At 32.9% G+C, this 140,685-nt stretch overlaps 4 protein-coding genes across 11 annotated transcripts; 1 reads left to right on the forward strand and 3 right to left on the reverse strand.

The window, feature by feature from the left end:
• Positions 1-1,805: 1,805 nt before the first annotated feature.
• On the reverse strand, positions 1,806-38,821 carry path (solute carrier family 36 member pathetic). Of its 5 annotated transcripts, none has more exons than XM_077445754.1 (10): positions 38,591-38,811; positions 11,723-11,851; positions 6,126-6,172; positions 5,944-6,032; positions 5,780-5,854; positions 5,544-5,694; positions 5,261-5,382; positions 4,716-4,800; positions 3,555-4,015; positions 1,806-3,472 (listed from the first exon to the last, which is right to left on the reverse strand). In XM_077445754.1, the coding sequence occupies exons 3-10, from the start codon at positions 6,132-6,134 to the stop codon at positions 2,926-2,928; spliced, it is 1,539 nt and encodes a 512-aa protein (XP_077301880.1). In that variant the 5' UTR covers positions 6,135-6,172; positions 11,723-11,851; positions 38,591-38,811; the 3' UTR covers positions 1,806-2,925. The 5 variants fall into 5 exon arrangements, with proteins under 5 accessions (XP_077301880.1, XP_077301881.1, XP_077301883.1 ...); XM_077445755.1 differs by lacking the exon at positions 38,591-38,811 and adding an exon at positions 11,981-12,030; XM_077445757.1 differs by lacking the exon at positions 38,591-38,811 and adding an exon at positions 11,985-12,025.
• Positions 38,822-52,558: 13,737 nt separating this feature from the next.
• On the forward strand, positions 52,559-60,902 carry LOC143922640 (cdc42 homolog). Of its 3 annotated transcripts, none has more exons than XM_077445969.1 (5): positions 52,559-52,646; positions 58,773-59,137; positions 59,263-59,372; positions 59,666-59,863; positions 60,079-60,902. In XM_077445969.1, the coding sequence occupies exons 2-5, from the start codon at positions 58,960-58,962 to the stop codon at positions 60,166-60,168; spliced, it is 576 nt and encodes a 191-aa protein (XP_077302095.1). In that variant the 5' UTR covers positions 52,559-52,646; positions 58,773-58,959; the 3' UTR covers positions 60,169-60,902. The 3 variants fall into 3 exon arrangements, with proteins under 3 accessions (XP_077302095.1, XP_077302098.1, XP_077302097.1); XM_077445972.1 differs by lacking the exon at positions 52,559-52,646 and adding an exon at positions 53,012-53,034 and having other exon boundaries at positions 58,959-59,137; XM_077445971.1 differs by lacking the exon at positions 52,559-52,646 and adding an exon at positions 57,013-57,148.
• A 7,448-nt stretch (positions 60,903-68,350) lies between these two features.
• On the reverse strand, positions 68,351-79,485 carry LOC143922440 (uncharacterized). Its single transcript, XM_077445666.1, has 17 exons — positions 79,274-79,485; positions 74,221-74,394; positions 73,991-74,132; positions 73,775-73,918; positions 73,397-73,686; positions 73,109-73,316; positions 72,883-73,031; positions 72,607-72,807; positions 72,365-72,538; positions 72,055-72,287; positions 71,874-71,975; positions 71,636-71,793; positions 71,407-71,490; positions 70,158-70,336; positions 69,798-69,941; positions 69,620-69,716; positions 68,351-69,492 (listed from the first exon to the last, which is right to left on the reverse strand). The coding sequence occupies exons 1-17, from the start codon at positions 79,415-79,417 to the stop codon at positions 69,347-69,349; spliced, it is 2,769 nt and encodes a 922-aa protein (XP_077301792.1). The 5' UTR covers positions 79,418-79,485; the 3' UTR covers positions 68,351-69,346.
• A 6,777-nt stretch (positions 79,486-86,262) lies between these two features.
• LOC143922503 (TGF-beta receptor type-1-like) lies at positions 86,263-116,018 on the reverse strand. 2 transcript variants are annotated; one of them, XM_077445758.1, is made up of 9 exons: positions 115,908-116,018; positions 115,510-115,621; positions 99,205-99,353; positions 91,491-91,733; positions 91,179-91,409; positions 89,500-89,688; positions 89,132-89,304; positions 87,579-87,818; positions 86,263-87,502 (listed from the first exon to the last, which is right to left on the reverse strand). In XM_077445758.1, the coding sequence occupies exons 1-9, from the start codon at positions 115,966-115,968 to the stop codon at positions 87,377-87,379; spliced, it is 1,524 nt and encodes a 507-aa protein (XP_077301884.1). In that variant the 5' UTR covers positions 115,969-116,018; the 3' UTR covers positions 86,263-87,376. The 2 variants fall into 2 exon arrangements, with proteins under 2 accessions (XP_077301884.1, XP_077301885.1); XM_077445759.1 differs by having other exon boundaries at positions 86,519-87,502; positions 89,521-89,688; positions 115,908-116,001.
• Between the last annotated feature and the right edge of the window lie 24,667 nt (positions 116,019-140,685).

The raw sequence follows: 140,685 nt of genomic DNA on the forward strand, positions 1-140,685 counted from the left end.
TTAATCATATTATAGCTTTCATTCTTTTCCTTTTCATTTGTTTATTTTGTATTTACCTTTTTCATTTGTTTTATATTTGTAAATTTCAATTTCTTCTTATATTCTATCTTATAACCTTTTCCAAATATTTTAATACTATAGTTTAATTATGCAATGTTCTACATATTTTTTCATGCCTTTATTCTTTACTTTTTAATTTGTTTTCCTTATATTTATCTTTTTCATTTTTGGCAAAATCTATTATTGGACTCGGATGTTACATATATTATTTATTTACTTTTTGTTTTTTTAATACCTATCTCTGTACATCCTGTCTGTTGATTTTTCAATTAATAAAATAAAAAATAAATAAAATAAAAAATAAGTTGCATTTTGAACCTCTTAAACAGTAAAAAGTTCATTTGATCGACGTATTTATATTAAAAGAAAAAATTATTAATTTTGGATGATGTTAAAACAATACCCTAACACAGACTATTTTATTTGTAGATGAACTCTTTCATTTTCCAATACATACTTCCGACTGCAGATAGAAAGACGTGAAGGTCACCTACATATTACAAATTTTTCACAAGATAACTACATACATTCATATTATATGTATGTATGTAATACAATTTCATGAAAAGAGGATAAATTTATCCCGGAACCACAGCATCGTTCTTTTAAATTTACTGATTAGTAAGCTTATTTTTTTCATTCATTAAAAAATATACATAAAATTCATCCAAAATGGGCTAAATTTTTATTCTTGTTACTATTAAAAAAAAATTAAACAAATGTTGACAGTTTAAAGAGGTCCAAAGTGTATCTTATTATACCTTATTCATTTACATCCTATTTATAGGTATTAATTCAATCATTAAAAGAGGATTGAATTTACCCCTGCTGTTTTTTGAGTAGGTAATTATTCTATTTATAGGTATTAATCCTATTTATAGGTATCAATTGATTCATTAAAAGAGGATTCAATTTACCACCGTTTTTTTTTTTTTTGATTATTTTCATTACTTAATTAATTTATAAGTATATGTAAATTACTGTTAAAAAGCTCCAAAACGCGCCTTAAATCTTTATTCTATTTATATGTACTAATTCTTTGGTTAAATATGTAAATGTTAAACTGTTAAATAACCGTTGAGACAAATCAAAATACAAATACTTTTTTTCGTAGATGGGCTGGGCCATATATTTTTAAGTGTATGCTTGAATATAAATATGTATATTTGTAATTATTATTTAATTTTTTGAATATGTACATGTTCTTTAATGTTTAATAGTACACTTGTAAAATTTACCTTTATTTCATTTTAAAATTGAAAAATCAAACAGGCCAACAACTTAAACTTTCGTCTACATTACTAGTATAATCCAATGTAATATAACATATAATCCAATTTTTCCCAAACTATTGATTCATAACAAGTAATTGGCAATAAGTGAATAAGTATACGTATTTATACAAACTAATTCGACTAAACAAAAGGCTAGGAATTATCCTGAAATTTTCCAAGCCTAATTTACTACTACTTCCCAACTGTTCCTTTAACTCAAGACGATTGTACATATGTATTTATATGTCAAAAAAAGTTTGTAAATATGGTCTAGTTATAAATATGAAAATTAGTTCACAATCATCACTGATCTTCATGCGAAATTTAATATTTTACAGAAATTTTAATGTGAAAAATCGCAATCCCATATAATTGTCTCATGAACATATCAAATTCTTCTTTGGTTTGATCAATGAAAGTAATTTTTATTAATAAGTAAGCTTTTAAATAAATAGACCAATCACTCCAATCAAGGGATTTATTTTAGAATGTCCGATATTCACCTTATTCAATATGCATAATTTATATTATGAACTAGATGAACCTGGCATGCGTTGCAATGCCACAATAACGCATGCAATTCCCATTGTCGTTGTCGTTCCCGTTCTCGTTCTCGTTCCCGTTCTCGTTCTCGTTCCCATTCCCATTTGTCGGAAAAATGCAGGCAGCGAACACATTTGAAATTATTTAATTATTTGTTTATTTTACCCTAACAACGCAGGTCGCGACGCGAAAGTATTTGAAATTATTGCGTTGCAATGCCACTCATTCCCGTTTTTCCCGTGTCCGTTCCTGTTTTTTGGCGATTTTTTTTTACAGTACGCTTCTGGACATGCATACAATAAATCCTGAAAGTTCTATCGTAATCGGTTGAGTGGTTTAGGAGCTTATACGAGACGGACAGACAAAAAGACATTCTTATATATGTATATAGATATTATATTTGATCATATGAAGCACAAATAATTCGAAAAAAAAATTATTTTGTAAATTTAATACGCTTTTCTTTTTAATATTTCGTTGAAAACTAGTTTATACTAGTAAATCAAATTTATTATGTTAATATGGATAAAAAAAAGGGATCCTGAAACCACGGCACACAAGCCAGAATGCGGTCCATGAACAAATCTCAACTCCAAAAATTCTACAAAAACCATAAATAGTAAATATAAACCATTAGATTTCTAAAATGTCTAAAATAATGTAGAATCTGGATCATTCTAGTATTCCTAGTATTTATTTCTCCTCCCTCTACCCAAAGATTTCTATATTAGAGTGACTGTTACCCCAGGAGGTAATATAAATACATAGATTAATGCAAACTTTCATGTAGTATGTATAATCTATCTCCAAACACAACATATGTATGTAAATACATACCATAAATTCAAACCTACATATGTACATATTTCTAATAATAATATGAATAAGTAAAACAAAAAAATAATAACACTATTTTGTGTGTGATTTTGTAAGATTTATTATTATAAAAAGTGAAAATGTTACTTGAAATGATGTCAAAAAAAATTCATTTATAATTGCTATCTCCTCAAAATGAAATACAAAATGCAAAAAACAACGATAAAAAACCTCAAATACTGTTCGCAGTCTTGTTGGTAATAACGTTTTGAATATATTCAGTGACATTCTGAACAACTTCAGTCACATTTCGCATAGGATCAACATCGGTTCCATTCAACACTTGAGAAACGGAAGCGACGCTGTTGTCCCCAACATATACATCGATGATATCTTCGATGGCTTTCTTGGTACCGAAGATGAGAGCCAATACACCAAAAATCAAAACAATCAAATTCTTCCACGCAATCCAATTGTATCGACCAAAGCCCACATCCCAGAATGTAATCATCTCTATTAACACAGGAATTATAAGTCCCAAAATGCAGAAACAGAAAGCGCCAATCAATGAAACGAACGGAGCTATCGTCGGTACAGCTATAGCAAGCAGAACGGCTGCCGACACGATGACCGTTCGCATAATATAATTGACGAGCATTGGCCTCTTTGTGAACTTATCCTTGATGCCGTTCCAACCAATTTCTAGACACACGTAGAATTGAAGACCGAAAGTACAGTAGACAGCGACTCCAATAAGAACGAGTACAATTTGAACAGCGCTAAAATAAATTGTAAAATTAGATAAATCTATATATGTACATCAAAATTGAACTAAACAAGCATTTAATAAATATAGCTTACATGTCTTCTACTGGCAAATTTAAGATTATAGACGGTTTAACCGCATCTCCGTGACAAAGGTATCCCAAGAAACCTAGAGCGATGTACAGAAGTGTAACTCCAGACATTCCTCTATTCAAAACGCCACAAATTCCAAGGAAGTGTCGTGGTGTCTTCATGCTATTCTCCAACGGCATTACCACTCCGATGGCTTCCATGGCAAATATAGTTAGAGAGAAAAAGTCTGGCCACAGGTTGATAGGACCAACAGAGTCGAGATCCTTGAATGTCTCTGGCTTCATGTTCACTACTAAATAATAAATAGTCGTGCCCAAACTCAAACCCATGAAGATGTTTGCAATCATCGACACCGGTGCTAAGTATTTCAAATTGGGAATCCATGAAAGTAAAATCAGCGGAATTAAGAAGAATAAGATCATGACCCTCACATCAATCTCTGAGCCAGTGAGATGAATTACAACCTGAAACAGATTAATAATATTTGAAAAACAGAAACCACCACATGTAAATATAGGTATAATGGTGTCACGACAAAACGTCTATGTCGTTGGACGTTTTGTCTGTAGATGTTTTGTCGTGGAACCACATATAATACATACATATGTATGTACATTTATTGTATTATACTCTAATAAACTTAAAATAAGACTAAAATATTGGTTGTATAATTTTACATATTGAGTTGAGGATTCATTTATACTGAAAATTTTCTATATTATTCTCACTTAATGCAATTGTCTTATATTATATTATAGGTTTTTGAGCTCTTTTTCCTATTATGCTGTAGATTAAAATTAGAATAATATAATACTATAATTACTAACCAAATTAAATTAAATTGTAAAATAGAAAATGATCAGTAGATCAGTAGCTATTAAAATAGATATAAGATGTATTGTGAACATAATTTCGTAATAATAAAAAGCATTTAAAAACCAAAAAAAAAATTATATGTATGTTTGTACAACTCATATTGATTGGTTGATAAGGAAATTTTCTATTTTGAAGAGCATATTGACATGACTACAAATTAATTTACTTGATAATACTTAATTAAAAACAATATTTTTCAGTATATATGTAATCAATATTCGAAAATGTACAGCCATTGTTTGAGACTTTTTAAACATGATAAATGTTATTATGTGTTATGTAAAGTACCTTATTGAAATGTTCAGCTATAATCACTGTGTAAACACTGCATGTTAGGAAATACGTCAAAAATAGACAGATCAATATTAGAATTCTGAAAAGATATAATATTATTTTATAGAATATTCATATTATTTATAATATTCATATATTTTTCAAAACATTGTTTAAAAAATATTTATTATGATAGAAGTAATTTTATCATCAAAACTTATAACCAAAATAATGCTACTGCAACGTAAGCATTTTTTTTTAGTTTTTAATATAATCTATATAACCTGGGCTTTTTTGAAAACAAACTGACTTATTGTCAAGTTTTTTATTAGAAAAGATTATATTGAAACTATATTATATATAGAATATTTGTTTGAAACATAAAAAATGCCCAGAAAAAAGGAGCCGGAATGCCGATCCACCGCGTTACATAGGAAAAAAAGCCCATATAACTATATAACTATATAGTTATATGTGACTAAATGTAATTAATATTAAAATAGCTCATGTCACAATCGCATCGTATTTAAAGGAAATTCAAATGGAAAACTCATAATTACTTTGACGAATATGCATATTTCTTCCCCCATTTTGGTCCATTTGCAAAAGCAACCTCAGAAACTTCTGAAAAACTCATTGCCGTCACCTTTTTTTTTTTATACAAATAATGTGCACATTTAACCTGAAAAAAAATTATTATTAAATGTATTAATAAAATTTAACTTAAATATACATACATACATAACTATTGTTTTATATTCTAATTTGGCTCATATTATATGAATAAGAACCCAAGAAAATTATTATTTTATTTGAATATTCATTTTGAATTATGCAACTTACTAAAATATAACAGCAGTGTGTGCAAACAAGAGCAACCAAAAGTGTAAAAAAAATACCCAACACTAGACCGGCGCTCTTAAACGCCAAAGGCATTGATAAAATACCAGTGCCTAAAGATGCCTTTAATAAATGTGTGACGGTATCACAGTCCCTAAAAAAAACATTTAAACATTTTATTTATAATATTTCGTTTATTATTATATGATTTCGACTAAAACCGGGAGAAAATTTCTTACGTTGTGGGGTGATCCACTTTTCTTTCAGCAAATGGATCGAATCCTCCATATTCAGTATCTGTATTCACTTTATATCTGAAACACATTAAAAGTCAATAAGTAAGATTACATAACATTTACTTCAATTCACAGAGATTAGATAAAATATTTTATTTTAAACTCACTCGGATGTTATAGTTCCCTTTCGCTTTGATCCATCTGATGGTAGAAAAGTTTCTAATTCTTGTGGAGGCGGTAGTGCTCCATTTGTTTCCTGTTAAGTTAAAAAAGTAAAATCAGTATTACATCATCTCATTTATATACATATAATTTAAATCAATTCATTTCATAAAAGCATTTTACTAACTTTAGGCATTTTTCCTTCAGAATTTCTTCAATTCAGTCTCAAGTAATCTGAAACAAACAACCAATAATATTTACATTTGTATGAATATCTGTACGCACATTAGGGTTTCTGTATTCCTGGACTTTTTCAATTCCCGGGACGGAAGGAACCCGGGATCGTTCTCGGGATTCCCGGGATCCCGAGACACGTGTAAAAAAACATTTTTTATATATAAAAAAATATCTATTTACAAAATATAAAAAAAAGTAAACAATACATAATATAATATATGTATTAACTGGAAAAAAATGTAATTATAAAAGTAAACTTATTTAAATAGCTTCTTAAGAATACTAAAATATTTAAATGAGAATCCGAAAGCCTATTTCTAGATTTGGTACAAAAATTTCCAGCAATGGAAAAAACTCTTTCAGTTTCAGTCGAAGTTGAGAATATATTACGATACTTCGTGTATTTGATTTATTATTTCCCTTCGTGCAGTCTTGAAAATGTTGTATATTTCCAAGATTTTTTTTAATCCAATTCCCGGGACTCGAGACAAGAATTCCCGGGACGCGGGACAACAAAAATTTCGTGAATTCCCAGGAATGTTTGTCCCGGGCTGGAATGTTTGTATCGAGATGCAATTTATTTTACATATGCATATTATTATAATATCATACATATATGTATGTATGTATCTAAAAATATAAATGGCTAAAAGCTAAAGCATTTAGAAATTATATATATATTCCTCAAGAAAGAGAAAAGAGCTCAGCAATACGAGCACTCGTCGTAAACTCTTTGGTTTTACAAGAAATATAATAGCTAAAATTTTATAATAATATTATCACATAAACTCATACGCAGTTATCAGTTAAAATTATCGCAAACCAATGTCGAAGTAAAATATTTACGTTCGACTTACTGAGCGTTGCAAATCTTATCAAGACATTTACATGTCATGATTTTGATTTATTTGGATTGACAGATGGAATGATAACGGATAGAAAAATCGTACTTATACAATAACGATAAATGAACCGTTGTAATTGAAAGTGGCATAAGTCCACTTTTCTTAATTTCGAGAAATATGTTTTTGGCCTGTATATGCTTTTGCGTGATGGTGTATGTATAGAGAGGTCAATATTGGCAGTGATACGGAACAATCTAAAGACACTTGTCAAATAACTGCCGTCGATATTGTAAAATAAGAATGAACGATATACATACATACATACATAAATCAAAGTATGTAATATTAATGAAAAATTCAAATACGGACCAAAATTTCCTCTAAAAACAAGATTGTATACAACAATCATACGCACATATAATCACTAAAATACTGATGACCACATGATATGTATTTTGATTCACAGTTAAAGGAAGATTGGATAAAAATTTATCAAAATCACTCAACCGGGTATGACAGTATTTCCTCATACATCTATAGATTTAAAAAAAATGCTCGAGTACAAAAAAATAATACGAAATCAAATGCAAACATGTATATGTATGTAAATTGATGTTAGAATTTATGTTCATAAATAATTAGAGGATTCTCTTTCATTGGCAATTAAATAGGTATGATTTTTCAAGATCCGGAGCTTGATAAATGACAATGGATTGAACAAATTATCATTGCCTTTGCTCATATTAATAATGATTCTAGCAATGTGTACATTGAAAGCCATCAATATAAATGTTGAACCTCAAAAAAATGAAAATATCAACTATGCACTTGAAAAGTAAACTTTTAAAAGTCTTATAAGCACAGTTTTAATGAGAAATATTTTCAACGACAATTAGATTTCTTATTTTCATATGTTGTCCTATCGAAAAAAGACTTATCTTTATCCATGTACATTTTGTACATCTAAAAAGTGTGCGCATTGTTATCGCAAATGCATAACTTTACATACAAAACTTAAATTTACTCTAAAATTCCTAATCGCTCTGAATACGAGCCAAAACGTATAGACTATCTATCATAGAGCTAGCTAGCTCATCACAACAAGAACCCACGTATTGGAATACCGACTAGCAATGACGCCACAGAGGAATTACATAAAGACAAGAAAGAGATCATGTCACAGCCAAGCCTCCGCGGAATAGAAAGAAGGTGTGGACATGCTATAACCTATGACGAACATTCGCCAAGCGAAAATATTAACTTGTGTGGGTGTGACTAGAGAAAAATAACGACTCGGAATTGTGAGCCAATATTTTTCAGCATTTTATGCAGATCTTCATAATAGTATAAAGATACCATTGTGCACACGGTAAACAAACGTATCGCAGGTTACTACATACTTTAAATGAACACAAAAGATACATGTTTCGCATTATAATGCGTCTGGTTATTCAAATTTGAAAAGTAAGCAGTCATGAGATCAAATAAACATGTTTTGAAGTTGACCTGACTAACTTAAATCAAATCTAACTACATATGTATGTATGTTTAAATAATATTGTATAAGCTTTAGTTTATGTTGAGAAATTCAATAAGTATATTTCTTCATTAAATGTTTTTGGTTTAAAAATATCATAGCTAAGTAGCTAAATCCTATTATCTAATATATAATTTCGAAAGAGACTTTGTACTTAAGAGCGCTGTACACCCGAAACTTTAATTTTGTTGCCGTTCCTTTCTTCGATATATATATTGAGAGAATGCGACAATATATATCAATATAAATTTAGTGAGTGTATGCGACAGTTGCGCTTCGACCAGATAATACGTATTTTAAATCGACAAAAACGAGGTTTCGTATTCTTCTATTTTCTCCACCAAAACTGGACCAATTTTTAAAAAAATTTCATCATCGGTATGAAAAAGATATTTTCTGTGAAACTATGCGCGTATTTTTTTTTAAATCGACCGTTAAATAAGCACGCTGGACTCTTTTCGTGGGTGTAAAAAAGAGGCGATTTTATAGATGTTTGGCGGCTTCTAGCTCCTATAAAAAATAACTAATCAAAAAAATAAAACGATAGATGCATCCCAATGGTGGATATCCATAGCATATTAAAAAATAATTTATCTAGTGCCATAATTGAGGAAGGGAGAAGTGTAATACGTTTGTATGAACAAGGCGCTGGTGTCCAGCCCTCTTAAGGTTTGGTTCGTAAAATCCGTGACGGCATCGAAAAAATTTAATTTTCTTTGACGACGATATCGATTTCGATTCAGTTTTCAGTTCCAAATCCAGATTCCTTTTTCAGTTCCAGATTCCTGTTCCGGAGTCCTGTTTAAGCGGTTTATATTACAAATACCGAGTGAAGCCGGGTTAAACCACTAGTATCCTATATTATTAAACAAGCAATTCTTGTGTATGTGTTTATTAATTTTATCTTGATAAAAAGCCTAAGAATTCAGATGAAATTACTCTTTTCTAATGTAAACAATATCTCTATGAATCTATGCACATAAAAATGTACATATGTTGCCTGAAAGCTTACGCCTATTTAATCCTGTTATTACAGACAGAATATTAAAGTTGAAAATAAATGAATTATTAATAAATTTGAAAATAAACTAGTATATCATACATAAATTTGATTTTTTACAGCCTTGGTCCCCGTAACTAAGTAATGTTAGGTTTTCAGATCACAACGATAAAATATTGGGTATAAATTGTTAGTTTTTGCATCGGTATAAACAAACAATACAGATGATCTATTGAAATAATCTACAGTTTAATCAGGTGGTCGGCTGATTAACGATAGGCTAGAAATAAACACTTTAACGTCATAAAGCATTGAACGATCCGTTTTGTTTTATTGCAAAACAAGATAAAAAGTTCATCAATATTACATACAATGTAACGTAATCGTAATAGATGATAAGCTTTAGGGATATGTGTAAAGGTAAAGTTATGATATTACACATCCTCATACGTAGAAATTGTATTATTATTACAAAAACAACAGCTATTCTAATATACGAATACAATATGTATTTATTTCCAATTGACATAGTATATTTAAGTATACAAAATAAAGCAACCTTCATTTCATATGACAAGTTTTATTTTATTAATGTTTCGATGTATGTATACTCAGTATATGTACATACATCTATACTGGTCACGAGAAAACTGGTCACACCCTAAAATCGGTCTACCAGTTTTTTCGTGATCGATTTTAGGGTGTGACCAGTTTTAGTGTGACGGGTGATCACGTGTGACCGATCTAGAGCGACCAGTTGTCCTGTGACTGGTTTACATATGACTAGTAGTCCGTTTACCAACGGTTCACTTTGACTAACTCCTTTGCATGGTATAAATATTTACATATAATTTAGTAAATTAATCGCAATTGCATATCCATAAAAATATATATGTGTAGCCATGAGATGAGACGTTTCTAGGCGATTTTTATTATTTGTGATACAGAAAATAGTATTATGTACATAATGTCAAAATAATCAACATAAAAGAACACGTGACAAGTACTTATGTATGTAGGTTCATACATACGTACATATATCGTAAAATTTTAGATATTATAATAATAATGTTATTCGTTATCTTAAACCAACCTTCGAACATAAACATAAATATTATTATTTTACGGATAATTTGTTACGAATGTCTTATCTGCATACATACATACATTAATAATAGTTAAGTACGTACTAGGACACAGTTACGTTTTTTTGCACTTAAGAATTCGCCAGATATAATTACAAACTAGTGTTATGCCCGATGAATTATCATCGCATGGGCATATTAAATAAATAATAAATAAAATCAATGTGAAGTGCTGTGTTCGATCCGCACGCGGTCGTATTTTTTTTACATACCTCCTTTACGTTTTTTCAAATATATTTATATTTAATTGTTTCATATTAAAAAAAGGTAAAAACTACCTACATATTATTAACAATATAAAACACCAATAGAAAAATTAATTAATTAAATAAATTTTCAATAGACGGCGCTAAGAGACTTATTTCCCTAGAGGAACATTGATTACAAAAAGTATATACATATATAGAAGCTTTTTGTTGATCTGTTATTATAATCGCACGTTTTATTGGCAGTGTTTTAACGGTGATGTTCATATGTCGAATCGAAACGACTATCATAGTACGGCGAGCGTTATCTTACACAGACACACAAACTAGCGCTATTATATATATGATATCTATACATATGTATATTGTTAATGAAATAAACCAATAAAAAATTTGCCAACTGCCATTAAAAAAAAATTAACTCGAAACGCATTTTTATTTAAAAGATGTTTCACATTTCCCTTCAATATTTATTTGTGACAGAAATTATGCATAGTTTTTTTATAATCGAATTTAAATAGAAATCAAATCGCAGTGTTATGCAAAATGGTATTCAGCAGTAAATATGATTATCTAAATAAAAACATAATAAATGAACGATTTTAAAATAGTGTATATATAATTATAAATATAAAAGTACATATTACACAACCGTTTTAATTTAAAATTCTTATATACATACATTTATAATATTATAGGTTAATACAAATGTACAAAACTGACATCCAAAATCAACGCGCTTTATTGGCGATAAATGTGCTTATTATATATAGATTTATCAATCGAGTGAAACAAGAAACCATAAAAAACTAACCTGTCCAGTATTATCGATTTGAATTCGCACGTTTAGAACTCTCGCCTAGACAAGAACATGGCCAGCTCACAGGGCGTTGAACGAAGCACCAAAAGAAAACCAAAACCAAAACAAATTGCGGTCGGCAACCTACGAACGACAAATCCAGACATAAGTTGTCACATCTCGCGTAAAATAGAACGAAATAGTAAAAACAAATCGCATTTGCTAAAACCTAATCGCCAAAATATATACATATCTACCTGCAAGTGCACTTACGTACGTGGAGGCAAGTTGACTCGCATCGGTAGCAGAATCGAGACTGAGCTCTTTTGTGAAAACGGTCGAAATTGAACGAAAATAGATGCTTATTATGTATATACATATATTATGTTATGACTCTGGCAAATAATGTTGCTAAACATAAACCAATCCAAGTCAGACACATATGTATTTAGTTAACCTCAATCATCAAACCTTAATGTAAGTCAATGTGTACGCAAACAAATAACATATGTATGTACAACAAGTTTAGTAATACAAAAGTACGTACATATACGTATGCACATATAATATAGTTTAATTTAACAATTGGCGTTTTTATTTTAAATGGTAGTCTCGTCGGAAGTCATTGAATAAAAAAAAATTGAGCATGACTAAAAAATATATATGAATATTCCGCAAAACAATTTTTTACGATAAAATATAAAATATTCTAACTTCAATTACTAAATAGTGGAGCGACGCGACACCGAAATCATCCTAACATAAGACACGTTAGATTCTAATTTTATGTTTATTGTACTATAAATACATACATAATACTTTCAAGTGTGTATTACGCTGTTGTGCCTTTAATTATCACATTTTATTTTAAATACTAGTCTTGTGCCCGTTGAAATTTTAATGGGTGGTTTCGGAAAAAAATTTATACATGATTTAAAATAAAGTTACAATACGAATAGTAATAATTAATTGGAATCGGAATTGAAACAGGTGTCGGAAATCTGAACTGAAACAGGACTTGAGAATCGGAATTGAAACAAGAATCGGAAATCGGAACTGAAGCAGGATTCAGGAATCAGAACTGAAACAGAATCCATAATTGAAAAAGGAATCCGGAGCTGAAAAATGAATCGGGAACCCGAACTGAAAAAGGAATCGGGATCCGGAACTGAAAAAGGAATCGGTAACCGGAACTGAAACGGGAATCCGGATTCAAAACTAAAAAAGATTTACTAATTTTGAATTAAGTTCGAGAGTTTTATTTCAAAATGAGTTTAAAAATTTAATTCTACGGATTGTCAATTCACCTGACTCAGTGATGATATTTTTTGTGGAATTTGACAGTTGCGAAGTTATCATTATTGACAAATTATGTAGCTAAAGAGCAGTATCAAAAAAAATTACACATTGCCAAATTCTATATTTAAAACTGAAATTTAAAAATAATTAACACGACCTTGCATTATTTTAAGACTAAAAAATTACTTTTCAACAATATCTCATTTAATTTTTTTTGAGGAATGTCATTTATATGTATATGTTAACAGTCCAAGTGTACATTTCGTTATTTCATGAACATATTAATTAGATCATATACGAACCAATCAGGCCAGATGAAATATACACAAAGAACAAATTGCCAAACGAACTAGTTGGTTTATGTATGAACAAACTATTACAGTATGTTCATAAACAAACCGAAGTGAGCACTTGGACTATAACAATTTGATAAATAAGAGATATTTTGACTTAAAATAAACATTAATGGTAGAAGAAGAAACAATACACAAAATCCAAGCATATGGATAGACGTGTAGTTATATATGTACATACATACATAAATATACACGTATGCAAATGCAAATTGTCTACAGTTTAAAGTTCAGTGAAGTTCAAAGTAATTATTAATTGCAAAATACGATATACAACGGAGTACTTTATCCTCAAATAGTACATACATTTATATACGTATCTATGTATTACATATGAATGTATCTACATATGTATTACAAAACATGTATCAAATATATACATACATACGTACATACATACACGTGCTTTTTTTTCATTACTTGAGCTGGAGATCAATATGACATCGCATTAAACAGAAGTCGCAACCATACTTTTTATTCCCATTATATGGCAATAATCGAATACAATAAAAAAATTCATTATATGATAATATTTACAAGCACTTACTTTAAAAAACTTGCAATCTCGATGTTGAAATGTGTGAAGTCGTTGACAGATACTACTAATCACGAGTCACCAGTTAGTTATCACTAGTTAAACGTGTGTTTTCAAGCTTTTTATAAATAAAATCAAAGTTTTTTTCATTTTCATAACATAAGAAGGAAAAATTTGACTGAAAGTTTACATACTGTGTGTAAATAAGTATGGAATATCGACTCGTAACTTTTTTAAAGCACGTTCTTTTAAAAAAAATATGCATATATGTACATGTTTGTTAGTTGTTACCATGATAACTATTTTTTTTCTAAAACGGCAACATTTAGTTTTATGACATTATTATTTTTTTGAAATTAAGTATATAATTATATACCCAGCAGTGTGGCTCGGTGTTTGCGTTGATATTTAGCACCGAGAGGTTGCCGGGGTCGATCTGTGCTAATATTTAATGCTGCTGGTCAGACTTGAATATCTGTGCCTCTAAGTCGATCGTTTCCTATCAGAGTTTGCCAATTTATCTGATTTCATTGTTGAAACGGTTCCTCCATCAAATTGGCAAATACTCATCCTACCCGCTATGTTACAAATATCTGTAAAAATGTATGTACAAGTCTAAATCCATAGATGACTCTATGGATTAATTAATGAATTGTTAATTTCGTGTTCTTCGGCCTCTCGAAATACAGCGATTTATGTAATAAAAAATTTTGCAATGTTTATAATTAATTGTCTAGGAAGGCACATTGGGAATACCCTGTTTCGCCTTTCTGGTATATTATATACTAGCTGTAGTACCCGGCTTCGCTCAGTATTTATAATATAAACCGCTTAAACATGACTAATCTAATAGTTAACATTTTATTAAAAAAATAAAAAAATAAAAAAAAATTTAAAAAAAAATAAAATAAAATAAAAAAAAAAAAAATCTAATTTTTTTTTTGCCTTCTAGGGATTCGCCCTCAGCGCCTTCCTGAGCCTTTGCCTTTTAGGTCTGCGCCCCCTTCGGGGCCTCCATGCGGTAGAGCTCCATAAGGCTGAGCTCCATAAGGTTGCGCCCCATAAGGCTGCACCCCCTTCGGGGCCCCATGCGGGTGAGCCCCATAAGACTGCGCCCCCGCGGGGGTGAATCCATTGAATCGAAAAAAAACAAATCGGCGCCTATGAATCGAAAAAAATAAAATCGAATCACGTGTTCGATGACGTCACCGATCTACGGACGACGACGAACCAACGAACGAAGGATACATATATATATATATATATATACAAAGTCTCTTTCCAAATTATATATTAAAGATAGATACATGTAAAATAAAAATTAAATTAAACAAATAAACAGTTAAAAATGAGTGAAACAAATAATGACATATGTACATAGAATATAAATTTGAAACGATATAAATTTAATTTTTACCAAAACTTCATGTAATCGACATTTAAAAACGACGTCTAAATACGGATATTTTTTTTAACCGTGTATTTTTAAATATTTTGATTGTATATTTACCAGCCACAAAACGTAAATAAAATTATATATAAATGCGCTATTTATATAATTTAATTTCATCCAATCATATCTCGGCACAACGAACTTCAAAGGATATTACATGGTTTCATCATGATTAAATTGAAAACCGCTAAGTAAATTGTTTAGAAACCACAAAAATACCTCATTATATTAGAAATTTTGTTATTTCGTTATTCGCAATAGCGAAATTTTAATTTACATATAATATGATAATATTATAAATTACATAAATGCACATATACATACATATAAATATATAGCAAAGGTCGCAAGTACAGCTATAACACAATGATAAGTCACAACAAATAAAATTTAGCAAGGTTTCTTGATTAAATTTATTGCATGTGAATTATTTGTAGAGCACAGTGGCGTCTCATAAACATACATACATATATACACATATAAATAAATCTAATATCAAGGTTGGTGAGACTAAAACAACACTTCCTCATTTATCATGAGTCGTCAAAATACATATATGTTGGTGGAGAGGAGGTAGAGGGTGAGAATCGCAAATACACTTATACATCTTTGGGCCCAAATAATCTCATTATAATAACTACATATATGTACATACATATATAATTGGGTATATACACATATATACTAAATCGAGTTGTGAAAAGTAGAACATCGACCGACAAATCGATAATACACCCACACATACACAATATAACCACATACATATGTATATACGTATGCTATTTTCGAAACTTGCTGTCGACTTACTGATTAGTTGAATAATAAAACGCGCGATTACTGTACTCATTTGACGGTACACGCAAAACAGCGCGATATTTCAAATTAAAACATGTCGACTCCTGGCGCCATCTTGTGATCATTTTACATATACAATATATATATATATATATATATATATATATATATATATATATATATATATATATATATATATATATATATATATATATATATATATATATATACATATTTATTAACTTAGAATCCCATCGATCATAAATCAAAGACTATTTCACTACCAAACTATTATTGTACATATAAAATATGTAAATATATTTCGATATAATAAAAAATACAAATTTCAATCTGGCATTGATTGATATGAAGAGGTAATCCACCGATGACTATAATTGTTATAATAGAAATTTTGTCTTGGCTGCCATTTGTCTTCTTCACGAGATCGTGATTATAAAGGGGTACGATTTAACTGTACATTCAGAAAAATACTTTGTATCTTAAAAAAAATGTTTGTGCATTAAAATTTTGCATTATTTTCGGTGCATTAAACAATCTCGTATTGTGCATCGAATAAAATATTTTGGCATTATAAAGTGACCATTAAAATATATGAAACGATCATTCGAAAATATAGATTTTAGCATTAGAATAGATACAAAAAGTTTAAACTGTCAAAAGTGTTTACTTTTGTTTACGTATTACTTATGAATATGAATGATATCAGTTCGTAGAGCCGAAGCCAAGGTCGTAGGTGTCGAAGGTCGCAAGCCGAAGAGTAAAAAAGAAGGAATCCAGTAGAGATAAGTTGGTCGTATTTTGGCCATTGTAATACACATTTAAGTAGCAAACATCCGCTTTTTAAGTAGCAAATATTTTTTCAATGATCAAAGCAAAGTTTCTAATACAATCTGTATCCGTCATTTAAAAATGCACACATTTTTTTTTGTAATGTACAATTTTTTTTAAATGCAGTTATTTTATAAAATGGACGTTTAAATTTTTCCCATTATAAAATTCACACTCGAACAATTTATTTACAAGGCTTTTTGTATATGTTACAGCCCAAGTGTTCACTCCGGTTCTTTCAAGAAAATACTAGTGTGTTCATACACCAACTATTGCTTTTAGTTTAAGTGTCAGGTGTCGCATGAAATGCCTGATAGTTTGTGCACGAACAAAATATAATAGTTCGTTTGTCAATTTGTCCTTTTATGTACACTACATAAAACTGGCCAGATTGGTTCATGTATAAACTGAATAGTATGTTCATGAACGAACGAAGTTACAATAAACTACCTCTACCACAACTGATGCTTGTTTCACTCAAATTTCGGAAACCAACCTACACGTCCAAGCCAGAGTACTTTTATCAATAGAAACAGCAATGACTAAATAGTAAAATTGCATTCTCAAATTTACCAATATTAAAAAAAATAATAATAAAATAAGCGATTTGTGGCCAATTCTCACGTATACCATTATAATCCTAATGTTGATGAAATGACAGCAAACTATCATTATAATTGTATATGAATAAATAAATATTTATTGTAATAATAATAATCAACGGATCTCATCCGGCTAAAAACAAGTTTACTTCATTATACATACATTGTAATTGTGTATTTTATTATAATATATATTCAGAAAATAGTGGGAATAATTAACAAAGCGATTTGTCCATCGTAGAAATAACTGCAAGATTATTTTGATTAAAAACTAAGTATATTACAATTAATAAAATACTTAAAAATAACCACAATGAATCTAAATAATATTTTAATTCATTCATAATACTGTTACCTATGTATGTATTAAGTGGTGTGTCGTTGTGATGAATAATCACAATTTTTGCTGAAGTTTAATGTTTCGGAACTTAAAAATGCCGAATCATTATAATAGTCACCTAATGTAATCGTCTATTACAACATAAAGAAAGAAGATCCAAATTTTTCTTACATATACGGGTGTGTATTCATTAAATAAGTTATTGTATACAAGCCAACGTCCTCTTACATGAGCGTATACAAATTTTCCGTTAAATCTAAATACATTACGCATTTGGTATTCACGTCGAAGTGTAAAAGCATGAATTATGCATACTTTCAATAGTAAGGCACGACCTTTCAAAGACAATGACGATAGCAACCATTCGAAATATCGATATTGTTAATAACTTCGGACAACTGCACCGTTGCATTCTTAAAACACTCCACATCTACAATGTCTATGTGACATACGATTATTGATAACATTAGTGAGGAACCAAACGCTAGCTCGTTCAAGAAATCTTCTACGTCAATTGAAGCTTTTCGCATTTGAAAAAGGTTTGTGATCTGGTACGAAGCACGTCACTGTTCACACTTTTGAACATCTGGATAAATATAGACAGCGGTAAAGATAGTAACTATGCCGTAATATTATACGAAAAATCGAATTCGAGTCCAGGTCAAGATCGTGCTCAAGTTGAACAAGCACCAATCTATTCCACAAATGTGGTTCAAATGTAGATATACAAAAAAAATGTTACATACCACACTCGTACTAGAGATATTGAAAAAACCTTGTTTTTCATTCGTATGTACGAGCACAAGATGTAAGTGGAAGACAAACATAGTAAAATCGGTGATAAGAAAACGACAAACAGTCTCTCAATGGCGATAGGGACTGGCCGCAACGTATCTAGCAAAACAATATTGTGAAAAACATTGATAAGTAACCGCAAAATAACAATAGTTTAATAGAATGTTAACTCGCAGATATACTTGCTATGCAGCGCCGTAGAGAGAAAATCCGGGCACCGGTGAAAATTAAAAAATCCGGGCATATTTAAAAAAAATTTCAAAATATGTAAAAAAAATTGATGTGGGTATTTCAATTAATATCGTTGCTTATTAATAAAAATATATTTCATATTAATTTATATATATAAATACAATACAGTGAAACATATGAAATTAAAAATACAACAATAAACTATAACAACACATAAAATGAAAAATTAAATAATTAAAACATATGTATACACACGTTAAAAATATTTTCATTTTAAAAAAATACTGCCGTCATACATTAAATGAAAATTAAACATATAAAATTACATAACATAAAAAACCGTAAAATATCAACTTATATTATTTATGGAAAAGCAGTTACATATGTAGTAGGTAATAATGTATTGAATTTGGGATTATTTTTTCTGTGAGAGCTTTTTAAAATGTCTCTATATACATATATGTATGTACATACTTCAGATTGATACATGTTCATTATGGGTTAAACTAAACAACAGTTGAATAGTAAAAATGAATTCGTAAACGACAAATATTATTGATTTAAAAACTAACTTCGATTTTAAATATTTTAAATCCAGTCTATCGTTTGCAACTATACAGCAAAATTTCAACGTGTTTGAATAACGTATTTTCCTACAAACAAACAGATACTTTTAACGATTAAATTCAATTATTTATTAGTATATTTCTGTTGAATATACTAATAAATAAATGTGATGCACGTGCTATTATAGGAATAGCACGTGCATCACATTTGCAATTTTAAGTTACAAGTTTCATAGCAAATCTCGTACTTTTAACTATCCGCTTGTTACCTGCTTGAATCGGCCAAGGGTTATTTTACTTATTTGTTTTGGATATTGTGACGAGGGAACTGACCATTCTGAATACCAGAACAGATCTTTCCCTAAATTTTATTATGCCATAAGCTTCTGCCATATTGACCTAATTCAAACTAGCATAACAGGTACACAACTATCCAATGCGGTTATTTATTTTAAAAATATGTGATAATCTGGTAACAATATCTTATCTAATCACAGTTAAATATATATTTTTACTATACAGCGATCGTGTAAGATGCATACTACATAGTTTGTACATATTATATATTATTATATTATACTTTGTTAGGCGAAAGGAATGAAATGACGATGTGGTTCAATGCACACTATTTAATATGGCCGAGAAAGAAGTAAAGTAGTAGCCACCAACGTGCTCGAATCGTCCCAACCCCGCAGGATGGTGACCCAAGCTCGACGAAGTCGTAGAACCCCTTACTAAATGATTAATTAATTTGATAATTTGGTCCAAAAAAGACATAAAAATAACGAAAAGTCGTTAAAAAAATTGAACTTGATATTATTATAGTATATATTTTTTTCTTTTAAATGTACCTAATTTTCCGCGAATTCTAATGAAGGAAAATGTTAAAAAAAAAACCGCTTGGAGGTGTGCACCTGTGTTTCAGCCCCCCATAAAAAAATCCTGGGCATGGCCGTGAAATGGGGTTGATTTAGAAGTTGGTTGAATTTCAAACATTCGAGTTCACCTTTACGGTGAATGATTCATAAACGTGAAACGTTGGAATTGCGTTGGACATGTTACAGAAGTATGATATTATTATAAGAGAAATGTGCCAGTCGTCCGAAGCGCCACAAATAAATTGCGTTCTAGTTATTTTTTTCTACATTTCCACACAACGTTTAATATACATAATAGACAAAATTGTGAGACAGAATTACCGAAATGATTAACAAAGTGAAGTATTTACGCAGCCGGAAGTTGTGCACATATGTTTAATCCATCAGATGTATTTATGTAGCAGACGTACGACTTATGTATGTATTATATGATACATTGATATTAGAAAAAAAAGACGATCTGATGATGAATAGTTTTTTATTAAATTGCACTTCGTATCCCGTGTGCTAAATTAGACCGCTATAACGACTGGTTCACAGTCCATTGGTCAATTGATTGGACAAGATGCACTTGCAGTTGACACTTCCCGTGTGTAATTAACGTGTTAAAGTTCTGCAGTATATTGGTGATCGGCCAACCAACCTGGCCGCAGACAAAGCAATCTGATTATTTTTGAGCCTCAGAGTCCTCGGACTATGACGGGAATAACATTTAATGCATGACGTATGACTATCGCCAAAATCTATTGTATTCGTCGGAATATAATAAAATGACCGAGCTAGCCAGCAGCATAGCTCGGTCTTTAAGCTTCTGCTTAGCGTCGAGAGGCGCCGGGTTCGATCCCATGAGCTGACCTTGATTAAAAATAATTTTTCCGAGTATATCTGTAGTGCTGCTGGTCAGACCTGGATATTTGTGACTCCAAGTCGATCGTTTCCTATCAGTTAACCAATTTTTTCTGATTTCATTGTTGAAACGGTTCCCGGTAAAATTGGCTAAATATCCTTCCTACCTACTATGTCACCACTATTTCAGATTGATTAATGTACAATAAAATTTACAATTCATAGATGTCTCGTTAATTTGCGAGTTTTTCAGTGTCTCGTAATTCAGCGACTTGTATAATAAAAAAAAATACTGCAATGTTTGTAATTGGCCAGGAAGGCGCATTGAGGTTACCTGTAAGGCCATCCTTATTTTTTTTACTTTATTATTTTTATTATTTTATCCTGTAAAAAAAAAAAATATATATATATATATATATATATATATAAACGGAGTTCGGTCTATCGTGTCATGCGGGGAAGACGTGCTTTTGCGTTCTCCCCGCTACTACTCGCTTAAACCCGGCTATTGCACGAAATTAAATCTAAAAACTTAACCATCCACTCACTTATTTTACTAATTGCATCATAGTATAATTTAAGTGTAAAAATAATCAGCAGATCGGTCGTAAATCGTATTTATATCAGTGAATTCGTAAAATTTTGTCATATTAGTTTTTTTTTGTGTCTAAAATCTGTGCAAAGTCAATACGGCCGGGGTATATTCGTAATATCTCCCTACCTGAATACAAAAAAAAAAGGTCCTTTCCCGTCACTAAATAGTTTGTCCCACAGAAGCAATAAATCTTCCACATAATTGCTTCCAGCAAAATTTTTAACGAACTTTATTTAATAACAAGCAGAAACAGTGTTTCCCAACTGTCTATCAGTTATTTTCCATATTTAAATTATATCAAAGTAATTCGTGTAATTTTATATTCTTTACTAAAGTTATTATTAAAATATTAAATTGCAAACCGCACTCACATATATAAATCCGTTGTCTCCAAAGAGGCGTCTCACGATAAAGATTTGTAAAAGTAGTATAACAATTGCTAATCTATTATTATCATAACTAACTACTCCCACTTACAAAGTAACCCTGTTAAATGGCATGTAATAACCCATAAGTGATCCAAGTGATACCTAGGATGAAAATCCGACACCTGACCTGAATACAGAGAAGAGTCTACGGCGGTTATGACTCAATCCTTGAATGGAATTCTCTCTCAAGTACCGCCTTTTTCTCAACACATCTTGGATAAATGCGAGAAAAATAATATCCAAACCTCCAACAAGGTAAGAGTGACGATGGATGATAGCTTAGCTAATAGAAATCTGTATGTAGCTACATACAATGTAAGAACGTTATCGAGTGAAGGAAGTGTGCTTGCATTAGAGAATGAATTAGAAAATATCAATTGGGATATAGTAGGACTTAGTGAAGTAAGACGAAAAGAGCAAAACCAAATAATCCTAAAAAGTGGTAACTGTCTCTACTGGAGAGGGCTACCAAATGGTAGAATAGGAGGAGTAGGGTTTCTTATCAATAAGAGAATAGAAAGAAATATTATAGAAATAAGCGACATATCGGAACGTATATGCTATATAGTATTAAGAATCTCGAGCAGGTACACTTGTCAAATCTTCCAAGTGTACGCCCCCACATCTAGCCACCCAGATGAGGAAATAGAAGACTTCTACGAAAAAATACAGGGCGCATACGATAATAGCCGTCACCACTTTAAAATAATCATGGGCGACTTTAACGCAAAAATAGGACAAAAGGCAAATACAGAAAGAGCAGTAGGCAATTTTGGTACCGGCCAAAGAAACGACAGAGGCGATCGCCTCATAGAATTCGCAGAACACAACAGGCTCTTTATCACTAATTCATTTTTCAGGAAAAACACCAACAATAAGTGGACTTGGGAGAGTCCTAAAGGAGACAGAAACGAGATCGATTTCATCCTAACAAATGCCCTGCACTCCGTTAAAGACGTTAGTGTTTTAAGTAAAGTAGATATAGGTAGCGATCACAGATTAGTCCGTGCCAAGATGGCCATTAATATAAATTGCGAACGTAGGAAATTAATAAAAGGATGTAGTAACTCTCCAGATTTCGCTCAACTAAGGTCTAGGAAAAAGGAATTCGAACTCGAACTTGGAAATCGATACGGGAAATTAAACCCAGAAGCAGACATCGAGGAATTGAACACTGTAATTAGTTCGGTTCTAACCTCAACAGGTAAGAAATTAGGTGGATTCAGGAAACAGATTAAATTAAGCAAAATTTCAGCGGAAACAAAAAACCTAATTAAGCATAAAAGGAATTTAGATAGGGATAATAATAAGCAAGAATACAATCTAGTAAATAAGGAAATTAAAAAGAGAATAGTCAGGGATGTCAGGGATTTTAACAGCAAGCTAATAGAAAATACCATTAAGAATAACCGTAGCCTGAAAAAGTGCAAACAGGATCTTTTCTTAGGCAAAAACCAAATGATCGCAATCAGATCAGAGAGCGGAGTAATAATTAGGAATAGAGAAGAAATCATAGACAGAGTTTACACGTTCTATGCAAAACTATACGAGAACGACAACGGCCAATTCCCCGCTCTGGAATCGACACACGGCCAAAGGGTTCCTGCAGTATTGCCTAGCGAAGTAGAGGCCGCGCTAAAAACTGCAAAGAACGGTAAAACCCCAGGGGAAGATAATATTCCCATTGACTTACTAAAATGTGGCGGCCCCCCCCTAATTAATATCTTAGCTAGGCTTTTCAGCAAATGCATCCAGAACCAAGCTATACCAGAAGGATGGAATAACGCAACTATCATTTTAATACACAAAAAAGGCGACAAAAGCGATATCAAGAACTACCGACCCATTAGTTTACTTTCAGCGGTCTACAAGCTTTTCACGAAGGTTATTACAGAAAGGCTGAAGAATATCCTCGACGAGAACCAACCTATAGAGCAGGCAGGGTTTAGGGCAAATTTCAGCACAATGGACCACCTCCAAGTAGTTGGCGAACTAATCGAGCGCGCCAACGAATATCAACGGCCATTGTGCCTAGGTTTCGTCGATTATGAGAAAGCCTTCGATACAGTTAGTCATAATGCAGTACTTAACGCTCTACAAACACAGGGAGTGCCGGAACCCTATGTGGGACTGTTAGCTGCAATATATAAGAATGCCACAGCTTCGGTTAAAATTTTTTCAGGTACAGATAGATTTAGCATAGGAAAAGGAGTAAGACAAGGAGATACAATCTCGCCCAAGTTATTCAATGCGGTGCTTGAGGGAGTTTTCAGGAACTTGGATTGGGATACAGCCGGAGTAAGCATCAATGGTCGCTTTTTGAGTCACCTTCGGTTCGCAGACGATATAGTTTTAGTAGCTCGTGATTCAGCTGACCTACTTATCAGACTAACACAGCTGGACAGGGAAAGTAGAAAAGTAGGATTAAAAATTAACGTAGATAAGACTAAACTAATGTTCAATAGTTATTGCATGCCTGATAGCATCCCCTTAGATGATAAACCAGTAGAAGTAGTAAATAATTATTTATATTTAGGTCAAATAATTGACATGTCTGGTAGTAAAAATGAAGAGATAAAGAGACGTATGAAATTAGGGTGGAGTGCATTTGGACGGATGAATGCTGTTTTTAAATCAAAAATGCCACTCTGCCTGAAGAAAAGGATCTTTGATCAATGCGTTTTGCCAGTGATGACGTATGGATGTGAAACTTGGACACTGAACGCCAAGATGCAAAATAAAATCCAATGCACTCAAAGAAGTATGGAACGCTGTATGCTTGGCATAACGAGGAAAGACAGGAAGCGGAACACGTGGGTGAGAAATATGACAAGGGTAGTGGACATAGTGGATAGAGTGAAGAGATTGAAATGGCAATGGGCGGGTCACGTAGCTAGGAGGAAGGACGAAAGGTGGACAAAAGAAGTGCTTGAATGGTACCCGAGAGAAGGCAAAAGAGTAAAAGGAAGACCGCAAGGAAGATGGGTGAACGAAATTAGGAAAGTGTGCGGAATGAGATGGATGAGTGTTGCGCAAAACAGAGACGAGTGGAAGCGTGTTGGAGAGGCCTTCATCCAGCAGTGGATGGCGAATGGCTGTAAATGATGATGATGATGATATATATAAACGGAAGGGATGTGTGTATGTGGGTATGTGGTGAGTGCATCGACAAATATAAAGATTTAAAAAAAAAAAAACAAATTTTTGAATTATCAAGGGATAAGTATACCGTTTTAGATTCCTATGACGACTTCGATTACGATTACGACGATAATTGTTTGTTATAATTATTATACATATACATTTTAATAGATGTACCGATTCCTTTTCCGAAACTGCCCGTTGAATTATCAACGGGCACGACACTATGTAGTATACGATAAAAAGTGTCAAAACATACTATAACTTGCAAAATTCGTTATTGTGAATATTCGCCGAAGGTAATTGGAAATATTTACGAAAGTTCCAAGTACAATAGTTTCCGTAAGGGGCTGAGAATAACAAATGAGCTCGATCTCTGAAACGCAGATATTGTGGTATATATGTATATGTAAAATATAATTTGAATCGATGCAACTTATTTACTGTGCAGCTAGAAAATATTTTTAAAAAAGTCAGTTTAATATTAATAATGTCATAACTAGATGTAGGACCGGAAGCGCGCCGTCTATTGTTCCATTATTGTAAATGCTTTGTAAAAAAGGTTCGGCAAACCTTTAACAATGCATTTACAACATGTGAACAATGAACAGCGCGCTCTGGGTCCGCTCTTTAGTCATAAGCGAGAATCTCTACAGTGAAATATGAGATAACTGTTCAAAGAGGTAACCTGTGAAGTTAAATAGGGGCGACGAGTAAATCCTTCTAAAAGCAGCTGTCATCACGTCGATCTGATGATTGCGATGTAATTTTTTATGTTTTCGTCATGTCGGTGACATTTGCTTACTTCAATGGAATGGAAAATGACAAAACGATCCGAAGAGCGTAAGTGGTTAAAAATCAGCTAGTAAATTTCGGACGGCTAGGAATTTCATATAACTAACCAACTTGGTTAGTTACATATATGAAAATCATTTGGTTAATCCAATTGAAACTAATGAAAAGCTTGTGAAACTAATGAAAAGCTTGTGAAACACATTCGCAGTGCAAATATTGCTCCGGGAACAAACATTAATTAATTTCCAGCTACTCTGCCAAAATTCCACGCCAGGTCGCATTGATCTAAGTCGTACTTAACTTGATAAGTGGGAAAAAATTTGCGTAAAAAACATAGACCTATTTCTTCGGCGTACAAAAAAACTATTATTAAATAATTTAAATGTATAAAAACCACATCACAATTAAAATTAATAAGCACACGTTGGATATTAATTAACATTTTTTCGAGGATAAAACCAATGTATGTACATATAATCAATTGCGTTTTAAACGGGCATTTAATATACATACATATGTAGGTTTCTCATTAGGTGTACCATGAAACAGTCATGACCTTTGAGATATCAAAGCGCCAAGGAAATCCTATGGAAACCACATCACAACGTTCTCATAATTCCTGTTTCGGCTAATATTAAAAAAATTACAAATATTGCAACCCAGGGTAAACGTATATATATATATATATATATATATATATATATATATATATATATATATATATATATATATATATATATATATGCACATAAAGGTTGGGATAAACGATTGAGAATAGCTTAACATATGCCTGATAGTTTGTGCATGAACAAACTAGTTCATTTGTCATTTTTTTTTCTTGTGTAAACTATAACTGTAATATTATACATACAATGTTTTCAGTAGACAATAATTTCGATTTGAGACTGAAATGTTACTATGTATTTATTAAAAAAAAAAAAAAAACAGCGTTTATGAGAAGCTTTCAACATGATATGCAGCGAATACTGAACTTGCGTGTCGCTCGTAATGCGAATCTTCTGGTTAATTAGCATCGTCCGGTTAATAAGTGCATACAATTGGCACGAGCGAAAACCAATAGAACCAACATTCGTAGCACGCAAACAAACCATAAACGGAAAAATCCAGGTTGCGTTACATATTTTCGTGCGCGACTTGTTTTTCAGCTGAAATTGAGCATTTTCGCGTGCATGTATGCCGATCGCGTTAGGGAAATTTGCACAAGCGAAAAACACCGGGTCGCCAATAGGTTGAAAAACTGCACTCACCTTCATACATATATGGAAACTAGAGATGTCAGTTTATTTTTCGAATCCACTGGTTATATTTAGCCGATTTTTCTACCGTCTGACGCGTTTTACGCAGGCAGGCCCACGCTGAACCGCGCACACGTGTTAACTAAGTATATGTATAATAGATATAATACAAACACACAGACTCCCATTCATTCACCGTGCGAAATGTTTGAAAACCATCCAACACTTCCTGATAGCCTGTTGGTGGCCCACTTTCGACGACACAATAAAATTTCGACGTCTCGGCATTCGTCCGTATTCGGCAGAACTCTTTTTAAGATCTTTGAAAGCTTAAGAGGGCTGTACACCCGAAACCTTAATTTTGTTACCGTTCCTTTCTTCGATATATATATTGAGTGTATGTATATTTTGAGTGAATGCGACAATATATATCAATATATATATAGAGTGAATGCGACAGTTGCACTTCGACCAGATTAAACGTATTTTAAATTGACAAAATCGAGGTTTCGTATTCTACTATTTTCTCCTCCAAAACTGGACCAATTTTTAAAAAAATTTCATCATCGGTATGAGAAAGATACTTTCTGTGCATCTATCGGCGTATTTTTTTTTAAATCGACCGTTAAATAAGCACGCTGGACTCGTTTCGTGGGTGTAAAAAAGAGGCGATTTTATAGATGTTTGGCGGCTCCTAGCTCATATAAAAAATAATTAATCAAAAAAATAAAACGATAGATGCACCCCAATGGTGGACATCCATAGCATATTAAAAAAATAATTTCTCTAGTGCCATAATTGAGGAAGGGAGAGGTATAGTACGTTTGTATGGACAAGGCGCTGCTATCCAGCCCTCTTAATAGACAAAAGAATAATCTCCTGCTACTCGGGTACCATTCGACCACTTTTCATCTATTCTTCTGGTCACGTAACCCACTAATTGCTTCAGGCGTTCTGCTGTCAGATAAGGAGGTTTCTTACCGAGCAATTTGTCGCGGCATTTTATGAATTTATCGCCCAACAAATTGCTGCATAATTAAATACATATTAGAATTCATAAATATATAATACTACCATTGTAGGCGGTTAATATTTAAACGGGTGGTTTCGGAAAAATAATTGATACATGCATTAAAATAAAGTCATACGATGATAATAATATATTTATAATATTCAGATTTAGGCCACATTTGGATTCCGGTACACGATCAATATCAATCGTTTTTTTTTTAAGCTGTTATACCGTCTTGCTTTAAACACTGATGGTTTTTCTAAGAAATTGGCTAAGAAAAAAGAAACACGGTGTATAGGTCTTTTACAGTCTCATCGTGTAAAAAACACTGTGTTACCAATACATACGTGTTGCTAATAAATGCGTGCATTTTGTGGCGTAGCGATTATGTATACTGGCAGAAAAATAAGTTTTAAATGGTTTGATGACTATTCCGATAGCAATAAATTTACTATTTCGATAATAATAAACTTTGCTGGTGATTCGAGTACCGACGTGGATTCAGAGGATTTCTTAAGTGATATGAAGATTTTTTATGGTATGATTTAAATTTATGTTGTCTTTTTAATTTCTGAAATGTTTTTTATTAATTGTACTTTTTATATTGAAATATAAAGTAATTAATTATGGTTCTTTTTTATTTCATACCTAAATACATGTGTAAAACTGAACAATATTTACTGCTGGCTAAACGATGTTTCTGCCGGTATATAGTTTACACGCATTAGTTTCCAATTTTTTAATAAATAAGACTTTCTGAACTAGAAGATCTTGAGCCGCCCTTTAAGAATAATAACAGCAAACAAAAAAGATTATCGGAATCGAAATCGGGAATCGGAACCGAAATCAATATCGTCGTCATAGAAAATTTGTTTTTCGATTACGTCACGGATATATAATATACATATGTACAATCTTTACAAACGAAAACTTTAAAACTTACAAATTCTCTTTCAAAACTATATATTAGATAATATTATACCAAATTTTAGTAACAGACAATCACAGTTCCAAAATCGCGATCGGGTCAAAAGTCTACAAATTTCTTGTTTTTTATCAGTGTTTTTTTAAAATAAATTAATAAATATTTTTATAACACAAAAAATTATTATATTTACATACATACATATGCGCGTCTTATTAATTGTAGTTTTGTTTTTGCAGAATATTTATAAATTACCAAAAGGACACGTACCTGTAGATTCAGCTCAACGAATTATTTTCATTAAATATTTTTGGCATAAGAAAGTAGGAAACATCAAAAAATGAGTAGTTTGCCGATGTCAACGGCGATAAAATAGCATTTGATATATGCACGTTATTTCAGAAATAATTGGGATGAATCTCTCCTATAAGAAAAATACATAATTGAAATTATATTTCGAACAGAACTGTTTTCATATCTAACAATTGAACAAGTAATAATTAACATATATACATATGTACACGCTCAATTTCAAAATTAAACTACATACCTATATATGCACTAATTTTCCTTCTGTTTGTGACTCAAACGATAAATAAAAAATCTAATAAAAATGTTTAATAGCTCTTTCTTACGATCTTGAATTAGTGCCGCAGAATTTTTCCTGGACATTCCAATAGATAACTTGCTCGCATTCTGATTTAAAATAGGTTCGGATATACATATGTAGGTACACTGTGTTCCTTATTTTTTTTTTTTTTGTTAAGACGAGCAGGTAAAAGGGACCTGAGCCATTCCTCTATTCATCAGAACAGAACGACGCAGACGTTGACCAAAGATATGCGCACACCAAAGAACGCAAATATGCAGGCTGCATTCTGAAGCATCTGTCATCTCACATGCATATGTGGACCACACGTCGACGTAGGCAATCCACAAATGACGAAGAATCTCGGTGTCGAAGGGAACATGTGTTTCAGAATAGATCGACAATCCGTCACACAAATAGAACACGTACTCGCAATACGACGGGCTCAACCCAGACATGGTTATCTAGCTGGGGTTGGGTCGCCAGACAGTTCAGACTACGTACATATGTATGCACACCACTATCCACACATGTGACATTTGAGAGCAATTCTGCAAAAAAGGATCTAACCAAAATGTCCTTAAATAACGATACATAAGCAACCTTAAAAAATTTAATAATAATAATATGTAAAATATAGCTATAAGTAGACTGCGGACAGAGACAGTTCTTTTTTCAGGAATCGGGGCGGTTTGGCTCTATTTACAAAGCTAAAGTACAAAATAAAAGGTTGGGCGAACCTTATCCGGCCACTAATTATAAGTACATATATTATACGTAAGCATCAATGGTCGCTTCTTGAGTCACCTTCGGTTTGCAGACGATATAGTTTTAGTAGCTCGTGATTCAGCTGACCTACTTATCAGACTAACACAGCTGGACAGGGAAAGTAGAAAAGTAGGATTAAAAATTAACGTAGATAAGACTAAACTAATGTTCAATAGTTATTGCATGCCTGATAGCATCCCCTTAGATGATAAACCAGTAGAAGTAGTAAATAATTATTTATATTTAGGTCAAATAATTGACATGTCTGGTAGTAAAAATGAAGAGATAAAGAGACGTATGAAATTAGGGTGGAGTGCATTTGGACGGATGAATGCTGTTTTTAAATCAAAAATGCCACTCTGCCTGAAGAAAAGGATCTTTGATCAATGCGTTTTGCCAGTGATGACGTATGGATGTGAAACTTGGACACTGAACGCCAAGATGCAAAATAAAATCCAATGCACTCAAAGAAGTATGGAACGCTGTATGCTTGGCATAACGAGGAAAGACAGGAAGCGGAACACGTGGGTGAGAAATATGACAAGGGTAGTGGACATAGTGGATAGAGTGAAGAGATTGAAATGGCAATGGGCGGGTCACGTAGCTAGGAGGATGGACGAAAGGTGGACAAAAGAAGTGCTTGAATGGTACCCGAGAGAAGGCAAAAGAGTAAAAGGAAGACCGCAAGGAAGATGGGTGAACGAAATTAGGAAAATGTGCGGAATGAGATGGATGAGTGTTGCGCAAAATAGAGACGAGTGGAAGCGTGTTGGAGAGGCCTTCATCCAGCAGTGGATGGCGAATGGCTGTAAATGATGATGATTAGTCACCGGAGCCTGAGGGGGCCGTGTATTGTTCAAAGGTTGTAAATGCATTGTTAAAGGTTTGCCGAACAATGGATAGCACTGTGACTATCCTACCTCTAATGATGATGATATATTATACACGTTCCAATAGTACAAAGAGAGCAAAATAAAGTTTTCTACGAAGTTAAAAATAGCCACAACGTCCCAAAAGCAGATTGCCCTAATCAGACTCCGTTGTCCAATCATAATTAGAGGTAGGACCGGAAACGCGACGTCTATTGTTCCATTATTGTAAATGCTTTGTAAAAAAGGTTCGACAAACCATTAAAAATGCATTTACAACATGTGAACAATGAACAGCGCGCTCTTGGTCCACTCTTTAATCATAATATTTCAGTTTAACAATTAGTTTTAATTCAGCTTTTTGAGTATTGTTTGTCTATATGATCCTAAAATTGCATTTTACAAAATGTTTTTTTTATTTAAGATTCTCAGAAACGTAGTCGTAAATCTCTACATCAAAGGTTTTTAAATCAGTAGTGCACATAATAGGCTTAGGCTAGGGACAGACTATTTCTAATTTATTAGAAATAAACTGTCTTTGCACGCTATTTTCCTTTCTTGCTTTGTGCACTGATGGAACAGTATATAGTTTTTTGCAATTGCCCCGCGGGCTAAGGGGGAAATCACACGGGGAAGAACGGCACGTCGTGTACTTGGCTCCCCGCTGTGGGGGAGGGGGGTTCTCCTACATTTCTTCAAATATGGAATACACCGTTATCGATCACTGTCAAGCAAGGATAAATAAAATGATACAATTTTACCGAAAACACTCCAGATGATGATTTTGGGACGGTGTGTGCTAGGCTTGCCTTGAATATGTGCAAGGCATGCCACATTTTTCTTTGGGTGTTCAAGGAAAGAGTTTGTGAATAATTCAACATGCGTGTTGCCTAGTCAAATTCCAAACTACAGTTTATTATTCGTATTCAAAATAAAGTCTCCAGATTTAAAAAATAAAATGCATACATCATATGTTCATATATTGATTTTTCCGATATAACTAGTGTCTTTTATTTTATTTAATGACTTTATTCTAAGTGGCTTGCAGCTGACTAGCAAATTTATGGAAGCCAAGTGCCATGCCGGAATATATACATAGGTAGATAATTATCGTATCTCTAAACGTGCTCTATGCTTTTACGACTACTAAATCAATAAAGTCAATTAGAATAGGATCAAAAAGGTCGTTGGATATTATTACTACAAAAAGTAAATAAATCAGATAAATAAACAAGAGGTTCTTGTCAGATATTTCAAAACAATCTGACTGTGATAACATTTACACAGCACGTGACCAATCACATACAGCGTCAATTGAGTGCAAATATTACATACATATGTATATACATATACATATATGAGGTAAAATATCGATACGAAGAAAATAATCATTTTCACCTCTAAGACCAAAATCGTTTAATATTCAACCAACGACATGCTAATTTAAACAATAACTAAATACTACACTCGACCTAATTTTCCAATGAATACTACACACAATCTATTAAAATTCAATTTATTGCCAGAACGAAAACAATGGAAATTAACAAAAATCGTCACGCGTATTCCTATTATTTTTTATAATGAGCAAGTAATAAAAAAGCAATAGAAATAATAAATGCAGATATATCTAATAATATAGTTTATTTTTTATATTGACTTGCTTTATACTTTGGGTGGCTTAGTTATGCCTTGTATTATAATTTATATGAGTCACATATATCCTCGGCATCAAATTTACGCAACGTTCGCTAATAGTGAAAACATATCTTATAACTTATAAGATATGTTTTCACTATGAGCGAACGTTGCGTAAATTTGATGCCGTTATAACATCACTGATAAATCATCGGTGATGATGAAGATTCTTCAAATCATCAGTTCCGGTTTATGCTGAACGAAGGCTAACGAACGATATTCGGCGATGGCTGCCACACGTTCGTTGGGCCAGTGGCTTAAAAAATATCGAAATAAAAATTAAACATCGAAAATAAAATTATTATATTCAAATTAAATATCGAAAGTTAAACGGTTACCGAAGTGAACGTTTTCCATTTACAGCCGATAAATTGTCTACCTTCTTTCTGTTTTGGCATATACGAACATATACACATGTATAGGTACATAAGTCAATATATTCATATGTATATGTATAGTATTATATTGATATTATTAATACGGGAGGAAAAGCCTGTTCCTCTAGTTCTTGTTGTATCCTGCTGGCGCAAATTAAGTGAGTATGTACGTGAGTACATATGTACCGTTTACCATGCACCATTTTTTTTTGATCTTTCGACTTAAGATCTTTCGATTTTCGACCTTTGCCTTCCGATATTTGCGTTTTCTGTCATTTAACATTCTGTCTCGTCACGGAGACCGATTGAGAAGATCAACTTTTTTCACAGACAAATAATTGGTCGCACCGAATATGGTATTGATGATGTTGCTATTTGCCATATGACATAATATTTGAATCGCTTGCTTAAAATTACCAACAGCGAGGCCTTCAAATTCACTTTTATCATTGAAAAACACATTAAAACTATATAGTTTTAAAGTTAATGCGAAAATGTTAACAAATATCACGCATTTGTAATAAAAACCCAGGTATCTACAGGAAAATCAATGATGCAAAATCTATTGGTAAGCGTTTCGCGATGCCGTAGCTATTGCGAAAATAATAAATATAAGTCATTTTCGCAAAGATGAATAAAGGCAAAAAGTTTTATGAAAATGCTCCGATGTAGAAAAACTATGAAAATTTCGCGAAGAAATTCGATTTTATATAAAAATTTATCAGTCAAAATACTATTTATTTGCATGCACTTATGTATCCTAGGACTATTAAGACTGAGACGGACAATGTTAACATATTCACCCCTGAGTCCAACACGAACATACATATATAGGTATAATTATTTATGCTACGTTTGAATATGCTTATAAGAAACGTGTTTTTTTAATGGTGAAACATGTATACATATGTATGTACGGATGAAACATGTATATTTATGAATTGTACGGAACGGCATACCTAAGTAGACTCCGTACGTTACTACTCTGTGTCTGAACGCCAAGATTGAAAAATTAATACAGGCATAGATGAATTGAAAATAAACACTCGAAAGTCATCGAAAATGAAAATGAAATTAAATGGGATTTATCCCATAATTATTTTTAAGAAAAGGGGACAAGAAAACACAGTGATAATTATAAATATCGAAACACCGAATTTGAAAGATTTTTTTTCTACATAATATGTAGACATGATCTAAACTCTCAATTACTCTACTTTACAATTGAACGTTTATCGATGAATAAAAATTTACGACCTCTGAGATAATATTAAATTTCGAAAAGTATCATGTCAATCATCGAGTTTCCATTTGCATGTCGAGACGCTCCAATAATAAAAATAAAAAAAACGAAAAGATAATATCAAATTGCAAACTGTCTGGTCGGACTAACGAGACGTGTTCTGAACCGTCTGGTCAATCTAACCGGCGAATTATGTAAATGACCTTAACATATGTACATGCATATGTAATTTTAGTCAATGGTAACTTTGAGCCATATTGTAACATTTTTCAAATTTCAATTAATTTATTTACAATTTGGATGACCGACTTAACAATAGTTAAGTATTTAAATTTTATACTGTGCAATCAAATACTTGATATAAGGAAAAGGTATTTGTATACATACAAACGTATCCTACACGTGTGTATGAAATGCGATCGTTATAAACGCGAAATTGTATGTATTTGGCTACGGGAAGGGGAGGTGGGTGTGATGACTCACTAAATCCACCCTTGAGTCCAACACGAAGTCATTGGAAGCCTTTCAGTGCACGCAAACACTGCGAAGAGTGATGTAAAACCTTTAAAATATTCAACAATTAATTGTAAACAAGGGCAAATGGAATTATTGATTTTAAATCAATGAGATACAGTCAACCCTTCTATGTATAACACGATTAATCTATTCCGCAAGAAATCATCATACGGACTATTCCACTCTCTTACATTATCACGTATTAATTTTAAAATCTTTTTGTTGAACTGATACAGCGCGTCGTAGAAGAGTTGGCTGTACTTTACTATTCGCTATAATATGTACATAATGTAAAATATTATAGACATCCATATGTACTATTATGCTGTATACGCCAATACATAAGGTAATATGTACCATGAATATTAACAAGAAAAATAAAAAAAGAGAATTATCGGTGATCATTGAGCACTGGATCAGTAGCTATTAGAATAAACCTTGGATATACTGTGAATAAGGCCAGCCTAAGGGGAAGCAGACTAGGCAATTGCCTAGGGGCTCTTTTTTATTATAGAATTGAAAAAAATATTGGCTTTCTTTGAACTACTAAAATATTCTATATTAATTTTTCCTTCATCCATCAGTGGATGATGAATGGCTGTAGATGATAATATCCTGAACATAAAACGAGCATATTTTGAATAAAAATTTGTATGTTTTATTTTGTTTTTTCTTAATATATTTTTATTCAACGTGCACCTTTTATAAAATTCATTGTAAAAAAAAGTGAGAAGGGCGCTGAAAACCATTCTGCCTAAGGACGCCATATATCCTCGAGCCGGGCCTGATTTAGAAAATTATTTACGAACAATAAAAAGGATTTAAAAATCAATATTTATAAATGGATTTCAGCAGAAATTGAAAAAAATCTTCCCAAAAGTCCTTTAAGTTTCATGGAGAAATTTTGTTCGATCTGTTTTTTATTAACAAATGTCATTGTTTTGAAAATTTCTACCGAAGATTTATTAATAATAATTGGCATATAAATAAATCATCCTTTTTCCTAATATAAAAAAAAAACTATTAAAAATGCAACTGTTTATCTTTCCAAAAGTCTTTTTACCTTACATATCTTGAAGGTATTTATTTTATATGCCTATTGCAAATACTCCTTAAATTCAAATACATATGTACGCATAATGAATAAAAGTGCATGTATAAAATTTACACTTACACGGCTTCAATATACATAATTATAATGATTGAGTAATTAATATAGTATTAACAAGTGGTTCTTTAAAAGGATATCCTGATTGAACGAAGCACCATTTTGAAATTTTATATATATTTAAAATGGGTTTCCAATCAAAAAATTGTATATCAAAAACCAGAAAACACTGATTCTAGTATGGTATATTGTATATATGATATTGCAAAACATCAAACAAAAGCGAAAGTTTCGCTTCCATTGGAAGTGGATCAAGTTCAGTTTTTTTACCATTTTCTATACACCAACTCATTGTCTGCGGAGCCCAGACAATGAGTTGGTGTATAGAAATATAGAAACAATCACACTTCGAAAAGATTTAGAGTCGCTGCACAGATTGCAGAAATAGTGGCTGCAGGCCAAGAACCGAAAATGCAAACTAGTGCAGAGTTTATGTAAAGCTCCATCTCGCGAAAACCGGCGAGACCATCGAGCTAGTGATTCTGTATCTCAACTTAGATATATCTCGTGGAACTTGAGCTTAGTGAAATCATGTATGTATATATGTATGTACATAAAGTTCAACGAGAATTACAACAAAAAATATTCAATAGTAAATTTTTGTTATTTAACATTTCGGCTTTACACGTCTATTGAATCTTATATGTCACCAAAGTAGGGGTTTTCGAAATTATCCGAGGGGTCTTCTTACAAAACAAACAAAGCTTTTTTGCATGTAAAGCGTAGAATAAAAAAAAGTGAAGGGTTGCTTCTCCATATTGAAATCTTTTGAATGATGAATGAATTTATTCATTTATCCAAATATAAATCATAAGGTTTGTGTGCAAATGTGCTTTATTCTAGTTTTAGGTTATTTTTGGGAAGTCGACGTCAATTTCAAGTCAGTTATTATTCCAATGATGATGGTTGACGATAACTGCGACCATGCGGTTTCATTGATAACCAAAATAAGTCGCGTTTGTAACGGTGTTTAAAAGTTATCACACCGGAACACAACAGCAAAAAACGGATTATTTAAAAACAATGAAATTTAACGAGGAAACTGAAGACAAGTTCGATAAATATCAAAAAATGTTAACATTAGCAGAACACCGTTAAGTATTAATTGGAGAAAAATGTGATAAATTAAGCTACAGGTGTTTTTTTAAAGATAATTAATTTCGATGTAATGTATATATAAATTTGCGTTTGTTTTTCAGTTCAAATGCAACTCGGTAGAATTTCGCTCATACATCCTCAGATTGTAGAATCATGATCAAAGGAAGCTGTTTAAATACAAAGAATACTTCATAACATATGTATGTAAATATAAACTAAAAAAGGACACAGAAAAGAACTAACTAAACATGACATTTAACTAAAACAGAATAAGCGTCAAACAAATCACAAAACTGATATGATATTTTAAACTTCGGGATTGCATCATTCTGCAAACGAGCCCTACGAAACGTACAGAATACAAAAATCAATATTTCATTCACATACTTTTTCTAAGAAATCATTTCGTTATATTATAGATATTTTTCATGTTAAATATGAGCGATAAATGCAACACGCACACATACACATATTGTAAGTAAACCATAAATACATTTATATCCGATCAACAGGTAAAACTTACACGAAAAAATAACCGCGAAATGGGGCGCGACAAATTTAACATAAAAGTGACGGAACTCATCTCTAAAATAATAATAAAAAAAAGACACACAAACGCTTCATTCATATTTAAAAAAATAAAAATAAACACTTGATGTATGGATAAAAAAATGTCGGCAAAACTTTTCAAGCACAAAAATAATGAATAGAAAATAACGGACGCAACACAGCATCGCGACCAATGCGAAAATACATCTTACACACGTGGCCACAATGCTATTATGAAGATGCAAATTCCGTGGTGAAAATGGATGAAAATTTTCGGATGAAGTGATCACTGATCATGTGTTCAAATGGACCGATGCAGAATCTGAGTCCACGTGGCGAGCACTGGAGCGTACCTGTGCGAGAGCGTCAGCAGCACGAAGAAAACAGACGTGGCGACCCGCCCGCCACCGGTACACGAGTGGTTCTCGAAACTTTAGTACGCAGTCTACACTCTACTACCACTGCCAAACAGAAACGAACACTCCGAATCCGATACGGCACGCCCCAACTGGGTATATGGTGGGAGACCACGACGAGTAACGACCGAAACGGTCCGATTTCAGTTTGCTACCCCTGGCGTAAGCTTGCCATATGGTAGGGCTAAGAGCCAAGAGAGACAAGCCGGGCTAGGGGGGTTTATTTTACAAATTTAGAATACAAAATATTCACCCTATTCAAGGTGATTATATTTTTCGAATTCAATACCAGGACATTTTTTTTTTTCAAAAAATTAATTTAAAATCCTTTCTACTCGTTAAATTTGTTTGTGTCGGGGTAGCCCCAGCTCGTTATTAATTTCGTGCGTTTTTCATGATTCATACTCAAAATTTAAAATCAAAATAAACCAGTGGCGGCTCGTCCATATGGGCTGCGGGGCTGCTTACCTTCCTGTACAGCAGCGTTTCCCAACCTGTGGTACGCGTACCACTTGGTGGTACGCCGTTGATGGTTGGTGGTATGCGAAAAAAAAACAGTAATGGCGGACATGCAGGAATGAATGATTTACAATCATAAAAATAGAAATTTTTTTTTTATCTAATATATAATTTTGAAAGAGGATGAAATCGTCTTTTACGCAGTGCTTCCCCAAACCTTAATAAGCAAACAATTTGATTTCAAGCCCCTTTGATAATGAACATTTTTGGACAGCTACCAAGGAAAAGGAGAACTCGATTGAACTTTCAAATTATAGCATTTAAAAACAGAATTCGAAATAAATAAGGTTATTAATTTTTGGCTAGGTATTAGTGAAGAATGTGAATAGCTTTATGACATAGCGCTTAAATTTCTGTAGCCGTTTATTAGCACTGAACTGGTTGAGAGAGCTTTCTTTTCATATATTTTAATAAGACAAATATAGAAATTGGTTGAATCTAGCTCCAGACTTGAGGGTAAATCTCGCATCATTTGAACCAAATTTAAAAAAACTTAGTACAAGGATCTCATTAAATTTATTTTGTAAGGAGATTTAATGAAAAGAAAACATATTATATGTACGTTGTAATTTTGTGTTTTTGTTAAAACAATAAATAATATTTTTACTATCAATAATAGAAGTATGACAAGATAGTAGATAAATATATTGAACTTTGAGCATATTATAATTGTGACACCGCAAATAACTTTTTTTCCACAAAATTTCTTACCAAAACAGATGTACACATTGCGTGTATCCTGTCTTCACATTCCTTACCATGCAAATACCATATATAATAATTACACTTGCAAAAACAAATTTCATGAAATACAATCATTTTCATATGGTGGTACAATTTAGCGTTATGTACTACCAAGTGGTACGCGAGTCACAAAAGGTTGGGAAACGCTGCTGTACAGTATAAATTCATGCTATTTTTGTCGTAGGCATGGGCTGTGAGGCTGCAGCCTCCTAGTATAGTACATATGCATGCTATTTTTGTTTTCTTTTGATCACCGGTATGGTCAACGAGCTACTACAGCCTGATCAATCTCTGCACCCCCCCCCCCCCCCCTACTATGAATTTTCACGAACCGCTACTGAAATAAACTAATAATAAAAATATATATTATCAGAGATCTGGAGCGGAGCGTGGAGCAGGAGCGCGGAGCAGTGGAGCAACGAGCTTTTGCACGAAGCAGGAGCGGAGCCGCAGCACGACAATTTGTTTATTACTCCACTGCTCCGATATTTTGTTTTTATGTATTAGAATTTTATTTTTGATCATGTATCAATTTGTTTCCGAAACCACCCGTTGAAATTTCAACGGGTATAAAACTAGTTAAATAAATAAAGATGATAAATAATATGATTCCTATTAAAACTATTCGGAGCACGGAGCGGAGTTGGAGCAAGTACTTAGGTGTCGGAGCGGAGCTAGAGCGAAGCAACTCAAAAAAGTGGTTGCTCCAGATCTCTGTCAAATTCAATATCAGGACATTTTTTTTTTCAAAAAATTAATTTAAAACCCTTTCCACTCGATTTTTTTTTGTGTCGGGGTAGCCCCAGCTCGTTATTAATTTCGTGCGTTTTTCAGGATTCATACTCAAAATTTAAAATGAAAATAAACTAATAATAAAAATATTTATTATATATATATTATATTGTGCATATTGTGTAAATATGCATAGTCTAATAAATAGCAAAAATAATTAATCGAATATAATACATGGTATACAGTGGCGGACTGGGACTGAAATCAGTGCTTGCCAGGAGGCAAAGGGCGCCCACCAAGGGTAAAAAAAATAGTCTACCCCCCCCCCCCCATATAAAATTTTCTTCCCATCACGCTTAAAATCAAGGGTAAAAAATAAATAAAATTTTCAAAAATGCACGAATCAAAAATTAAAATTGCAATTATATTCAAATGTTATTTTGGAAGAATGAAGTAGATTTAAATCGTTGGTTAATGATGCATCGTCCTATCAAAAAAATTTTAAGCAATTCTGCTGCGAATTGCTTAAAACAATTTTGATATGATATAAATTAACATAATCTTAAGGTTGGAAATGGGCCCGCACAAAAGGGCCCACGCAAATGTCGAAAACTTACATTTCGACCCTTCCTTGGTTAACTTTTTATTAAGTTTCAACATTTGCGTGGGCCCTTTTTCCGGGCCCATTTCCAACGTCAATATTATGTACAAACCAATACCTATGTAACAACTACCTACTGAAATAAAAATGGCAATAAACAAATTTTCGTGAATAATACAAACAGAATTGCTTAAAACAATTTTGATAGGACGATTCATCATCAACCGGCGATTTAAATTTACTTCATACTTTCAAAATAACATTTGATTATACTTCGATGATATAGTAAGATTTAAATACATCATTTTAAACAGTTTCCGAATATAGAATCTATTCCTAATCTAGACACATCCATGTAAATAGAAATATAGGATAGGGGACCCTCCCCAAAATCCCAATTTTCGATTAACATTAATTGAAAATATTATGCATTTTTTTCAGGGACGTAATTTGGGGGGGCCATATGGGGGGCACTCGCCCCCCTAAATTAAGGAATAGTGTGAATTTAGAAAATATTATGAATTTAATGATTAATGAGATACTATGGATCTATGAATGCTACGTTTATTTCTTATGTATGTTACTTTTGGGTAACTAATAAAATAATTGCTGCTATGTGCTTTGAAGAAAAACAAAACAAAACTTTATCTATTGTTATTACGTACATATGTACATAGATAAAGTGAAAAGACAGTTGGTAGAAATTAAGTTAATTGATAGTTTTTTGATGACTTTGATAGTCGATAGTTTGATAGTCGATTAATGTTGACCATGTGAAGATTTGTGGAAAAAAATTTTCGTCTGCGGCGCTTTTTTCTCTTTTTACATAATATTTTTTTATAATTACTTTTTCAAAAATAAGCTTATTTTTTTCATATTTTATAACTCAATAAAGTAAAGGATATTTTCCATTTTTATTCCGATATAAAAAAGAAAATAAATATTCGAATAACGAATGGCTGAAAAATCAGACGAATAATTCGAATACTCGAATATTCGATTGGGATCCATACTTGACAGTGATCGAAAACGGATTTAAGAAATGTAGGAGAACTTGTCGACGTTTCACATACCACATTCCGCGCTGTGTGTTTTCGCCATAAATGTCCCATTGATATTTCCTATCGTCTGTGATATTTTGAGGAAACAATAAAAGTAAAATGTTATTTGCACATCGAGTTTAAGCCGAAATTGCTGAGATTCTTGCTATAAAAATGTTCTGGTCAATCAGTTCAAATATGGAGCTTCTCGGAAATGTGAAAAATTATAAAAATTTATTTAACTTAAATTTATCAACTTGATTTAGTTTTATATGCTTTTTTAATTTTCTTAAAATTATGTTTTATTAATTGTAATATATTACATATATAAATATAATGTAATTTATGCGTAGTACATATGTAATTACCTTTTTTTTTTAAATTTTCGAATATATTCGAATATTCAAATAGCTCTTGATTGCCTATTCGATTTTCGAATAGTTGAAGTCGACGAATATTTGGGATCCCTACTGTCAAGCAAGGATAAATACAAGGATACAATTTTACCGAACACACACAAGGGGTCTTTTTTTGGACGCTGTGTACTTGCATCCCATGAATTTATTCAAGGGATGCCCATTTTTTTCACACGTTTAAAACTATCTGAAAAAAACCACGTACCACGTCCTGCCGTGTGTGTTTTCGCCCTTATGCGTGCACGTTTGTACGCATTTCTGAAAATGCATTAAGTATGGATTTTGTATTCATTTGGTTGAAAATCGTTGATTTAAATCTGACATTGGTTAAGGAAGTTATGTAAGGAATTTGTGTAGTATTGTATATCATAATAATATTTGTGTTAATTATTTGATTTATCAGAGCTTTTAAAAAAAAATAACTTTGATACTTAGAACGAATTATTTTCGCATTAGAATAAAATAAATCATGTATATAAAAATATATTCTTATTAAATAAAATATATCACATACAGTATGTACATTTATTAAGCATCAAAAACAACATGTTCCACATACACACAACCGATCATTTTTTACGCGACTTTGAAATAACATTTCTAGTGAGCTTTTTACGAGGTTTATTTTATAATAATCTGAATCATTTAAGACATTATATTTATTTCGCCGAATTTTTTATTAACTTGTCTGCATTTGCCAAAAATTGCGAAAAAATTTCGATCTTTCGACTTTCGTTCAAGTCACTTTCGATGCAGTGACCCAGACCTGTTTCTAATTGGAATGTTTAAATTCACAAAATTTATTAAGATTTAATGTATTATTTAACATTTTAAACTTATCCTTGCAGGGATATATGTTTCATATTTTAACTGCTTTAAACTTATCCTTGCCTTATTAAGATTTCATTATCTGTATTCCCCAAGTAGAGTGTTATATACTTATTTGAAAACATGATCAAGGCGCACTATACCGGCACGGAATACATAACACTACGTTCTAATATATTACTTAATAAAAGAAGAAATGAAAATGAAAGAAATCAAAATTTTCAGTTGCACATATTTTTTGCAATTAAATAAACCTAGAATATCTTTTTGGAAATTTTTTAATTTTTATATTTGTTAATTTTACACGTTTCAGAAAAACAGCATGGGGCGCATGATTATCGAATATTATACAATATAATTCTTTGAGAATATTTATTATACGGTTTTTTATATAGGGGGGACAACTTTTTTACAGAGTATCCCGATTGAAGTCCTGAGAAATATGGTCACCCTATCCTTAGATCAGCATTTAGATTTTTTTTTAATTCATAGATTTAAAAATGCTTATAATAAATGCACATTTATATTATTCTCATATTATTTATATTGTCCTCATTTATCAAGTTTGTATTTCCAAGTATTTTCGTCCTATCTCGTTGGATAGCATGATATTATTATCTATATGAAAAATATTTACCTTCCGGGTGGACAATTTCATAGAATTTTCGGTTGCAGTATAGATAAATCAAAAAACAGAACTATATATGTATGTACATACGTATGTATGTACCTTTGCAACCTATGCCACAGTGGAAAGGATTGCATCAGCTTTTCAACCCAGTTCTATTGGATGGATATTAGGGTCTGCAACTGAATCGATGAAACATCAGTACTCACTGAATTTCATACATTATGTATAAAGAGTGGCGAAAGTCATATCGAATTATTTGTTTGCATGTATTATCTATTTGCTTTTATTAATAATATTAGTCTTCTTTTTTATATTTGAATATAAAATTTTGAAATTAATAACAAATTCTTCTATTTGTAAAATTATCGTATATACAGACGTGTGACACAATGGATGGACCACTTAGGTTAAATAGTAAAACAGGCTACTGAATGCAAATATGAACAAAAATTTGTGAAATTTAAGATTGAATATGCTAGTTAGGGTTTAGGTAGTGACCCAAGTTGAAAAAAAAAAAAATGGGTCGAAGGGGATGCAAAATCAGTCAATTAGCAGTTTGTAAGTATGTATGTAATGTTGGTTGGTAATATTGAAAACAAATCACGTTTCTGTGACGAAGATTCGATATATATTTTTTTCGATTCAAATAAATTTATTAAAAAAACAAATGAATATTTACTATTAGATTCGCGTTACTATTAGATTATGTTTAAGCTGTTTATAAGTTTATATTACAAATACTGAGCGAAGCCGGGTAAAACAACTAGTGTTCTATATTTTCAACTGTAACGTCCAACACCGGGGTTGGCGAACCTTTTTACGGTCGCGTGTCAAAATTTCCAAATATTTATTTACTAAATGTCAGACGTGGCAAGGAATTTCTAAAGAAAAAAATTTCTGAAGAATTTCTAAAGTTCCATTTCTATATTGTCCAAGTTCAGCCACTCAAAAATCTCTAAATTGAGAGTATCGAACGTAACAAAGTCTCGATCTAGATATAATTTTTATATTTTTTCAATTTTTTTTTGTATTCGGAAAATATTTGAAGTGATTTTGTTACTACAGAAGAACTTTTCCACTACTTTAACCATCGGACACCGAGTTTACTTCTCTTAGTAAATCTGAAAATTTGCATTTCTCCGCGGGCGGATATAAAATTTACCAATTTTATTATAAGGATCATAATATATTCCAGTGACTTGAAACCGTTCTATGTGCTTAAAACTTGTATACTGAAATGAAAACCCAGAAAAACGCGCTACCTCTGGCACGCGTGCTATAGGTTCGCAAGCCCTGTCCTACACTGATCCCGAAAAATACAGTTAACCTTAATGTATGTTAAATTTAAGTTGGTGACCACTGGTTTAAAGTAACTGATGGTAAATTTTCCTTAAATACTTCCCACCTGTTAATGTTGACAGCGAAAAATTTATGAATTTATAAATTTTATTGGTTTTCGGCATCATATAATTTTGTTTTTTAGTTTTAACACGTTGAAAAAATATATATGTACAAGAATAAGAGACAATTCTCAGCAAATAGGTTGAAAAATGGCGCTGACGTTCAAAATATGAAAAAAGACGGCAATCTTCTAGCCCTATTGGCATAGATCAATTACACAATGATGAAGAATTTAAAATATAATAATGTATGTACATATAATACATGCAATAAAACGAGATGCAAATAGATTGAAAAATAAGAGAGGTTTTTAAAAAAAATATTACAAAGAAATTACAGAACAAATTAAAAAATCAGTCAAAAAGGCACGCCGCTTTATAGCGCCCCCCAAGCCTTGGTGCCGCCCCAAATTTGCGGGGTCCGCGGGCGCGGTAGCTACGCCACTGTATTTCACTCGTCGCAAAACATTTTTTCAGATCAAGTCAATGCATCTTTCAAACGCATCAAACAAATTTACCATCTCAGCAACGTCGCTGATTTCAGGTGCAGTAGGAGTTGTAAATTGTAGGCCAGAGACGTAATATGTAATTACAAAATTGAAGTTTCATAAAAAAAATGGTATGTATCTTCAAGTATGGTATGAGTCTTTGCAAAGTATTAAAATTTCTAATCTCACAAATCGTATCCAGCAAATGAAAAAGATTAATCATATTATACTAGTTTTTTTCCCCGGCTTCGCTCAGTATTTGTAAGATAAACAGCGTAAACATAGCGAATGTAATTGTAAATAATCATGTTTTTTTTATAAATTTATTTGAATCGGAAAAAATATAATATTCAACCAATTGAATTGTCGTCATAGAATCAATTTTTATATCTCTTATTCAAATCAAAGTAATTTTAATTTTAATTAATAAATATACTCTTGCATTCTCTTCTGGTTACGGCTGTGCAGTTTGTATGATTTTACATACATATGTAATATAGGTTTTTATGATGTTGATCGATATGAGTGCCGAAGACTGTTCCAAGCCGCTGAAGACCGATGCGGATATTTGCAAATAATCATCGAGGCGGTCGTCCGGATGCGGACAGGAAATTAAAAAAAAGAAGAAGAAACAATCATAAAGATTCTCATCGATGAGACGAGATATTATGTATATTTTGATTATATTAAATTCATGTTTGAAAACAATCATTCGCAAAGGTATGTGGAACCGAAAAATGATTTTATCTTAAATCAAAGTTTCTAGCTCCAGTTCTTCTGTCCTTACTTGAACGAGCTCTGCAATGTATGCAGCTATTTCCATTATATTTATTTGACAAGTAAAAGGATTAATAAAAAAGGAGACCATATAAACTGCTGAAATCTTCTTTCAAACTGTTCTTGAAGCACTTGAAGGTGCTTAACAAATTCACATTGAATTTACTGTCACCTGCCATTTTCTTTATATTTGGGAAATGCACGAGAGACTTCATCTCTTCTTCTTCTAATGCCGAATCTGTATTCGGACGTAGGTGACTAGCATGGGCAGACATCGTTTATGGCCCGTGCGAATTCCTCCAAATCTTAGGCAAGCCGAAGCAATTTGTCGAGTCCGAGTCCCATCCATGACCAGATGATCCGGAGCCAAGAGAATTTTCTTCTGGAGCCAAGAGAATATATATATATATATATATATATATATATATATATATATATATATATATATATATATATATATATATATATATATATATATATATATATATATATATATATATATATATATATATATATACAGACCCACGACAGGAAGTTCTTACCACTAGTGTAAAACTCGTTTTTTGTCGATTTTGTTAAATTTTAGAACAGGAAATGAAACAAAACTTTTGATTATACACGCATAATATATTCATCAATAATATTTACAAAAAAAAACTGTAATTAACTTAATATTTAGTTGTTCCTCCCCTATTTGTTATAACAGCCCGAATTGATCTCTATGCACGACTGTATTGTTTTTTTGATTTTTGAATTATTTTTCCATGTATCTATTATTTTTTCTTTTAAATTATCTAACGTAGTATTAGGGCTATTATTAAAAATACTTTTTAACACCCCCAACAATTTTTAATCGGATTTAAATCCGGTGAATTACCTGGCCATAACAAAATTCGAATATTTTTTGTGGTCAGGTAGTTGTTAATTGTTTTGGCCGTGTGACATCTTGCATTAAAATGTAATTATGTGCATCCATCCCCTCTGATTCAAAATAAGGCAAAAATCCTTTCAAAAATATTTTTTTGTATTGATCCTGCACCAATGTACGGGTCCAGCCCCTTATGGGTCCAACCCCTTTTCCGCTAATAACGGACCACACCATACAGATGCATTATATTTTTTTGTTTGAATGTTGCATTCGTCGCTCAGCTTCTCGGAAGGTCGTCTTCTGATGTATTGGACAACATCTGTCATTGTCCTTAGAATTGTTTCGTCAGAGAAACAAACCTAAAATGAATGAAAAATTAGTACATAGGAGGTTATCAAGTATTTTTTAGTTTAATATTAATATTTAAACAATACCTTTTTCCAAGCATCAATAGTCTATTGCTGATGTTCCTGAGCTTTTTTTTCATCGTTGGTGTCAATTTTGGCTTTTTTTTGGAGTTCGGCTCTTGACGTTAGCTTCACGAAATCTACGTTGCATCGTCCTTGTGGAAATATCGATACCCTCTTGGTTCAGAATAGCTTGAATGCCTTTATTAGGCACCTTACGGTTCTCCAAAGCTATGGTGATGATTTTTCGATCCGTTCGCGGTGTGGTTTTTCGTGATTTAATGATTTTTTTTATTATATTTTCATCACATCGATACAAGGAATTTTACATAAAATCGTGATGAGCAGACGTATTTAAAGGGTTGATTAAAATAGTGGAAGAAAAATCCGGTAAACTGTCACTTTCGGTTAACGGGTGTTCACGAAATTTTACACACACTCAGACACACAGAGCCACATACATTTTTCTATATTATGTAAACGTGATCAGTGATCGATTCTGAGTTCGAATTTTCGCATGATCACAAAACTTTATCTATTGTTATTACGTATATACATATGTACATAGATAAAGTGAAAAGACAGTCGGTAGAAATTAAGTTAATTGATAATTTTTTAGTGACTCAGTTTGATGGTCGATTTTTTTTGAACATGTGAAGATTTTTGGAAAAAAAAATTTTCCTGCGGCGCTTTTTTCATAATATTTTTTTATATTTTCAAAATAAAGCTTATTTTTTTCATATTTTATAACTCAATAAGGTGTATGTATGCAAAGAATATTTTTCTTTTTTATTCCGATATAAAAAAGATTTTTTGAAAAAATATTCAATTTGACCAATTTTTGCCTGCCCCCCCCCCCCCCCCTCGCTGATTTTCTGTCGTTTTCTGACGTCGCTGATTTTCTGACGTTTTCTACCGAAAGTAAAAGCCGCTTTTATGCCGCATTCTTTTATGATGCATTCTACATATTTACCTAGGACAAGGGTTAAAACGAAATATACAATGTAATTTATGAATCTACTTTGTTTTGCCATTTTTCTTGTACCTAAATTTGTTTATTCCCATTTTTGAAAAAACATTTCTTTTCCCTTGATTTTTACCGTGATGGAAAGAAGAAAATTTTGTTATATGGGGGGGGGGACAAATTTTTTTAACCCTGACTCCCCCTTTGACTCCTGGCATGCATTTGTCGAATAGTGTAATTATACATCGTATAATTACACTGTTCGACAAATGACGACTTTTTTTGGTTCAGAGACGAGATATGACTTTTCTTATAGATTTATGCCCAGTAAACACGAATCTGGTAAATAAAAAATGTTGATTGGCTCAAGATTCAGAGATATACATTTGTTATTTAAATTCGACTATTCTTGTGGATTAATAACAAAAATTCTATTGATAACTGGCTTACCTCGATAAAATAAACGAATTTTTGTTATTAATCCACAAGAGTAGTCAAAATATATTTTTTCTAAGTGGAATTTTATTTAATTCTCATATAAAGACAATTTAATAAATTATTCCTATTAATTCAATCCAGATTCGTGTAAATACGAGTAAATACTAGTACGAGCTTTTAGCTCGCAATTTTACCGATTTAAAATTCAGCACACTTCCAATGAACCCTTTTAAACGAAAACAAAAAATAGTTTAGCCAGAACACTATCTCAATAAATATGTTTCAATATAAAATAGTATTAACAGTGGGAAAAAATCCCAAGTGAAAATACGTACTTTTGACTTTTGATTTGAACTGGACGACTACTTAGAGAGCTTTAAAAGCTGAAAAGTAAAATACCCGACTATAGATTCCAATATTCATTTTGAACAGGAAATTGACAGATTTTGAGACATCGACCGTACAACACCAAGTTAAAGAAAAATCGCGCGATTTAAAAAACACATCTCCGAATTTCGAGCCAATCAACATTTTTTATTACCAGATTCGTGTTTACTGGGCATAGATCGATAAAAAAAGTCATATCTCGTCTCTGAACCATTTTTCGTATCTAACAGTGTTATTGAATACATTTTATGCCTGCCCGGAACTAATGCACACGTAGAAAGATTCTTTTCATAGATGAACAAGTTGTGGACGACCGAAAAAACGCAATTGCAAGTCGCAGTTCTTAAAGCGATGCTGTTAATTAAAATCAATTTTAAGAAATCCTGCCAAGAATTTCATTCTTATTTAAAAACAAATCCAGTAAAGGTCTGTTCACACCTATCCAGCACGACCCGTATCCTGCAATTGTCATGCAAGTGCGGATAGTATTCTTTGATACATTATATAGACGTATTCATACTCCATTCGCGCATGCGCATTTACGCATTCATGCGCGTCCATATAGAATGTACCAAAGAATACTATCCGCACTTGCATGACACCTGCAGGATACGGGTCTTGCTGGATTGGTATGAACAGAAAAATATAAAACAACATAATTTTTTTATATTTATATATTTTTTTCTTCATCACAACATTCCTGTTATTTTTATTTATATATAAAAACTATGAAAAAATACGCGTTTTCTTGAATACACATATATACTATTACGTAAAAATTGATAGATGTCCCGTTTTGAGGACAAAAATAAATGGTCACATTAGGTATATCCCATATTCGAAGAAATGTAGGAGACCACTGCACGGGGAGCCATGCACACGATGTGCCGTTTATCGCTTTGTGTTTTCGCCATAGATCAGCGGTTTCCAAACTGGGAGGCGCACCTCCCTGGGGAGGCGCGGACTATTGCCAGGGGAGGCGCCAAAACGTTTTAATAAAAAAAATAATTTTCATACCATAATATCTACAAATAAATAAAACTTCATATCGTAGCTTAACAGTAAAAATTCAATGCATGAATGTTTATATTTCTTTCATTTTTATGACCAACCAACCAACCAACATGAAGAAGCACATTTGTGGTCGAACGATAATTTTATTGTTAAATTTGCCAATTTGATTAAAATTTTTGGAAAATTGAGCGGTTTAAATAAATCAATGATCACAAATACATTTAATTTTTCAAAAAGACAAAGTAAAAGCTTTCATTAAAAGGTTGAAGTTATGGAAATCAAATTTACAAAAGAATGAGTTGGATATGTTTTTACTTTCCAAAGATTTCTGGGCCACAGCCAATATTGAAGCAAGTAAAAATGTTTTTATTGACCACTTAGATAGTTTAGTGCTGCATTTTTTCAATTATTTCAAAGATATCCATTCCATTTAACTATGTACAATGAAGAAGACAAATTCGAGCTGACAACCATCGAAAAATAAAAAGCGATAGCTCACTAAAACGAAAGTTTCAAAATGAAACCATAATTATATTTTGGATGAATCTTAGTGGAGAGTATGAATCTTTGTATAAGTAATGCAAATGCTTCTACCGTTTGTAACGTCTTATTTATGCGAAACCGGCTTTTCGGCACTAGCTGCAATGAAAACCAAATATCGAGCCACGTTAATAGTCGAAAAGGAATTACGAGTGGCACTCTCCATATTGCCCCCAAGATTTGATAAACTTTGTGCTAATAAACAAAAACACCCTTCGCATTCAATTTTGATGTGTTAGATGTAGTTTAATTAGTAATTTAATATAAAAATAAATATACGTGTTCGTATAAATTTATGTTATAGCAAAACCTTTTTATTATTCTGTCTATTGTAGTGTTAATTATTTTTAAATAAAAGTTTATTATTTAAAACGTGTCTATATTATTATATCTATTAAAAAATAAAATGAAGGGAGGTGCGGAAAATTTTTTTTTTTTTAGTTTGGAAACCGCTGCCATAGATATTTAATACACATAGATGGGCCCTGACGCGTGATTTTGGTCGAAGATCTTGTTGTCACTAACTGAGGAGTGCGGGGGGTTTAGCTAGCTGGGAAGTTGGGAAAAAAAAAGTTTTTTCCCTACGACGCAGCGGTCGGCGTTTTTTTCACTTCCCCGCTAGTTAAAGTATTCTTTGGTACATTCTATATAGACGTGCATGAATGCGTAAATGCGCATGCGCGAATGGAGTATGAATACATCCATATAATGTACCAAAGAATACTATCCGCACTTGCATGACACCTGCAGGATACGGGTCGTGCTGAATAGGTATGAACAGACCTTAAAGCGTGAGGGCAGATCTATGTATTATACATCTATGGTTTTCGCCCTAATAGTAGTTGAGTACTCAGTGCAGAGTTGATAACACTAAACATGTCGAATTACGCCGACAAACGAGTTCGAATTACATAATTATTTTAGAAACTCGTTAAAATAAAATTGATATAAAATAATTCGGTCGCAGTCGAATATTAGTGGGGGCACAAAAAACCAGTCAGCGAGCGCCCGCGGGCACGGGGTTGGAACTCCAGTCGTAATCAAAAAGAAAAATTGACGATGCCACATATTTGCAATTGGCAACTTTCCGCCGCTCGTGAGTCGTGACATCGGCGCAGTTGGTAGCTCCGGCCGACCGGGCGTATCCCAGCAGTGTTTCTGGCTGTGACGTGTCGCGGAGCCTTCGCCCCTCTGCACAGGTACGTCGCCCCCCAGCGCGAGGCTGCGCCCCCACCCCCTCACCCCGACGCCCTCCTGCCTCACCCCCACCACTTGCGACACGCGTCCCCACCCCTCACCCCACTTCCGTCGCATCATTTCCGGCATCTGCATTCCCCCTTCCCCTTCCCTTCGCGCAATTAAAACCACTCCCACCCCTCCCCTATATCATTCATAGTCGTGCTCCATCAACTCCTGACATACCTACCGACCACCACACCTCTCCATATGTCGCATCGTCATTCATACACTAACATATAACACATTTGCGATAATTGTTTGCGTTGTGCTGCGTTAATTACATTTGTAGCCAATTTTGACGTTTACCTTCTAGAAGACTTTGGACGACGCCCATCAGGTAATTACGGTGTGTGGTTGCAATATTATTACTATTGCCAGGTTAGTAATCCGCACTATTGCGTTCACAACGTGCTGGTTTCCATACATTTTCAATCAACCGTGATGCAATACCATAACCTCAAATGTGTACGGCGAGTAGGAAACTCAATTTCCCGGAAAGCGTTACTCACAAGTTATTAATTTAATATATGCAGTATGTTTCCAACTAAAGCATCAAAGCAATGCGTTGATCGATTTAATTGTAGTGAGAATTGATTTAGAACACACTCATAATGGAAGATAAAGAGGCAAATATTAACCTTCGAAATCATCTTGCTTGGTCAAAGTGGACGATTGCCGTGTAAAAACATAGATGATGATTATTTTTGACGGAATGCATATTTTCATTAAAACAAAACCAACCTATTGTTTCCCTAATTAAATAGTAATTTTGAATTTAATTATAATTCAGATTCCGGATTTCAGCTAAAAATTTTCGACTGCATATAAAAATACATCGTCGTTTCTGACCCACTGTCTCCAAATGAATTCAACTTCAAACAAACTTGTGGTTTGTTCCTCGGTGTCATTGATACACTTAGTGTGTAAATCAACCAAGCTGTAGCCATAATTGACTTTGGACTGTTCGGAAATCCAATGTTTTCCAATTCTCTAACAATAATCGGCCACTTCAACTATTCGACAGTTGCAAGTTTACTGACACAGTCTTTCAAAAATCCACTGTTGAAGAAGTACTGACATTATTCTTTCTCTTTGCAAGTCAGCTTTCGTTGATTTCAACGATTTATCCTCTAATCGACCTTCCTAGGTCAGATTGTCGACTCGATGGATTTCTCTCACATGGTCATTCCAGTTAACGGTTGTATTCTTGGTTATGCTTAATGCATACATGATTCGATCAATTGACTTAACAATGTGAGAAACGAACGCCCGTCACAAATGGTAGACGACTATTGCTAAACCAATTTCCATTTCGGATATTGACTTTGAGCCGGGCAACTTGCGAGCGACTTTAACAGCCGACTGGTTGCGCGACCAGATCAAATATATGGAGCATGCTACACCATACAACTCCCCAAGCAATAAAATCGAAAGCATGCAGTCTGTTCTCGACGATTTTTTTGCTTGAGCAACCAACACAAACCCTCAAAATGGTATTGGAGAGTGTCACGCTCGGTGACAAGTCGTCAGCACCTATGTAGTGAAAAAACTACAAACACATGTGACTGACTGCCTTTTTACATATTACTTTTGGTTTCTCAATACCAAGAGCGACTAAGGACGAATACATACTGAGTGGTACACAGTTCAAAAACTCACCCCCTGGAGTGTTTTCGGTGATATTTTTTCATTTTATTTATCTTTGCTCGACGGTGATCGATAACGGTGAATCCCATATTTGAAGACATGTAGGAGAAACTTGTCGGTTGCATATGGATATGCATACACGTGCAACCTTCAAACATGCATTCTGTACGTGCAACTACACCCAAATTCGGTTTGGGGAACACTCGCTGTTAACGGTCACAGCGGGAAGCCATACAAGTGACGTCCCATACCACTCAGTGTGTTTTCGCCCTTAGTCTTTCGCAAGTCACCTGGTGTTGCCCAGCTTTCTTCCAACGAAAGGATTTACCAAAATCCCAAAAATACACGCCATAATAGAGCTTCACTCCATGTTTTCTTGCCCACAGCAAACTTGCTAGCAACATTCCTGTCATTTATAATAATGCTACGGCATACAGAGCGAATAAGTTAATTTTTCAAGTCCAAATAATGGGAAAGGACCTCGTCGCTACAATTTTATTGATCCGCAAAAAACACTACTGCTGCATTGAGTGCATATGGGGAACACTCTGATAGGAAACGACCGACCTGGTCTCAAACCAATGTCTAGCCAGCAACAACCAGTGTGACTGGAACTCGTAACCACACTAATCATAAAAGATATGCTAACCACTATCCGTACTGCTGGTTAAAATATAATACAAGAATTATACGATTATTTAAAAAAAATTATACCGGAGCCGAGACTAATCAATCTTTACTAAATTTGACTCGCTAAATTCGAATAATGACAGTGATTTTTTTTTGTTTCTGTCTTTTCATTTATGAGATATGAGCGTTTAAAAAATGCGCAATTTTTTCAGATTTTTAGCATTTTTTAAACGAAAATCTAGTATTTCTGTGATAAAAGTGAGTATTGGAATCAATAGTCAGATGTTTTTTCTATTGATTGTGATTTTTTATTGCTTTAAAATGCCTATAATTAATTATCTAGCGAATTTTTAAAGTCAAGAATATATTTTTTTCTCGGTCATCGTGTATTAATTTGCCTAGTTTTGTATTTCACTACGTTTTCAAGTATTGATTTTCAATCTCATATTTATATTTTATCTAAACGTACTAATTCGAGCAGTAAATGATTTTAAATTACATTATGTAATGTTCTAGTGAGTATAAGCGAGTGAGATTGAACGATGCGCTTCTAGCATAGGAACAGCAGTTTTTAACTGAATTTGAAATCATTTACCGCTCATATTAGTATGTACAGATAAAATAATAAAAAAAATTGAGATTGAAAACCAACCCTTGTAAACGTAGTGAAATATAGAAATGGTCCAATAAGTGCATGATAGATAGCTTGAGAAAAAAATGTATTTTTGGCTTTTAAAATTCGATAATTAATTATTCATTATTAATAAAGCAATAATAATAATCACAATCAATAGAAAAAACATCTGATTATAGATCCCAATACTTACTTTTAGCACAGCAATACTAAATTTTGAGTTAAAGACTGCAAAAGTCAATAATCTGTAAAAATTCCCCATTTTTTTAAACGCACATTTTTTAAACGAGAAAAGGCCAATGAAAATCATTGTCATATTCGAATTTAATGGGTCAAACTTCGTAAATATTAATGTTTCCTCTCTGGTATATTTTTTTGTTGCTCAATGTATATTAAATGTATATGTGTTAAACAACCTTAACATTGTTGTGAACGCAACCTAAATATTTTCATTACATGTGCATATATATATATTAAAGTCTTGTTATTATGTGTGTATATATTTATTTATGTATAAGCGTTTTTACAGCTCTTTGATCCGTTGATTGCGACATTTTATACAAATTCATTGCTTTAGCGTAGCAGAGTAAACCACTATTAGATTTTAGATTGAACATATGAAGTTTTCTTTATTTAATTTGACTGTGGTTTTAGGCCAGTGACAATTGAAACATCCATATATACAAATTTCTGACTAATATCAATAGAAATCAAAAATGCTTCCAAATTGGGTAGCATTTCCGTTTGTTTCAATTGAAAATCATCGAGGATTACATCGAATTATTTTATATAATGTCATCACAGTTGATATAATTCGATTCAGATCAAAAGCTATGCCTGTTTACTGTCAATTTAGTCATCAACTAATTACTGAAAGTCGTTCAACGCCAAATCAAGTACAACGGGTGTGGACATGTGATGTTTATGTTAATCGCGGTATTATTGCTCGTAACATTTTCATGAATTGTATTGTGTTTGATTATTCGTAAGCTTGTTATAATAAATGTGATTGTTTTGTCGTCTAATTGATTCGCCGATTGTTTATCAATAGAAGTCGAGTTGCCTTTTGTATGAAGCGTTCGTTCGATGAGTTTGTCATTCTTCGCGTGTTGTTGACTTGTCTTCACTGCGACTTTTAAATTGCGATTTCTGTATCTCGGGTAATGTATGCGACTGTGAAATAATATATTCTGATATACTATATACGTATGTATACTTACACCCATATTAATTTCTATGTATATATGTATGTAAATAATTAATTGATTTGCTGTGATTATTCTGTGTACTTTTCAATTGCAAATTGATTTTACCCCTGTAATTTGTATGAATACTTTGATCATAACTTGTTTGTCGTGGTGAGGCAGCAAAATACATGTTTTCAAATTGCATACTCTATTTCTGGTGTGTAACTTCTACGCTTTGTTATATTAATAGTGGAGTTTTCTCGGAATGGATTTGTCTCTCCTCTGGAAAGGACAATCTAGAATGGAAAGAGATAGTGATTTTGGCGGTGCCAACTTTTGCATGGAGTTGTCTTGACAACTGACCGTAAGTGGAGCCAGCCAGTAAAAACGGAATGCTTATTAAATGGTGTAAAACTTTCTTTAAGGCAAACGAGCATCAAAGTACATGCACTCTTTACAATTTACTACTTTTGACTTCATTCACCCACTTGATTATATTCTTACTTTGTCAGCTCGATGCAGTCTTGCTTCCTTCTACATTCGGGTACCACTCGAGTGCTCCATTTGTCTCGTCTTTCTCGTCTAGTATTCTAAACTTCGCTCGTTGCACGCTAAATCCCTTTTGTGTTTTCTTACGCATACTCCATGCTTTTATGAATGCTTGTGTATTCACTTTTGAAGCGTATCGTTGCTGACATGAAACTTTTCTTTGAACATTACAGAGATTTTACTTTTATCGGTACTTGTTGGCTACACGGGCGCATCCGAGCATCGAGTATTCACACTTGCACTAACGCATACGAATACATGGAGGTTACATGAACAGTCTCTAGATGTCGCAAACAGTTTTGACCAACCGTTGATTGACGTTACATCGAACAATATCGATAAAAATACTGTCACTTTACCAAAACTGTTTACGACAACTAGAGGCCATTCAGGTAACTGCTGTGTGTTAGTGTGTATCTTCCAGTTGTAATATATTTTGACTAGTTACAATATATGCCAACTAACCTGGTACCGACTACCGTTATAGTTGAAGTGTACTTTCAGTTGTGATATATTTTGACTAGTTGGAATATATTCCATCTAACCTACGTAACTCGATTCATATGGTGAATTACATTCCAACTGGTAAAAATATATTACAACTGAAAATTCAGTTCAATTTTAAATTGGTACCGAGTTAATTGGAGAGATGAGGTCTTTGTGAAAACGTCACTCGACTAATAACTTTAGTTGGAAAGTCACTTTTTTGCTTAGAACACATTCTTAGAACTATCTTAATACGGTATTCACAACGTAATACCTAGTAAATATTAACGTATTATTTAATTCTAAAGCATTTGTAAAAACATCTCTGCTGTTAAAACTCAACTGTTATATTACAGCTGGCGCACATTGTTGAAAGTGTATTTGCACTTGTAGAGATGTTGTAATTTACTAGTTGAATTGTATTCGAATATGATTGATCTAAAACGCCAGTTGGAATGTATTAAAACTGAAAATACACTAACATGTATGTATACTCGATGTTTGAATGCACCCGTATAACCAATAAGTAATCTTTTATAAATATATAAAGTATTTCGACTTGAGATTTGTACTCGGTATAGATCTCTGTTCGCGTTTTATTGATTTAAAAAAATATATATGTGTTATCGAAGTAATTTTTTTATCTAACAGTCATATGTCTAAAATATTTTTTTTCATCTTTTGAGTGTAATTATTTCGTCTCGGTGTATTATACTTTTATTAGGTTTATTTTAATTATTAAATCTATCTGAGTGTCGCTTACGCATTGCGAAATATATTTGCATGTTTAAGTCATACTTGCACGTGTTTGGACCCTGAACTTATATTTTTAATTTATTTTTATATATATTCTATCAATCGCGCGGTCTTATAAAATCGAGGATTTCTTAATCAAACTTGTGGTAAAACAGCGCAGTAATAAAAAGCATCCTCTTTTCTTCTTTCATTTGCAGATTTGCATCGTCGAGGAATGGTTAAGGCGCTATTTATATGACAGTGGTGGTGATAATATTCAAAATTATTAACAGTTTCGACTCGTCAGTTGATAAACGCCTTTGACAACATTGATATCCGTTTGAAGGAATCATTGTCTTCGCTGATTTGAGAATCAAGGTCAATCAAAGCGAAAGAATAGCAAGAATGCAGACGATCAAGTGTGTGGTGGTCGGCGACGGAGCGGTCGGAAAGACATGTCTGCTCATCAGCTACACCACCAACAAGTTTCCATCCGAGTACGTTCCGACCGTGTTCGACAATTATGCAGTCACCGTAATGATCGGAGGCGAGCCTTACACTCTAGGACTTTTTGATACAGCGGGTAAGTGACTCCAGACAGTTCTCTCTGAACCGTGTCGGTGTTGTGAACGTCCTCATCCGGCAGAAGTCTACAAAAATAATCCACTCTACATATTTTGATGCATACTGTTGATTTGTTGTTTTCAGGGCAAGAAGATTACGATAGATTGCGACCGTTGAGCTATCCTCAAACTGATGTTTTCCTTGTTTGTTTCTCTGTAGTCCATCCAAGCTCCTTTGAAAATGTTAAAGAAAAGGTAATGCTTATATATCACATTTGTAATTGATACACAATCGAAACTTCAGGAATTAGAATTTAATCAAACGTTTTCGTATTTAACCAATTAGCTGCCATTCGCATATTTAAATGGTTCATTATTTATCTTTTACTCTTTTGCTTTGAACACTATTGGAGCGGTCTATTGTTATTTGCAAAAGCACCTATGATTAGCCGCCCTTTAGTCACCAATGCAATGGTCATTGGGGTACAAATAAATGATTGAAATAATAAATGATTTCATTGATTTTTTATTTTATTTTTTTTTTGCAGTGGGTACCAGAAATAACACATCATTGTCAAAAAACACCGTTTCTATTAGTCGGAACTCAAATGGATCTCAGAGACGACGTAGCCCTAATGGAAAAGCTGGCGAAGACCAAACAGAAGCCGGTGTCTCTGGAGCAAGGAGAAAAGCTCGCTAAAGAACTTAAAGCTGTCAAATATGTAGAATGCTCTGCGCTTACTCAAGTGAGTATTCAATTTTCAATTATCTTGAAATTTTACACACATACTATATAATAGTATCGTCAATAGAAACCATGTTAGATATTCACGGTATCTGTTTACATGGGTAACCATTCAATTAATCAACATTTAGTATTCAATTGTGTTGAAAATTTGTAGAAATCCTTATCTTATATAATATTTGTCTTAACATATGTGTGCGTTGCTTGTGTTTTCAGAAAGGATTGAAGAATGTGTTTGATGAAGCCATACTGGCAGCTTTGGAGCCTCCGGAGCCGATGAAACGCAGGAAATGCGCTTTACTATAAACAAAATCGACTCACCGATGTGAGTAAACGGCATAAGCAAACCACTGACATTTATGCAATCAAAAATAAATCTAACCATTAATAATTTCTACTATTTTGTATTTTTAATAATAACCAAAAAAAATTATATATATTATATATATGTATAATTATTGAATAATATGGAAATTTTGGAATTGTAATAAGTATTTAATCTTTTTATATATTCACGTACCAGGTTGTAGTGGTTGCAGACGATCTGAGTGCACGCTAAGGGAAATTTCTTATATTGCTAAGCATAAAAGCTGCATACGCAGTTTGTTAAATCAATCAGAGACGATAATAATATAAATAAATAAAAATAAAAAAAATCCTAGCCAAGCGTTAGTGAATTAGTGAGGTTGAAAATGGTATTCCTTAGCGGTCACCCATCCACATATGCCCATTTGTCAACCGGTATATGTGCGGGCTATGGTAATAAAGTATTTATATAAAAAATGTGCTTCAGACGATTTTTGGATGGGGTTTTTGAAATGTCGGGACTTTTGACAGATAGTCGCGTGCAAGTGTCAAAAGTTACGACATTTAATCCACGAATCGCCTTGCATAAGATCTAAACAATTTAGTAAAAAAATATATTTAATTTCATTGTGTATTTTTAATTATAGTATATCAATGCCTGTCGACAGTTTACTCATATTTGAGTTGTCAAAAAACATAATCGTTTATTAATTTTAGTGTTTTTTTTTTTTGTTTTTTTTTTGTGAATAAAAAAGTATTATATTTTGCACCAACTCCTTTTCTGTTATAAGAAAATGCATTTTTTCCCGACTAATCGGTTTATTTGCTAAATGCGTGGTACGCATATTAGTATTGATTCCATTGTCAACTTCACTTTTCGTAGAAATAATATTTAATTTTTTGGGCATTTATGTATGAATTGTGCTTGCTTGTTTGCTTCGTAGAATTGTCGGGTTGTATTAAATAAATAATAAAAAAAAGATTGGTGTCGCTCTAATAATTGTGGATTGATGTGCGCTGATAGGCCGCAATGACCGCAAATTGAATGCAGGAAATTGTAATTGCGAATCAACGCTGTATGTAGTCTGTACTCGGTATCTTCCAATTGTGTGAGCGTTGAGGAGATAGTTGATTTTCTTTTTTTTTTAATTTAATAAATGAATCTGTAGGGAGTGTGAGATGATAGGTAATATTTTTTTTTACAACTTGGTCACGTGTGCTACCCGTAACTCACCGCGAAAGTGAATAATAAATAAATATAAATTATATATGCCAATTTGTGTATAAGGATTGAAAGCATAAATTTTTTCATTAACGTATTAATGTTATTTTTATATATGTATATTTAGTATAGTTTCATTTAAACAAACCATAAACTCTGGAACAATCCATAAAATGTAAAATGGGCAGGTCGACTTGGTAGAAAGAGCCTGAACTGTTAAAAGAATGTTTTATATTATTTGATAACACTTAAAGTTATAATTTTGAATAAAAAACAAAAAATTTTATCACTTGTTTTATTTTTCACCACACCGAAATATATTCTAGGAATGACTATTGGAAAACAATATGAAAAACAAACATGTTCACTGATGCATATTTTTAAAAATACAGTGTACTCTCGATTATTCAGGCCAATGTCGGAAACGATATATACATATGTACATCACTCTTAATGACAGATTATTTATCAACATTTCCAAAGCAATTTAAATTTTCTATATTAGGAATAATCTTTCTCATGACAGAACCAGTGTTACTGGTTTTACTTTCGACCAAGATTGTACTTGGCATGTGTAGCATCCAATATACTCATATTTTTCCAGAAATTAATCAAGTTATCATCTTCCTCTGGAAGATTTTTGAAAAGACCAGTACAGTAAAGCCAGAGAAATGTTATAATTTCTTCGAGTAAAGCCGTTTCATTTGAGATATGACACCTTGGTCCTTGGGTTGAATAAGATTTGTAGCATTAAGCGGTAAAAATTTAGCTCACTTGTTTTTATTACGTGTATTATAGTTTCATTTAGATGAGAAGGAGCATTATCTATTAACAATACTGCTTTCCGTGGCAACCCTTAATTTTTATAAAAAATTCTGTAACCATGAAGGTTCTTTGGGTAATTTGTGTCCGGGAGTAGACTTTTGTTTTGATGAAGCAAGTGTTTTCGTTGAAATTAAAAAATATATATTTCAAGCACAGATTATTGAGAGTACAACTGTAGCTACTTTTTTTTACAAGGTTTTATTTATTTATTATTTTTATTATTAACCTTCTTGGTTGTGGCTATTTGCAGGTACTATATCCGCGATTTATTGGCTATTTGCAGGTACTATATCTGCGCATTATTGGCTATTTGCAGGTACTATATCCGCGATTTATTGGCTATTTGCAGGTACTATATCTGCGCATTATTGGCTATTTGCAGGTACTATATCTGGTGCAAAGCCTCCTGCGCATGAACTTATAATCCAATTATAATTTCTTACATCTAATGTATGCTAAACTTGTTTAATCAATCGTTCATTATACATGAGGCAAATAAATTTCGCACGTTATTATAATAGATTTATATCATTTAGCTAGTTCGCGGCTTGTAAGACTTGTATGTAGTTATTATACGTTATATATGATAATAATTTTCTAACAAATAATAATATTAACTAATTTGGATTATATTTTTTACTCTACGTAACTTTACGAGTTCGAACTAAATTCTAAGAGGTTTAAAACAAAATTTTAACAGTAAACACGCTGACAGTGACAGTTCACGCGCATGCGCAGAAGGTTTTGCGCCTTTCGCAGATATAGTACCTGCAAATAGCCAATAATTTGCAGATATAGTACCTACAAATAGCCACAACCTTTATTTATTTCACTTTGTCCAATGCTATGAAAAAACTTCCTAAACTCTTCAGATCGCTTTGGAACTTTTCCATTTTGCGAGGTCTGGACCCTGCTAGAGGATTTCATTGTTTCCGCAAAGTCGGTAGTAAAATTCAATCGCCATAAACAAGTTTAAAAATTCTTAGATTGTAGATACGATGACAGCTAATCCATTGCCAATAGCCTTGTTTGTTTGACTTTCCGTTTCCCCCACTCGTTTTGTCAGATAACACATACTTCTACTAGAGCAAATCATGACAAACATTCTGTTGAGATAAAAAGCAAAACAATAGGTAAAATATGGTTACTAAATATTTTTTCAATCAAAATAAAATCAATGAAACTATCATCTTTTTAATCAAACCTTTAATTATATTATAATGGTGACTATAAATTTACAATAAATAATATGGTTCATTTTTTTCCTCCTTAAAATAACAATCACAACCATTGATGTATAATATAATAGATCCGCCCTCACGTGTTATACTTGTCTCCCTTTTGGGGCATGCACAGTTTCTCCTAGTAGGTAGGTAGGTACCGCTGCATCGTAGGGAAAAAAACCCAACGTCCCCGGTAGTTAAACGCTCCGCACCCCTCAGTTAGTGAAGACAAGATCTCCGACCAAAATAACACGTCTGGGCCCATCTAGTGTATTATACATCAACGATCACAACGGATGGTATAAAGGAGAATTAATTGACACTTCGAAAAAATATAATAAATAAACATTTCCTCGTCACTTTATTTTATTTTTTCAAATATGCATAAGCAAATTTTACACGTTATTCATCCTGGAGAGGACTCACAACTGTGAAGCGAATATTTTTTTGCATTTTAACATATGTATGTAGTAATTTAAATTCGTATGAGATTCTCGTAAGTCTTACAATGTAACACAGCACACTCAAAACATCATCGGAACAACTCATATTACTAGTTCCGGATTTATGTACATACATACCTGGAAGTCCTAAAATGGATTTTAAACGTGGATTAACCGGTAAGCCAAGAATCCGATTGTAAAAAATATAATTCACATTTCAAAGAAAATTTACTACACTGGAGTATAAAAAACAAAACATGGTAACTTTTACTATCTGAAATAGAAGAGATCATCATCGCAATATTTGCATAAACAATTTTCAATACTTCTATAAGTTATAAATGAACGTTTAGAAAGCACTACAAAAAGCAATGACACGTGATTGTTTCGACGTCAGATTGCTATATATCAGCATCAGGAAAAGTTACCAGGAAAATGAGATATAGAAGTTGAAAAAATAGCCACAGTCGATTCTAAAATTTTAAACGACTACGCCTTTAGATCCATCGTCATCTATTCCAGTAAATTAAGATGTGGATTATAATCGTATCGTTCAATTCAATCAATTGAGGACCTCGCCTATTACAAAATTGACAAAAATAGTTACGGCAAGACAGTATTATAAGCAACTTAAATAATAACATGAAAACATTGGAATGTAAAAGTATCTTGGTGTTGCATTTTTTATAAATGGACTTTCGAGTTTCATTCGAGTATATGAATAGAAATTTTATAAACATACATTAACACGATGATGATAAAAAAACATGCATAGTACTTTACAACAGTGGAATCTTTCAAACTTCAGATCAGAGATTCGTCAAGACTTTGAATAGTGTTTTTCTTTTTTTTTTTTGCTCTGTGCTCGCCTTTTAAATCTGAAAAACCTTATAGGTATAGTAAAAGTACATTCCGTTCGTTCATGAACATACTAATCTATACATCTTTAGTATACACAAAAGTATTAGTTTGTTCGTGCACAAACTATTAGGCATAAGTTTGAGTAATCTCTATCGTTTGTCTCATCCTCTTTGTATGTATGCTTACCCTGAGTTACAGTATTTTTAATATTAGCGGAAACGGGAATTGTAGTTTGTATAAAATTTCCCTTTTAAATACTTGACGTTTTAACATCTCAAAGGTTTTGACAGCTAAAAGTAAAATGAGATTATTTGAAGATAGCTTAGGACTGTTAGCACTTAAAACTAAAACCAATAGTTCATGTATGAACAAACTGGTATGTTCATGAACGAACCGGAGTAAACACTCGGACTGTAACATGTATATTTTATTATTTAACGCTTTTTAAGGAATATATATATATATATATATATATATATATATATATATATATATATATATATATATATATATATATATATATATATATATATCTGTTTATAAGATAAACATTGAGAGACTGGAAAGGTAAGATTAAAATTGTAAAATAAATTTCTTCTCAATTGAGAAGAAATAAGACGTTACTGAAGGTGAAATTGTCGAGCTGATCAAAGGAGTTGAATACAGTAGTGAGAAATTGAGACTCAAGATTGATCTTGATTGTTTGAATCAAAGAACTTAAGAGGGTCACGGAATTTAATCATTTTAGGTCACTTCATACAGAGAAAAACAAAAATGGTTGACAGAATAAGAAAAATATTGTATTATATAATAAGTAAATTAGCACTCAAATAAAATACGCCAAGGTTGAAATTATTTTCAAAATAAGCAATTTGCATTTGGAATGTATTCTATGTATTTGAGTCGCATAATACGACATTCTGTCATATTAATTTTATAGGAAGTCAGAAGCAGAACATTTAAAAAAATTATTCCATATTTTATCATTTCCAAAGTGAAAATTTATTCCATATGTACATACTTTATGTAACTTTTTTAGTTCAACAAATATAACACAAATTTCAAATATAATATTTTTATTAATTTGACACAAAATTGTTTTATATAAAGATGACATTTAATTTCCACTGGAAAATGTCGAGCTTGAGGACTCACACAATCGTGGCCTCCTAACTGAAGCATCCACTTTGAGAAACACTGAAATAACAAATACAACAACCAGACAAACGCAATAAAATTGATTTTATTTACAAGACGACGACAACTCTCTTTCTAAACCGGTGGATTTTTCGACTAGTTTAGTTTTAAATTTGGGGATCCGTATAACTTTGAAGAAGTTCCACTTATTTACAAGGTCATATATAAATATATATATATATATATATATATATATATATATATATATATATATATGTACATACATTTAATTATTAAAACATGAATACACACACACTACTATGAGAAGTATGCAGCATTGCTTATGTATTTATTTTGCTTTAGCTTCTGTTTTACAAGGCACAACACGGCAACTTACATCAACGTTGATATAAAATTCTCAGTTTCATTGTTACAAATTCATCGACCAATAACGGTAGAGGCTATAAAGTGATTCATCATCGGCGAACCTTCGATTTGCCGGCAAACGGTTTAGCGTGTATGCACTTTCCACCAGATTCAACCGTCGTGCGAAAGATTCGCGATTTGTAAATATAAAACCTAAATATTTTACAACACAAAATAAAACGAATAGTTTTATACTCTATATACATACAAAGATATCCTTATAGCGACGTACACAAATGTTTTACTTAATATCGTGTCACTGAATAAGATTATTTATATTACATTACAAACGATAAATAATTGTAGCCGTCACACTATTTGTGAATTTTACACATATTTTTAAAAATATAATTTTTCTGAATTATTACATTCATTTAAAATTTGATAAAATATATAGAGGGTCCCTTATTAAAATTATTTATATAATACAACATATAAAATTGTACATTTGGTAAGGAAAAAATATAAATAATTCTTCACATCTAACTTTATCACTTACTATGTACTTAAAACAACAACAACAAAAAAAAAGAAATACAGTACCACATATGTACATCATTTTGACGATTGCGAAAACTTTCTCAACAATTATTTACTCGATTGTTAATATCATACCAGTAATACAGAAAAATTCCAGCACAATATTCAGTCACAAACTGTATACATTCAAACTCCAATCACAAATAAAATTAATCTCAACGTGTAGATTTTACATACATATAACACAAACCATAACACGTAAAATGGCTAAAAATTACACACACAAATCGTTTAAAATACAAACTTTGGTAAAAAATACCACATGATAAAACCACTGTCAATTTTACAGTTTCATTTTAAAACTTACTACTTCTAATATGATCCAATAACTTTGTTCAATAAATTTTGATACTTTTGAAATCTACATACAGGAAAACTATAATTCATTCTCTGCCATTTTGAATTGAACAGTCTAATTAATGTTAATTTTCTTTTAACTGTGTTTTAAGTATGCACTTGAATGTACCGAGTGATGTTTCATATTCAAGATGCGGTCTTAGATAAAAACATAAATCAAAATAAATCGGATCTGAGCAGATCGATGAAATGTAAACAAGTTATTCCTTCATTGTTATCAATTCCAAACATAGCACATGGTAAAATCTACCATATCTTATATATATATATATATATATATATATATATATATATATATATATATATATATATATATATATATATATATATATATATATATATACACACAAACAAACGAAGATATTTACTATAAACAAAAAATTTTCAAATTATTTTTGAAAAATACATACATATTTTTCTAAATTGACAGCCTTGGGAACGGCTTGTTTTAGTCGACAATGTCATTCTATCACAATGGCTGAGGCTGACGACAAAAATATGCACACGCAAAGCAATGCCTAACTTAATAACTGAAGACTTATTTTATTGCATTTTTGGTCAGTATTTAAATCTGAAGGGTCATTATTTATTAATATTAAATCGATTATTTTGTTCTGATATCAACACTGAAGATTGGTACGAGTGGCCTACCGAGAAGATATAGATAATATTCAAGGTATGAATACATTTGATCGATTTAAAAACGAAGTATTTCAAATGTGGATTGTTAATCTACTTTCGGAATACTGGAGAAGTGATCGGTAACTTATTTCAAAAAATATATACATAAACATGTTATAGGTTTAAAAGTAAAGGATTAAAATATGTAAAAACTTCTACCAATGCGGAAAAAATGCAATGGAAAAAAAAGAGGATCGAAATTGGAAAATATAGCACTTAATTTTGATTAATAAAGAAATTTATACAGCTTTTGTATTCCATATTCACAACCTGACCTAAATTGACTATTGACTAAATTGACCCCTTTTCAATTAACAATTGAAAAGGGGTCAATTTGAAATGAAAAAGGGTCAATTTGAAAATGAATAGGAGTTAATTTGAAATGATAAGGGGTCAATTTTTAATGAAAAACCAATATAGCGATTATCAATTATTAAAAAAAAATAGCAATGTTTTGTTTTCTTTTTTATACTACTTTTGAAACCTAAATTATAAAACAGTATTGCTTTTATAAGTAAAACCTACCATAATAATTATCTATCGAGTTATAATGCAATCTATAAAGAAATGGTTTAAAATACTGACAGTTTATTATTTTACACTGATTATTTATTATTTAACCTGACCATTCAATAAAATAATACTGACTTTTTTTTTCTGTGAAAAAAAAAACTATCTTGTTAATAAAATACTGACCGAAAATTGATTTAAATACTGACCATTTAATTTTTCGCCCTAATTAAAACATCAAATAACATTGTAAAGGCTCTTATTAAAATATGGAAATCAATAGGAAAAATTACATCACAGACGTTTTGATTATTCACATTATCTGTGCATGAAACCAGCATTTATAATAATTGCTTGACAATGTTGCACATGGAGGAGGATTTTTATAATAAATTTTTGACCGAATCATTTTTTTTTAACATAAATATTTCAATAATAAATAAAATTTGAGTTGACCCCCTTAAAAAAAATTATTTACATAGTCTTTGAATCGTTTGAATGCAACTAAAAATCATTTTTAAACGATACTATTTTTCAACCAATGACACTGTATGTTAAGAAAATTGAAAATATCGAGAAGTGGTTAAAATGTGATACGAGTGATCCAAGAAGAAGTTACCAATCACATTAGTCAAAATGTGACACTGATTTACATATGTTCAATTCATTACAGTACAGAGACCAATAGGAATTTAAACATTCATATCGACATAATCGTTAAAAGAAATTCTCAAAATCACAGATTTTTAAGATACGCAATACGTACATATTCATTATGGAAACTTGGGGTCTGCATTAAGAAGTTACTATCAAATTTCCATCGAGATAAAAATTCGTAATTCGGATAATCAGAATTTATTTTACAACCATCTGCATATGTCCGCCATCCTTGTCATTAACCTGGAATATCAGGAGACTGCTGTATATGAAACATACAGAGCACAAGTTAAAAATCAATTATAACCCTGATTGTAATGTTGTAGGGAGAAGAGCGGAATATTAGAGATGGCGTTCGGCACGTCGCTCATGTTCTGAAGCAACAGTGAAGAGCTCGCCAGAAAACTCGACACACCATTAGCCATATAACTGTGAGATCTCGCTGAAATAATTTTCAAACAACACATTATAATAGATCATTCCATCCATACAATCGATGACTTATAGTGACTATTAAACAAATATCATACAAAGTGATTAGAATGTCTGAGCGTGAGTGAATAAATTACCGGTAGACACGCGGTTTGAATTCGAACTCGAAGTACTGGTGGTAACTGTATTGGAGACCTGACTTGTGGACGTGCACGTCGTTGTTGTCACTGTCAACTGTAAATTAAAAAAAGCAATTTCCAAAAAACCATTTGATTGACTATTGTAATATTGAAAAGTGTTGAAAATATGTATAACCTGCGATTTGGTTCCGATTATGGAAACACGGTTTACACCTTGCGTCCTATTGGGGCTGTTGACGGAGTTCGACGGGATGAAGGGAGGCTGAGCGCCCTCTTCATAGTGACTGTGCATCCTTCGATGAGCCTGCAACGCTGTACCCTGCACAACACACCCATCGTTAATAAACGCTCGAAAGCAAGACTACATCGCACAACAGCCAAGACAAAATACAACATAATCACAGCAACGCTCAACGCTGGATCGAAACGCAAACAGCAATACATTTACAACAACAACAACAACAAAAAATCAACGTGTACAAGTGAGTATGCAGCATCAATTTCGCAAACTGGTCCGCGGATAAAAGGACAGTACCTGGATGAAGCGATCGCCGCATACGCCGCAAACGTATGGCTTGTCTCCCGTGTGCCGTCGGATGTGTAAAGTAAGATCGTTGGATTGCGTGAAGGCTCTCTCACAGTACGTGCACTTGTAAGGTCTCTGACCCGTATGGATCCTCATGTGTCTGACCAGCTTGTTTGAACGGGAGAATCCTGAAAGTGAAATGCGTAAGTTTCTCAAAGATCAAAACAGTCGTATGATATAAGATTTGTAAATAGGTTTTTGAGCTCTTTTTCTTATTATGCTGTACATTAACATTAGAATAACATAATACTATGATTACTAACCAAATTAAATTAAATTGTAAAATAGAAAATGATCAGTAGATCAGTAGCTATTAAAATAGATATGTATAAGATATATTGTGAACATTATTTCGTAATAATAAAAAGCAGTCGTGTCAATTTTTCATGAATATGCGAAAACCAACAAGTGAATGCTAACCCTTTGAATGCTGACCAACGGCGATCGGCGTTTTGCCAACAATTCCATGAGCATGAAATACGTTGTTTTTTGAGTATGTAAAAAATAAAAAAGATTACTACCCACTAAGCCTTTCCAGGAGGCATTGAAAAAAAATGCATTGAACGTATGGGTCGTATAATCCGTGTCAATGTTAATAAAGACTGGTTTACACTGGAATCTCTGAATTTATAACCATAGCAGAGCTTATCGATGGAAATCTCTAACTGCCGAGCATTTTAGATTGTGGCTTGACATTTAGATTGTGAGCATTACATTTTAACAACAATGAAGAAGATGGAACTAGTTTTGGAAAAATACATTCATTAATAGACTTCTTTTGTTTATTTTATATTGTTGCAAGACATATTAGAGTCTAAACACACCTTTACAAAACTCGATAACTCGAAAATAGTTATCTAGAGTTTGTTTGGATTAGCTACAAATTTTATACCTGCTTTCTATTGCATTTCTAAATAATTCTAGTTAGAAACGTGGGCTCTCAACAGAAAAGACGTCAGCACTCAAAGGGTTAAGTAAAAACAGATTTTATTGCTTCTACTATTTGCTCGTCGTAATATATTTCTAGTTTTTCTAACTCATATAGAGTAATCCAAAGTAAATTGCATTGAAAGTTTGATCCGACTTTCGAATCAAATTTCTTTTAAATAAAATAAATGATGATTTTCGCACGATCATGGCAAGCAGACATTCCAACTTTCACGACGATAAGAAGGTTGATAAATAAACAAATATATACCTTTGCCACATATAGTACAAAGACAAGGTTTTTCACCGGTATGCGTCCTCCGATGACATTGAAGATCAGAAGAACGTGGAAATCCTGAAATTCATAACGGAAACATAATGTATTAAATTTGCAATAAACAAAAATGAAATTGTCACATTGGAAAATATAAATTGTATTTAATAACAAGTTACAAGTTACTTTTTAAGGTTTCACTGCAATTACATAAAAGAATATATACCTTTTCCGCAAATATCACACTTGTACGGTTTTTCTCCTGTGTGTCTCCGCATATGCACTATTAAATTAGACGAATTTGAAAACGATCTTCCGCAATACACACACAAACAATTCGAATCTAAGTCTTCTTTGTTAGTTTCATGAACCCGTGAATGAGACCTACATAACGAAAGACGGAAAGAAAATTTCTTGAAGCTGGTAAAACGGGCCACATTTAAATTAACCACATGTAAAATTACCTCAAATTATCTTTCCTATTGAATTTTTTCTGACAGATGGGACATTCAAATTTCTTCTCATTGGGCATGTGTACTTTGGCGTGATTGTCCAAGTGATCTTTTCTGCAATTGTATCAAACGGTCAGTTCAAAGAACACATTGTTGGATTTGCCATACAAATGATTGACTATTCAAAACTTACCGATAGAAAGACTTGTTACAAGTGGAGCATATAAACGTTTTCTCTCTCTTCTGATACACGGGATCAAGGAAATTAACCGAGACTGACTCGCCTTTGTGATGTTTCAATATGTGTTTGTTAAGCGACATTTCGTAAGTAAATTTCATATCGCATGTGCCGCATTGGAACGTTTTAGTTGTATTTTCGCATTGCATGCGTTTGTGTTTGGTCAGTAAATCTTTATTGGGAAACACCTGAAACAGATTGAAATACTCTCAATATCTCTTCAAACGTTAAAAGTCATAGATTGTATCAAACTTTATATATGTACCTTTTCACATATTTCACACTTGTCCGGATAGTTGAAGTTGTGAGTAGACATGTGTCGCATAATATGATTTGATCTTGAAAAGCTTTGGTTGCAAAGTGAGCATTTGTGAATTTTATACTTCCTAAGCTTGAAAAAGCCTTGTTTCACTTTGGACTTGTTGATGAATATTTTCAACTAAAACAAAAAGTTGTAATTAATATAATAACAAATAAATAAAAAAAGTTGTAAACTTTATAACATACCTTTTTATCGTGAATTTCATCGACATCTTCGGCGCCGTTAGTTTGATTACAATCGGAATCATCTGAATCTGAGAGAATTTGATCTTCGGGATCAATTTTCATTTCTTCCATGTACAAATCGAATTTTTCAGCTTTAATATCACTAATTATAAGTTGTGTAACATAATCATTACTAAGATTTTCCAACTTCATACCCAATATCTAACATAAACATGAACATATTAGAAATAAAATTAAATGCCCAAAATGTGTGCTCAAATTTAATATTTCTAATACCTTCTCATGATTTTCCAGCAAATTAATTTTCGATTTCAGATCCAAATCGGCAAACGATTCGATTGAATTGTGAGACTGTAAGTGTTCTTTTAGAGCAGCAGTATATTTAAAGGTTTTATTACATATTTTACAAAACGAAGGCTTATGACCTAAAAATAATACAAAACATTAATGTCAAATATAATTTATAATAGATTCGATTTATATACATATGTAAAGGTCGTACCTATATGTTTTCTGATATGTTTATCGTAAGAACTAGACGAACTAAAAGTTTTACAACAAAAGGAACAATAATTGCTTCCGATTTTATTTGATTCAGAGAATATTTCAACTTTTGGCTCAAGATCCAAAGGACTAGTCGGAATCCCATCGAAAAATTCGACAGGATTTTCGCTCACATCAAAATCGTCCGCTTCCGTTTTGATATTCATCTGAAACAGACATCCAAATTAGATATTGAACGCATAGTGAATGCTTCGTGTGACAAAAAAAAAATTAAATGAATACGAACAGTTTCTAAAAGCTTCTTCAATTTCAATTTATTCAAAAGAATATCCTTTTTCGACGGACGTCCTCGTTTTCTCGGTCCATTATGCGAAAGAGCAATGTGTGAAATCAGTTGTTCTTCTCGCGAAAACGTAAAATCGCACAAAGTACAAGAAACCGGCGGATTGAATTCAACTTTATCCTTTTTATTTAAAACTGTACCGCTAGTCGACGACGTGTGAGATGCTATTTTATGACGTTCTAAATATGATAATTTTGTGAACGCCCTCAAACATATATCGCACTGAACGAAACCTGCGAAATAATAAAAAGTTCGAATCAATTTTCATTACAAAATCATGATTTGTTATTAAAAAAAAAAAAAAAAAGAGCAAAAACACACCAGGGTGATATTTTTGTTTGTGATTTTCTAAATTTATCAGATTCAAAAATGTTTTGTTGCAAAATTGACAAGGCACGAGTTTCTGCGAATTTTTCTTCGAATGGTCTAAGTCTAAGGTTTTCTTGATCGCTTCATCTTTTAAATCTGAAATTAAACAATAATAATATTAATATAAATTAAAAAATGAATAAATAAATACGTAGCAAAATTCAAAACCTTTTAAAGGTTTGAAATCTTCTTCCGAGTCATCACTGCCTACATTACACGGCGATATTGCATAATCTTCTTCATAATTCGATTCATAGTCATCTTCGATCATTTTTATTTCAGTCTTAATAACCAAATTCTCGGAATCATCCTGTATACAACAATTCAAGAATTAATATCAGTTATTTAATATAATATTTGTAATGAGTATGACAGACGAATCTTATTTGAAAAAATACCTCTTCCTTTATCGACGTGGAGGAAGACAACAATGGTTTTGAATGTTTTCCTGCTATATAATTTCTCAACTTCGCATCGGCTGTCTCGGCTTGTAACTTAAAAGAAAACGCATTTGTGACACTCTCCAAGCACTTACAGCAAATTTGAACAGGCAAGCCATCGCCTTCCACAAACTGAAAAATTCAATTAAAATAAATATGATATATATTTCATATTGTTTCTTTTTCTTATTTAAAATACATTTTTTTGATTGTCTCTTTTTGTCATTGTTTTTTTATTGCATTTTATTTAACAAGTTATAATTTTTACTGTTGTTTAAATGCATTTTTTTTGTAATGAGTGAATCTTTTTTTCATGTGTAACATTTTTTTGTAATGGGTTTTTTTTATTGCATTTTTTTTTAATTAGTGATTTTTTTACTGTTATTTTATTACATTTTTTTTTGTAATAAGACATTTTTTTTGTTATGACATTTTTTTTGTAATGCGTCTATTGGCTTTGCCACGTTCTCAAGAATTTTTAAATAAATATTATATATAAGTTTTCTCATACAAAAATTGATTTCTATATGTATAATATTATATATAAAAATCAATTTTTGATTTTCTGTTAGGCAAATCCACAGTTTTCAGCGTTTGGCCACTAAATTTGCTACATTTCCTTATGGTACTCTAATTTAGACTGTCGTTGGGTTTTTGAAGGGTTTGGAGTTCAATGAAGAGTTTTTTTTTCAACTTAAATCCACCCGAGCTGACTATTATGATCCTGAAAGCTAAATTAGATATTATATACATAGCTTGTGAATACAATATCATTTATAATAATATAATGGTATTGAATTAAACTATAGTTTTGACAAATTAGTCTTAGTTTTTAATAAACATACATACATATGTAAATATATGATATTTTAATTTCATTCAAATTTCAAAAGTCATTTTTAGGCATGTTTAACACTTTCCACACTGTGATGGATAGCGAGTAACCACAACTTATATTTTATTTTATTTCTCCAAATATATTTTATGTATGTACCTCTATTGTTCGAATTATGTCGAAATTATTAAACGAAATAAAAACATTGATCTACTTATATAATATCAATGAAAATAATTATTTTAGTGGGAAGCCACTTGTACATAAGAAAGACGGGTAATTCAGTACCCCGCACTCAACATTCAGTATGAGAATAACATCCGTCTTGGAATGACAGCTCTACTTCAGCCATTTCTACTTCAGTTCATTTCTTGCAATTGTTATCTATTATTCGACGTTCAATACACGCTAAAATGATTTTTATAGCTAATAACAATAAATAACTTCGCAGAATTTGCATTATTTTAAATACGCATACACATTTTTAACTGGACGCTTGACATCCAATACAGTGACTAGCAGATTTTTTTAGCACAGTAAGGCAAGTGTTAAATCATTTCAAGAAAGAGATGAGAACTGTATCTGACATTGAATAATCAATATAAGAACTTCATTTTCAGTCTGCTATGAAAAAATAGCACTTTTTAACTGCATTTCAAAATGAATAAAACAGGGAATGGGCAGAAGAGACTATTAATTTAAAAAAATGTTCATACATATATTAGATATTTTTAACCCTTTGCCGCGGCAATAAATATAGCAAACAAGCCTTGACCGCGGCACCTTTTTCGCGAATTTAGCAATCGAGTTTTCAACCTTAAATACAGATTTTAATACTTACTCAAGTAAACAGATATGTTAATTAACACATAAAGTATTATTTTAAACAATAAAATACATAATATATCTCGTAGTTTTGGCTTAATTGTCAAATAATCATTCTTCATATAATTGAGACGTATCGTCGCCATTGTTCAACAGACGTGACGTCACATAAACGAGGTTTCAGTATGGTTCCACAAAAAACTAATTTTTGACTGGTATATTCATTTTAAGCAAATTGAATAGATGACATTCAACTCAGTAATATATTCAACCAATTTTGAACCTTAAAACAGTTGAAATAAGCGCATATAAGGCTCAAAATCCCGTTCAAAGTTCAGAAATTCTATGAAAGACAGCCTCGCTACAGACTTGTCGCTCAAAGCTTCCATAGAAGACGGCCGCCGGCAAACGGTTAAATGTGAATCTTATCCAATGATAAGGTTCAGTCAGCGAAAAGTCAGAGAGACAAAAAGAATGTATTTAATAATTTTACTCATTACAATGGTAAAGAGATGGCAGGGATGTTTTGTGAGCATATTTCTGTGGCACATTTTGAGACGCGGCAAACCAAAGAAAACAGTAATTCTAATTGTAAATAGAAATTATCATATTCCGTTTTCATATTTTAACAAGCTATTTATGCTATAAATAATTTATCATTCGAAAACAGGCTACCAATTTTCAAATGATCTAGGCAAGTGTTAATTTTTAATCTACATACATATGTACATCCTTTTATGTAATGGAAATACCCATAACTGGTTCTACATATGCCGAGGGGTATGTGGAATAATTTTTTTCTCATAGTACTCAAGTTGATATAGTCAGTACAACGCCAACCCCGTCCAAATTACCACGGAAGAATGTCAAATGGCGATAGCCTACCTCTCTCTGAAGATTGTGATGTAAATTCACAACACAATAGGAATCGTGGATGTAGAATTGACAGGCCTTCAGTTTGTGGTCTAAAGAAAGACTTCCATTGTCGATGTTTTTATGTGGAACACTCTCATACCGATCATTCAGTGGGATAATGAAACGGGTTCAGTCATTTATTCAGAAGCATAGACTGCATATGGAAATCTAAATCTATATCGTAGATCCAGTCAGTGACAAGCAATTGAATAGTAATGGTTGGATGAAAATGTTTGCTGTTTTTTGTGTTTTGATGGGATTTACTAGAGTTGCCATATCTAAAAACTTGATTAGGACACGGCAATTATAGAGAACATTTAAAATGACAAAAAATGTAATCATAATTTAAATTAAATAAAAATATTTGATCCAACACTTGTTTGTCATGTATGTATGTTACAGTTGAAGTGTATTTTCAGTTGTAATATATTCCAACTGGCGTTTTAAGTCATTCATGTTCGAATACTATTCCACTAGTAAATTATATCCCTATGTTAGAATTTAACAATGCGGTAATATTAACTGGGTATCACGAATAAAGGTAATGAATACTGTATAGCAATAACTCTAAGAATGTGTTTAAAAAAAAAGTGACTTTCCAACTCAATTTATTAGTCGAGTGACGTTTTCACGATAACCTAATCTCTACACCTCTCCTGGCACCAACTTATAGTTAAACTGTACTAGTCAAAATATATTAAGATTGAAAATACACTTCAACTATAATAGCAATTAGTACTAGGTTAGATGGAATATATTCAAACCAGTCAAAATATATTACAACTGGAAGATACACTTCAACTGTAACATATACATACATAATTTATAGCAACGTTGTAATATGGTTTCCACAAGATTTCTCTTTTTAAACACTTGGTGACCTGAAAGATAAAAGGTTCATGTGACACTTGGTGGGAATTTATTTGAAGATAGATTTTGACTTTTAGAACTTCTATGTAAAACCTATAGTTCGTGTATGAACGACCTATGAACCAGAATGAACACTTGGACTGTAACATATACAAAAAGATTTAGCTGTATCATATACTTCTAACTGGTCGGTTTCCTCATGTCTGAGAGTCGTGATTTTCCTGTATTCTAATTTCCATAATGCTACCCGCCATGGTCCTCCAGCCCTATCGACACCCCGCAGCTCGTAGTGATTTCACAACTGTTTTCTCAGTGGGTAACATATACACTACTCTGTATCTGTACGCCAGAAATATTATAATTGAAGATTAGCCCATTCGTCACATTGGTTAGCAAAATTACGACCATATTTATGTACCTGAAACTGGTCTTACACATCGGTGGCCGTTACGGCATAAACTCAAGAGTTGATGAAGACTCGAAAAATAAACTCGTACCAGGAAAACGTATCAGATTGGAAGGTTATACGGGACAAGTACGCATGTACTTGTCGGGTTCGATCCCTGGGCCCGGGCCTCGAATGAAAATTAATTTTTCAGAGTATGCTGTTGGTCGGGCCTGTATTTGTGATTCCAGGTTGATCGTTTCCTATCAGAGTTTGCCAATTTTCTCTGATTTCGTTGTTGAAACGGTTCCCGCAAAAAAAAATAGGCAAAAAATCCTTCCTACCTACTATGTCACCACTATTTGTAGTATGATTGATGTACAATAAAATGTATGTACATTTAATAGATGTCTCGTTAATTTGCGAGTTTTTCAGTGTCTCGTTATTCAACGACTTGTAATAAAAATGCTGCATTTGTAATTGGCCAGGAAGGTGCATTGGGATTTACTTGTAAGGCCTTCCTGGTATATATGTAAAAATAAAAAATAAAATATGTATGCATGAGATTCATGGGAAAAACCGACGAAACCGTCTACCCTCATCCTAAAGCTTGTACGCACACGCAGTCATTTTTTGAGGCTTCATCAACTCAGAGTTTATACCGTAAGGTGGAAGCCTTACACATGCAGGAACAAAAATGGGAAAAAACAATTTATTATAGATCCGAGTCGGAGTCGTTGTGTAGAAAATGTTAGTGACGTTTTTCATTTTTAGAATGACTCGACGGCTGAATGATTATCGAACAGAATACCTACTATATAATACATAAGGAAGAAAAATTATTATTTTTATATTCAGTCCTATTGACTCATAACAACCTTTAAAATATAATTAATTGGTTCGTGCTGACATTATCACCAGTATAATATGTCATCGCTTCCCTAAAATAACAGTGGTCAAAAACAGTCCCATACATATCAAATAGATTACTGGCATAAGGTTGACAGTCGTCGGTATCGAAGGAACTGATCAACTCTCTTTGGATGAAATTTACAAACGTTTATCGAGCAAGGCTGGGTAGCATAGCTGATGGCGTACACAAATTTGACATATGTCAGAATACGCGCCAATTAGTGAGGGGAAGTGGTGGGGGGGGGGGGGTTGTAGGGTGTGTAGTGTACCTGTAATTGGGTGCAGTAGTTGACCATGGTGGAGAGCGAGGCGCCCCCTTTTAAGGGGGTGGTTGGAAATACTGGTTGCATGTCGGCGCCCCCCTCGCACAGACACGTGCGGCACACGCGCCCCACGTCAATCTCCGCGGCCATCTCGATCTAATGTTTACAGCGGCGGAGCCCCCGCCTGCGCGAGCGCCCCGCGCAACTCTACGGCTCTGACAATCTGACGACACGACCATGACCGCAACACGCTTGCACCTGCCAGCTGGCGTCGCTGTCTCTTGCGTAACGGGCTTCCCTTACCGAATGGGGGATTTAAATCCCCCGATTCAGTATTTTATGTCGATATCACACTCATTAAATGGGTCTACCTCACGGGCTCGAAAGTGAAACGCCTGAAAACGCAAATATCGGAAGGCAAAGATCGAAAATCGAAAGATCCTAAGTCGAAGGATCAAAAAAAAATGGTGCATGGTAAACGGTACATACTCACATACATACTCACTTAATTTGCGAGAGCAGGATACAACAGGAACAAGAGGAACAGGCTTTTCCTCCCGTATTAATGTGCGCGCGCAGAATACGGGAGGAAAAGCCTGTTCCTCTTGTATCCTGCTCGCGCAAATTAAGTGAGTATGTACCGTTTACCATGCATCCTTTTTTTTGATCTTTTGACTTAAGATCTTTCGATTTTCGATCTTTGCCTTCCGATATTTGCGTTTTCTGTCATTTAACATTCTGTCTCGTCACGTAGACCCATATATAATATATATGAGTGGCATGCGGTGAAATTATCTCTCTTTTTGTCAAATGTTGCCTTGTTTAATGTGCGCGCGCAGAATACGGGAGAAAAAGTATGTTCCTCTTGTTCCTGTTGTATCCTGCTCGCTCAAATTAAGTGAGTATGTACCGTTTACCATGCATCCTTTTTTATCTTTCGACTTTCGATCTTTGCCTTCCGATTTTTGCGTTGTCGGGCGTTTCACTTTCGGGCCCGTGAGGGAGACCGTCATTAAATATATGGGGGGGGGGCTACACTTTCAAATCACCCCGCACTAAAGCGACATCTATAGAAAATCATTTTGTCGTTATGGAACCAGGAATTTTTTGAAATCGGTTTCGTTCTGTCGTGTGGATTCCATCCTCTTTTTACACACCAATACTCAAAATACTGCCGATCGCTTCGGATGCGAAGTCGCATTTCTTCGTTATATGCTGGACAAGTTGGAATATCACCAACTAATCCTTTTTGGATCAGCCACGATATCATTTCTACGCGATTATCTAATATTCTTAAAGTTGAGAATGCAATGAACATGAGATTGCTTGTGAAAATAAATAACGGTTTTTTGCGTAAACATGCATTTTGTATCGGTATTCAGCTGGTGCGGGGTGTATCTAAAGTGGCCCCTATATGGGTTTCATTTTTTAAGGTAATTGGTGTAAGGAACCTGCGACATGATTGAATTTGGGTCACCATTCTGTGATTTGGGACCGATTCGACCATGTTGGTGGCGACACTTTACTTCCCACCCGCCCATCATACTTAACAGTGTGTTACAACATACCTTTTGTATTAGGAAAATACATTATCAAACATCAAGTGTGAATTTTTCATTTGCCACATTTTAAAGTTGTTAAAGGTAAGATATGCAAATCAAAAATTTTGTCCAAGTTGAAACTTTGGGTTCATGAGCATTTTTATGCACTTTGTCATTGTATCGTTGCAATCTCTCCTGTTGCTCTAGCTATCCATTAAATTAACGAAATTTCGAAACGTTACTATGTATACTGGTCTTCTTAAAGGATTGTAAATAGGTTTTTGAGCTCTTTTTCCTATTATGCTATGATTACTAACCAAATAATATAATACTATGATTACTAACCAAATTAAATTAAATTGTAAAATAGAAAATGATCAGTAGATCAGTAGCTATTAAAATAGATATAAGATGTATTGTGAACATTATTTCGTAATAATAAAAAGCATTTAAAAATCAAAAATCAATACTATCATGGAGGGAAATATTTCTAAATCTAGAGAGTAATAGGGTTTTAAAGAATCATAATTAAATAAAATATCTAAAAAAATGTGAACAAATGGCAAATTTACAAGGCTGTGAAATGATACAAAATAATCGGAAATCGGTTAGAACGTAATTTAAGACAAATAATCCAGGGTTTCAATATACAAGTGAAGAGGATATTATCAATTGCAATAGTTACAATATGACATTGGCTTCAATTTATTAGAATAATAAATTGAATTGAATAACCAATTGGCGTTGATTCGAATATACATATAGAATAAGTTTCCTCGGGAAAAATCGCATTGAAATTACAATGTACATATTTATGTATGTATGTACATATGTAAAAAAATCATTGAAGATTCTTAAAATAAAAATAATTCACAGATATTGCCGTATAAATTCATAGATGAGAATAAGCCTTCAAATCTCAAATATATTAGACAAAATTTATATTGTATCTTATCAAGTGTCATATACTCCCAACGACCCTCATCTCTAAGCCCAGAGGACGGTTTCTTGGCATTTTTAAATGGCGGGAACAAACCAGCTTTCAGGAAACTCAGAAGTTTCATTTCAATGATTTGTGGCCGTTTAATATACTCCTTTTTTGACCCTGGCAAGTGCAAGTACATGTAAATACAAATGTAATGCTAATTCACAGATCTTCGTGAAACGAATTGAAATACTCATACATATACATATATAAAAAATAAAAATAAAAAAACAAATGCATCACCAATGATTAAATATATTGTATTATATAATATGTATACATATAAATGAACTTCTACAATAAAATACACAAATTTAATAAACCAAAAGTTTTATAATATGTAAGTATATCTATCATATATATACATACGATTATTGAAGATAGACACCGAGTGTAAAAATGTTTGCAAATTTTATAAATTTTGACAACATGAAGAACTGCCCTAACAAAAGATATGTAGTAAATTTTTCTGCATTTTTTTTTACTTCATTATTACAATAATGAATTTTTGAATATTACATACATATACGATATTCTTCTGTTTATAACAGTACAAATTTTTTATAAGTCTATTTAAGAAAAACAATTAGATAATTAGACATCATCAGATGAATGGGAAAATTTCAACTTTTAATAATTTAATTATTACCAATATTTTTTTTTTATTTAGAGAAAATGAAGTTGAATTTTCAAATTGCTTTATTACTTTTTTAACTTGTGAAAAAAATTGCTTTAAATAAGAGCAATTTACAGTTATATTCAATTACTGTTCTCAAAAATCACAAAAATACTAAATCTAATCTTAAACAGCATTATTGCGTTCTGTTCAAAGTTAAAGCCAATGTTAAAGACGTGTTTTTACCACAGGTATATTATCTTCAAAAACTCTTATATAATATAAATTTGAACAAATACAAAATATATAATATAACTTGAACAGTAAATAAAAAATCAGTTGACTTGTGTTAATTTCATTTTAAATTGACTAACGTGGACATAATATAAAAAATTAGTGGGAGCAGTCGAATGTTATTTTAAATATCACCAGTCCCAGTTTACAATCATTGGTATAATAGGGTTGGAACACTATTCTGCTCACAGTTAACGGAGCTGGAGTGTGTTCTGTCGTTATTTTAGATGAAAATTTTAACTTAAACACAATGAAACAAATAATAAATAAAATAAAAAATATATATGTATATATATATATATATATATATATATATATATATATATATATATATATATATATATATATATATATAAAGAGATTAAGATTAAAACGGTAAATAAATTTGACTGAGGTATGTTTGAATACTTGCAACCGACGATAAAATATAAACAATCATAAATTTATGAAATGATTACACTCAAAGTATAAATGCATTTTACCGGTGTTTCACACTGATTGGTCCACTAATCTTCTTTGAGCAAAAAATTTTTCAAAAAAGTAACAATTCGATACTTCTTTTTAGCACTACACCAATCTTAAAAATAATATACATTTTGATTTTAAATAAACGTTTGTTGACAAAAAAAATAAAAAGATCGATTCCAATGTTTATCACAACTTGATACAAGTTAATCGTCAGAAAATGTTATACAAAAATATGCATCAACAGGTTATTTTCTAGCATATCGAATATTCTTAATATTCTATTTTTAAATAGACGATTAAAGCATTTCAAATTTTTAATCTAATTAAATAACTTAAAAATGGGTAACTATTTGACGCATATTTGTTTACTAGTTTAAAAATCAAAAACGAGAAAAAAAAATAATAAAAGATACTGGCAAAAAGTTTTATATATGTGGATTAAAAAAATGAATCCTAAAGTATAAATGGATACCACTACTAGTTTACAAAAGGGTTCCACATTGATCAGAAAGTGTTAAAAGCCAATTTTACATGGACTTCATTACAAAAGACTAGAACCTAAATATTTATGGGTATTTTGGAATTGGAACAATGTAATGTGGAAATATTAAGACTCGAACCCTTCTTGCTTAGAATCTCATAAATACGCAGTATTATAATATTTCTTAAATAAAATACACCAAAGTTTGGTATGCATACATTTCAATATGAATGAAAAAAAGGTAATTGATAGTTTTTATCCTATTTTAAACAATAATAAATTATAATGTTGTAACTATGTATATCTTTGGTAGAAATCAAAAGGAAACACATAATGTATGTATTTTTTTAATTCGTAAGTAAAATTTATGTGAAATAATTTGTATTTACCCTGTTAAGATAATATCGTGTACTGTAAACGTATTGTACGCATACAATGTATAGATGTATAGAGGATATTCAATGTAGTTTAAAGTCAGATGTGTTTAATGTACGTAGATGGAAAAAGACAGCTTTCAATATGGGAGTCCTAAAGTTTATGGAACATCTTAAGTCATATGACACTTTTGATTTCTCAGTATTAAAATATCACATATTTTTATGTAAGCACATTGACATAGTTGTTATTATATATATATATATATATATATATATATATGTATATATATATATATATATATATATATATATATATATATATATATATATATATATATATATATATATATATATATATATATATATATATAGTATATATATATAACATAATTTCAATTATTTGTACAATTATAAACTTGGTTCAAATTACATTATCCTATTGTTATTTAAATGGTTAAATCCATTTTTTTTCACTATACATATTACATGTAGTATATTGTAAATAAAATATCTGTTATACATTTCCCTGAGCAGACAAAATAGAAAAAAACATGCTATATATAAAAGTAGACAAAATAAAAAAAATTGATACACTATTACATATTAAAGTATGTATGTATGTATACTAAGGCCATCTTCAATATATGTATATTACATATGGGTCTATTATTCTTTTTTATTCGAACTCACCAAGGCATAGTCGATTAAATCTATTATATCCATACAAATAGTACAAATTAGCGAACATACACACATGTATGAAAATTGTATTGTATATAAAAATATCACTGTTTAATAAAAATGAAGATTAAACTTTAACAAGTTAAGTACATACTTTCAAAGTGTATGAACGGAATTATGTACATATATATATGAACATGCATCAACAGTTGTATAAAAATCAACACATACTGTTTTCACCGCATAAAGGCGTATTTTAAAAATTCTATTGAGTAGATTTTAAATGTATAGGAAAAAATATGTGTATTAGTTAACAATAATTGTAAATATTTTGTATATTGACTATATTTATGGAGACTTTTCTCGAGGGAAGAAAATACGCCCTGTTTACTATTGTGATATAAAATACGCCTTCATGATATAAAATAGGTACACATATGTATGAAGTAAAAAATTGCTTTTAAATTTGTGTTTGTTAAATATTAAGAAAAAAACATTTAAATAATTCAAAAAAATAAATAAGTATTACAACGAATAAAATTGACTATATGCATGTACTACGAACGAATTTTGTGTCGTTAAAATATTAGGAGAGGAAACTCAAAATCGGTAACTGTGTAATTGTAATCCGTTGAATCAATATGTAAAAAATTATATTTATATAATAGATTCACTCCTGAATGTAATTTTTTAAGAGTTTTAAAAAATGATTTGGTTTTTGCAGTCAATGGATTAAAATAAAAATTTCAATAGTAAATAAATAGCAAAATTGACCATGTTTTTAAATGTTCTAAAACGATATAAAATCAACAAATTCAAATATCGTATTCGTTGTAAGCAGATCACATACGTTGTAAATATTGAATAGTTTCTAATTTAGTAACATTTTTATTGTAAAGTATACATACATATATGTATGTAGTACATATATTCAACACTCGAAGCAGTATTTTCAGCTTTTTCAATCAATAATAATAGATAATGTCGTAACTGGTAAGAATAATGCGTGTATATAAAAAGAGAACATTATATAATATAACATTACACATAATATGAAAATATCGATAAAAAAAAAAATGTAATGTAAAGTCGGAGGCTCATTCAGTCCATCAATTTCACAGTCTTATTTGAAAATTACATATTTAGTGTTTAATGAAAGACGATGCTATTGCCCCTTTGAGGTAAGATTCAATCACAAACATGGATATTCACTATGGATTTGAACTCAATATTTAGTACGTATTTTATATGTACATATAATAATAGATATTTACGTTTTACACGCTAACAAATATCACTTGAGACCCACTCTGCGTCAATATATATTTTATTAATCTCTTGAGAAAAAATAATAATCATTAAATAATTATATATTGTGTAAAAATGGATAAGAATATCATACAGAAATTAAGCATTAACTACAATTCTATAATACATTCAATACATGTTATATGTATGTATGCAGATTAACAACAATACAATCTAATATTATAAAAATAACAAAAATACAGTATTCAAAAAAGAAAAAAATCCACGCATAATATACTGTAATATTTTCAATGAACAAATAATTTTTTAAATTATTCACTACATACATGTATATATACGTATTGCAAATGTTTTATTGGTGTAAATATTAAAAAGAAAAACTAAAAATTCAAGTAATTTCAATATGGACTTAAAGCTAAAAATCAAACAAATACACATTACAGATATATGATACAGCCTTGTAGAAAAGTATTGAACACAATACAAATTCTCTTTATATTTAACATGATAAAAACCCAAAAAAATCTTGAAAACAGAAGTTTTTTTATTGAATTCAATTTTTTTCAAGTATGCTAAATTTTATTCGTTCAAATTGATTTTGTGAGTGTTTCGTTTAATTAAATTTTCTGTGATATTGCTTCGTTTAATTATATTTTCTGTGATATTGCTTCTTTAACTAGATTTTGTAATATTGCTTCATTTAAATAGATTTTCTGTGATATTGCTTCTTTAACTAGATTTTGCGATATTGCTTCATTTAAATAGATTTTCTGCGATATTGCTTAATTTTAATAGATTTTCTGCAATATTGCTTCATTTAAATAGATTCTGTGATATTGCTTCATTTAAATAGATTTTTTGTGATATTGCTTAATTTAAATAGATTTTCTGTGATATTGCTTCATTCACTAATTGAATATACAGTTTCTTTTGTTTGTAAAACAAGAAAACTCTAAAAATTTAAATATAAATAAATTGGGATCTGCTTATAGCGACTAATGTTGAATTCATGTATTCACTTATCATACCTATTAAATTGCTAAGCACCCCAAAAGGAAACAGATATTTTTTATTAAGTAAATAAATAAATGACGAAATGGAATGTTCAAATAAACTGTTTTCAATATTTTGATGAAATAAGTTTATCTTTTAAAAAAGAGAATTTTATCAGTCAATATTTTTGGTTAAGGCTGTATAAATTAATCATACATTTAGGTACAAATTCTAGATACATATATTAATAGATGAGGTCGAAAACATTGAAAACATAATATTTTCGCATACTTAAAATTACTTTTGATAAACAAAGTAAAAATTCAATGCCATTCAATGGTACAATGTCGTTTGCCCTAGCAAATATTTACATATGTACTTATGTAGTATTGCGCATACAAAATTCATACTTTTTCGTGATCTTCGACACCAATGTTGGCAAGTGTCTTCTTAATTCGGAGGGCGGTTAATCTGGCTGCTGGATTTTGATACCAGCATTCTTTCATCACTTTGGACATAGCTTGGAGAATCTGTAAAGCAACATCAATTTAGTATTGCGTTATATTGACTTTGAATTCAATAGGTAAGCCAAAACAATCAGGTTACATTATCAGATTGCCATCGATTAGGGATGCTTGGTCGTCTTTGATCAATGCAAACAATTCGTCGCATGTCTTCTACGGCTGGATCGGGTGGGACCATGTCAAAATATGGCGGTTGATATTCGTCGTGCATTCCACCAATGCTGCATCTCCTAGCCATTTCCCAAAACACGAGACCCAGTGCATAGACGTCTGACCTTTTGAACGGATCGAATTGATGACTGTCCATTGATTCATCCAATACCTTAAAATACAATAATTAAATATTAACATTTTATAATAACAAACACAGCATACATAAGCTGACATGCTTAAGTAGACTTTATAAATTTTCATGGATATAATTTTTTGAATACATATTTTATTTTTAACATATTAGCCACAGTGATATTACAGAGAGCTCTAACGCGTCAATGTGGCCAGTCATACAATCATAACATCATAATAATAATAACCTTAATCATAATAATAACAACCTGTTATATCTTGATGGAAAAATCATTGACATTTATAATTGATAAAATCAACCACTCAACCAGTTTAGTACAGTTTACATTGAAGAGGTCAATTTCACCAGCAACCAGTTGAGCAGATATATTGCTCTAGATATTGGAGACGTTGCCAACATATTTGTGTGAGCCACAGGAGGAGAAAACAAATCACGATTCCTCAGGTCCCTGAACTTACTAGGTGCATAAAACTTAAATTCATCAAGAACCTGAGGATTGTATACTATCCCATTTAATAGCTTAAAAAAGTGCTTTCCCAGAAACATAACACGACGAGACTACAATGAGTTGAAGTTGAGTTGAATGCACTAGAATATAGCCAAGGATAATAACCATACAATATCATATAAAGATATCTGAGAAACCGTTTTTGGATTCTCTCAATCATCAATGAATAAGCCGTATGAGTAGGACTACATATAATGGAAGAAAATTCTAAATATATTAAATACCATACATTTTTAGATCTTTTAGAACATAGATTTAGATTTCAAATCTTTCACAAACCTCACCCCTAGAGTGTCTTCGTGATATTTTATCTTTGTACTGACATACATATATAGGTCTGACAGTGATCAATAACGGTGATTCTCATATTTAAAGACATGTAGGAGAAAGTTGTCGAAATAATAATATCGTACGAATTAGTAATGACATGAAGATATGCCTCTCACAACTAGAGTCCACGAACGCGTCCCATCCCGCATTTTTGAGTGTGTGCTTAAAATAATTCGTTAAAATCAAAAACTGCGACGAGTGATCATAAATTTCATTTTACGGCCGTGTGCAATAATGAGAAAAATACGCGATTGCTATTATTCAGCTGAGATATTTTGACCAATAGGATATTAGAGGTTCATAAAAAAGGTTTTCAACCAATAGATCGAGATTTAGAATTTGCTTACTGCAGAAACTGCTGAAGTGGTGATTTGATATACATATGTATTATATATTATAAATGGTTACTCAAGTGTTCTGTGAACATTATCAACATGCGCCTGAAATGGTTTAATAGGTATAAATTAGTATTAAACTAAAATAAAATTACTTCGGGAGCCATGTATCTTTTCGTGCCCACACGATTGGTCGAAGGAATGTCAACTGAATCGAGAATGACGTCATGTCTCACGGCCAAACCCAAATCGCCAATTACACACGTCAAATTGGATTTCACTAAGATGTTCTTAGATTTGAGGTCCCTGTGGGCAATAGCCGGTTTTCCTGTAAATGAAAGATATCAAGATGTTATCAACAAGATGAAGTCGAGAGATAAATTCAACAAATATATATACTTATAAACAGATAATTATTGCGCACACATTAAAAATACAGATGACAAGTTCGCAAGTACAATATGTAAATACACAGTAAATCGCTTTATTGCAAAAGTAATGAAAAAATCAGTTGAAAGTATACCAGTAGAATGGTGAGTTAGACCCTTCGTGCCGACAATGTCCATGTGCAGATGCGCTAATCCCGTGGCGATAGAGAGGGACATTTTAACCAGAGTTGTCGGGTCGACCGTTCGCAAGCTTAGGAAATCGAAAAGCGAACCATTTTCGTGGTAATCGGTGATAAGCCATAGTTGAGTCCATGTACCGTTATCTACATACATAACACAAATTTAGTAAAAAAAATGCATTTAAGTTAAAATGCATTTAAGTTTTTGTAGGGATCAATTGAGCCAAATGATAAATTCTAATTTCTTAACAATTAAAATTGAATAAAAATTTAGAGCTAAATTAATTTATGTAGTTGTATAGGTAATGTTAAATAAAAAATTTCATACGATTTTAAAAAATGTCTTGAGATTCCTACATACATAGCTTTTTATTCCGAAAAATAAATCCCTAAAAATAATTTATAATACACCTATATATGTATACTAACTTGAAAAAACTGTATGCCATATATAATATTCCATTTGTTGCAGACATTACTAACAAACTACCCAGTAGATTATATGACAGAATCACTAATAACCATACTAACACACTTGTGAAGTCTCGCTGATTACAACAAAATGTCTATACCCTTCAGGTATAAACACAGATTACCTAAACACAATCTGCTTTAGGTCATCGACTTTAGAGAGCCTTTAATTAATATTATGTATTAGATGTATTATGGGCATTTATAAGAATTGTAAATAGGTTTTTGAGCTCTTTTTCCTATTATGCTGTACACTAACATTAGAATAATATAATACTATGATTACTAACCAAATAAAATAAAATTGTAAAATAGAAAATGATCAGTAGATCAATAGCTATTAAAATAGATATAAGATGTATTGTGAACATAATTTCGTAATAATAAAAAGCATTTAAAAATCAAAATGAAAATTCCGAAAAACGATACTTGAAAGTTTTCTTTTATTTATTTTATCACAGATAAAAATAAAAGGAGCATACAAAAGTAACTAGAATTTCAATTTCAATTATATGATTTTTTAAATTCTTTATAGCAAATATGATATATTATAGCTGTAACTGAAAACATGTATACAAGTTATCAATGAATAGTTAGTTTTGAATTATTTTAATAATATTTCTTGTTTAAATTGCTTATATTATATTATACTAGTTGTTTTACCTGGCTTCGCTCAGTATTTGTAATATAAACAGCTTAAACATGGCGAATATAATAGTAAATATTCATTTGTTTTTTTATTAAATTTATTTAAATACAAAAAAAACTTATTTAACTAGTTCGATGCTCCCAACAAACCTTACATACATACAAGTCTCCTTTGTAATTACAGATTAGATTATTAAAAAGAGTACATGAACTATTTTTCTCATTTAACACGTTCAACACGGCGTGTACCACCGGTGGCCACGCGGATAGTGCTATAGCAGACTATAATTTTACGGTTCCACTTCATTGAGCACTCCAACACTAAAATTGCTATAGAATTCTATAGATTTAGGGACAACTCATTATATAAAGTGATTTAATGCCATCACGCGTAATTGGGTGCCGATACGCGTGACAGTGCCGCCACATGGGCAAATGTATGAAATCATGCGCCGGGCTGAATGTGTTAAATAAGTTACAAATACACAAACCAATCTGAACTGAAAAAAACATACCTTTATTATCAGCTGCAATGAAACCTAAAATGTTCTCATGTCTTAACATGACAGTCTGGTAAATCTCGGCCTCACGAAACCACGAACATTCCTCGCGCGATGAAAATATTTTAACGGCGACATTTTCTCCACGCCATCGGCCTCTCCACACTTCACCGAACCGACCTTTTCCGATGATGTCCAACAGCTGAATCTGTCGAGCGATGGACCGCTGAACCAACAGAGGCAATCCTATCGGCAAAAATTTGACGCATAAAAAACAAAGCAAAATAAAAATAACCAAACAATGTAAGAAATAAGAAGAGATGAAACCTGAACCAGATCCTGAAGTCGTCAGTTCAATCATATCTTTAATTGTAGATGCACCCATGATCGGATGGGACGGTTCGCACAGGGATTCTTCCCCTGGATAATACACCCGAGTGACTTCATGAGATCTACGGGTATGGAAGTAATAACACAAACCTCCAACCACGCATATACATAGAACTGGCACTGATATAAAGGCCGCAGTTCGGAGACTCTGTTCGGCGTTTTTATTATTGGTAGTGATGCCTACAACAGTTGAAAAATTATATAACAAAAAAAAATAATCGTTGAGTAAATCTCATTAGGTAAATACATAAATATTTTATATTAATACACAAAAAAAAAATAAACCAAGCAAAATTGAAAAAACATTGTTAGGAGCACTGGAAGGAGCAATATCTATATACGTAATTTATAAAAATATAATTAAATGCCAAAGCTGGATGGATCATAAGAAAACAAAAAGAGGAAAGTTTTACATATATGTATAATAAATTAAACCAATTTAAAACACATAGACATACATTTTTTTTATCATGAAAGCGCATTTTACAAATTCTATCGGACTTAAATGTCAACAAATAAATTCTTGTATACTAGAACTCGGTTCACTTCGTTCGTCAGACTTGAAATATCCTGAATCTAGTTTTCTCGACTTTTCGTCTGCTTGAAAAGGAGTTAGTATATGGACTATAAAAATTTTTTTTTTTTTTTTTGTATACATGTATGTAATATATTTGATATGAGACATATTGCGATCATTCATAGATTTTTAAGCCATTAACACACCTTTAAAATATTAAAAAAAAGCGTTAAAAAATCAATTCTTACTATATTTTTACTTTATTTTAATAGTTAATGTTTATATCGTAAAAGTAAGTCACTATGTAAAATATTTTTGTATGTAACAGTTGAAGTCTATCTTCCAGTTGTAATATATTCCATCTAACCTAGTACCAACTGCCGTTATACATGAAGTGTATTTTCATTTGTAGTTTATTCCGTCTAACCCACGTAATTCGATTCATATGGTGAATTACATTCCAACTGTTCAAAATATATAACAACTGAAAATATAGTTCAACTATAAGTTGGTACTAGGTTAGATGGAGAGGTCGGTTTTTCGTGAAAACATCACTCAACCAGTAAATTGACACATTCTTAGAGTTTTCGTAATACGTTACTCATTACCTTTAATCGTAACCCAGCAAATATTAACGCATTATTGAATTCTAAAGCATTTGTAAAAACATCAGAGCTGTTATATTACGACTGACACACATTGTTGAAAATGTATTTACGCTTGTATAGATATAATTTACTAGTTGAATTGTATTCAGATACGAATGACCTAAAACGCCAGTTGGAATATATTAGATCTGAAAATACACTTTGACTGTACCATATATACAAACTCGACGAAAAGATACACCAAAAAAGTCGGGAAAACGAGTCTCGAGATATATCAAGTCAGTGGAACGAGTTACACCCATTGGAACTGTATCACTGATCGGTAATTTTAAATATAATATCTAATATATTGAGTAAATTTATGGAGACATTTTTCGACGGCAGAAAATAAAGCCTTTTCACTAGTGTGATTGTGATACGCCTTCATGAGATAAAAACAGTGTACCTAAAAACATTGATTAACATGCGAAACATTTAGATGAACCAATTTTATTTTAGTATATTATGACACACTTGAAATTAGCCCGATGTAGACATGCACATAATATATTTTACTTACGTAATAAAATTTAGGTTCAATTTTAGGATATTATTTGATATTTGTTACACACAAATATTAATAATATATGTAGATATTACTTGTTTTGTTATTATTACAACACATAAATTTGACAGAATTACACAGAATTGGTGCGATACATAAAAATGGAATTTAGCACCGCATTATTGATTTATTTTAAGAATATTGTCTCGTTGATAACTGGACATTATACATATTAAGCAATATATACTATAGAAATCTATAGAAACCTGAGAAGATTGAACACGTGATAAAAATTAATAAAATACTATTGAATCTTTTGACAACATATGTACATATCAACGGTTATCTATAAAAAAATATCGAAAGCAACTATATATATACTCGAATTCTTTTTGCAGACTAATTATATAATATAAGTACATACAGTATCGGTCATGAAAAGGTGTTCACCTTCAAAAAATCGATATTTTGTTGAATACTGATGTATATATGTTTTCTAATATATTTATTGTACAATAATATCGAAAGCAATGTATCTAATCTATAATTTGGAAAGAGACTTTGTATGTATCCTTGGTCGTCGTTTTCGTCGTTTTCGTCCGTAGATCGGTGACGTCATCGAACACGTGATTCGATTTTTTTTTTTTCGATCCATGGGCGCCGATTTGTTTTTTTCGTTTCAATGGATTCACCCCCGCGGGGGCGCAAGGCGAGTAGCTTCATGGGGCCCCGCCAGGGGCGCCACAAGGGGCGCAGCCCCGTGGGGCCCCAGCCTCATGGGGCGCAGCCCCATGGGGCTCAAAAGGGGGCGCCACAAGGGGCGCAGCCCCGTGGGGCCCAGCCTCATGGGGCGCAGCCCCATGGGGCTCAAAAGGGGGCGCCACGAGGGGCGCAGCCCCGTGGGGCCCCGGGGGGCCCAGCCTCATGGGGCGCAGCCCCATGGGGCTCAAAAGGGGGCGCCACAAGGGGCGCAGCCCCGTGGGGCCCCGAAGGGGGCCCGGGGGGCCCAGCCTCATGGGGCGCAGCCCCATGGGGCTCAAAAGGGAGCGCCACAAGGGGCGCAGCCCCGTGGGGCCCCGAATGGGGGCCCGGGGGGCCCAGCCTCATGGGGCGCAGCCCCATGGGGCTCAAAAGGGGGCGCCACAAGGGGCGCAGCCCCGTGGGGCCCCGAAGGGGGCCCGGGGGGCCCAGCCTCATGGGGCGCAAGCCCTAATAGGCATTAACTAAGGGGGGCGAAGCCCTAGACGGCAATTAATCATGGGGGCGCGGAGGGGCGAAGCCCTAAAAGGCAACTGATCATGGGGGCGAAGCCTTAGACGGCATTTAATCGTGGGGGCGCGGAGGGGCGAAGCCCTAAAAGGCATTAACTAAGGGGGGCGAAGCCCTAAACGGCAATTAATCTTGGGGGCGCGGGGGGCGAAGCCCTAAAAGGCATTAACTAGGGGGGGCGAAGCCCTAGACGGCATTTAATCATGGGGGCGCGGAGGGGCGAAGCCCTAAAAGGCAACTGATCATGGGGGCGAAGCCCTAAACGGCAATTGCTCATGGGGCGTGGAGGGGCGAAGCCCTAGAAGGCAAAGGCTCAGGGGGGTGCCGAGGGCGAAGCCCTAGAAGGCAAAAAAAAAATTTGATTTTTTTTTTTTGATTTTTTAAAATTTTTTTTTGATTTTTTTATTATTTTTTTTTTGATTTTTTTTTTGATTTTTTTTTAATTTTTTTTTTATTTTTTTTTAAATTTTTAAATTTTTTTTTTTTTTTAATTAAATTAGCTTAGTCATGTTTAAGCGGTTTATATTATAAACACTGAGCGAAGCCGGGTAATACAGCTAGTTTATGATATTTTAAAGTGATAGATGAAGAATAAAGGCAGTTTTAAAAATAAAGGAGGCCCAACTAAATATTAAATTGTGTATTTTGTATAGCTATTGTAATTTTTAATATAATTTAAGTTAAATTTTTTAGTTAGATAAATTAGTTTGGCAGAAAAAAAATTTTCATTGAACTACGATTTTTTTTCCCCAAAATCACTAATTTACAAGAATGATGATAATTTCAATATATATAATTATACTTACGTTTGAATCACTTTAAAATATCATAAATACATTGATTTCAATATTAATGTACAATAAATATATTAGAAAACATATATACATCAGTATTCAACAAAATATCGATTTTTTGGAGGTCAACACCTTTTCATGACCGCTACTGTATATGTATATATATTCATATTTAAATTAAATTATTTTTACAAAAAACAAGAACAAACTTTGGATTTTATTAACTAAATGTCAAAATAGATTTACTCTAAAGCTTATTAAATGCAATATAATTTGAAAACGATTGTTCAATCAGATCTTTCCCATAATACCACTTGGGATGTTATATATCTTCACATCAATATTAATCTAAAACTATCACCGGTGAGCAAATTTTTGTTCGGGCCGCATGAGAATCTACAAAATCCATAAATGGTAGACAAAAAATCTGGGTCTTCTTGATATAAATCTATATAGTACATACACATTTTTATCACATCAAAATATACAATACAATTTCAAAACATATAAAATTCGAGAAATACATGCAACATGCACAAATTTTTAAATCACATACATATGTATGTACGTATAACAAAGAACCCGTTTGACACTGGAACGAACGACACATTTTCACTACAATCTTTGCAATACGAATATGCACCTCATTTATATAATTTCGATTTGATTTTGAATAATAATATAACAAACTCTGCGGCACAACATAGATATACATACATCTCTATTTAGATTTTATTTTGAATCATAATATTGTCATTATTGCAGTATTTTTGTAAGTGAAACTATATTAGTAAACTGGTATATATCAAAAATGCAAGTAATCGTAAAGGGATTGTAATTTAATGACAACCACACACTGAAAAAGTGTGAAATAATTAAAAACCCAGCGTGAAGTTGAAGTTTTATCAATATTGTAGTAATATTTGTAATATTGCATGCAGTTTGTCTTGCATTCGGTGGCCGAAGTAAGGTTAGGTTGGGTTATCATTGTAAACACAAACTGTACCGTGTAATCACTTTTAAATCTATTCAAAAATCAACAAATTAAATAAAATAGTTGATTTTAAATTAATGAGCCATATATATATATATATATATATATATATATATATATATATATATATATATATATATATATATATATATATATATATGTATATATATTTTTTAGATCAATAAAAATGTTTTTGAATCATTTGTATGAGAAACTTTTTTCACTTCGACCACTACTTATAAAATATCCACTTATTGTAATTCAATAGAAATATTTATTATATATATATATATATATATATATATATATATATATATATATATATATATATATATATATATATATATATATATATATATATATATATGTATATATATTTTTTAGATCAATAAAAATGTTTTTGAATCATTTGTATGAGAAACTTTTTTCACTTCGACCACTACTTATAAAATATCCACTTATTGTAATTCAATAGAAATATTTATTACATGATGAATTGTTGGAACCATTTCTACACATGCATGAAAAGCGAGTGTCTATTATCTTTAACAGACATCAAATGTTTTGAAATATTATCGATAATACATTATTTCATTCTGAACAAAAATAAAGACCACACATTCCTCACCCTTCCACTCCACTATTAAGCAAAGAATGAGTTTTAAAATGTAAGGCAATCCCTGGAATTACCATGATTGGAAATACGACGTACATAATTTGACCAATAAGCATTCATAATTTATAATAATACATGTATAAAATACGTACATAGTTTACCTGAAACCTAAAATTTATCTAAAACAATTTTGTAAATATGCATGTGCGATTTTCTAATTAGCTTGAGTCATTTATATTGAAGTCAGGCATATTCTAGTTAAAAAAAAAAGTAATTACAATTTAACACTTGCCACACTGTGGTGGATAGTGAGTGACCAGGACTTGTATTATATTTTATTTTATATCTCAAAATATACTGAATGTAGTCTTTATATTTTATGCATTCCCCATCAAAACACTTGTTAAATAGTGTTAATAAGGAATTGCCAGATATCATATTTTTGCAAAAGTGTAACAAAATGTAATTGATCTGACCATTTTTTGCGATGGCTGTTATTAAGTAAATTTGTATGTATAAAAACAGTTAAATTGATTTTCAATCGAAAGTAGCCGTATATTTTGTATTTGGTGATACCAGTTTCATAAAGATGCAGGAAATATTAAATCGTATGTATTTGACCAGTGATTAGATGAACAGGCATACACAAATGTAGAGAACCATACGAATACTTTATGAAATGAACGGCACAATACATAACTAAATACAATACAATTAATAAATAAATAAGTAACAAAAGCCCCCCTGTTTAATTGACCGATACTTTCACGCACAAAATCTGCATACCTGGAAGAGAGATTTTCGGTTTCATATCAAGATTACAGAAATCCTTATCATTACAACACTTTGTGGCACTGATTGGTTCTTCAATTTGAATACTGCACCATATTGGAATGTCTTTCAGAATTAATCCTGAAGCTTTGTTCATACATCTACCGTAAACAAAATTCGTTTCATGTCTTACAAATAACATATATCATATTATTGGGTGAACATTGACAATTGAAATTTTCTCCTATTGCCAAAAATTCAATAGTACTTACATATATAGTATGAATTTTTGGTGTACATGAGTTTGAAACAGTATTATACATATATACAATATATTATTAATGAAACATATTGATGGTAAATGTAAATTTCACACTTATGTTATTTTTGCACAAGAAAGAAGAATAGACATGTTATTATTTTAACAGTATCACCGTAAGAGCATAGGTATAAAAAATCCTTCAGCCTTCAATTGAATAACTTTCGACCAGTTAAATGAATCCACATTGGTGTAAATAAATTATTGTCAAACCATATCCGTCACCGAAAAAACTAAAAAAAAACCTAAATACATCTAAATAAAATATTTTGAATACAGTCAGCTCTCATTTAAACATCAATAGAAACTATTTTTAAATATGTATGAATGTACATATCAAAAACTTCTTCTATTTATTTTTTTAATTACTGAAATTACAGTTGTGAATTCGTTTAGAAATTATGACTTTGAATACAGATTTACGGTTCTTACTTGGAATTTTTTATTAATATGCACTATTCAATACAGATTATTTATTTAAGTCCAAGTTCCATTTTTATTACAACTGAGATTTCAACAGAATTCATAACTTCTTCGAATCTGTATCCATTAGAATCCGGCCACACCAACTGACTTGCGAGCAGCTCTGTAGGTGACTTTGTTACGCGAACAGACCAAATGTATCCAGTTGTATGGAGCATGCCATACTAGACAACTCACAAGTCGTAAAGTCAAGTCACCTGACGGTTCGGTCTGGTCATGGTGATTTTATTACCAAAGCAACCGTTATAAACCCTCAAAATGTATAGCATTGTATTGACGGGTGCCACACTCAGTGATTAGTTGCCGGCAATTCCATATTGAAAAAGCTATGAACACGTGTGACTATCGTCACATATTAAAAACTCTTAAAGAGAGTGGATTCATGGGGGCTTCTGGTTGCCCGAGTTGGGTGACCCAAGAGTGACCACGCTTGGACAACAAAGCCACTCGCAATTTACCTAATGTAGCCTGGCTCTTAGAGAAATATCAAAAATAAATCTTTTATACGATAAAGGAGAGTCGACTGTACGTGTTATGAGAAAGACATGCAAGCTCGGCAACAAATTACTAATACTGGAATTAGAAAATACACATAATTAAATTCAAGCTAGTATATATGTATGTATAAAAAAATATAAACATATAATATAGCGTAAGAATTCCACTAAGAATGTTGAACTGTGCAGGGGTGTTGAGCTTTGAAAATAAAAGGTTTGCGGGGGCGGCTATTTATTACCTTCCGGTTTCATATGTAGCTGTAATTTAAGGTCCTTGTTGCACATATGCTCCTTGCAACAACGTATGACCACGGTATCGTTGCGATTTGGGGTGGTCAAGCATATGATGGGATTGTCAATAGGATGCATCATGTTCCTATCCACACACCTGCATTGCACGCCACACACATCACGGTTAAATGGGTTAAGTGGCGACTAAATATTATATGCACACACAAAAAAAAACTTATGGGTTAGTTGAGCATTTTCATTCCCTATTACAGTATACGTAAATGTTTTCATTCTGTGTTTGGCCATCGAGATTTTTTTCCTACTAGTAATACAAAAAAACAAATTCAAAACTTCTCTTCAAAAGAAAAATATACGACTGAAAAGTAAAAAAAAATAATGGAATTATAACTTTAATATGAATGAAAATATATTTTTGTATGACTAATCCAGCATTTCCCAAAAATCACGTTTAAATTAATTAAGAATAATAGCATACAAAATGATGAACCCGGACAGCTTCATGATAAGTGAGAAAAACAATGTTTTACTTGAAAAAAAACACATATTTTTCATTAATGTTCATTTGAACATAACAGAACATCATATATATATATATATATATATATATATATATATATATATATATATATATATATATATATATATATATATATATATATATATATATATATATATATATATATATATATATATATATATATATATATATATATATATATATATATATATATATATATATATATATATATATATATATATATATATATACGCTAGTAATGTAGGGAAATACTGGAAAATCTGGTGTGTCAATGAAAATAAAGTAAAAATAAAACTTAATGAAGAATGCTGTTTCAATTAATAATGATAAAAAAATAAAACACCATGCAGAAAAAAAACCTACTTGAATTATAATATTCGATAATGGAACATTTGAAGTAAATTCAATAGACTTGTAGATGATTAATATCAACTCAATATGTAACTCTTGAATGTGGCTGTTGTATTGTACATATGATAAATACATATATATGTACATACATACATACGCACATATGTATTATACATAGCAGACGAAAAACAAACGGTACAATTCTTAAAATGTTGAATAATACTATGATAATGAAATAAATTTATGTCACATTATTTAGTACAATTCGTCGATAGGAAACAATAGTAATTTTTTTTTTCGTATTTATTATAAAACTAATATACTAATTCTAATGAGGTTGCTTTTGTATTTTGATAGTTTAGTTCAGGAGTTCTCATACTGCAGCCTGTCGGCCAAAATGTGGCCTGCAAATGAATCTCAAATCATAAACAAGCCACAAATGGTAAACGCTTTTTTAACTTTATTAAATTTCAAGAATGCCTTAGTCTTTTAATCTGAAACCCTTATTATAACTTCACCTAACCCAAGGTAATATTATACAATATTGTGGATTGAATTCTTTAGGCAAGACTACATATGTATATTAAATTATTAAAGTCATTCGAAAGAACCTTAACCCTTTGAATGCTGACCAACGCCGATCGGCGTTTTGCCAACAAGTCCACGAGCCTAAAAAACGCCTATAGGCGTTGTATTTTTAGCACGTACAAAGTAATGAATTTATAACCATAGCAGAATTTCCCGATGGGAATCCCTAACTACTAAGTATTTTAGATTGTAGCTTGGCATTTGGATTATGAGCATTACATTTTAACAACAATGAAGAAGATGAAACAAGTTTTGGAAAAATACATTCTGTTGTTTATTTTATATTGTTGCAAGATATATTAGAGAGTCTAAACACACCTTTACAAAATTCAAAAACCTCTGCGGTAGTTATCTAGAGTAGTGACAACAATTTTTATACCGGCTTTCTTTAGGATTTCTAAATAATTCTAATTGGAAATGTTGGCGAAATTTTCAGCGTGGCCGGCTTTCAACAGAAAAGACGTCAGCACTAAAAGGGTTAATAAAAAGGAAAATCAAATCGCTTATAATAAATAATCGCTTATAAAGACGAATAATTGCGTGGCTGAGCAGAAACTAATGAAAGAGAATTGTAATCATTAAACACAAAGCAAATGTCATTTGAATAAAGTAAATTGTATAAAAACTGTATGAAGCTTACACGTGTCATTTTATCGATTATCAATGACTATTCAGCTAAATTAGAATTGTCAGCATGTCTGTGATAAAAAACATTTAAACGAAATGTACATATTATATACGATGCTTTATTTTTCGTCAACCATGCGCATACATATATACATACATACACACATCTACGGAACAACACTCGAGTTAATGAAAAACCGATTAAACAGTAAAATGTATAACACAAACTCGACAACGAGTGGGGGGGGGGGGATGGGGGGGTTATTGTAATTAGCGGAGAAACGGCAAGCAGTGAGAGTTCATGGGGTGTACCTGTACCTGTCCCGTTTAAAAACAGTTGCGGATCGTCGACGGGAGGCCTCGTATTGCACATGTCTGAATGACGACAGCAAAGGATGCGTTTCATGCGACACAAATATGGCGCATCGGGAGGAAATACCTGGCCGAGCTCCAAGCACCTTGCGTTTTTATTCGAACGGTTGTATTAAATTATAGTACGTGGGTGTGCACGCACACAAATAATATCAAATGTATCCAGTTAGAGGGAAATAAAGGGGGATAGTAATGAAATGTACAGGATCCGGTGGATACATATACAGCTCGAATTCCAAAGATTAGTAAAAAGACATGGTAAATGCTATCGAAAATTTTATTTCTTACTTTATAGATGTACGGAATGCTATTTGCTATTGAAAATGATATCATCTGTAATGGTGGCTTTCAATTGTGGTTTCTTTCATAGACGGTGAAAATACGATTTGCTGGTTTTTTAATTTCCGTAAATAAGTCAATAAAAAGCGTGTTTACATTACAATAATAAAGCTATCTACGTATTATATTGACCTATCAGCTGAGAATTGTTTATTGAACTTGAGTGTGTGTGGGTGGTAATAGAGCGGAATTTTTTTGTGATGTGATTTTTTACTTATCTATTTAATATGAATTTTGAAACGTTTCTTTCAAATTAGAGTATTTCGTTTTTTTTTGCTCTTCAAAATTTTTTTATGCAAATTAAAGACCTCAAAAACAGATGTTCTGCTCAAAAACAGATGTTCTGTTCAAAAAAAGGTCTGTTCATACCTATCCAGCACGAACCGGCAGTAGCAGGACAGTATTCTTTGGTACATCCTATATGGACGTGTATAAATGCGTCCATATAGAATGTACCGAAGAATACTATCCATACTTGCAGGATACCGCTACTGCCGGTTCGTGCTGGATAGGTATGAACAGACTTTAACCCTTTGCCCGCTGCAATAAATATAGCGAACAAGCCCTGTACGCGGCACCTTTTTCACGAATTTGGCAATATAGTTTTCGACCTTAAATACAGATTTTAATATTTACTCAAGTAAGCAGATATGTTAATTAACGCATAAAGTATTATTTTAAACAATAAAATACATAATATATCTCGTAGTTTTGGCTTAATTGTCAAATAATCATTCTTCATACAATTGAGACGTATCGTCGCCATTGTTCAACAGACGTGACGTCACATAAACGAGGTTTCAGTATGGTTCCACAAAAAACTAATTTTGACTGGTATATATTCATTTTAAGCAAATTGAATAGATGGCATTTAACTCTCAGTAATATATTCAACCAATTTTGAACCTTAAAACAGTTGAAATAGGCGCATAAAAAAGAGGTTAAAAAGGAATTCATTTCGAAGTATTGCTGTAGTACTGTTGGTTAGACTTCGATATTTATGACTCCAAGTTGATCGTTTTATATCAGAGTTTGCCAATTTATCTGATTTCATTGTTGAAACGGTTCCTCATCAAATTGGCAAGACTATACCAGTGGTTCTTAACGGGGGCGCCAGCGCCCCCTTGTGGGCGTTTTATAGGTCTGAGGGGGCGTTTTAAAATTTTCAACATTTGGGTGGCGCTGCAGGATTCCAAGTGGGCGTTGTGACGTGCAAAGCGATTTTATGGGCGCTCACAGACTGTGCGTTTGCCTTGCGTTTTGAGGAAACGCAATTGAGTACAGCCGTTTGCAGTTACCTCTCGTATTTTTATATATGTATATATGTATATCGCTTACATTGCTGTACCCAAATGGGTTTCCTCAAAACGCAAAGTGTCAATAGGCCTTATTGCATCATGCACTCCTCTGTCAATTCGTTGGAGATGGTCGCGTTCATTTATAAGCGTTAGGGCGGTTTCAGACTAGCGTTTTATACGCGCGTATAATCTCGTTTTTTGAAGTGCACGTAGGCGCGTATAGGCGCGTCGTTTTCCATACGCGCAACTCGTACGAGCGTAGACGCGCTTATAAGCTCGTATTATCCATGTTGATACTAAATCACCACTACCGGTTGGAGCGAACACGCTGGAATAAGCCCGTGTACGCGAGTCCGGTTTTTTGAAGCGCGAAATGTAGCGCGCGTGTAAGCGCGTATGCCGAAACGACGATATACGCGCAGAAAAATACGCTAGTCTGAAACCGCCCTTAGTGTGTGTAGTGTAGTCTGAGTTCTTCTGCATTAAAATGTTTTCTTCGCAAATTGGCCTTTATTTCAAGATGACAACCAATCAGAAAAAAAAATGTCGACAATATTCTATTGACTATTTAAAATTCGGTTTTGTTCCATCTCCTACAAATCAACAATTGCCAATGTGTTTAATCTGTCAACACGTATTTTCTAATGAGGCAATGAAGTCATTGCGGTTAAATGAACATTTTTTAAAGAAACATCCCAACAAGAATAATAAAGACAACATTGTACTTTCAAGAACTTAAGAAAACATTTGAAATGTTTTTAATGTAATGTTTTTAAGAAGATTTCAAGTCGGAACGAAAAAGGACTAATGGTATCTTATATAAATAGCACAAATTATTGCAAAATGTGGTGCACCACATACATATGGAGAAAAATGAATACTAACAGCGTGTATTCATTAATAATATGATCAGACAAAACCAGCAAGAGATTCTTTCTTCAGTCCCATTGAGCAATGACACGGTTTCAAAAAGAATTGATGATAAATGATAACGAAATTCAATTATGTGATGAACTGCAGTCTAAAGAATTTTCATTACAATTGGATGAGAGTACTCTGCGTGATAATGAATCTCTACTACTTGCTTACGTACGATTTGTGAAGAATGAAGAAATTATCGAAGAAATGTTATTTTCAAAATTACTTAATACTGACACGAATGGTTCGTCAGCATTTGATACGCTTGAAAGTTTTTTCACTGAAAAAAAAGATTCCCTTTACTAATGTTATTGCCTGTGCTACTGACGGAGCACCAGCTATGGTTGGTCGACATCGTGGTTTTATATCAAGATTGAAGAACGTTGCACCAAATGTTCTAACAATTGACTGCATTATTTACCGTCAACATTTAGTCGCAAAGAAGCTAAAAATAAATCAATAAAATAAAGTCCCATCCCTTGAATGATTTATTTATTTATTTATTTATTTATTTTAAACAGACCATTGTGGCATAACAGGAATTCCTAAAGCGCCACAATGGTCAAAAAATATAACACAAAAAAGAAAAAAAACAAAATAACAATTAAACATAAACATAAATACATCTACATACATAAAAAATAGCATTTATAATAACAGATAAAGTAAAAATATCAAATAAAATATAGCATAAGGAATGCCTTGCACCTACAGCCAGTTTCAATAAATATGTAAGAAACAACTACAAATACAAAACATCCCTGTAAGGCCCAAATGGAAGAGAGTTAATCAAAATTTCACTCATAAATCACAATCAATCATGAAAACAATGATGAGCGCAGACTACCAGATAAATGGGTTAGAGTAATTTCCGACAATTTACGCTCACTAAGGTGGAAAATATCACATTCAGTCTCGGCAGCAACGATTTCATTAAGAAGTCGGATAGCTCTTGGAATAGGAGCCATTCGAAAAAGGACTGTGCGGGCAGGAGGTACAGCCAGCAAATGATGATGTCTACCACGCACATAGTGAATAGGGACATAAAGCCCCAACTGCTCCAGCAACAACGGGCATGACGTATTACCACGTAAGAGCAGGAGAACGAAACGAATTAATGAGAAGTTTCTCCGAAGTTCAAGGGAATTATACCCAAGCATGCCCAAAAGGAAAGGAGTGGGGTAGAGATATGGGTAATACCCATATTCTTTCCTATATAGGAAACGAAGAAATGCTTTTTGCACTTTCTCAATCATCAGAGAGTAATTTGCTTCATGCGGATTCCACACAATCGCATTATACTCTAGCTTACTTCTCACAAGCGAATTGAAAAGCAAGCGAGAAGACAAAGGATTGGAGAATAATCTTGCATATCTCAAAACAAATCCAAGTCGACGAAAGGAAACGTCAGCGACTTTTTTGATATGGTTGTGAAAGGTGAGCTGAGGATCAAAAGTGATACCCAAATCGACAATAGATTCCACACGCTTCAACAAGACGGATCTAATGGAATATCCGTGACAATAGAGTGAATGTGCACGTCCATAGCTCATAATTGCACATTTGTTTAAATTAAGTTCAAGGCCTAAACTAGAACTGAACTCCAAGACAGCGTTAATATCAGCTTGAAGGAGAGAGGCTTGCCTCTCATCCTTGACAGCAAAAAATAATTTAACGTCGTCAGCAAACAAGAGACATGATGCATTACATAAAACTCTAGGGAGGTTATTAATAAGAATTGTAAATAGTAATGGGCCTAAAGTGGACCCCTGAGTAACACCAGATCGAGTAAAAAATGAAGGAGATTCATAAAGACCATATCTAACAAATTGCTTCCTATCACTAAGATAAGAAGCAAAGAGTTTAAGAAGACGCGTTGAAAAACCCACTTCAGCTAACCTGATCAAAAGAGCGTCATTATTGACTTGATCAAAGGCTTTACGAAAGTCAAAGTAGGCTACATCAACTTGCTGACCAACGTCAACTTTAGACATGATCAAATGTGTGAAGCAGGCGAGATTAGTGGTAGTGGAACGACAGGGTGTAAAACCATGTTGCTCATCACACAATAATCTTTTAAACTGCGCAAGAATCAAACGGTGAAGGATGATGTCAAAAATTTTGGGAATAGCCGAGATAATAGCAATAGGTCTATAATTTTCAACCTCATTTTTAGAGCCACTCTTATGAATAGGAATGACTCTAGATAATTTCCATTTTTCAGGATAATTACCAGAAGCAAGAATAAGGTTAAAAATAAACTGAAGAGGCTCTAAAAGCGAATTACAGCATACCTTTAATACGTCAGGGGGCACACCGTCAGGCCCAACAGACCCCTTCAGCTTCATAATAGCCATCCTAACATCTCCCAGCGTTACCCGCGGAATGTCTATACCGACACCCTCAGTACCAATTTGTGAAGCCAAACTAGCATTAAGGGATGGTTTTCTCTGGTCAAAGACAAAGCTAAAAAATGAAGCAAAAGCATTGGCGATCTCAGGACCGTCAAAACTTTTATTACCAAATGAGAATGAATGCTCAAGACCATGTGAAATATGCTTACTCTCAATAAATCTGAAAAAGTGGTTAGGATTAACCGCAATAGCACTCTCCATCTCATTAAGATAGACAGTATATCGCTCACTCACACCACGTTTCACGATCTTCCTAAGAGTCCGGAATTTCTCATAGTCACAAAACGATTGGCTACGTTTCCATCTTCTATGAGACAACCATTTTGCACGAACATCAGCTATAAGTTTGCACCCAAACCACGGCGGAAATACCCGCCGATGTTGTTCCGAATTAGGATAACTGATGAACCGAGGAACATGACTGTCAAAAATATTATAAAGTGTATAATACAAATATTCAACAGCATCACCAGTATTCATGAGGTACATTTGGCGCCAGTCAATTGAACGAACCTCATTATAAACCAATTCAGAATCAACACGAGCAAAATTCCATCGCAGTGAGGAAACCCCAACCGATGAACAAGCTGAAGCAGCTCTCACAGAAGAAATAAACAAAAGCTCAATATGTAATGCATCATGATATAGGTCCTCAGGGATGATCGCAGTTCCTTTTGGGCATTGGATCATCGTTGCTGACACATTACATTCATTCACTAACATAATATCAAGCATACTTGGATTAATGGGTGAACCAATCTGTATTATGTCGCAATAGGAAATCACAAAATTAAATTTATTGCGGACATGAATATTAGCACTAGGTAGATTAAAATCACCCATAATTAACAATATATCACGTTCATTCATAAAATCACGCACATTCATCATATTCACAAACAATAACTCGTATACGTCCTCTTTCGCAGCAGGCGGAATGTAAACCACACATATAAGCATTCTCAAAAATATAAAATCAACTCTCACCCATAAGTCCTCACCAGATAGAGTTTCAAAATTTGTCATCCGGACTGACCGAAACCAATCACGACAAGCAAATAATACACCACCACCACGTCGATCAACTCTATCGCGACGATGCACCCTCCAGGAAGAATCAAAAAGTTCAGCATCAAAAAAAGATGAAGTCAACCATGTTTCCGTTAGTGCTACCATATCATCACAAATAGTAGAAACGGCTGAATTAAACGCAGCCAGCTTTGTCCTGAGACCTCGTACATTTTGGTAATAAATTACCAATTTTCGGTTTCCCAGTTTGGCGCGTGACTTTCTTTGAGACAAGAAATGGCAGTTTTGATTGAGCCAATGGAGACGAAACGGAAGAGGAAGCAGAAGAAGAAGCCAACACAGTCACAACAGCATCACGACTATCAGGACCATTTGAGCAGGCAGATGTAGGAGAAGAGGCAAATGTAGGAGAAGAGGCATACATAGACGTCACTGCGACCGTTTCCATAGAAGATTCACCAATACTTGCAGACGTAGTTTTAATATCAGGCTTCAAACATTTAGCATCTCCCGAACTAACATCAGCAAATGAAACACTTGGGCGCAGCTCTAATGATGAAACAACGTCAGTGGCAGACATAGAAGTAGTATTAGTATTCGATTTTATATTCTTAATGCTCATTCCCCAATCTTTAAATCTACCAAAATGAACACCAGCAGGCCAAGAACCAGCAGAAAATAACAGGCCAGCGACAGAAGCAGGAACAGATACCTTAAAGGATGTATATGATCCTCGTGCATTAAGAGGGGAAACCACAATGCCATCCTTTAATCCACAGATGGCACTAACGTGAGTCAAAACCTCGTCACACGAAGTGTCCAACGAGAGCTTCCATATATGTATATTGACATTCCTTTTGACGGAAACAATAACTCCCGAAGCTGCTGTTCCCACCTCAAATTTACGTCTAAGTGGAGGATGTTCAGCCGAAGGTCGGTCAGGTAATGCGGGTTGTCCAGGTTTTTCATGATTAATTCGCAGACCAGATTTACGTCTATTTCTTTTCTTTTTGCCCATCTTTACGGCTGCATCAGCAACGAGAGAAACAGAAGGAGAAGGCACAACACTTCTAATAAGTACAGGAGAATTCAAGCCTCGTATTAACTGCTCTAAGGATGAAAATCTTTTCTCAATACGATCAATTGCATTGACACATAGTTCACGCCACATTTTACAACAATCGCCCATTGTAAAAATTCAAATAAAAAAAATAACAAATGACAATTTTTTCTTATTCTTTCTTCTTTTGTTATTTTTTACCGTACTAAGTATATAATAATTTATCGATATATATTTTCAGAAATCAGTTTAACCACTGTATTTAAATCACAATTGCAAATTTTTTATCAAAAATGAAAGCAACACCAATAACACTACACACAATGCAAAAACACGACACTATTAATCGATAATATATTCGAAAAAAGCATCCGAATATCGGACAATCAAAACAACGAACCAGCTAGTTAGTATGCTACCTAGCGACATTAATGATAGATTATAACGTCAACTGTGTAAAGAAAATGATGAAGAATTCGAACGACTTACATATCTTACATACAGAAGTAAGATGGCTATCGAAAGGAAATTGTTTAAGGGGGAATTCTAGTCTAGAAATTTGAAAATATCGATTTTTTTTTTGTTTCATATTTTCAAAGTTTAAAACCTTTAAAAATATGTCCTTAAGAGGATTTTTCAAAATTCGAATTATTTTCGGAGATATAGCTGTTTTAGTGACGTGGCATCCAACCGGCGCGTAACGTTACCCGAAACTTTAAACGCGTTTTTCCCGAAACTTTAAACTTTTTTTCAAACAGTTGCCATTTCGCGAAATTTTTTTTTTATTTTTTTCCGTGGTAAGGACCATAGCGACACTCTTATTAATTAAGAATCTTTTTTTTTTTCGGATGACTAGAAGGGTGGGAATCGTGTCAAGATGGAGGCACCCTTTTTTTACCTCCCCCACTTTACCAGCCTGTAATTTTTTCAATTTTTAATGTTTTTTTTTTTCATTTTTGTTATGTATTATTGAAATATTAATAAACATATAATAAAAAAATGTTTACCAAAAATGTTTTTAGTTTTTGTTTTATTGAATTTTAAAAAACGCCCAAAATTTGTGCCTCTAGACTAGAATACCCCCTTAAAAAGATTTTATGCACTATTTGATACAATTGTGGAGTTTTTGGATGTAAACAATGAAAACATATGCATTGAATTAAAATTACTACAAAATGATGTGGCCTAGCTTTCGGATATATTCGGAAAGATAAATGAAAATCTCCTGAAGCTTCAAGGAAGCTATATCAGTCTTATTAAAGCCAAAGGCATTATACTGAGCTTTATCAACAAACTCAAATTATTTAAAAATAATCTTCGTCGGCGAGAACTTCATCAGTTTCCTTCTTTACAACAATTAAAAGAAGATATGCTCAAAGATTCTGATTTGGAAATATACTGTAGCCACATTGACGCCTTTATCGAAGATATGATAATACGATTCAAAGACTTGTATGAACTTTTAATACCAGATTGGATAATTAATCCATTTTTATCAGATGTAGAAAGTGTCAGTCAAAAATTAAAAGAGCAGTTTATTGAGCTACAAAATGACTGTGAAGCTAAAATATGTAGTATTCAATCAATGTGATTATGATGTTTTTTGGGTCCGTTTTCGCCATCGATACCCTCTTCTGTGGAAAGAGGTAAAATTACCCATCGTAGCATTTCCTTCATCATATTTAGTAGAAAAGGGTTTTAGCGCAGTAACGCATATATTAAAAAAATCCCGAAATCGATTACAGATAAGCCAAAGAGGAGATTTTAGACTGTATTTAACTAAACTCGAACCTAATTTTACGAAAATAGCGCAGTCACATGAGGCTCAAGGATCTCATTCATAATCTATAAATTAATTACCAGAGGTGTCGCTTATGTGCAATCCATAATGGCATCATGAGAAAAATACATATTTTAAAATGAAAAACAAAAAATATGTACGTTGTTTAATGCTACTGTATAGCAGGATTACATATGTACTATGGAAAAAATCTTTCAAAACATTCAATAATATTTTGAGTGGCGAACTCGTGCCGTTGAAACAACATGTATTATATATGTTTTATACAACACATGTATTATATAACCGTTTTGCCTCCCCCTTCAAAACAGTAAAATCTTCAAAAGCGAATCAAATAACAACACATTGGCCTTGTGTGGGAGTCTTTCGTAAAGCTGTAATTTTGTTTGTTAAAGCAACCGAGCAAATGGCTAACCATGACATTTAAATTATGATATAAGATTTTGTATAGCATTTACGACGCTTTGTTTTCAACCTCTAAAATATGAGCTTTATATAAGTTGGATCCTGTATGTGTGTGTGGTGGCCAAAAGCCTCTCTTTTGAGGTGCTCATCTGCCAGACAAGGGACGGATAATCAGAGGAACGCTAATGTAAATCCCAGTGGATCAGTCAAAGAATTAATTGCCAATCAACAAAATAGTAAATAAAACTATACGGTGAATATAAAATATGCAAATCGTCTAAAACAGAAAACAATTGCACACATGTGACGCATTTCTTATTATAATTTTAATGAATTTTTAACCGGGTATAACGAAACATTGCTTTATAGATATTGACATTCAACAGTAAATCACATGTACTTTAAACCAACATATAGAAATTGAAATTAGACCAGACAAACTTTTAAAGAAATCATATAGATTTTAAATTTTTTATCAAAGTTTCAACCACAAACTTAGTCATAAGTTCAAAGAACTGCCAATTGAGTTATTATCGCTATTGTTAATATATTTTTTTAAAAATGTGTTACTCCTAAATAAATCCTGGTAATCAAGATTGAAAAAAATAAACACATCTATGTATGCAGTTAGCGACAAAAAAAAAGCTGATTTTGAGATTTCCATGAAATTTGATTTTACTTTTATATGTAGCGATATTCTCAGTACAAAAGTTTATTAAACGATGATAAGGATCATAAGGATATTAAAACAGGACAAACTATGAATTTTTACTACGTGTTTATTGAAATATTGAAATTATTTGCGAAATGTATAAAAATGGGGAAAAACGTGTTATTGCTGGAAACAGTCTTGACCTGAACATCATAGAGAAGTTATCAGGAAAAGGGTGAGAGCCCACAACCCGAAAACTTCGAAAGAACTTGAAGATATAATAATCGATTTTTGGGAGAACGAAATCACGTCAGTGGTATTAAAAAAATTATATGATTCCATGTTATAAAAAATAAATGTGGAGTAACAAATTATTAACGTAAATAATTACACATTTCTTTATGTTTATTAATAAAATAGCTTATTTACAACATATAAAAAAATTTACAAGTTGAAAATCGCTTCAAAACAATTGAAACACGACCAAAATGCAGCCAACACGTTTTCCCCATTTTTATACATTTCGCAAATAATTTCAATATTTCAATAAACACGTGGTAAAAATTCATAGTTTGTCTTGTTTTAATATCCTTATAATCCTTATCATCGTTTAATAAACTTTTGTACTGAGAATATCGCTACATATAAGAGTAAAATCAAATTTCATAGAAATCGGAAAATCAGCTTTTTTTATTGTCGCTCACTTTATATGGTGTCATTGGTTAGAAATAACATTTGATGACAGAACCATTTTAACAACTATGTATGAAAGTCAGACAGAATCCAATCTAAATATATAAAATCCGCGATACATATTGGCAGAAGTAAATATTTAATAAAAAAATTGTATTAATTCAGTTTTCACTAACATGTCAAGTGTCGCGACATCCTTTTTAACGCAGACTAGTTTATGTTGATTTAAAATTCAATGCATATTTGATCAAAAAAAATAAAACGGTAGATTGTTGTTCAATAAAGAAATTCGGTTAATATTTTATAAAATAGAAAATTTTGCTCAAAGAAAGATTCCCTTGAAACGGCAATACGCTAATTGCTTTGTAAATAAGTTTTATCGATGCAATTAATCAAATAAACATAATGGAAAAGTAAAGTTTATAAATTAGATATGATTGAGAAATAATAAGCTTTGTTTTATTTCTCATCAATATACATACATGTGTATTATACATATGTACATGCAGAATCGTTAAGGGTCAAAAAGACGCAACACTATTAAACATAAACAACCTTATACATGTATGTACATTTTAAAATGGTCTGTAAGATGTGCCAATTCAATTATTTGGATGATGTACTATTCCACACATAATCTACATACACATGTACCCTACTCTATAATATATGTAGAATAAAACTCTTACACCTCTTACTAAAACATTCAATCTATGAGTGTTTTTATGTATATTATTTAATGCTATGCATACATACATATTATATATTGAGGTCTTGTTACAATATTAAATTGCTTAATACAAAACTTATTAGGATAAAAAACTTTTGTAAGAATACAAAACTTATTCACATAAAAGCAATATATATGTAAATATAAAAATTGGATTTAAAAATGTAGTCTTTTTGTAATGACATTATAATTGTATTACATTCATTGTATGTAGTTTGAAAATGCGTCACAGATGAAATTATTTTTAGATATGTTTTTGTAATGTAATTATTCAAAAGTGGAACTATGGTAATGAAAATAACGATAATATTTACATAACCGTGTATATAAATATACATCCGAATGTATAGTATAATTTTCATTTTAGTTTAAATTAAACACAAAAAGTAAAAAATTTAGATGACGAATCTTTGTTCAAACGATTTGCACATATTATTTTGAAAATTGCTCACTAACGTTTTTTTTTCTGTAAATAAACAAACTTTTCTGAATAACGCAGTAAATGTAATAAAATTGCTGAAATTTAAAAGGAATCTTTGCTGTTGTGTTGACAGTGGAAGATTTTTCATACGAGAAACTGCCTTGAAATATATGTATATAAATTTAGAATAAGTTAGAAACCAAACGGTTTCAAAAACGTCTATCTTACTTCTCCACCAGTACTACGTGAGGATCAGAATAGTACAACGATTAATTCAGAAACCAGTTGGTTGGTAGATTTTTTTTTTGGAATTGTTAACTGTTTAACCCACCAAGAAAAGGAATCCTTTTCATAAATAACATACATAAATAAAGTACTTATAATGCACTTTTTTTATTCGTTACGTCCTAATGTTTCGCCAAAACATTTTCGGTTCTGTTGAAGGTGCCCCTGAATGTAGAGATATGTCGGCAAAATTATCAGCAGATAGATGAGTGGTGGTTTTGATATTAGACCACAAACTGTCTACCAATAGAAAAAATGTTTATAATATAATATAAACAGGTCGAGTGATTTGATGATGGACTATTCCGTAATTTCCAATTGCGCGTAAAAAAATATTTCTGGAAATGATCTCAAGAAATTTATCTCTTGAGAGGTCGAACGAACAAATGTAGTTGAAACCCTATGAAAGACGATTCAGCTGATAAACCTCTGCATTCATGCGCACTTATAAAGTGGATAGTCAAGACTGTTACAGATAAAGAACGGTGGTCAGGTTATCACCATAAAATAACAATAGACCTTTCCATTGTCCGAGAAAGCAGGAGAACAAGAAAATGGTTGATAATAGAAACACGTGAAAGATTATTTTAGACGTTGAGTAACCTGACCGCAGTTCCTTTGTTATATGTATATAAACTGCTCCCAACAAAAAAGAGCTTAATAAATAGGTATTGATTTTGCAGATTCAAAATAAAATTTTTAGTTTTGAAAAGATATGTCTCTAATACGAGTACGATTTTCTAAATGGAATTAAATTCTTAGCATGAGCACACTTTTATCATTTTTTTTTTGTACATTATTAAACAGAATGGGCGACTTTTGGGTTCTCTAATTTTTTTTTTCTTTTAATGTTCTCCCTTCTGATGGTTGATTTATATTGCATATTTAATATACATACGTAATATACGTCGATATATAATTTAATAGGAGAAAAGTAATTTTTCATTTTGGTACTGATCGTGATTTGCAGACAAATATCTGATAATAAATCCAATTCCATATATAGTATATGGATTGTAAATAGGTTTTTGAGCTCTTTTTCCTATTATGCTGTAGATTAACATTAGAATAATATAATACTATGATTACTAACCAAATTAAATTAAATTGTAAAATAGAAAATGGACAGTAGATCAGTAGCTATTAAAATAGATATAAGATGTATTTTGAACATAATTTCGTAATAATGAAAAGCATTTAAAAATCAAAAATATTTTTCTGTTTATTATTTATGTAATCAAATTGAAGAAAACGTCAAGAAATCAAAGCTGTCGAAGTGACGATTTGCAAAAATAAACTTTATATAATGTAATAAAAGTGTATGCAATTCTGAAATACACATTATAAACATTTAAATGACCTTTGAGACTTCTCTTAAGGTTAAAAACCAACTCATAATATTTGATGTTAGCAAACAGCGATACAATGTTGCTTACTCTTATAGACATTAGACTGTCCACTTAAAGAGCTTAATATCGCAACTGGAGTCACATTGCGCTGTATCTTTTAAGATCGTATGGCGTGATTTATTATAAAAATACTAAATTTTATAAGACTATTGTCATAATGTACAAAAAAATATTAAAAAATTTGCTCGTTTTAATAAAACCGTAATAAACGTGTTCAAATCAATAATGTTATTCAAGAAAATCGTTTCAGTATGAGTTTGCTTGAAATTGCCTTGCTGTTTTCCGAAACAGCTTTACGTTAAGCATACTGTTGACAATATTGAAATATATGATATACGAAAGTAAGTCAGGTTGGGATATACCGATAAGAATAGGTGACAGCGCCCCTCTCTAGCGTGGTGGAAGTGAAGCAATAGCCATCCGTCTCACAAGAGTTGTTGGTGTGGGGGCATACATCGCAGTGGCACATCAACGCTGCGCAATCAATTTTAACACATTATAAAATAGTATATTGTAAATATGGAAAACACTAGTCGTTGCGTTGGGCATTCGGATTAAAATGACAATTGACGGCAGATTAATATGCTAGTGAGAATTCGCAGTGGGCAGGAGCACCATCGAGACTACAAAAGACACTTTGAAATGTCACAGGGATTTATTTTTTAGCTCTGGAATCCGATTGGCCAACCACCCTAGCATGGCTAGCGACTGTGTTTTATTTGTGATGGGTTTGGGTATGTATGTGGATTAATATACTTACATTGGATCACGGGCAGGCAGACGAGGCACAGGGCCAGCGTCCAGCGCGGGGCGTACGGCATGATTGAGTGCCGAAAGCGCACGCCCCTTCCACTTCTGTCACCATTGCCCCACTACTGCCAATATCTGTCACCGCTGCGCAGCAGCCAACGTGAACAAACTGTAGCGTGTGCGTTCGTAAAGGTTCCAGTATGTTCGAAGGATCAAAAGTGTTCTTTTTATTTTATTTTTATTTTGAATCTCCTGCTGAGCTGCTGAATGGATTGAGCAGAAATTTTTGTACAATAAACGGACCAATTTGCATGACAATCATTGCCACGAAAATCACGAATACGGAATATCTGACACTCGAGTACTCGTCAGGGCTGCCAGATTAATTGGGGTCTACCCATAGATATATACGGTCTCCGTGACGGGCCGGAATGTGAAATTACCGAAAACGCAAATATCGGAAGGCAAAGATCGAAAATCGAAAGATCTCAAGTCGAAAGATAAAAAAAGGGTGCATGGTAAACGGTACATACTCACTTAATTTGCGCGAGCAGGATACAACAGGAACAAGAGGAACATGCTTTTTCTCCCGTATTCTGCGCGCGCACATTAATACGGGAGGAAAAGCTTGTTCCTCTTGTTCCTGTTGTATCCTGCTCGCGCAAATTAAGTGAGTATGTACCGTTTACCATGCACCTTTTTTTTTTTGATCTTTCGACTTAAGATCTTTCGATTTTCGATCTTTGCCTTCCGATGTTTGCGTTTTCTGTCATTTAACATTCTGTCTCGTCGCGTAGACCCCTCATATACATATTTCACAACAATAGCCAAGTATTACGATGGCATAATCATCGCTCTTGTACAAACATGCAGAATTAATCTCTGGCAACGTCCCATTTGACTATTCCAGAAGAAAGAATTCATCGCTCCGAAACTGAGAAACGAGCTTCTTTGTACATATAATTACTATTGTAACAAGTGAACATAAATAAAGGATCCTCTTACTAACACAATCAGTGTTTTCATAGACCTTCCCGCAATACATTTACCGCGATGAATTAAGATTAAACTGTGATTTAACATTCGAACTGTCAAAGTGAAATGAACGCAAAAGCGATTGCCAACCTTCTCGGATGCGAGCGTCAGATGAGCTGACTCTGATGAGATGCCCGCGAACTCCTCGCGAAGACCAAAACCAACGAGGGTTTTTGGCTCGAACATGTGTCTAGTCGATAATAATAAAATTTTCGTACATAAAAAGTATTTGCGAATATTTTTTTTGTGTGACCAGTTATCACACGACCAATTTTTAATTTTTGGGTGTGACCTGTTTTCTCGTGACCGATTTTAGGTGTGACCAGTTTTAGCGTGTGACCAGTTTTTTCGTGGCCAGTTTTGCCGTAACGGGTGATCACGAGTGACCGATCTAAAGCGACCGGTTGTCCTGTGACTGGTTCACAGTTGACTAGTAATCACCGAACCTTTCCGGCAGATGTCCGATCACCTGCACGTGCACGTGTTCGTCTCACGGAAGTTGATATCCGCTTGTGGTGTGCACGTGTCCAGCGCGAGGCCACTGTGTGGGTGTGCGCAAGGTTGATATCACGTGTTGGGACATGTGTTGTTTACGTTTCTCGTAAGGGTGGAAATTGAAGATGGCGGTTTGCTTACGTGATGTTTACGCTGTGTTTCTTTATTATTATTTGTTTTGTAAGCGGGGCAGGTGATGTTGACCTTATCCCAGCCTAACAAAACACGGTTGTGCTTTGTTGGAATAAATTGTTTTTTATTTTTTTTTATAATTTAATAAACGAACACGTGTAAGTGTTTACGTTCTTAGAGTGAGCGTGTGGGGTGTTGACGCTTAATTACACTGAGCAACAAAAAATCACGTTTTTGAGTTACCAGAGCGGAGACTAACCAATCTTTACTAACTAACTTAACTAACCAATAGACAAATATTTTTCCTATTAATTGTTATATTTCATTGCTTTAAAATACTTCTAATTAATTGTCTAGCGAATTTTAAAAGTCAAAAATATATTTTATTTACGGATTTTTTTTCCGTGCTATTTTTAATTTATTTTGCAAATTTTTTATTTCACCACGTTTATAAGGATTGGTTTTCTATCTCAATATTTTTTTTTTATCTAAACGTACTAACTCAAGCGGTAATTGCAATTTAAATGCTTTCGTTGTGTATATGGTTGTAGCGCGTAATATTTTGGGTGCAAGCGAGATGGCATCTAGTCCGACCGCTGTACTCTGTGAGGTATCTGACTATTGATTCCAATACTCACTTTGAGAGTAACAATCCTTTTTTTTTTAGTTAAAGACCGCAAAAGCCAAAAAACTGTAAAAATCGCGGATTTTTTTAAATGCTCATATCTCGTAAACGATCACCCACCAACAAAAATCAATATCATATTCGAATTCAGTGGGTCAAACTTAGTAAAGATTGGCTAGTCTCCGCTCTGGTATTTTTTTTTGTTGCTCAGTGTTATTTATTACTAGCTGTATTACCCGGCTTCACTCAGTATTTATAATATAAACCGCTTAAACATGACTAATCTAATAGTAAACATTTTATTAAAAAAAAATTTTTTTTTTTTAAATATTTTTTTTTCTTTCTAGGGCTTCGCCCACGACGCTCCCTGAGCCTTTGCCTTCTCGGGCTTCGCCCTCCGCGCCCTCTGAGCCTTTGCGTTTTAGGGCTTCGCCCTCGGCACCCCCCTGAGCCTTTGGCCTTTAAATAATAAGTTGAATCGGCGCCTATAAATCGAAAAAAAAAATCGAATCATTGGTTCGTTGACGGCTGCGCCCCATAAACCGCTTAAACTCGCCCTCGGCCCCCCCTGAGTCTTTTTCCCTCTAGGGCTTCGCCGTCGGTGCCCCCCTGAGCCTCTGCCTTCTAGGGCTTCGTCCTCATCGCTCCCCTGAGCCTTTGCCTTCTAAGGCTTCGCCCTCAGTGCCCCCTTAAGCCTTTGCCTTCTAAGGCTTCGCCCCGGCGCCCCCTGAGCCTTTGCCTTCTAGGGGTTCGCCCTCGGCGCCCCCATGAGCAATTGCCATTTAGGCCTTCGCCCCTCTGCGCCTCCATGAGCAATTGCTGTTAAGGGCTTCGCCCCTCTGCACCCCCTTTGGAGCCCCATGTGGCTGCGCCCCCTTCGGGGCCCCATGGGGCTGCGCCCCTTGTGGCGCCCCATGGGACTACACCCCTTGAGCCCCCGCGGGGGTGAATCAATTGAATCGAAAAAAAAAAATCGAATCACGTGTTCGATGACGTCACCAATCTACGGACGACGAACCATGCAACGAACGAATGAACCAAGGATATATACAAAGTCTCTTTCCAAATTATATATTAGATGATTTTTTTTTATTATATGTTAATTTCCGCTTGTGTGACGGTATTTCTACAGTTTTAATGTTATTTTCTGATTGTTGGCGCATTGGGATTCCTACATCTTAATATATATGAAGGCGTATGGATGTTGACCGTATCCCGGTCTAACGAAACACATGTTGTGTAGTTTGAAAGAGGATCGTTTGTTTTCGTTCAATTTGGTACAATGGTCATTGTATGTACGAAGAGGTTTCTTCGGAGAAGTGATCTGTATGAACTCCAGAGGCTCACTCTGCTAGTGGAGGTTGCAGCGTTGGTTTATAAACGTTTTGGGTTGGAGCGTGTCGTGTGCAAATCCTTTGTTCTTGGTACTCTTGATGCAAGCAATGACCTGTTTCGAGCACGTGTACATGTGACACGTGTTGAGTGAATTTTCCTTTGTTCCTGGTACTCGCGCTGACCTAGTTATGCTGCGAGCGTGGTTTTTTTGGGTTCAGTGCCAGGACGTGGTCCATGGGGGTAATGGGGTCGTGCGCCGTATGTCTACAGTGCACCGACCTCTTTATGAGGCGAGCGTTTACCATGCGTTAGTGGGGGAAGCGTGTTCTTCCTTTGTGTTCGGACAGGATCGATGATGAGCTCGTTTGAGTTGTACTATATGCCTACGGTTCTTTAATCATTTCCAGATCCGGATGTCATTTTCAATTCCGGATCGCGATTACTGTTTCAGTTTCTGATCCCGATTACTGTTTCAGTTCCGGATCCCCATAACTGTTTCAGTTCCGGATCCCTATTTCTTTTTCAGTCTTGGATCAGGAATTCTGTTTTAGGTCTGGATCCGGATTCAGTTCCGGATTAGGATTATTTTTTCAGTTCCGGTTCATTTACATATAAAAATACCATTCATTTCTGATCATTGAATATTATTTTTTTTCGATTCGCTATATTTAATAAAAACAAATGAATTTGTACTATAAGATTAACCATTTTTAATTGATTCATATAATAAATACCGAGCGAAGCCGGGAAAATGTTCTCTTTTTTGTTTTAGCCGACTTTGAAATATTTTTTTATTATTAAATAAGCATTTGGCGCCGTCCACACACACGATATCTACTACCGATATTTTCATATCCAGTTCCCATATTGCAACCTGTGGTTGCTCTTTAGGAACTGGATATGGAAATATCGGTAGTAGATATCGTGTGTGTGGCGGCGCCTATAAGTGATTTAGGGCGTCTGCACACTTGCCGGACCGTTCGTTGCGGCTAGCCCGTTGCGTATGCCAGTACGTCCGCTTTCATATAAATGAGCGATAGCCGCCACACTGACGGACTTGCGGCTACCGTTCATTTGTATTGAGGCTAACCGCTGCGGCCGGTCCGCACCGACCGATCCGGCAAGTGTGCAGACGCCCTTAGTGTCAACGAGCGTGTTATTTTATTAATAATATTCAAAAAAAATTGCTAAAAGGTAAGTTCTGATTTGATAAATATTACTTTTCAGGGGCGTGGAAAAAAATCGTGTCGTCACAAACTTTTTGACTTTTCTAAGAGGAAAAAATTATATGATTGTAGGCATATAGTACAACAAACAATGATCTCACCAGGCCACTGCGACACATATCCTGAAAATCGTTTACTCGTGGCAATCATTTACACGTGTTCGTGGAAACAAAGAAAAAGCATTCATGTGTGGCGCTTGAACCTATAAAACACGCGCCTCGAAAATAGGTCGACACGTGCTTCGTATACACGTGTCTTGGAAACAAAGGAAGCGTATGACCCCATTCTCTTACGGACATCGTCCTGGCTTTGACCCCAGAGCTGTAAAACTCTCGTCCTGAGAACACGTGCCCTGGAGAACAAAGAGATCTTTTGCACACGCCACGCTTAGAACTTCCATATATAAACCAACGCAGCAACCTCCACTGGCAGAGTGAGCCTCTGGAGTTCATACAGATCACTTCTCCGAAGAAACCTCTTCGTACATACAATAACCATTGTACCAATTGAACGCAAATAAAAGATCCTCTTTCAAACTACACAACACGTGCTTCGTTAGACCGGGATACGGTCAACATACCCTCCCTGTCTTACACTGATGACCGCCGACTACTAAATTGGCGATCTTACATGATAAAAACCTAATTCTGTTTATAATATTTATCGTTAAGTCGTAACATCGTGTCATACCTGAGAGGCGTACCGGAGCGTGTGTAGCCCCATACAAGTGCAGGTCGACCGAAAGGAATGCCTCAAGGTCTACCGCAAGGAATACTTCAAGGTCTACCGCAAAGAATACCTCTCCGGAATTCCGGAGCGTCTGTAGCCCCCTTAACGCATGCAATTCCCGTCCCCGTTCCCGTTCTCGTTCCCGTTCCCATTTGTCGGAACAACGCAGGCAGCGAACACCCTGGTCGCGACGCGAAAACATTTGAAATTATAACGAATGACACTCATTCCCGTTTTTCCCGTTTCCGTTCCCGTTTTTTCCCGAATTTTTTTTCACAGTGATCTTCCCGGACATGCACACAACAAATCCTGAAAGTTCCATCGTAATCGGCTGAGTGGTTTAGGAGCCTATTCGAGACACACACACACACATACATTAATTTTTATATATATAGATTTTAGGCATGGGACTAAAGGTTTATTCTAGAGAATTACCTACAATTTATACTTACATATAAAACGATCAAAATAATGCATTTTGTGTTTTAATAATTAAGTTAAATTACTGTTTTACAAATAAATAAGCTTATAATAATAATTTTATATCTGATTAAACGTTATATTATTGAAAAAAATGTGTGTATATTACAAACTAGGTATGGCCCCCACCCTGCCAATTTTCTTGATCCGCCCCTGCACCTATTAGATACTATTTGAAAAAAAATTATCAATTATGTGGTTTTTTTTCTTCTAGTATTTTCCTACTTAGCATACATACATATATTTTGATTAAATCTGATATTTCATATGGATAAAATCAGAATTTTTGTGTTAATTGTGAATTTTAATTTAGATAACATATAATGATATTTTTAATTTATTTAAGGCCGTATCAAAAAGGGCGGAGGACAAGCGGGGTAAGTTAATTATGTGATTCATGTACTCTCCTACAAATATATCAAATTAAAACCTTGAAAACGTTCAGTCTCTCTTGTCGTCTGGCCCTGTTCAAAACTTAACGCTTTGGTTGTCTTGGTTAATTTTTATTGTGATAAAAATTTTCAAAAATATTTGTACCTATAAATCACAAGGTAAGATTTTTGCACTACTCGCATGCGCTGATTTATACAAATGCTGATAAAATTAAAGAGCGGCCGACGGACGGTCGAACTCCTAGGCGTGACCCTGATTAGAGGCCACAATTTTGATTTGGAAGATCACAGCCTCCGAAAGTAATTAAATTCAGCCCTTTTATTTTTTTAACTGGCAATGTGAAAATAAATGGTTGACGCAATCAATACTCCGAGACGATTCACTGTAAATTCGCCTAATGCAATTCGCCGAATTCGAGTATACTTACTAAGCGAGTAGGTTGAATATCAAGATATTTACCTAACCTCAGTATGTCGAAATACAAATTGGTCGAATGAAGGCTGTTTATGTGGCTCCAAATTTTTAAACTCTTTCCAATGTTAAATTTTATTTATCGCTGTGTGAATGAGCTGATAAGCATTAAATTTTGTGCGAAACAATTAGACATGTCACAGGCTACAGTTATCGATTGAAATCATTGTTTACTTAGGGTCTGTGTGGTGTCGCTAATAGAACAAGCAAATACCATGATCGGTGGAGAAGAGATGGCCATTGAAATTAGCAAACGTCAAAACATTGAATTTATATACGTACCAAATTTTTTGTAAAAAACTTCTATAGCTTCACACAAGAGTATTTTTATTACATGACTTGATACAATAGTCAATTTTCTTTAACGTTAGTTGTTTTACATATTGATTATTCATATATTGAAAAGAATTTGCGACAGTTATACATATGTACATACATATATGTGTTCTGTGTTGTCTGTAATAAGTTGACCATCTGTAATACCACCCATGAGTTTTTATTACATGCAAATGTTTATTATAAATTGGTTTATTTCTGTAACTTGATTAATAAATTATTTATTATTTATTGTATTGCTTGTTTCTTGTCTTGTTATTATTGTTTATATTTCATTGTGTTTTGCAATCTACAATACATATGTAGTATAAATTACTAACTGATTTATATTTGTTATGTATTCATCATAATTTATATTTATTACGTGCATATATTTAAAATTATTAATTATTTATTATGGAAATTGTATCAATCGTGGAAATTGTACTAGTCTGTCTATTATACATGCGTTTTCTTTGTCACCTTCTTTTAATATTGATGATTGGAAAGCCAATTTTAATATATGTACAATAAAAAAAAATCTGTACATCTTTTTTGATTCCTTTTTATTTTATTCCGTTTTATTACTTAATTTTATCATAAATAATATTGTAAATATGTACAATGGTTGCTATATAATATAGTATAGTATATATAGCAAAAGGTAATACAAACTGTTCCGACCAAGTCTTCATGGTCAGCTTTCGTGGCGTTACGACCAAAGGAGCCGTTTTGGAGGGAGATCGGCGCCGAGCGCGCGTCCCCGCCTGCTATTCGTTTTCCGCTTCGGTCGAGTGAACATCTCTGTTCGCTACCGAGTTTGTTCCCACCACCGAGTCCCGATCAGCTCAGCCTGGATCGGCAGACGATACTGGAAGTACAGCTTCAGTATACGTCCGGTGAGAAGTGAGGAAATCCTGGTCTTTCTTCGTCGAAGTCAGATCACGTAGTCACGTGAGGAGTGAGGTTATCATAACCTCTCGAACACGTGCGCGCTAATTTCACGACGGACTCCCCCCCCCCCCCCTGCTTATTCTCTGTATTTATACATATATAAAATACAGTCACCATACAAACAGAATTACAACCTGTTATCATTATTGTATAATTTCCCGCCTTTGTCCTGTATCACACTCCCTTACGCACACTGTACGAGAGAGAGAGAGAGAGAGATAGACATCAGCAGAGACCAGACCACCGACGACGAAGGAAGGCACCGTGAGGAAACCAGTCCCGCCCAAGCTTACCACTAGCTATCTCAGAAAACCGACTTCGGGGGTGCTCTCGAGTTGAACATCCCTGGAGTCTGTACACAAACCTACAAAAGCAATATATATTTTTTCAATGTTCACTCGCCATTAGGTGGGAAATCCTTTTTAAATGTTCTGTCGGAAGCAATATGGTGTATATAGCAATATAGTTTAAGGGCTATTTGCAAAGACATGTTATAACATTTATCTGTCTATGTTACTACGCCATCTGTTGATATCGCGTCGAAAAAGATAGATTTTCGGTAAAAGCGTCATTAGTGGAATAGCATTAGGTGTATTGCATTCGACCAATTTACCTGCTCCCCTCCGAGACAAAGCCAAACGCTTCAGTGCTAGCCGGTAGGTGCGAGTGAGTGCACTTGAATATTTCACGTACTTTTGGTATTACCTCCTATTACTAATTTTATTACTATCATCAAAATGAAATCAGTGCTGCATCGAACCGGAGCGCATGGGAGCGCCGCTCCCTTTCGTGAAATCAAGAAACGTAGCGCTTCCATTCATGAACTACACGTCTTTTCAATCCTACCGCTCCTCTACGACACGAAGTCCCCGCAGAGACACCATCTTTGAAATCACAAAGAAAATCCAGGCCACGATGCGACGCGTGTTGACCTGCTGACTGCTGACCTGCTGACCTGCTGACCTGCCGATGACGATGACGAGCTCTACTACATCCACAACAAGGAGCAAAAAATGCGTCGCATCGGGGCGTTGTCCCAAGAGGGCGCCACAATGATGTTAATGTTAAAAAAATATTATAAATTTTTAGCTATATTATATCATATACAGCTAAAATATATATAAATAAAAATAAAATTATATTCTTTTTATTGTATGTATTTTATAAAATAAATTTAAAATTGCGATAACATTTAATTTAGTTTCATTTTTACCATACATATACATATATCTACGAATAACTATTATACATACGTATATACAGACATGAATAAAAAATTTAAATGGCTTTTTTTTTTGGCCCCTAAGAGAAAATTAAATTCAACATTTTAAAAATCAAAATCAACATTTTACAAATCAAAATCAAATTTACCACAATACAATTCAGTTAAACCTTAACCTAAGCTTAAGCGCAAGTGATTATGAAAATCTAATTATTTACTCAGTGACTCTAATTTGAAAAAAATATACAAAGATCAGCCATTAAATGCTTTCTCAGCGAGTAAGTAAAATTTATATGTTTTATAAATTTTTATTAGGAAAGTCTCGAGTGTCTCTAGTAATCTATAAGGAAGATCCTTATAGATCACTCGAAGCGTTCTGAATAGAAGCGAAAGGCTAATGACAAACTATACTTTATGCGTGGTTCAGGAGCAACACACGCGAGTCTGCAAGTGTATAAATATATTTATTGTGTATAAAATATTAGGGGCCCCGCCGAAGGGGGCGCAGCCCCTAATAAAACAAAAATAAAAATATATTTTTATATACCCCGGGTAATAAAGCTAGTACTTTATGTAAATAAATTTGATATTCTATATATTAGATCATTTGAATAAAAGATTCAATTAGAGAAATATGTACGGTGTTACGGGGACGAGTAGGAGATTATAATAATTAAAAACATAATTTTGATATGCTTATATTATATTTTCCAAAGCAGTTTGTATTTACAGTAATAAGCTTATATTTACGTATAATCACAAGTACTAGTTACTTATTAAACAGTTCAATCACAAGTTACTAGTTGGCAGTATCGGCTCGTGAGAATTCATAGTAGCTTTTTTTGGCTGCAGAGATTGATCAGGCTGTAGTAGCTCGTTGACTATGGTCAACGGTGATTAAAAGAAAACAAAAATAGCGTGCATATGTACTATACTAGTAGGCTGCAGCCCCGCAGCCCATGCCGACGACAAAAATAGCATGAATTTGTATTGTACAGGAAGGTCTGCAGCCCCGCAGCTCATATGGACGAGCCGCCACTGCTAGTTAGGCACTTAAATCGCAAGTTACCAGGTAGGCTGTTTAATCGCAAGTGCCTTAACAAAGGGCTGGTGGTTGTATATATCAAATCTGTTGGGTGAAATCAACCAATCAGAGAACAGTGAAACATATGTCTAAATCCGAATATACATATGTAGCTAGAGTTTAACTTTGAAACAAAGTATTTTAATAACAATCTGGGGGAAGAAGTAATACAACTTAAGTTTTTACATACATATGTATGTTTGAATTACAGAGAAGTCAATAAATCGTAGTCGTAAGACCATGGCAAAGGTTAAAAGTGGAGTGAAAACAGTATCTAGTAATTTTAGATCTGAAAAGAAACATGCGTTTGCAATAAAGAACGATGTGGGGTTGACAATTATGTACATATCACTACTTTAAGATATAGAAAAAAACATTGAGAATTGTAAAGACGTGTGTTTCGAATAGACACATTAAGACAATAATAACTTAAAATCTGGATAGAAACATATGTACGTTGGCAATAAAGACCTTTGTGGGGTTGACAATTATCATTAGTAGAAAAATAGTTGAGAAAAATGTTGAGATTTGTAAAGACGTGTGTTTAAAATACGAGTGGGGTGAGTATTTGGGAGAGCATCCACATTACAATGGTAAGCGAGAAAAAAAATGTTTCAATATCTGGAGGTTCGAAATCCTTTTTTGAATATTATTCCTTAGTCGAGTCGTTAGAAAAGTCAAGCTTTAAACCATAAAAATATATGTATGTATATCTTTTTTTAATTTATTTATCGATATTTTGGATAAAAATATGGTATGATATTTATGAATGGAAATTTGAAACTATTACAATATACATATGTACACGGTTATGTCGCAGGGCTAATGTAATATATGAATCGAATGAAATTAATTTTAGATAAGAGAAAAAATAATTTTAAATAAATAATAAGTTGAGGAAATTGTATCAAAACTCGATATTCTGACGTTAAAGCGCTGACGTTAACAATGCGTGACGTCACACTTTTCAACCATAGCTCTGTATTTTGAGGCCATGTCTTTTTATTTACAAGCTTTTTTTAACTCTTTATTCTATTGCATAGCGTGTAAACATTTCGTCAATATACTAAGGTATTTCCTAACTTTCATTGTGCTGTACAATCAGATCAACAACAGAAGAAAAATTTATTATTTTTATATGACAGATTTGCTATCTTATAAACGGTAAGCGGACTATTCCGCAAAAGCGATCACGCGCAAGTCGTAGAATTCAAGGTCTTTAATAATATCACTGTAAGCTTGGCTGTCCATAACATGACGTTGACAATTACTTTTATCGTCTAAAAAATATAAATTTCCATTAATATAAAATACTAGCTGTATTACCCGGCTTCACTCAGTGTTTATAATATAAACCGCTTAAACATGACTAAGCTAATAGTAAACATTAAATTAAAAAAAAAAAATTAAAAAAAAAAATTTTAAAAATTTAAAAACAAATTTTAAAAATTTGAAAAAAATAAATAAAATAAAATAAAAAAAATCATTTTTTTTTGCCTTCTAGGGCTTCGCCCTCGGCGCCCCCCTGAGCCTTTGCCTTCTAGGGCTTCGCCCCTCCACGCCCCCATGTGCAATTGCCGTTAAGGGCTACGCCCCCCTTAGATGATGCCTTTTAGGGCTCCGCCCCTCCGCGCCCCCATGTTTAAATGCCGTCTAGGGCTTCGCCCCCATGATCAGTTGCCTTTTAGGGCTTCGCCCCTCCACGCCCCCATGATTAAATGCCGTCTAGGGCTTCGCCCCCCTTAGTTAATGCCTTTTAGGGCTTCGCCCCTCCGCGCCCCCAAGACTAATTGCCGTTTAGGGCTTCAATTAATCTTGAATTTTTTTTTACAGATTACACGTTGCAGTTCTTTATAGGACACTTTATTGTATCATAATTTAACTTTAACATGAAATGTTTCTTATGGGGCGGTTCAAATACATAAAAAAAAAAAAATACCTGTGAGAACATCGACAATATTGGCTACTATATTATATTTGTATTTGTTCTGTCGTAGTAGTCTGTCTATTATACATGCGTTTTCTTTGTCACCTTCTTTTAATATTGATGATTGGAAAGCCAATTTTAATATATGTACATCTTTTTTGATTCCTTTTTATTACTTAATTTTATCATACATTTTATTGTAAATATGTACAATGGTTGCTATTTAATATAGTATAGTATATATAGCAAAAGGTAATACAAACCTACAAAGGCAATATATATTTTTTCAATGTTCACTCGCCATTAGGTGGGAAATCCTTTTTAAATGTTCTGTCGGGCGCAATATGGTGTATATAGCAATATAGTTTAAGGGCTATTTGCAAAGACATGTTATAACATTTATCTGTCTATGTTACTACGCCATCTGTTGATATCGCGTCGAAAAAGATAGATTTTCGGTAAAAGCGTCATTAGTGGAATAGCATTAGGTGAATTGATTTAGGTGAATTGCATTCGACCAATTTACTTGCTCCCGCTGCCGTTACGACGCCATTATTGTGGCATCCAAACGTGACGCCTCGGCGTGGTAGCATCTTAATCTATACGCATTTAACCTATTAGGTGATGCTTAAAATATATATATATAGTATTTTAAAAGCTCCAAATTCATTCGCATAAGGATAAGTGCGCGTTGGTTTTCGTCAAGTGCTCACGCGGAACTCATTGGGCCCCATAATAAGTCAGTGGCTTTCGAGACTCCATCTAATAATAAAAATGGCTCTAAGATTTTCCATCGGAAGTTGTGACAGAAACATTAACAGCATTTATGGGAACGTGAGCATTTCGCAAGTTCGTGACGGAGAATTCGACCCCCCATGATGATGACCTTTCAAGGACACTTCAAACAATTGACTTGGATGCTTTGTCTATAGAAATTGACTATACGCGGAGCTTCATATTCAGGTATAAGATACCAATTTAAATGAAATATAGAAACCTTGTAAAAAAAAAGATGGAAATGGACGTGGAAAAAAGCCATGAAACAATGGAAATTACCTAATTAACTAAACTACGGTGAGATTTTCTAAATTTATACATATATTGTTGAATAATTATAGTCCTTAAATGTAATAATATTTTGTTTTCTTTTATGAAGAATGTGACTGCTTTGGATAGCCTAAGAAACAGACGCCTCCATACTGAACGACCCGAACTTCACCGCAGAAGCGGTCTCGTCATAAAGCAATCACGCTTCTTTTACAATTCAAGAAGATTACTCGGCTGTGATGGATCCGGCATTCTTGCTGCAAGGAGTAGGAATAAGAAGACAGTGCTTCCGGAAATCAAAGGTTTCCTCTCTGTCATATGATACTGAATAAGTGGGTGTATGACCCGCATGATTGTGGGTCCCTCTAAATTTACTACTAAAATTTTCTAGGTTAATGCACTAAAACTTCAACTGTTTTATTGTCAATTGTTGTCTAAACGTTATATTTTATTTTCAAAACAGTAAAATTAGCCCACAGTGACTTACAGGTTGCCCTGAACTGTCACTATGGCTGGAAACATTTAAACAGTATTACAATGATACAGACAACAAAAATAGAGAAATATTATAAAAATAAATACAGATTATTGGTTAAACCGCTCGAATCATTTTTGTCTTCGAAGAGGAAAAAATCCCACTTCCAGTTTATTAAATTAAGTGATTTCAAAAATCAAATCGATTGGATGATTTGTTCTCTAGTTATAACTGCAGCAAATTTGAAAAATGTAGTTGCGAGAAAAACGCGTTTGAGGTTTAAGTTACCCATACAATGTACCTTCCTCTTCTTCGAAATACACATGTAGGGCTGCTGAAGCCTTTCTTCGAGCTGATCGGCCCTCTTTCGAAGCAGCCTGTTGACGATGATCTGCTATTTGTAGCCTCGTATCATCTTTGTCAGCGGCATAATCGTTTGCTGCAGGTCCAACTATTAATCCCATCACATTGAACATTTTTAAAATAGAAGAATAACCTTCATTGATTATTGACGTAGTAAAGTAATTGGATAATTCGATAGTTTTGAGACCACTGTGGAGGTGTTTTGGAGCAAAGTGCCAAATTTTTTTCAAAATTTCACACTAGTTAATACACTGCGGAAATTTTATTAAATAACGACCAGCTGTCATTGTATGGATCATAAACTTCTATCATGTCAGAGATTCCAACGTGATGTTCGATTGCTAGAATGCAAACTTTCAACGGTAAAGTTGATCTGCTGTTTTTAATAAGATACAATTCTTATAAATGCTCATAATACATGTAATACATATTAATTAAAGACTCTAAAGTCGACGATCTAAAGCAGATTGTGTTTAGGAAATCTTCAACACATTTTACTGGATGTTCTATAAAATATTCACTCTTAGCTTTCAATAGATTTGACCAATTATGTCCACCTTTTCACTGAACTGTTTCAATGTCATTGCTCCGCGATAGTAATATCCGATTTTAAATTTATTTTGTTAGTAATCATAGTATTATATTATTATAATGTTAACACTTTGACAACGGGGCGGGGCGTATTCAATATGAATGTGCGCGTGGAGCGGGGCGAATTCGCGACTTTTCGCAAAAGACACTTTGTATCCAAAAAAATGGAATAACTTTTTAACTATAGCATATTTCTACGCGAAGCTTGGAGAAGTTATAGAATATGATATTATCTAAATTATTAACGTCTAATTTTACAAAAATATTATCTCTTCAGGGGGTGGTTCTGAAACAAATGCACCCTATAAGGTTTTATGTGTTAAATATATGCATATATATATATATATATATATATTTTGAACAATTTAACATCTGTGCCGATGGGACACATATTTACTCAATACAAAAAAAATGGGTTCACGAATTTACGACGTTTTTATGACGGTCGAAATGATGTTATATGAAATGATTCGTGTGTTTTCAAAGTCGAGCAACTTTATCTAATAAAACATGAGACGCAGTCATGGAGATTGTACGCGTATACAATATACTTATGATTATGTAGTACATATTTTATGTGAGTGTCCCACAGCGATTGCAGCTTTGGTGAAAGCCCTGGAGTCTTGGCAGGGTTGTACAGCCATACTCGGTCACCTGTTTCGTCAATTTCATCCTCAAAACGATATTTTGAAGACGTTTGATTGATTTGTTGAATAGCTGATGTACAATTTAGTATAGTAATATTTTCAAGAGGTATGCAGTTTCCATTAAATGAAGATCTTAGTACTAGGTGGTTTAGTAGCTTCTTGTATATTGATTTAAACTGTCGGCAATTGGGGTTATTATTATATCCTCCATGTGATCTGATGTTTCCAAATAGCAACTCAATGTGATCCTGACTAAATTTGTAGGTTGGAATGAATTTTAAACATTTTTCATCCTGAATTATATTATTATACACAGTTTTCAAACTTTGTATATCAACTATGAGTCCCAAAAACCCAGTTTTATTTTTAGTTTCGATCAAATTTTTTATCTTTTGAGCTATTTTTACTTCCGTTACTCCATTTATTTTCTTTGTGGTTTTCGTTCTAATGGTTCGGACTTTGTTGAACTACTACATACAGACGTTACTCAGCGAAGTATGGACACCGCGCAGATTACGCAAATTCTAAATTCACCGCTTTATTGTGAAAAGTAGGTTCGTGAAATTAAAACAAATATGTGTTTAAAATGATGATACATAGTTTATTTATAATATTATTACAAAAAATATATAAAATAATTAATATTTTGTATGTCCACCCTTATTATTTAGACACATTGCTATTCTCTTGGGCATACTCTCGATACAAGACGCAATGGTTGATTTTATTTCAAGATCTCCCTGCCACAGAAATTTTTTTTTGTTTTAGCATATTTTTATTGGTACATTGGAGCTTATTTAATTTCATTTTAAGGGTATGCCAGACATTTTCTATAGGATTTTAGGACATTTTCTATAGGATAGGGAGAAAGGAGAGGTAAATTGTGGTTGGACATGATTTTTTTCACAATTTTGGATGTGTGGCGGGGTGCATTATCTAGCATAAAGTGCAGGAGATTCCCATTGTCAATTTTGTTTTGCTTTGAGAGCAATAAAGTGTCTCACAATACAGTTATACATTGCGAAGCATTCATCATCTCTTCTACAAAATACAATGGCCCCAGACCTTCCCCACTAATTGAGCCCCAAATCATGAGTGACAGCGGGTGTTTCATTTTTTTTATGACGCAGGACTCATTTTACCGCTTGCCGACTCGCCTGCTTACGTATTGTTGAATTGGTTTCATCAAATGAATTAAGGACTTGTCAGAGAAGTGAACCTTAAAAATGTTAAAAATATCGATTAATTCAATTCATTCAAAAAAATTAAACAAATAATTTAATTTCAATTAAATTACCCCTTTCCAATCGTCAAGGGTGAAGTGTTGATGAAGTTTCGCCCAATTCAGTCTCGCTTTTCGCATTTTTTGGGTTAAAAGTGGTTTTTTTACTGGTTGTCGACTTTTAAACACAGCTTCGGCGAGGCGGCGTCGGATCGTATTGACCGAAATATTAATATTTGCTTCCCCCAAAGATGTTTTTATTCCTTTTGCTGTAATGAACCAATCACTGTTTACGACCCCGACGATTTTTCGATCAATTCGTGGACTGAATTTTCGAATGCCACGACAATTCGTCCGCCGGGTGACGGTGGGGTCATCATTATTTTTCAGTCTGATACTGATTTTATGCACAGAACCATGACTAATCTTCTCTTTTTTGGCAATAGACCAAAGAGAAAACTGTCCAGTCTTTAATAATGCCACAATACTGCTGATTTTCTCTTTCGATAAATCTTTATTCCCCACTATCTAAAAACAAAAACAACAACAAAGAGGGGGAGTTTTACAAGCAATTTTAAACTAATAATAAATTTATTTTAAAAGTATAAACACTTTAACTTACTTGGGAAATACCGTAGAAATGCAGGATAAAAAATATCTTTGATTCAATCTTCACAAACACTTTTTTTTCGGAAGGAAGCAAACATCTCTGCTGACCGGATTTCGGACACGAAGTGTGCTTTTACACTCAATTGGGTTTTAAAATATTTGTATGAACAATACTGCACAAAATGTTTTGTAGACTAATACAATAGGATACTGTGCATCGTTTAAAAAAAAAAGGAACCCAAAATGTCATTCATAACGGGAGCAGGTACAAAAAATACCCTTCTCCGACCGCTGTATGAACTTCGATGAGTAAGCACTGTACGTATTCTAAGAATTCTACTTCTATGTTATCGACACGTTGCGATGTTTTTAGAGATAATTATAAAATTACTACTATGTTTAATGAAATAATATAGATTCTAACCTATGATATGTGATACCATCCATTTTTTTGTTTTTTTGTACACTATTGCCACACAATTTCACTACACAGAGCGACTTTTTCGAGAAAGTAGAGCCTACTTTAAAGAGAACTTACTGCCACAGAGTTTAGTAAACAACTGACATCTCCGGGCACACGGACTTTTTGTGGCAACATTTTTAGGGGCTGAGAGCAATTCTATGCATACTACTTCAATGTAGATAAAGTAATAATTAGTTTTAAAAAAGAATACGGTGTACGGCCCTGTTTTTCAATGAGTGAGGATGGCGCACGTGCACTACAGATGTTCGGACTTTGTCGAACTAATACTACCACACAATTTCACTAGTAGGGCCTATTTCAAAGAGATCCTACTGCTACAGAGCTTAACAAACAACTGAGGAAAACAGCCGACATCTCCGTTTGGACGGAGATTTGTGGCAACATTTTTGGAAGCTGAGAGCGCTTCTATACATTATACTTCAATGATTATATTATTATAATGTTAATATGTACAGCGTTATAGGAAAAATAGCTCAAACACCTATTTTTAATTCTTATAAATGCTCATAATACATATAATACATAATATTAATTAAAGACTCTAAAGTCGACCATCCTAAGCAGATAGTGTTTGGTTATTCAGCACATTTTACTAGATGTTCTATCTATTATTCACTCTTGGCTTTCAATAGACTTGACCAATTTGGTGAATTGAATTATGTCCACCTTTTCACTGAACTGTTTCAATGTCATTGCTCCGCGATAGTAATATCCGATTGCACCATCGATTGCATTTTTGTAAAATGTTTCTTCAATTACTATATCGACCTTGGGTTTTGGTGTTTGGTGTTATAGTTGGATTTTCTTGATCGTTACGAACGTTGCTATCGGATTTTTATCTTCGATCAATCCAGTTACTTTGAATCTTTTCTTAATGTTTATATTGGTGTTATTAATAAAGTTTTCTTTGACAATTGATATTCCATTGCCGGTAACACAAATGTACTACAAATTTTCGTGCTGCTGATCCGCTCCTGCTCCGTGCAAAAAAAGTGTTTCTCTGCTCCAGATCTCTGAAAAAAATATTGCGAGAAAACCAATGCTTAAATATTGAATTAAAGGACATTACTCATATAATGTCAAGCTAAATTTGAGAGAATTCTGCTTGTGAGATAATAGTTCTTCTACGGCTTTTTTCCGTATATTCTCAACATATTGTTGCGTAGGGGTGGGTGGATAATCCAAATGAAAGGCCAAAGTCGCTTAACAGCATTCATTGACTGATTCAGGTCTACGCGCAGTCGCCGCTCGTTCCAGACTAATACTCTGTACCAAGTGTACCTTCTTTTAAAGGGCAAGTTGCTCACTACAGCTTCCCCGATCCGTTTGTTTATCCATTTTTTAAGAACCTGAGGAGTTTGTACTATCCCATTTAATAACTTAAAAAATGCTTTCCCAGAAATATAATATATTCATAATATTATGTTTCAAACGACATTCAATATGGTTCATGATTTAAAAAAAAAATCAGTGCTTCGAACCGCTATGTATATAATTCTTTCTTCGCTATGTGGAGTCTGGGTGAAGTCTCTGAGCTCGTGCTAAACATGATGCTCTGGTGGTTTCTATGCGGTGCATTGCCTTGTGGCACGGCCTGTGGGGTACGTCCTTCCTCGTTCAGGTATTGATATTGGAAGTTCAGTGATGTCACATCTGCCATTTCTGAGCTGGTTCCCTGCTCGTGGCTGATCTCTTTGGTTTGTCGGTCGATTATCTTCCTTCCTTTTAAGTCCACCAATATGCCGAAATGTCCCAGGAAATCCACACGTATGATGGGTTTTTTGATGTTCGCCACTGTGAAATTCCACCGTTACTTACGTTGCATTTATCTTATCTATTTACTTATATTCGATATTCCCCCTCGTATTGATCCATTTTGTTGTAACTTGTATTCCTTTAGTCACTTTTCAAATTCCCATTCTTAGTATTCCATATATATCACTATTCAAAGCTTTCCTTCTTTGTTTTTAATTTTATATTATCGAAATTATTTTGGTGTCAATGTAATGTAATTTTGTAATACTGTATGTTTCCGTTTTTTAAAATAAATATATAATTCAGACTAGGTATATATCTCAAAACTATACATGACTGATATGTCATTAGATGTTCAAAATTGTCAAGGGCAAATCATATGACAGAGAGGTATATAATTAATTGGCTTTAAGCCAAAAAGGAAAATGCAACTTATGTACATACTAGGGATTGTTGGTTTTAAATGTTTGTAACATTCGAAAACCAGCTTTTTACCTCTAAAAATTTTGGTTTTTATCTCGTCTACGAAAATTTGTTTATTAATATTTTATTTAAAATTATGCCCTTACGTAAATAAACAATAAATATTTTGCAGCTTCCAAAATGCTCAAAAGTTGTTTCATAGAGCAATCTCCCAAAAATTGTTAAACTTGTCTGTTTTAAATGTTCAATGCTAGAAAATGTAATTTTTTTTAATTATACCTTTATTTGTTATATTATTTTATTACACTTCACCCTACAAAATTACTAGTGAATGTTAAATTTGTTTAATTCTTATGTATGTATTTTGTTTTTAGGAAAAAAGTATTTTAAAGCACATTTCTTTTTAAATAATACCATGTTAAACCATCACACCTTTTATTATTGATTAATTGTTAGTCCTTCTCAATGTTAATACTGCTACTAATGTTTGTATTTCTTTCTTGTTTTATATGTATTGTATTATTTGTTTTGCTATCGCTATTTTTATAAATTATACATGTACATATTAAGCTATGTATGTATAGTGCTTAGTGTGTATTAGAAATGAAATAATGTTATATTTGAAATAAAATTTATTTTTCCAAATTACAAAGTTATTTGCATTTTTTTCCACAAAATAACAATAGTCGAAAGTATTTTTGATTCATTTGTTAAAAGCATAATGTTGAATGTAATATTCCAGTGTTAATTTTCTTATATTTTTAGTATTAAAGTAAAATTAATGACACATACTTATATTTAATAGAAAATTACTCCATTAAAAATTGATTTACTGTTTTGTTTTAATCATAAATCAATATGAAATATTTTGAATATATGACAGCTACTAAAATTATGGCTTAAAATGTGTATCGCCCTATGTATAATACGATACCATAATAGGTTTAAAAACATTGGCATTAATATTCAATAAGTTTGCCATTGGTTTCTAACTACCCATATGATATGGAAAGAAATCTGTTACATTTATTAATTTATGTGTTACGAATATTGTTTGAAATAAATCTTGATGAATATATATCATGGACAGAAATTTAATCTCTAAGCTAACAAATATTAATTTGATATCGTTTCAGGATGAAAACCTTTTTAAAGTATTTTATTTTAAGTGCTAACAGTTATAACAAAATCACATTAATTTCAACGGAAAACTGAGTTGCGTAAACCTTTCATAAACCTTCCCGGCACTTACATATAAGCTTCTTCTTCCAAATGGCTAACGATCGTGATGAAAGCTCTCGTGACATTAATAATTTTACAAAAATTGGGTATCTAATTTTTCTTCAAATTAACTGAAACTTTATATATTAAAAGACTTCTCCTTAACACTATTTTCACACATACATATACAGAATGTATGTGCACATATTCAAATACATTACATATGTATAATCATGATATATGCATGCCCATGTTTATCATATGCATTTGTAGATACATTCATTTCATATAAATTCCATACACACACACACACACACACATCCATACAATTAAATATATCGTATAAGATAATAGGGGAAAATAATATGATTTATTTTGATATTTTTAAAAATGATCATCAATTGGCACGAGATCTATATATTTTGATTTCAGGAAATTATATATTTCATTGAATGTTGGTCTATTTTTGGACTTTCTCTCCCAACAGTTAAGCATTAATTTATAAATAGCTTTTTTTGGCTGCAGAGATTGATCAGGCTGTAGTAGCTCGTTGACTATGGTCAACGGTGATTAAAAGAAAACAAAAATAGCGTGCATATGTACTATACTAGTAGGCTGCAGCCCCGCAGCCCATGCCGACGACAAAAATAGCATGAATTTGTATTGTACAGGAAGGTCTGCAGCCCCGCAGCTCATATGGACGAGCCGCCACTGCTAGTTAGGCACTTAAATCGCAAGTTACCAGGTAGGCTGTTTAATCGCAAGTGCCTTAACAAAGGGCTGGTGGTTGTATATATCAAATCTGTTGGGTGAAATCAACCAATCAGAGAACAGTGAAACATATGTCTAAATCCGAATATACATATGTAGCTAGAGTTTAACTTTGAAACAAAGTATTTTAATAACAATCTGGGGGAAGAAGTAATACAACTTAAGTTTTTACATACATATGTATGTTTGAATTACAGAGAAGTCAATAAATCGTAGTCGTAAGACCATGGCAAAGGTTAAAAGTGGAGTGAAAACAGTATCTAGTAATTTTAGATCTGAAAAGAAACATGCGTTTGCAATAAAGAACGATGTGGGGTTGACAATTATGTACATATCACTACTTTAAGATATAGAAAAAAACATTGAGAATTGTAAAGACGTGTGTTTCGAATAGACACATTAAGACAATAATAACTTAAAATCTGGATAGAAACATATGTACGTTGGCAATAAAGACCTTTGTGGGGTTGACAATTATCATTAGTAGAAAAATAGTTGAGAAAAATGTTGAGATTTGTAAAGACGTGTGTTTAAAATACGAGTGGGGTGAGTATTTGGGAGAGCATCCACATTACAATGGTAAGCGAGAAAAAAAATGTTTCAATATCTGGAGGTTCGAAATCCTTTTTTGAATATTATTCCTTAGTCGAGTCGTTAGAAAATTCAAGCTTTAAACCATAAAAATATATGTATGTATATCTTTTTTTAATTTATTTATCGATATTTTGGATAAAAATATGGTATGACATTTATGAATGGAAATTTGAAACTATTACAATATACATACAGTCCCTGATCATAATATTACGCCACCCCGATTGAATCGCGTTCGCGCCCATTTGTAACGGTTATAAATAATTCACAATAAGATATTTTGGGCTAGTTTTTTTTGTAAGCTCATCCTTATTTGCTACTCTATTCACCAACAAAAAAATAATTTAACATTAACCTTCAAAATGTCTTCAAAAATAAAAGTGAAATGATAGAAATGAGTTTGCTCCTGAATTACGTAAAGCATATACGAGCGTTTCTGAGAAGATTTTTTATTATTTCGTTAACAACACCGTGATTTTTTCTTTTGCTACAGCTTTATTATATTTTTAGGGTAAGTTGGTGATTAATTTGTAAAAAAATTACTTTCATTTATGTTTTAAATTGCTCGTGAGTCTTAAATAGATTATTTTTTAGATTAGTCGGAAAGCAATTCTTTTTAAAGAAAGAAATACAAGTATTTATAGCATTAATAAAACTGGAATGTTTTATAAACATAAAATCGCGACAATAGAGGGTGTAAGTAATACGGCTGTTTGCAAAATAACGAGACATCTGGAACAAAGTGGCGAACAAATGTAATATATGAATCGAATGAAATTGATTTTAGATAAGAGAAAAAATAATTTTAAATAAATAATAAGTTGAGGAAATTGTATCAAAACTCGATATTCTGAACGGAAAGCAAAACGTCAAAGCGTTAACAATGAGTGACGTCACACTTTTCAACCATAGCTCTGTATTTTGAAACCATGTCTTTTTATTTACAAGCTTTTTTTAACTCTTTATTCTATTCCATAGCGTGTAAACATTTCGTCAATATACCAAGGTATCTCCTAACTTCCATTGTACTATACCATCAGATCAACAACAGAAGAAAAATTTATTATTTTATATGACAGATTTGCTATCTTATAAACGGTAAGCGGACTATTCCGCAAAAGCGATCACGCGCAAGTCGTAGAATTCAAGATCTTTAATAATATCACTGTAAGTTGTGGGTTGAGCGAGCTCGGTGCGGACGTGTGTTTGTGTGTTGTCCCGATAAGTATGTAGAATTTTGTGTTAAATTGGAGCTAAAGAGGAGGTGCTGGGATGAGTATTTAGCTCTTCTGGCGCCTCGCAAGTTAGTACATATTCAGAATCATTACCTATGCTTGATTTCATATATATTTTTTTAAATGGAATTTAAATTTATAATATTTTCATATTTACATAATTACCCACATAATTTCGATCACATTTCTTTTGATAATAATTTATTATTAACGTCAATTGATTTATTAATGATAGTATTGATAATGTTTAACGTTGAATTATTTCATATTTAATATTGAGTGTTGAATGGATTATATTTCAATGTTGAATTATTTCATAATTGATTATTTAATATTGAGTGTGAATTTTATTTAATGTTGATAATTTAATATATTGGATACTTGTACTCAACGTTAACGTCATTGTTTGGTACTAATTTCATAAATATTATGATTGTGAATAAAATGTCAATATATGTAAATATATCATAAATGGAAACACACGTCCGTCCGCACGGAGTAATTACTAAGCTCAGAGCAGAGCTCCATGCAACCGCTCAGGTCCCCAAGTTGCAAATAGGGGAACGACTCTTGTAGTCAACTACCATGGCGACATGGTGGTCCTGGACAAGGAGCGCTGAGATAAGAGTGGTGATGAGTGAATCCGTGGTAAGTTTCACTCTATAAAATGTCACACAACACTATGACGGTCTCGGGTCAGCGGCGAGTAAGTGCCGCCGCTTAACAAAAGCACAACCCGGTTTTGAAAGGTACCGTAACACCTTTCATAGAGAAGGAAACTCCATAAAAAAATTCCCTGGCAGTGGGCAGCAGCTCTGTCAGTACCATCCACGGCGGAAGTATATGCAATATACTAAAACGGCAAAAGATGGAAGATTCAAAGCGACGTGGCAGCCACTCAATCGGTTTGAATTCTGCGGAGCAGAAG

The sequence above is a fragment of the Arctopsyche grandis genome, chromosome 2, assembly GCF_051622035.1.
Source record: "Arctopsyche grandis isolate Sample6627 chromosome 2, ASM5162203v2, whole genome shotgun sequence".
NCBI classification, from domain to species: Eukaryota; Metazoa; Arthropoda; class Insecta; order Trichoptera; family Hydropsychidae; genus Arctopsyche; species Arctopsyche grandis.

Excerpts from the sequence above, each read along its gene's own strand:
- LOC143922503 (XM_077445758.1), bottom strand. The coding sequence starts at position 115,968 with ATGCCGTACGCCCCGCGCTGGACGCTGGCCCTGTGCCTCGTCTGCCTG. Across the intron at positions 99,354-115,509 it reads GCTGTCACCTATTCTTATCG|GTGTGTGGATAGGAACATGA; the intron begins GTATATCCCAAC and ends CGTGCAATGCAG. Across the intron at positions 87,503-87,578 it reads ATCGATGGCAATCTGATAAT|ATTCTCCAAGCTATGTCCAA; the intron begins GTAACCTGATTG and ends GTTGCTTTACAG.
- LOC143922640 (XM_077445969.1), top strand. The coding sequence starts at position 58,960 with ATGCAGACGATCAAGTGTGTGGTGGTCGGCGACGGAGCGGTCGGAAAG. Across the intron at positions 59,138-59,262 it reads AGGACTTTTTGATACAGCGG|GGCAAGAAGATTACGATAGA; the intron begins GTAAGTGACTCC and ends TGTTGTTTTCAG. Across the intron at positions 59,864-60,078 it reads AATGCTCTGCGCTTACTCAA|AAAGGATTGAAGAATGTGTT; the intron begins GTGAGTATTCAA and ends TTGTGTTTTCAG.
- LOC143922440 (XM_077445666.1), bottom strand. The coding sequence starts at position 79,417 with ATGGCCGCGGAGATTGACGTGGGGCGCGTGTGCCGCACGTGTCTGTGC. Across the intron at positions 73,919-73,990 it reads AGATTTCAAACCTTTAAAAG|ATTTAAAAGATGAAGCGATC; the intron begins GTTTTGAATTTT and ends GTTTAATTTCAG. Across the intron at positions 71,491-71,635 it reads GTGTGATATTTGCGGAAAAG|GATTTCCACGTTCTTCTGAT; the intron begins GTATATATTCTT and ends TATGAATTTCAG.
- path (XM_077445753.1), bottom strand. Across the intron at positions 5,855-5,943 it reads AAGGGAACTATAACATCCGA|ATATAAAGTGAATACAGATA; the intron begins GTGAGTTTAAAA and ends AATGTGTTTCAG. Across the intron at positions 4,016-4,715 it reads TAGCTGAACATTTCAATAAG|GTTGTAATTCATCTCACTGG; the intron begins GTACTTTACATA and ends AATCTGTTTCAG.